The sequence below is a fragment of the Hevea brasiliensis genome, chromosome 9 (assembly GCF_030052815.1).
Source record: "Hevea brasiliensis isolate MT/VB/25A 57/8 chromosome 9, ASM3005281v1, whole genome shotgun sequence".
NCBI lineage: Eukaryota > Viridiplantae > Streptophyta > Magnoliopsida > Malpighiales > Euphorbiaceae > Hevea > Hevea brasiliensis.
In genome coordinates this window covers 8,267,908-8,410,577 of record NC_079501.1, presented here as the reverse complement: position 1 = coordinate 8,410,577, position 142,670 = coordinate 8,267,908, and the positions used below count along the sequence as shown (strand labels likewise).

Here is a 142,670-nt window from a genome sequence, read left to right as displayed (position 1 = left end):
GCTGGTGCATATATATAGGGTCTAAGCATTTATTGCATATAGAAACCCAAGCAGATGCATCGATAACTGAAGAATTAATTACTTTGACTAAGGCAAGTCAGATAAAGAGGAAAGTTCTAGAATGGGAGAGATCGGGAAGCGATGAGGGACCCGATATGAGAAAGATTAGAAAAGAAGAGGGTCATAATAGAGAGATCGGAAGGGATAGAGATCGGAAGGCACGAAGAGGACGAGATGACTTCCAATAACTCTCTACATAATTAGAGCCGAGGTAGTTAAAGCGTTGCAGGCTTGATCAAATCTTCACCGCACGCCTCATTTGCAGAATCGCCCACATTGCTGACAGACACCAAAACAGTTATGGCAGTCCTGTACATCTCAATCTCCACCATTGATCATACTTGTAAGGACGAACCCAGAGCCCTTGGATCAAAAGACAAAAGACAGGTCCGGCACCTTTTATTCCCAGCCTTCGGATCTGTCTTGACAGGCAAGACCCTGAGCCGTTGGATTAAGAAGAGAAAGGATAGATATTCTGAATAGGATCCCAGCCATCCATTTTGATTCTCTTTAATTCTCAAACATCGGATTATGTCCTTTTAAATCCAAACCCTCCGTCTCCTCAAGGGGAGATCCTGACCCTTCATTAGTAGCACCCGTTCCCTATAAATACCTGCATTCAATACTATAGAGAGGAGGGATAAAAAGGTGGTGGTGATTATAGTGGAAAGGCTCTGAAATTTAATTCAGTCTTGCTACTTTGCTGTTCTAAGTTTGTATAAAATCGAGAAACTTCATAAACTAGTTTTCTTAAATATCTCCATTGAAGGAGCTTTGGACCCTGAAATTCTTCATTTTCAGTCTGTTCATTACTCTGTGATACCATCTTTTGTTCAGTTTCGTCTTCATCATCCTAATACCAGCATATTAATCTCCAAGCTTGATCTCTTCCCAACTCGGCTACCGTTGCTTTGGCTCAACTGCATTCTGACCTGGTTCTCATTATTTCGAAGTAAGCATTAGTCCCTGGAACATCAGCTTCCACCTCTACAAGACTTGTGGATACTAGAGTTAGCTCAAGATCCCCAACCTCCCATAGGTAAGTGTCTAGACTACTATTTCGCTGGATGCTCGTGTTTCAGTTTATCTGTTTTTTTTTATTTTTCAAATTTCCATCAAGTTCAGTAGCACTAAAATCCCAATGTAGATTATTCAGGCCGATAGTTATTTTCCGATGTTTACTTCTTTTATTCGACCGTAAACTTTATTTATTTCTCCTTAGTTTTCATTCCCTTCGAAAATAGGTATTCTGGTTGTGGGCAACTTGTAGGTAACTTAATAAAATATTGGTAGAAGTATCTTAATGTGAAAGTTTTTTCCGAACAAATAAAAATAACCAAAGGTTGAATAGTAAATCAGAGGAAAAAGTTATGAGGTCGGGCTACTAAACGAGTCCAGGAGATAGCATAATAGAGCAGGAATCGAGAAAAGATCGAATTCCAGACTAGTAACCGAAAGAGATCGGATATAGCTGGCCAAAGAATTCTGACAAGGTAATCACCTAGGAGGTCGGTGAAAAGTTTGATCTTATATCACAAACACTCTAAGAGATCGGGGGAGAGTTCTTACCCGATTCTCATTTAATTAAAATACGGAGATCAGATGAGAGTTCTTATCCGAGATCCTTCATTTAAATTTATAAATCAAATACTCTAAGAGATCGGGGAAGAGTTCTTACATGGTTGGCATTTAAATAAAACACGGAGATTGGAGGAGAGTTCTTATCCGATATCCTTCATTTAAATTTATAAATCAAACACTCTAAGAGATCTGGAGAGAATTCTTACCCGATTCTCATTTAAATAAAACACGGAGATCGGAGGAGAGTTCTTATCCGAGATCCTTCATTTAAATTTATAAATCAAACACTCTAAGAGATCGGGAGAGAGTTCTTACCCGGTTCTCATTTAAATAAAAGATGGAGATCGGAGGAGAGTTCTTATCCGAGATCCTTCATTTAAATTTATAAATCAAACACTCTAAGAGATCGGGAGAGAGTTCTTACTCGATTCTCATTCAATTAAAATATGGAGATCGGAGGAGAGTTCTTATCCGAGATCCTTCATTTAAATTTATAAATCAAACACTCTAAAAGATCGAGGGAGAATTATTACCCGATTCTCATTCAATTAAAATACGGAGATCGGAGGAGAGTTCTTATCCGAGATCCTTCATTTAAATTTATAAATCAAACACTCTAAGAGATCGGGGGAGAGTTCTTACTCGATTCTCATTTAAATAAAATACGGAGATCGGAGGAGAATTCTTATCCGAGATCCTTCATCTAAATTTTTAAACCGAACACTCTAAGAGATCGGGGGAGAGTTCTTACCCGTTTCTCAACCAAAACCTCTACAAAATATGTGGAGATCGGAGGAGAGTTCTTATCCAAAATCTCCAGCCAAAAACTCTTAATAAAATATATCTAGAGATCGGTAGAAACTTCTTATCCGAGCTCTCTTAACGAAATCAAAATTAAAATAACACAACTCCAATATGCAAGATAACTTCATTCACTAAAGGGCCATCTCAAGAACTCGTGTTCTTGGGCAACCCAAAATAAGTGAGATATCAAACACTCCTTTATTATGCACAAAGGATTAACATCATCCCTATCTGAATCCTCTAATTATCTTTTAATTTATAAAGAGCATAACATTAAATCTGTTTACTCTCGTTGAGGGATGAGGCGGGGTGCCTAACACCTTCCCCGCCTGTATACGGACCCCAAACCTAAAATCTCTTTTTCTCTTTTGAAGTGGTTTCCTTTTAATTTATTCTTAAAAAATGGTTTTCTTTAATTTCCTCAAAATTAAAGTGGCGACTCCTCACTCATCCCACTTCGGTGAAGAGCTTTCATCCGAGCGACCACAAAATCCCTTGCGATACCACCTTCCGTCCATATTTCGTGGACCTCTGAAGAAGGTGATGTGATTAGATCAGGCAGACGATCAAGCACGGCCATCGTTCAGGTTACTGGTCCGGCTAGGGGAGAGTAGTTTTCAGTTTAAACTGAACTGATCAATTTGGTTCAATCGGTTCAGTTTTAAAATTCAATTGGTTCGGTTCGGTTTATAATTTTTAATAATTTCGGTTAATTGGTTTGATTTGGTTATTTTCATAAAAAATAAAAAAAAATAGAACCAAACCAAAATTATTAATATATATATATATATATATATATATATATATATCAAGGAAATCAAAGAAAACCTAACCGAACCTTAAGATTTAGGTTTGATTGATTTAAAATCGAACCGAACCCAGTTGGAAATCAAATGCTCAATTTATCAATTTCAGTTTGATATATATATATATATATATATATATATATATATCAAGGAAATCAAAGAAAACCTAACCGAACCTTAAGATTTAGGTTTGATTGATTTAAAATCGAACCGAACCCAGTTGGAAATCAAATGCTCAATTTATCAATTTCAGTTTGATCAGTTTAAAATCGAACCGAATCGATACTTATCGATTTGGTTCGGTTTGATTTTCTCTTATTAATCGGTTTGGTTCGGATTTTTAAAATTTTTTATTTTCAATTTTCGATTTTATCAGTTTGGTTCAGTTCGGAACCGGACAGACCGTTTGCACACCCCTAGGTTTGGCTATCGGACTAAAGCGAGGAACCTCTTTGAAAAGGGAAAACCTGCCAGTCGATGAGCTGTCGTCCGTCCTGAGAGAAACCAATCTCCAATCCATAAGTCAAGAGCATAATCTGTGGATCAACTCCTTTGAACTGATCAAATGCCATGGCGACCTTCGGGCCGATCACTTCTTTGATGAAGGCAATTTCATCATAGTATACGAAGAGCAGCTGAAGGTCGGACTCCGTTTTCCTTTGGATGAATTTTACAAGGCTGTCCTAAATTTCCACCATGTCTCGATAGCTCAAGTGCATCCAAACTCCTGGCGGACTTTAGTAGCTTTCAAGGGCCTCTGCGGAGCTAAGAAGCTGGAGCCCACGGCTAAAGTCTTTGCCGAGCTGCATAAGCTTGCCCAAAGGAAGGATGACGAATTCTGGTTCTTCCAGGCAAAGTCGAACTGCGTGCTTTTTACTGATCTCCCTTCTTCATTGAAGAATTGGAAGAACCGATTTTTCATATTGAGGAGCAAGATTCTAAACGACTTCGAGGGTATCCCACGGAGTTGGCAATACCTGGTCGCTTCAATTCCAAAGAAGATCACCTTAAATAAAGACAAAGATGCCATGGTGAAAGAGTTAAAGACCCAAGCGTCCACCCATAAATTCTCGTGTTTAGATGCAGTTATGGCCGAACTGAAGTGGTGGACGATGTGCCTGATCACCGATGAAGACTACGAGCTTCAGCTCTCTGACCTCGGACCTGGTACAATCCATATCTCTAGCCTCTAAATCTTAGCGAACTCACTGACTTCCTCTCTGTGCAGGTATGGCGGGTGGCGACGCTTCTAAAGAGAGCTGCAAGCGAAAGAGGGAGGTCTTCCAAAAGGTAAGGGCAATGAAGGAGGCCATTGCTACTGCTGCTCAAACTCCTAAGCGAGAATTGGTAGAAATACCGAGCTCCCCTCCTCGACCTCAAGAGCAGCCGGTCTCTGAAGTAGAGGTCATCGTTTCTCCACCTCAGCAGATTGAATGTCCGCCTCTTCTGATCTCTTCCAATGTGAAAGGGGAGTCTTCTGGTCCCAGTGTTAGGACGCTTTCCCGGGGAGCTCAACTTCTCATCCAATCACTAGAGAGGAACCGTTCCACCCGAGGGAACCCTGGCCTAGCCAAGTTCATAGGCGCATCCATCTGCTTCCAAGAAGATCGGAACAGATTGGTAGAGGAGAAGATGGATGATATTTTAACTCATACAATGAGTTTGGGCTTGGAAGCTATTGCAAATCAACATGTGATCAGAGAAAAAGCCCATGCCTTAAGGAAGCAAATTCTTTAGGCGATCCAGGATGCCTCAGTTGCTAAGGCTCAACTCTCCTCTACCAATGATTACATTAACGGACTAGAAGATCTGGTGAAGCGTTGCGAAGAGAGGGTAGCCGAAGTGGAGCAAGAACTTGAGGTCTCCCGAGCTGGTTGATCTGCCGATCATGCTCGTTTTGCTGAGGAGCTCCAGGCCAAGGAAGAGGAAACCACAACAAAAGAGGCTAGGGCATATGTGAACGCCGATAATGACCTCCTGGCCGAGCTGAGGAAGCATTATCCTGAGAAGAACTTCTCCTGGATGAATCAGCTCATTCTAGAGGCTGAGGTGGAGAGCGATGAGGAGCCTGAGAGAGAGGGAGAGGATGAGAGAACTGATAATGTACCTAGGGAGCAGGCTGGGGGAGATCCTCCTGCTGAATGACTTGTATATTTTTATTTTGAAATGAATTGAAGTCCTCTTTTTTTTACGTTCAATTTTTTGATGAGATCGGAAAGCGTCCAAATTGTCTAAGCACTTAATTGATCGAACTTAGTTGAACATTATACTTGAAAGCGACTATTAATCAGAATATAAGAGATCGAAAAAACATTACACTTGAACATGAGATCGGACTAAGCCATGACAAAATACCAGGTGAAACTTTAGAATAATAGAATTGCAAAGATGTGACATTGACTTGAACTTTTAAGATCGGAATCATTATTAGACCGGATAGAAACCTTAACTTCATTTTAAAGAATATCTGGGGCATTCAAGCGAGAAGCCCGATCATAACATTTAGTCAAGCAAAGCTCTGTGATGTTTGCACACAGATAGATCGAAAAACATTGGTAGGCAAGATTAGATGGTCCGGAGACCCAATGTCGACTCGATTTCATCTGACAAAGACCAAGAGATCAGAAAACTATTTAACTTGAGCGTGAGATCGGTCTGTTCCAGGGATGAGCAATCGGTGAGTCTGGAAAAGCCATTTATAATTGAAGACATCGGTTGAGAGCGGATAATAGATTTTCGATTTCAAGAGACCCATGCCTTCGGAGGTTGGCCAAAATATGGTATCTATAGCTGCCCTCTTTATATAATTTCTATCAAAGAAAATGAAATTCTCTTGTATAGGAATTATATAAAGATTCAAAACCATATTTTGGGTGGCTGGGATACTAAAAATTAAAATTAACTTGGGTATTGAACCCAGAGGTTGGTAGCAGAAATTTAAAATGCTGAAAATTAAAATCAACTTAGATCAAGGAACCAGGGGTTGATAATAGGAATTTAAAAAGCTGAAAATTAAAATCAACTTGGATCAAGGAACCGAGAGGTTGATAGCAGAAATTTAAAACGCTGGAAATTAAAATCAACGTGGATCAAGAAACCAGAGGTTGATAACAGGAATTTAAAAATACTGAAAATTAAAAATCAACTTAGATCAAGGAACCAGAGGTTGATAGCAGGAATTTAAAATGCTGAAAATTAAAAATCAACTTGGATCAAGGAACTAGAGGTTGATGACAGGATATTAAAATGCTGAAAATTAAAATCAACTTAGATTAATGAACCAGAGGTTGATGGTAGGAAATTAAAATGCTAAAAATTAAAATCAACTTGGATCAAGGAACCAGAGGTTGATGACAGGAAATTAAAATATTGAAAATTAAAATCAACTTAGATCAAGGAACTAGAGGTTGATAACAGGAAATTAAAATGCTGAAAATTAAAATCAACTTGGATCAGGGAATCAGATGTTGATAATAGGAATTTAAAAATGCTGAAAATTAAATTCAACTTGGATCAAGGAATTAGAGGTTGATGGCATGAAATTAAAATGTTGAAAATTAAAATCAACTTGGATCAAGGAACTAGAGGTTGATGACAGGAAATTAAAATGCTAAAAATTATGATCAACTTGGATCAAGGAACTAGAGGTTGATGGGAGGAAATTAAAACTGACAAAGCAAAGCAAACCTGACACAAGATGTTCGTCCAATCAAAATGTACTTAACCGTGTCCCGAAGATAGATGATTAATGGAGAAGGCCAGAACGAGTCCCAAGGTTAGGCCTATAATTTCCTCTTTTACTCACTTTTCCGGAATGCCCTTTCGGGTTTTGGCTCCTCACTTATTTTGAAGAAAGCGCCCTTGCAGGTTTTTACTTTCTCATCTACACATTTTGCTAGGAGCGCCCCTTCGGGTTTTCTGTAACACCCTCCCTATAGCAATTTCATACATTCTACTGTTCCGGTGACCGGTGTTGGTTTGGACAGCTAGAACGTTTGAAAAAATATTTAAATTAAAGTGAGAAACCAAAATTAACTCAAATGTTAATAAGAAAAATTTAGGAAAAATTTTAGAAATCAAATACAACTAAGTTAAATGAGCCAGTGCCCTAGCGATGGGTAACCTAGTGGGAAGTTGCGGTCCTCGTAACTAGGAGCCCTAGACCCGGGGAAAAATTTATAAAATAATTTTTGGGACTCCAGAGAAGGGTCATGGAGGTTCCTATGGCATTAGAATGCCAAGAAAATGCTTAGAAAAATTTTTCTATCGGTACAATCAATTTTGCTCTGTTAAGCCAAACAGAGGGCATTTTGGTCATTTCGCCTTTAGAGGTGATTTTTGGCCGACTTGTCCAGTTAAGCAAATAATTATTATAACACAAAATGTGAATAAATATTGTTAAAAATTTAATTGAAATTAAATAGACAAGAAAATGATAGAAAATGAGAGAAATTGCAATTATGACATCATAATGATGTCATTATAATCCTCCCACCCAATCAAATGTTGACACATGGCACTAATTTGTTTAAAAAGACTTAATGGGCAGAAAAAAAAAAAAAAACATTTCACCTTCTTCTTCTTTCATGGTGGCCGAAACTTCTTCAAGAGCTTCCACCATTTTTGTTCAATCTCACCTTGATTTCCTTAAGCATTTCACCATAAAACCTGTCCTTGTCTTCACAAAAAATTATCCATACATCTTGGGCAAGCTAAAGATAACAAAAAGAAGTAGAAAGGAGGAACTCTGGCAAGGTTGAAACTCACTCCATTAGAGGTTAGTGACTAAACTTGAGTTTTCTTTTCTAATTCATGTTAAGGGAGTGAATTGAATGCAAAATTTACAAGGAAATGGAATAAATATTATGTGTATGCCATCCCACAATTTTTGGCTGCCTTGGATATAGTGAGGTTTTGAGGATTTCATGGAACTATAAATGGTAGTATGGCTGCCTTAACATTAGTCTCTTAAGTGAAATGATGAAATGCAAGTTAAATGCATGATTTGAGATGTTAGGATTAGGGTTTGGGTATGAAATGGAGACTTTGATCATGTAATGGTGAAAGTAAGTTTTAATGGTCAATTAGTGACCATTTGGTTATGTGTAAACAAGAAATGAAGTGGTTTGATTAGTGGGAATTGCAGTTAGTGTTGCTGCCTTGGCTGACCTCCAGGACTGAGCATGAGTCCAGCAGGTTTGGGTAGCAATAACTGGAGTTGTAGAGGTTCAATTGGTGCAAGGACAATTGGACATGAAACTAAACACATAATGGCACAACTTTGGTGAAGAAACCATGCCCAGAAAACCAAACCAAGTTGACCTAAAGATTGCCCTAATCCGGGTGACTTGCATTCTGCCTGGGCAAAATGACCAAATAAATAGTGTTTATTCATTTGGTCATAACTCAGTGTAGAAAGGTCCAATTGACCTAAAATTTTACCAGCAAATAGCTGAGACATATATATACAACTTTCATGAAGAAACATAATCCAAAATTTGACCATAACATGTTCAAAAGGTGACCTCCATTCACTACACAAAACACTATAGATTTGGTCAATCCAGAAAATCTGGGAAGTTGGCAATCCGGCCAGTCATGGTATTTAGGCCATAACTTAAGCTACAAAACTCCAAATGGAGTGATTCAAAAAAAGAAATGTAACTAGACACAATAAGGAACACATGTTGACAACTTTGCCAAATTCAAACTGCAAAAATGACTAATGGAATAGTAAACACAAAGCTTGAAATCTAAAAATTTTGAACAATTAACATTAAGCTTGGAAATGGTATTGGCAACCAATACCAACAATTTTAGAATGCAAAATGTGGTATGTTCGGAATATTATAACCAATGTACCTATTATCCATGCAAAATTCAACATTTTTGTTGACTAATGAAAGAAATAGTAACACCTAAACTTGAATTTCAAGAATTGTATAATTTTAGAGTGTAACATGCCCTAGTACACCTAGCAAGATTGGTTTGGATAGGTTGGCATGCCAATAGGATTCTATTAGCAGCACTGCATATGGCTTCATGCCATTCTGTGTTTTATGGCATCACGTGTCATTATGTGATAAAATAGCCTTTGGCTATGTTAATTGTGTTATTATACTTGAGTTTTATCCTTGATGATTATTACAGCTTATTAGCTGTTCTGTTGCACACCGGGAGACACAATGTGACCGAAGGTGTGATAGTCCGAGGTACTTAGTACCCAGTGCCAGTTTACCCGTTTATCCAGTCCAATCAACTAGTATGGGTTACTCGGGCAATGATAATTAATCTTATAAAATTTTAATCGAATTATACTGCAATAAATGCCAAAAATTAAGTCTACCTAAAATGCAAACATACATTCTGCATATTTATGTTATTTTAGTTATTTTATTTTATATTGTCACCACTAAGCAGGATTGCTTAGCACGTCGCTTTTGCCATGCACAGGTACTGGAGACATAGCTGGGGAGTCCAGCAGACCTCATACTGGGTGAGCTTTCAGATCTACACACAGAGTCCAGGGTCACCTCACAATTGCAGTGCATTTGGTAGGACATTAGGCCACTTTTGGTATTTCGGTATTTTGTATTTTGTAAACATCTGTAATGTATATTATAAACTCATGTAATTATGTTTTTGATGTAATTATCTATGAACTATATTCAGTATTAAATGTGAACATTTCTCATTGAATTGAGTGTGATATGAAATGAATTGAATTTTGAGATACTTAAGTAATTTGAGAAATTGTTGAAAATATATTAGTGGTTGATTGAGATTGAAATTATGATTATATTGGAAGTGTTTTTAACAGATTCAGAATAACCGTTTTTTTTAATTTACAGCCGACACTCTGCTGGATTTTCTATAAAATTTACGAAAAATTCAGATTAATAAAAAATTGTAAATAAATGAGTAAAAAATGGTAAATTGAATTGAAATATGATTTAGTGTTCCGGCACACTGTGTGGCATATCTTACTCGGCTACACTATAGATGGGTAAGGGGTGTTACATTTTCACTCCTACATTTTTTTTTTGTCCAGCCATCGTTCATCCCCTGCAAATCTCATAGCAAAGTATATGGGGTTATCAATATTCAAATCCTGATCTTATAATAAAGTTTTAACGAATTAATAGCGCATAAATGAATGGTAGATAAGAAAAACAAATTAGGGTGAATGAGCAATTTTATTATGGCTTAAAAACAAAGGTACAATTTCAAAGAGAAATGGTATAAGATTAGATCTCACAAGTTTCTTATAGCTAACTTTGAACTCTCTTAACTGCCACTATTTAAATTAATCTCCCAACGAACATTCGTGCCGTGGTGACTTATTACCTTTTCTGGTCTCGGCCTCCCTCCTTTATTTCTCCGTTTTCTGGTTCTAGGAGTGCCCTTTCGGGTTTTCACCCCTAGAGGATGATGATTTTTTTTTTGTACTCACTTTTTCAGGATGCCTTTTCAGGTTTTCACCCTTTACTCATTTTGCAGAAAGCGCCCTTACGAGTTTTCGCCTTCTTTCACACCTTTTGCTAGGAGCGCCCTTTCGAGTTTTCACTCCTACATTTTTTTTTTTTACTCAGGCATAATATCTCTTTGCAGCATCTGCATTCACAGGTCTTAGGAATTCTTCGCCCTCCATATGAGTTAAGATCAGTGCTCCACCAGAAAATGGCTTTTTAACCACGTAGGGTCCTTCGTAAGTTGGTGACCATTTGCCCCGAGGATCATTTTGATTCGGGAGGATCTTTTTCAAAACCAGATCTCCCGATTGGAATTCGCGTGGACGAACGTCTTTATTGAATGCGCTAGCCATTCTCCTTTGGTATAATTGTCCATGACACGCTGCTACTAGTCTTTTCTCGTCTATGAGATTCAGCTGATCTAACCTCGATTGAATCCATTCAGACTCGTCGATTCCTGACTCTTTTAGAATTCTTAGGGAGGGAATTTCCACCTCTATAGGTAAAACAGCTTCCATCCTGTAGACCAATGAGTATGGAGTTTCCCTAGTCAATGTTCTCACAGAGGTCCGATAAGTATGACAGGCGAAGGGAAGCATATCATGCCAATCTCTATAGGTGACGGTCATCTTCCTAATTATTCTCTTGAGGTTTTTATTAGCAGCTTCCACCACTCCGTTCATCTGGGGATGGTATGGTGAAGAATTGAGATGCCAAATTTTGTACTGGTCACACAAACTTTGGATCTTTGGGCCATTCAAGTTCTTAGCATTGTCGGTGACAATTTCATTGGGGAGACCATGTCGGCAGATAATATTATTCTTGAAAAATTTGAGGAATGTATTTTGCGTGATGTGAACATATGACGCTGCCTCAACCCATTTGGAAAAGTAGTCAATAGCCACCAAGATGAACCTGTGCCCATTGGATGCCTTGGGATTAATAGGACCAATTACGTCAATGCCCCACATTGCAAAAGGCCAAGGCGAGACAAGATTAAATAACTGATGAGGCGGGACATTTATTGGATCAGCATAAATTTGACATTTGTGACACTTCCGAAAGTACTCGATGCAGTCTTTTTCCAAAGTAGTTCAGAAGTATTCCTGTCTCATGATTTGCTTGGCCATTATATGTCCACTGGCGTGAGTAGCGTAATTCCCCTCACGAGTTTCAAAAAGGATCCTCTTTGCTTCTTTTGCATCCACGCACCTTAACAATTCACCATTGGAGCTTCTTTTGTACAAAATTTCCCCACTGGGGAAGTATCCTAGTGCCAATTTTCTGATCATTCTTCTTTCATTTCTGCTTGCCCTTGGAGGGCATTCTCTGGTTTTGATGTAGACCTGGATATCATGACACTAGGGTTTACCATCAGTTTCTTCTTCGATCAAGAAGTAGTACGCCCGCTCATTTCTTGCTTTGATTTGCGACACCTGTGTTGTCTGTCCCTCTTCCATTTGAGCCATGACAGCTAGGGTGGCTAAGGCATCGGCAAATTGGTTCTTGTCATGATTGAGGTGAGTAAAGGAAATCTCTTCAAATTTCTTGATCAATTCTAGGACATACTTTTGATATGGGATCAGTTTCGGGTCTTTAGTTTGCCATTCCCCTTTGACTTGGTAAATGATTAAGGCCGAATCTCCATACACCTCTAACTTTCTGACCTTTATTTCGATGGCAGCCTGTAAACCCATCACACATGCTTCATATTCTGCAACGTTGTTGGTGCATTCGAACCTCAGCTTGATAGCTATTGGGAAGTATTTTCCATCAGGGGATATCAAAACTGCTCCGATCCCATTACCGGACAAATTGACCGCTCCATCAAAATACATTTTCCATACGTTAGTTGTTTCTTTGTCATTGCTGCTGACTTCATTAACATATTCATCGGGAAATTTGAAATCCAAGGCTTCATAATCCAGAATCGGGTTTTCTGCCAGGAGATCAGCAATCACGCTCCCTTTCACTGCCTTTCTGGTCATGTAGACAATGTCATATTAAGAAAGTATGACTTGTCATTTTACTATCCTCCTTGGCACGAACGGGCTTTCAAACACATACTTGATTGGGTCCATTCTGGAGATGAGCCACGTTTTATGATTCAACATGTAGTGCTTGAGCCGATTTACAGTCCATGCCAATGCGCAACAAGTTTTCTCCAGGAATGAGTATCTCAACTCACAATCGTTGAATTTCTTACTGAAATAGTAAATGGCTCTTTCCTTTCGCCCCGTGTCATCGTGCTATCCCAGAACACACCCCATCGAACTCTGTTGAACTGCCATGTACAGAATCAACGGCCTTCCTGCCATTAGAGGAACCAATATTGGCGGATTTGATAGGTACTGTTTAATCTTTTCAAAAGCCTCTTGACAAACTTGATCCCACTGAGCAGTGTTATTCTTCCTGAGTAGCTTAAAAATGGGCTCAGCTTTAGCAGTAAGATTGGAAATGAATCTCGAGATATAGTTCAGCTTTCCTAGGAAACTGCGCACCTCCCTTTCTATCTTTGTGGATAGCATTTTTTTAATGGCTCGGACTTTGTCAGGATCCACTTCTATTCCCTTCTCACTTACTATAAATCCCAATAGCTTACCAGACCTGGCCCCAAAAACACACTTAGCTGGGTTCAGTTTTAGTTGATACTTCCTAAGCCTTTCGAACACCTTTCTCAATACCTGTACATGAATTTCTCCCTCTCTAGACTTAATAATCATATCATCCACATACACTTCTACTTCTTTGTGCATCATATCATAGAATAATGTGACCATAACGCATTGGTAGGTAGCTCCGGCATTTTTTAACCCAAAGGGCATGACCTGATAACAGAATACCCCCCCACTGGGTGATAAATGCAGTCTTATCTTTGTCCTCTTCATCCATGGGGATTTGGTTATACCCCGATGCCTCGTCGATACATGAACATCTACCCAGTCCTGCAGCGTTGTCTACCAGCACATCTATGTGTGGGAGAGGGAAATCATCCTTCAAGCTTGCCTTATTGAGATCCCTGTAATCAACAAATACCCTGACTCTTCCATCCTTCTTCATTACTGGGACAACATTAGCAATCCACTGAGGATATTTGACCACTTTCAGGAATCCAGCATCATACTGCTTTTTGACTTCATCCCTAACTTTGAGCAGTGTATCAAGGTTCATTCTTCTCAATTTTTGTTTCACTGGAATTGTCCCAGGAATCAGGGGGATCTTGTGCATTACTATTTGAGGATCCAATCCGGGCATATCATCATAGCTCCATGAGAATACATCCAGGAATTTCTTGAGCAAATTGACCATACTTTCTAATTCTCCATTATTCACAACCTTAAGTTCCCTTTTTATTTCCTCAGTCCCTAGATTTATGGTGTGCGTTTCATCCCCACAAGGCACTAGGGAAGGCTCATCTCTTTCACCCCGTTCTTCTACAGGTTCTTCTTCAGAATCACTTGAATCAATGGCAGTTATGGGAGTTTCAAAATTAACATAAGAAACTTCTGAGTCAATTGAATTATTAGGTGTTAATTGGTCAATGGTCCTGAAGAAATGAAAGTGGAGTATATATTAAAAAAAATGGATTTTAATGGCGAAAGAAAAAGAGAATTGGATACAAAATGCACTTAGTCTTTCATTAATTCTTTAATTATAAGAAAATAGTCCATTTACAGCACTACACTTGTCACCACGGACAAAATGATCAAGTGTTGATAACAAAATGTACTTTACTCGAGATTGAGCACAGGAATGTCTTTTGCTTCCCAATTATCCAGCTCTTGCCCCTCAGTGATTGGTGAGATCAGTGCCTCGGACAGGGAGTCCAGTTGTATGACATCGACGGATGATTCTTTAAGAGATTCTTCACTTTCTTCTGGATTCTCGATGATCGGTTTGGTGAAAACATCTGTGATTTTCGAGACAACTTTCATTTTCCCAACTTTTCGGTCAAACCTTTGATCTCGAAGCATATTCCTCATCCAGAATCTCCCATCCACAAGAGCATCTTCCTCATACCCTAAGCCGAAGTGGCCGATCTTCTGAATAGCCGGTATAGGTTCAACAATTCCCTATAACGCGGCGCCCAATCCCTTGCCCTTCTCATAGTCACTTTTAAACATCACATTCGCAACCATAGCCGCAGCACTTTCATCTCTCGGGGGAGTTCCTTGTAACTCCAGTGCTTGGAAAGAGCTTTCTAAGGATCTTTTAGTTGTTTCCACATAAGGAACCGATTGAGGCTTGGTGACTAACATGGCTTCCTCCTCCCTCACTATGATGATTTTGCTGCCAATGATGTACTTGATCCTCTTATGCAAAGTCGAAGGCACGGCGTTTGCCAAATCGATCCAGGGTCTCCCCAACAACATAGTGTATACAGGCTCAATATCCATCACTTGGAAAGTGACATTAAAAGTGCATGCCCCGATCTGAAGTGGCAAATCGATGTCCCCAAGTACCTCCCTCCTTGTACCATCAAAGGCTCTTACCACCATGGCACTTTAGCGTATGTTTAATGGGTCAACAAGCAGTCTTGCCAAGGTGGTATTAGGCAAAACATTGAGGGCAAATCCATTGTCAATTAGGACCTTGGCAACTATGCACCCTTTACATTTGACTGTCACATGCAAAGCTTTGGAATGCTTTAAGCCAGCCGGGTCTATCTCATCTTTTGAGAAAGTGACAAAACTGGACGCCTGAATTTGCCCAACTATTTTCTCGAATTGCCCTGGTGTGATATCGGGGTTCACAAAGGCCTGGTCAAAAACTTTCTACAAGGCATGGCGATGCACCTCCGAGCTTAGAATTAGTGACAGCAAGGAAATTTGAGTAGGTGTCTTTCTCAGTTGCTCAATGACGTCATACTCACTCTGCTTTATTATTTGTAGCAGCAGTTCTTCTTCTTCTTTTTGTTCAGCAGGTCCCCTTTCTCAACCCTCTCAGCCCCATCCTCCATATTTTCTCGCGGCTCTCTCATTTTTACTTTCCCTTTCTTCTTTTTAGCCTCATCATTCCTGTAACATCTCCCACTCCGGGTTATGAACTCTATTTCCTAATCTTGTGGGAAGGAGTTACTGGTTGTGATAGGTTTTGGGTTAGGTTAGGGAGTAGCATTGTTGGAGGGTCCTGTGTAGGTCATTTTAAAATGCTTCTGAGGAGTGAAGCAGGGCTTAGGAGGGTCGATAGGTTAAGCATGGGTGTGGTTGAGGGTAGGGGTTGGAGTGCTGCTGGATGCGCCTTGAGTAAACACTTGGATATTATAATTCCAGGGCACTGCATGGGTGTTGGTAACTGGGAGTTGAAGCAGTGTTCGGATGATCGTTATTAGTGGTGTTGGTGTATTGGGAGCAGAAAAGATTAATCTTGAGTTGGAGGTAGAGGCATCTCGGCCAAATCTGACTGTGTTTACTTCACCCTCCATTCTTGACCTCCGCTGACATCTTAAAGTTTTGAGGGACAGCATTCTCCAAACTTCCTGTCGGAATTCATCATAGTTATGCAGCTCATGATTGACCGCTCCTCTATGGTAGGGACATCCTGTATCACTTTCCGACCTGGATGCCTGAGGGCAAAGGTATCCCTCTCTTACTGCCATTGCAAAAATCTCCTTAAAATGAGGAATCAGCTGATCTACCTCTAGAACTGACCTTTCATCCTCAGGTTCTATCACATTTACGCAATTGCCTGTACCATGATTAGGCAATGGGTTTGAAGTGACATTAGGAAGAGAGCCATTTCCCTTGATCTTTAGCCACTCGTTTCTTATTAGGGCCTGTACCCTTCCCCGGAGAGCTCCACAGTTATTAGTTGAATGCCCCAGGGCCCCACCGTGATATTCACACTGGGCATTAGCGTTATACCACCTAAGATATGGTGGCTAAATTGGGTCAAGGGAGATAGGCACTATCTGATTTATACCGAGGAGGTATCGGTAGAATTCACATAGTGGAAGGAGGAGAAGTAGATCAGGGTTCCTTTGAGGTCTTGAGTTGGTCTGGGGAGCAGGCGATCTCAACTGATTAGGTTGAGCAGGCGGTCTGGGGTGATAAGCGGCTTGAGGTGGATATGGTGGGCGAGGGTGACGATAATTGGGAAAAGGGGGCAGAATGTTTGCTATTGTTGGGCCTTGAGTAAGAGGGTACGGCCAAAAATTATTTGGAGGTTGGGCTTGTCGGGTGATGGAGTGTACATCACCTTCCTTTTTCTTCCTAAAACTGGCAGTTTTCTTTGCAGAGTTCTCAGTCAACTCCTGCAACTGTCCTAACCTGAGATTAGCTTCAATTCTTTCACCGGCTTGGATGATGTCTGAAAAGCTATTGGAGGTGTTTCCGATGATCAGGTTGAAGTATGGAGCCTTCAAGGTTTCAATGATGAGAGAGCAAAGTTCGTTGTCAGTATCTAGAGGATATACCTCAGCTGCCTTCTCTCTCCATCTCTGGGCATACTCCTTAAAGCTTTCCCTTTTCCTCTACACCAGGTTTTGGAGGTCTCTCCTTGTGGGGGCAACGTCGCACTTAAACTTGTACTGCTTCAAGAAAGCATCAGCCAAATCTTTCCAGGAGCGTAGTTTGCTCCTATCTAGCTGTATGCACCATTGCAAAGCTGCCCCAGAGAGGCTTTCATGAAAGAAATGGACCAGAAGCCTGTCATCTTCAGTGAGGGCAGACATCTTGGCTATGTAAGTGGCCAGATGGATGCGAGGATCTGAATTTCTTGTATACTTGTCGAAGTCTGGAATTTTGAACTTGGGTGGCACCACCACATCTAGTACTAATCTCAGTAACGACACATCGACTGAGCCGTACATATTTAATCCTTCGATAGCTCTTAATCTTTCTTCTAAAGTAGATAATTTCTCATTTTCTCTTGCTCTACTTTCCCCTCCTACTGCATGAGCTATTCCCCCAGTTGGGAAATAAGTGGCAGGGTGAACTGGAGGGATTGGTATGAAAGGGTGCAGTTCGGCGTTTGAGACAACGGGATAATAAGAAAAAGGTAAGTCATTATTTAGGAGTGTTGGATTGACAGTGATTGTTGGATCCGGAATAGGAGGCTGAAAGGTGAAAGAGGTTGAAGCTTGATGGGAATCAACCATTGTTGGGAGTGGAGGAGGTAGTGGCAAATTTGATTCTGGTGTAGGTCTATTTTGGGACATCTCCTTCATTAATTTCATTAGCTCTGAGACTTGGTCTCTTAATTCTGAAACTTGTCCCTGTAGGTTTTGTACTTGTTCCTGGTTTTCCATTACCTTCTTTGCTCGGGACCTTGTCAAGTATGCTCTTTTTGGTTGAACCGCTTGCTCAGTTGTGTTTGCTTTGCTTGGAGAAATTAGCTTTAAATTCTGTTAGCATTAAGGGTCCTAACTGGACGAAGGATACAGTGGCAAATGTCTGCCGAAATGGTGTCTACAAAAGGCGAATTGTGTCAACTTTATCATGGCATCACTCGATAGTCCAACAGTGAATGACGGGATCGTATACGTGTCCATGATACTTGTCCATGTGACGCATTCGTCTTTTCGTATAACCCTAACGATGATAGTTCTCACTGTTGACACCATATTTTGGTCGATCCCCAGAATTAATAAACTTTGAAACCGATCCCCAGCACTAAATCTCCTTTTGACGGCCAATTACATTTTCGATCTCCCTTTGCTAAATAACCACATTTTCGATCTCTCCTCACAAGGAATTGAATCAATACTAAGTCCTCACATCAGTCAAAGCCTTACCGGTCTATTAAATCACTCACCGATCTCTCAAACCCATTGTCGAATCTCCTGACCAGTCAAGTATATTCCTGATCTCTGTTGACAAACGAAATTGAACTGACACTAGATCTTTGTTACCATTTTTGTTGCCGATCTCCCTTTTAAAAGTTTAAGAATAATCAAAGGTTCCGTTCCGGTTTAATGATGATCCCGATCTTAAATGTTCAAGCCAAATTTTCAATTTTAATCAAGTCCAGTTTAGCGTTGGTTCCCTACCGATCTCATGCTCATTGTGTTTTCCGATCTCTCACACTTAGGTTAATAATCACTTTTGGTTATTTCAACATACTCAGACAATCAAGTGTTTAAATAATTTAGAAATTTTCCGATCACAACCATTCATCGAACAAAAGAGGTATTCCATTTCATTTCAAAAATTTGTACAAGTTATTCAGCTGGAGGATCACCCCCAGCCTGATTTACATTTTGTCCATCTCCTCTCTCACTCTCAGCCTCCTCCTCGCTATCCTCACCTTCATCCTCGGGAGCCAGGTTAGCCATCCAAGAGAAGTCCTCCTCAAGATAACGCTTCTTGAGCTCAGCCAGGAGATCTCTGTGAGCATTCACATAAGCGCCGGCCACTCCGGTCACCATCTCTTCTTCTTTCGCCTTGAGCTCCTCAGCAAGGTGAGCAAGTTGAGTAGCTTCATCGGCCTGGAGAGCTTGCATTTCTTCAAGAGCATGATCTCGCTCAGCCAGGACATGAGCTTGCTCGGCCAGCTTGTCCTCATAGAACTTCATTCACCCCTCAATTTGAGATATGTAGCCCTGAGCGGACGAAAGTTGGGATCGGAGAGAAGACACCTCATGATTCATCTTCTCGACTTCCTTACCCAGGCGATGAGCCTTCTCCAGGACCATGTGCTGGTTCACCAAACACTCCACGTTCAGGCTCATAGATCTGGTCAAGATATCATCAAGGTTATCCGGAGACAGCCTATCCCGATCTTCTCGAAGACAGATAGAGGACGCCAAGACCTTGGCGAAACCAGGGTTCTCTCGAACCGTGCGATTTTTCTCCAGTGAATGGACCAAGACTTGGGCACCGCGAGAAAGGGGCCTCACCTGTTATTGGGAAGGAACTCCTGCCGCGACCGGAACAATTGGAGGAGGAAGAGGCGGCTCTTCCCTTCGAGGAGGAGATCAGATCACTTCCACCTCAGAGATCGGTGGTCCCGAAGGTTGAGACGAGCCTTCTCGTATTTCCCCGGGCTCATGACGAGGTGTCTGCATCTCCTCGGCCCGCTTCATCTCCCGTACCTTCCGGGAGATCTCCCTCTTTCGCTTCCGGCCCTCCTTGGAGGCTTCGCCTCTTGCCATACCTGCACAAAGAAGAGGTCAGTGAGATCGCTAAGGTCCTGAGATCTGAGATGTAGAAAATACCGATGCCGAGGTCAGAGAGCTGAAGCCCGCGATCTTTGCCGGTGATCAATTCCATAGTCCAATGGTGCAGCTCGTCATCGCATCCAAGCAAGAGAACTTCTCTCTGGACGCCTGCTCCTTCAACTCCATCACCATTGTGCCCTCTTCCCTATTCAACACGAGACGCTTCGGAATTAAGGGGCCTTGGTGTAGCCAGCTACGAGGGAAACCCTCAAAGCCGTTCGAAATTTTGCTCCTTAGAATGAAAAAGCGGTTCTTCCAGTTTTTCAGGGAGGAGGGCAGATCGACGAAGAGCCCACAATGTGGCTTCGCCTGGAAAAACCAGTACTCGTCGTCCTTTCGACGAGTTAACCTATGCAATTCGGCGAATACTTTAGGCATAGGACGAAATCCCTTAGCTCGGCAGAGGCCTCGGAAGGCTACTAAGATCCGCCACGAGTTCGGGTGAACTTGAGCTATGCACACTTGGAAAAATTTTAAGACTTCCTTAAAGAAGTCGTCAAGAGGGAACCGCAGCCCGACTTTCAACTGTTCTTCGTATACCATAATCATGTCGTTCTCTTCGAAGAAATGATCGGCCCGGAGATCGCCGTGACACCGGATAAGTTCATATGAATCGGGCTCAATGCTGAACTCCTGGCTGAATGACTGCAGATTGGTTTCTTGAAGGACCGATGGCAGCTCGTCCATGGGAAGATTCTCTCTCCCTGAAGAAGGCGCATGCCTTGATGATGTCACTTGTTCCCGAGATGGAACGGAAGCTCTAGGAGGTTCAGGTCGCGCGCTTGGCCGACCACCTCTACTTCATCAGATGACCACTAGAACTGGATGGAAGAAGGGCTCGCCGCTCTCTGACCTTCGGCGCCGCTCATTTTCAAAGGAAATAAAGAATTTAAACTAAAAGAAGGATCAAAACCCTTACCGGAGCTTGATCGAAGTCGGAAGAGCTTGAGAAAACGAGAGAACTTTGAAGTTGTTCGCAAGAAACTGAAAATGACACAAGAGAGCAAATGGCTAGCCCCCACCCCTATTTATACTCGTCCGAGCATTTAATGCTCACGATGTTCCAGGTGATGCATCGGATAGCGAGACTCGCCAGCTGTTCTGACACGTCTCACGAATATTCCCAAGATTCCATGAAGAGATAGGTTAATTATAGAGCGGCAGGTCAAGGTGTTTTGAATTACGGATCGGATAAGTGTCATTCAAATAAAGAAACAGATCGGATAATCACATAAAAGATCGAAAAATAATTAATGCAATAATAATAAGATGATAATCGACAAAATAAAATCTTTATTTCCAAAAGATCGGATTACATCATTTTGGGCGATCTCTAGGGATCGGATTACACTAAAATTAGATTACATCATTTCGGTGATCTCTAGAGATCGGATTACATTGAAAATAAAATACATCATTTGGGCAATCTCAGAGACCGGTGGAACATCCCATCTAAAGGGCCTATGTCAAAACTCACATTATGACTGATCCAAAGGATGTCATCGACCGGAACCGAGCTGCTGTCGGAACACCCAATGTGGAGGAAAGCCGCTGTCGGAACACCCAATGTGGTGAGAAGCCGAATAAACTTGGAAGAGAAACCGCCAAGGGTCGGCGGAACATTAGCAGTCTTCTCGGCCGAAATCGGTTCGCCAATTATACCGGTCGAACGACTCGAGATTGGCACGATCGAGGTCCGCGATCCAGATCAGTTAATTGGTCCAGTTCTCTCATCATCATCAGATAAGGTTATCACGATTATTCGATCACCGAGATCGTAAATTTTCAGTCGGGGAATAAAGAGGTCCATCGGAAAGGGATCAACAGCCACAATCATGGCCGGAACTACTGCCGGAGCAGCTAGAACAGGGAAGTAAGAAGGAAGAGAGGAAAATCAAATGAGAAAAGTCTCTTCTGTCAAGGGTATATATAGGGGAAAATCGGGCATTTATTGCTAAGCAGAAAACGAAGCGGACGCTTTGGGAATCGAGGGGAATTAATGCTTTGACTGGACCGGGCCTGATTAAGGGAAACATTGGAATAATAGAGATCGGAAGGGGGGAGACCGGTATGAAAGATCGGAGAAGGATCATGTTAAGAAGATCGAAAAGGAAGAGAGTAGAAAACAAAAAGAATAAGGCACCTACCGCCGTCACCATAATCAGAGCAGAGGTAGTTAAAGCGTTGCAGGTGAAATCTCAACCGCACGCATTACTGACAAGTGCCAGAATATGTCATAACAGCGCTGTACCTTCCGATCTCCACCGTTGATCCAACTTGTAAGGATGAGCCCAGGGGCCTTGGATCAAAGAAGAAGACGACAAAACCAGCGCCTTTCACTCCTAGCCCTTGGATCGCCCCGGACAAGAGAATTTGGGACCGTCAGATTAGAGGAGGAAAAAGACAAATATTCTGAAGTGGATCTCGGCCGTCTATTCTGATTCTCTTTAATTCTTGAGCTTAGGATTATGTCCTTTGAAATCTTGACCCTCCATCTCCCTCAAGATAGATCCTGACCCTTCAAGGGGAACACCCGGTCCCTATAAATACCTGCATGAAAAACTGTTCAGGGGACGGACGGACAAAAAAAAGAAGGAAGTTACTATAGCGGAAGAACTCTGAAATTTAATTCAGATCGTTACTTTGCTTTCATAAGAAGAACTTTTGGAACCAGTTTTTCGAAGTGTTTTCTTAAAAGATTTTGAACACTGAAACTCTCCATTTTCAGCTCGTTCATTATCCCGTAGCATTCACAGTTTTCAGTTCCTTGTTATCTTTATTTTCACTTCCATCGCCCATGCTCAATCTCATTTAAACTCGGGTATAATTCTGACTCCATTGTATTTAGTGAAGTGCTCTTTGTTCCAAGGCGAACCTTAGTCTCCCGGCTATCAACTTGCAATCTTATTGCGTTTTGTGATTCTCGGTTAGTTCACTAGAATCGACTCCTTTCAGGTCAATATTCATGTTGTCATTTTATTAAGTTTAGTTCTTATTTTACGCATTTCCATTCTTCTTTCTTTACGTATGTTATTTTCTTTAAGTTCATATCACGCTAGAAAGATACAAAGAAAGGTCGTGCTCTAGTTTATTTCTGTGTCGATACCTTTGTTAATCTTTATTATTTCTGAGCGTAAGTCATCTAGTTCCAAGCGATACATAAGTAGTTGGATGAGATGTAGGTAACGGCAACTTAAGAGTCCTTTTGAAATAATGAAAGGTCTGAATAATAAGCCTGGAAAATGGTAAAGCTGAGTCACTAGAATAACTCAATAGGTCATAGGGCAAGATGTCATAAGACAGAGTAAAACCAAACCCTGGATAACTAAATGGAATAGATCAGCTATCAAAAATGCTGGTGAGGCGACCATATAGGAAGGTCGGAGGATTCGGTTTGGCATCCCCTGCTCAGTCCTAAGGTACCAATAAGTTAAAGAAGTCTTGCGCAGACCCCCTGACACCTTTGAACGTCAGAACCCTTAGCCTTAAGCCCTCTCGATAGGTAAAATTTAGAGAGATCAGAAAAATCCTTATCCGACTACCATTTAATTAAAAGAGGTCGGAGGAGGGTTCTTATCCGATTCTCAACTCAAATTTTAATAAATATTAAAAGAGGTCGGAGGAGGGTTCTTATCCGATTCTCAATCTAAAATTTTAACAAATATTTTAAAGGAGATCGGAGGAGAGTTCTTATCCGGTTCTCAAGCTTAAAAATTTTAACAAATATTTTAAAAGAGATCGGAGGAGGGTTCTTATCCGGTTCTCAAGCTTAAAAATCTTAACAAATATTTTAAAAGAGATCGGAGGAGGGTTCTTATCCGGTTTTCAAGCTTAAAAATCTTAACAAATATTTTAAAGGAGATCGGAGGAGAGTTCTTATCCGGTTCTCAAGCTTAAAAATTTTAACAAATATTTTGAAAGAGATCGGAGGAGGGTTCTTATCCGGTTCTTATCCGGTTCTCAAGCTTAAAAATTTTAACAAATATTTTAAAGGAGATCGGAGGAGAGTTCTTATCCGGTTCTCAAGCTTAAAAATTTTAACAAATATTTTGAAAGAGATCGGAGGAGGGTTCTTATCCGGTTCTCAAGCTTAAAAATTTTAACAAATATTTTAAAGGAGATCGGAGGAGAGTTCTTATCCGGTTTTCAAGCTTAAAAATTTTAATAAATATTAAAAGAGATTGGAGGAGAGTTCTTATCCGGTTCTCAATCTAAAATTTAAATAAATATTCAAAAGAAATCGGAGGAGAGTTCTCATCCAATTTCAAAATTGGATTCTAATAAAATAGCCCTTCAAACAAAACTAACATACAACAGTAACTCACTAAGGTTGTCTCATTTACTTATGTATCTGGGTAATCCGAATTTAGTGAAAAATCAAATATTCCTTTTTGTTAAAAGGATTAACATTTCCATTCAAGCCCTCCTAACTAATTTATAAAGAATGCAAAGTTAAATCTACTTACCCTTATTAAGGGACGAGGTGGGGTGCCTAACACCTTCCCCACCCGTTTACGGACCCCAAACTTAGAATCTCTATTTTGAAGTGGTTTTATTTCAATTTATCTTCACAAATGGTTTTCTTTAGTTTCCCTTAAAATTAAAGTGGCGACTCCTCATTCTTTTCCACTTCGGTGAGGGTTCGTTTAGGCGACCGCAAAACACCTTGCGACACTCACGGAAGTTATACTATTCATTCATATTTTGCTAAACATGGTTCAAAACAATTCATTAATCAAACAGTTCGTACATAGCATCCTTTGCTATTGCTTAGGTTCAGGAAGACTCTTTAAAATACAATGACATTTTTTGAGGTACTCATAGAGTCTTTTTTCTTGTTTGGTAGGATTGAATGTCTTTAAGGCGTACTTAGATTCTGGCAGGAGCTCTTGCTTCCCTTGTGCTATCATTCTTTCTAGCTAGTCAACATTTTCTCTCAGCTCTTGATGAAAGGTTGCATGCCTTTCTTTTTCTTTCCTTTCTTTAGCACATTCTTTCAAAATGTCATTGATAAGTTGTGCCCGCTCCTTCAATTCAAGCTTCTTCTTTTTGCTTTCCTGCTTATACTCTTCTATGAGTATCTCCTGGTATTCCAGTTTCTCTTGTAATTTGCCAATCTGAACTCCTGTTTCTCTTATTGCACCTTGAAGCGAGGTCTTTTCTTCCTCCCATCGTATTTCTTATTCCTCAAATTCCGCTCTTTCTGCCATTACTTCTTCCCTGAGCCTTTTTACCTCTTTTTTCAGGATTTGCTATCGGTCTTCCAACTGCCTTATCCATTCTTGTAGTTGCTCGTTCTCGGTGCTCGAACTTTGTAGAGAGCTGACCAACTTGGCACTAGCTTCTTCTGAAAGAACTTCCCCATGAGGTGTGCTCCCCTTAGGTTCTGCTGGTTCAGAAACTTGATATCCCTGATCTTTGTTTGTTCTCCATCTGAGATAATCTTCCGTGGTACTTTGCCCTTTAGGCGACCTTTGAATCATTGTGACCCTCTCCCAGGATTTGCGAAATGCTTTTAGTTATTCTGCTCCGCCAAGTTCATGATAGAAATGAGCTTGATGAAGTCCTTTAACATTGGGCGCGAACTGGGTTGAACCGAATTGTCTCATTACCAAAGCTGGGAAGTAACTTGTGTATCCGGTCAATCCGATCAAAGGTACCAAGTGAGTATCTCCTGTACTAAACAAAATAGGCTGGCCTATAGTCCATAACTTTCTCCAGCAATAGTTGTGACTGTTGAAGCTTAGAATCTGCTCTTGCCATTGTAGCTCATTCTTTGGACTTATTGCCAATCTAGCCATTTTTTCGATGAGCGGCTGGTCGGGATACCAAGTTAATCCCTTAGTTTCCAAAGGACAGATGTGGCTGAGGATCCAAAGGTGTAGCAATTGGGAACAACACTTGATGGTTCCCTTACCCTATCGTTAGCAATAGGTTAGAGTCAAAAGGGTCTCTGCAAGGATGGCAGGTACTGGGTTGACATTTTGCTTCTCTACTGCCCAAAATATTTTCTTGACACTGTAAGTTATGACTCCCAAAGGCCCAGGAAACAAGATCAGGCCGTAAATTCCCAAAGCTAGTGCCAACGAAGCCTGTTCCCATTACTTGCTTTGAATATGTAGATCCAAATGCTTCTTAATGTAAGTCCAATACCACCCATGTGTGCTTCCCTTGACGGTTTCTTTTGTTTTTGCTTCCTCTACAGAGATTCTAAGTATATGCGTGAACTATTTCCAGGTCTACCTATGCTCGAGGTGTAGATAAATCCGATTTTGCGCCACATAAGGGATTTCTAGCAGTGCCACATAAGGGATTTCTAGGAACACCTGATATTCTTCTATAGTGGGAGTTGTATCAATATCTTTGAAGGAGAACACCCCATACTGGGGATTCCATGTTGATAGCATGGCCTTTAACGCAGACACTTGTACTCTAACCCGTATCAAAGTTGCAATCCTCCTGTAGTTTTCCTCAAACTTTGCCTTGACATGATTGGGAAGTAATTTCCAACTGCTGGATAAATCCTCAAGACTGATCATTCTAACCTCAACCTTGCTTGGCTCCAATGGGGGTAATAGGCCAATATCTGCCCCTATGTCGTCAATCTATGAGGACTTTGAACCATGAAGCAGTTTGGACCATTGTCTAGCATTTTGTTTTTGCTTTGGAACTCCTTCAGTTGACTGACTTGAGGATGCCATATTAAATTTTCCATTTATCCTTTTACAGACTCCAATTTATAATGCTTATGGAGAAAATACGTTAGCAGAATAAATTCAGGTAATCTTGAATTATACTGTTGGCATGGCAATATCTATACACCTATCAAAGTAGGAATGTGTTTAGATCATCCTAACAGTATGATTCAAATCTACCCTCAAACTTAAAAATACAAACAGAGTAAGGCGAAAGCAAGTATTTCCCTTTTATCCAAAAATAGGGAGAGTCCTAATACCGGGTAAGTACTATCTAATCGGATAGTTCTATCTTATGTGGTAGTTTGCTATGGTTTTTAGCTACGGTGATAGTTTAGCTCATGGTCTAATTTTCTAAAGCCACAGGTTCTCAAATTATCCCTACTGTAAACAGTAGAGCCCCATTCCACCACCATGAGAATTCCATGGGTACCACAGTAGATAGAATAAGTTTCAATCTGAGCAGAAGCATTCATGGATACTAACGGGGTAAAACCCACGGGTACCGCTACATGACTCCCTCCTATTTCCTAAAAGGGTAAGAAAGCCTGGGTATAGGGCTGAAGTGTGTGAGGACATTGTGTAAGTGATCAGTGTGTGAAGGGACATATTTACCTCTTCCCTGCGTGAGGGAGTTTTTTTTTAGACGAATATTGCTATAATAAATAAGACAATCAAAATAAGAAAAATGGTTAGAAAGAGATAACAATAATTAATATATTAAGACTTTCAAATTTTGTAAGTTGAGCCCCCTAATTACGATTTTAATTTACAAGAGCATAAAATTAAATCTGCTTTTGGACCTCTAAACTAGGGTTAAGGTAAAAAAAATCCCCAGTGGAGTCGCCAAGCTGTCGCAAGGGTTTTTGCTGTTGCCTGGATGAGTTCTCACTGAACTGGGATAAGTGAGGAGTCGCCACTTTAATTTTAAGGGAAATTAAAGAAAACCATTTTGAAAATTAAAATCCACTTTAAAAATAGAGATTCTAGGTTCGGGGTCCGTACAAGGGTGAGAAAGATGTTAGGCACCCCACCTCGTCCCTCAACGAGGGTAAGCAGATTTAATGTTATGCTCTTCATAAATTAAAATTTGATAATTAGGGGGTAGAATGATGTTAATCCTTTGTGCGGATAAAAGAAATATTTAATATTTCACTATTTATGGTTGCCCAATAACACGAGTACATAAAATGACCCTTCAGTGAATAAGTATTGCATAATGGACTTTTGTTAGCGGTTAATTCGCATATTGAAGTTATGATGTTTTAAGTTAAGAGAATTTGGGTAAGAACTCTCTCCCGATCTCTCAATACATTCAGTTTAAAATTTAAACGCGAGATTTCGGATAAGAACTCTCCTTCGATCTCCACATATTTTATTAAGGTTTTGGTCGAGAATTCGGATAAGGACTCTCTCCCGATCTCTTAGAGTAATCTGTTTAAAATTTAAGCGGGAGATTTCGGATAAGAACTCTCCTCCAATCTCCACATATTTTATTAAGGTTTTGGTCTAGAATTTGGGTAAGGACTCTCCCCCGATATCTTTAGAGTATTCTATTTAAAATTTAAGCGAGAGATTTTGGATAAGAACTCTCCTCCGATCTCCACATATTTTATTAAGGTTTTGGTAGAGAATTCAGGTAAGGACTCTCCCCCGATCTCTTAGAGTATTCTGTTTAAAATTTAAGCGAGAGATTTTGGATAAGAACTCTCCTCCGATCTCCACATATTTTATTAAGGTTTTGGTCGAGAATTCGGGTAAGAACTCTCCCCCGATCTCTTAGTGTATTATAGAATTTAAGTTGAGAACTCGGGTAAGGACTCTCCCCCCGGTCTCTTTAATTTATTGCGTTTAAATCGAGCTCGGGTAAAAACTCTCCCCTGATCTTTTAATATATTATGTTTTTTAAAAATTAGGCCAAGCTCGAGTAAGAATTCTCCCCCGAACTCTTAATGTGCTTATTAGAATTGCATTTTATAAGAACTTTGAACTAAGGATTTTGGTGACCGAGGGCGCAAGAAACCAGTGCAAAGCTTTTCCTAGCCCATTGAACCTTATAACTAGAGGGTGGATACAAAACCGGACTTCTTGCCGATCTTCTACGTGATTGCCTTATCAAAACTCTTTGATTAGCGATATCCGATCTCTTTTTAGTCACTAGTCCGGGATCTGATCTTATCTCGATTCTCGATCTATTATATTATTACCTGGGCTTGTTCCGTGGCCCGATCTCATAACTTATTTGTTTGACCTACTCTTGTTTCCAGCCTATTCGACCTTTTGTTACACCTATCTTTTTATCACTTTCCATTTATTTAGCCCCGAAACTATCATGCTAAAATACTTCTGCCTATATATTCTTTAGAGTATTTTCAAGTCACCTATGACTTGAATATATATTCTCGGAGGAAATGAAAATTAAGTGACGAAAAATGGACTTTGCGAGTGAAACAAAAAAAGACACATGGGATAAGTTCGAGACTATTATGAGACTTAATATAAATGGATATAAAAGAAACTTTAAAAGAAGGCTTGAGAAAATGAACCAAGGGTATTTAACAAAATGACAGTGTAGATGCTTACCTGTGGAAAAGTTGAGGAGACAGATGAGCTGACTCCGGTATCCACAAATCTTGTAGGAGTGGGAGCTGATGGCCGAATGACCAGGACTTACTCGAAGTAATGGGAAGAGGTCGGAACGAAGTTGAACTCCGGGGGGTAATGCCAGATACTAGAATGGTGGGAATGAGGTGAAGATGAAGATGGTTACACTGAAACTGAAAAAATAGAAGTTTTAGGACTTAGAGCTCCTTTTGATGAAAATACTTAAGAAAACTGATTTCTGAAGTTTCTCAACACTTCGAAAGCTCAGAATGGCGAGTAGCAAGACTAAATCAAATTTCAAAGTCTTTCCACTATAATCACCACCTTCTCATTTTTTTTTCTTTTTTTCTGCAGTATTGCATGCAGGTATTTATAGGGAATGGGTGCTCATAATGAAGGGTTAGGATTGCATGCAGGTATTTATAGGGTCAGGTGCTCATAAAGACCCAGGTGTCCACCCATAAATTCTCGTGTTTAGATGCGGTTATGGCCGAACTGAAGTGGTGGACGATGTGCCTAATCACCGACGAAGACTACGAGCTTCAGCTCTCTGACCTCGGTTCTGGTACAATCCATATCTCTAGCCTCTAAATCTTAGCAAACTCACTGACTTCCTCTCTGTGCAGGTATGGCGAGCGGCAACGCTTCTAAAGCGAGTCGCAAGCAAAAGAGAGAGGTCTCCCAAAAGGTAAGGGTGATGAAGGAGGCCACTGCTACTGCTGCTCAAACTCCTCAGTGAGAATTGATAGAAATACCGAGCTCCCCTCCTCGACCTCAAGAGCAGCCGGTCTCTGAAGTAGAGGTTACCATTTCTCCACCTCGGTAGATTGAATGTCCGCCTCCTTCGCCTCCTCCGATCTCTTCCAATGTGGAAGGGCAGTCTTCTGGTCCCAGTGTTAGGATGCTTTCCTAGGGAGCTCAACTTCTCATCCAATCACTAGAGAGGAATTGTTCCACCTGAGGGAACCCTGGCCTAGCCAAGGTCATGGGCACCTCCATCTGCTTCCAAGAAGATCAGAACAGATTGGCAGAGGAGAGCATGGGCGATATTTTAACTCAGACAATGAGTTTGGGCTTGGAGGCTATTGTAAATCAATATGTGATCAGAGAAAAGCCCATGCCTTAAGGAAGGAGATTCTTAAGGCAGTCCAGGATGCCTCAGCTCTCCTCTACCAATGATTACATTGCCGGATTGGAAGATCGGGTGAAGCGTTGTGAAGAGAGGGTAGCCGAAGTGGAGTAAGAACTTGAGGTCTCCCGAGCTGGTTGATCTGCCGATCTCGCTCGTTTTTTCAAGGAACTTCGGGTGAAGGAGGAGGAGCTCCAGGCCAAGGAAGAGGAAATCACAACAAAAGAGGCTAGGGCATATGTGAACGCTCATAATGACCTCCTGGCCTAGCCTAGCTGAGGAAGCATTATCCTGAGGAGGACTTCTCCTGGATGAATTAGCTCATTCCAGAGGTCGAGGCAGAGAGCGATAAGGACCCTGAGAGAGAGGGAGAGGATGAGAGAACTAATAATATACCTAGGGAGCAGGCTGGGGCAGATCCTTTTGCTGAATGACTTGTATATTTTTATTTTGAAATGAATTGAAGTCCTCTTTTTTTACATTCAATTTTTTGATGAGATCGGAAAGCGTCCAAATTGTCTAAGCACTTAATTAATCGAACGTAGTTGAACATTAAATTTAAAAGCGACTATTAATTAGAGTATAAGAGATCGGAAAAATATTACACGTGAACATGAGATCGAACTAAGTCATGACCAAATACCGGGTGAAACTTTAGAATAATAGAATTGCAAAGATGTGACATTGACTTGAACTTTTAAGATCTGAACCATTATTAGACCGGATAGAAACCTTAACTTCATTTTAAAGAATATATGGGGCATTCAAGCGAGAAGCCCGATCATAACATTTAGTCAAGCGAAGCTCTGTGATGTTTGCACACAGATAGATCGGAAAATATTGGTAGGCAAGATTAGATGGTCCGGAGACCCAATGTCGACTCGATTTTATCTGACAAAGACCAAGAGATCAAAAAACTATTTAACTTGAGCGTAAGATCGGTCTGTTTCTAGGACGAGCAATCGGTGAGTCCGGAAAAGCCATTTGCAATTGAAGACATCGGTTGAGAGCGAATAATAGAGTTTCAATTTTAAGAGACCCTTGCCTTCAGAGGTCAGCCAAAATATGGTGTCTATACCCATCAATAAGCCCATACTGAACCCAATTTTAAGAAATCAACTGGACAGAGTCCAACCATAAAATGGACCATCCAACGGGGAGTTCACAACTCACCCGACCTGTAATATCAAACCAATCCAATTGGGGAGCTCAACTCACCCATCAATTATCCACAATCCAAAATAAAATCAATGGGAGCTTAGCTCCCTCAATCATCATAGGTATCCAACCACACGATTACATATACATAGAGTTTATAAATTACAATCTCAAATTAATAATATTATAGTCCCAAACTAAATGATTTGTTTCTACACATGCGGAGATCTATAATTTATATTTGATAGTAGAAAACATAAGAATAATAACAAGTAGACCTGTGAAGAATGAAAGCAGGTTAAACACAAGGAAAAAGCTCTCCTGTAACCTGAAAAAATAGTGAACAGGAGTGAGCTTTCAACTTATAGAGAAAGATATTGATTTTGCATACAATTTTTATAACTATCTAATTCTAATGCATCATCAGAAATGAAATGCACCATCTTCATACAAGTCATGTAAATTGTATTAAGTCATGTCAAAGATAATCTGGAGCACTCACACACCAATGTCAAATCCATATTCATACACACATATTTGGGAAGCTAATCCCCCTGCCCAACTCTCTTAGTTCCAACCTCTGCCAGTGAGATCAACTCAAAGCCGAACTTTCTCTTATTATCCAAATGCAGGGGCTAGCGAGATCAACTCAAAGCCGTGCCTACCTTGACTTATCCATAATAAGGATCAGGTCTTAGTGAGTCAAGCTCCAACCTCGTCTACTCGTCCTACCCATATCCATATATACCACATACATACCAACTCACACACACAGCCTCAGATTATCAAAATACAGCAACCAAAGCAATATCATCAAGTATAAATGCAAGACAAGGCATGCCTAATATTTAACTATATAAATATAAGTATAAGTGATGTATGAGCATGCCAGAAATATAATAATATTGAAATTGTAAATAAAATCAATATCTACTCACAACACTTTAAAGGTCACTACGGTGGCGGGACGGAGGAAGAAGGTTGTCCTAGCTCACCTAAACAATATATCAAAATTTATTAATAAACAACTTGAAACAAAGCTGTCGATAATCAAAAGACAGCCCTAAGGTTTTGTTGAAAATCTGGCAGAGTTTCCCCTCTACCTAGAACTTACGCAACCTGTAAAAAGGTTCAAACAATACTTCTAATTCTCAATTTCTCACGACCACAACTTATCAACAACATATGGCCCCTCCTGGGCCCCCCAATACAATCAAAACTCAAAATCTGAAAAAAAATACATTTTAGTCCTTAAAACTAACTTTTTAGTAAAAACCACCTAAACGAGCTTTAAAAATTCTAAAAATTTACCCTGTAGTCCTTAGCAATATTACTAAGCTAATACAAAAAGTATTATAATTTTCTAAACTACCACAAATATTTTATAGATTTTTAATATAATTCAGGCACTCGATAATTAAAAAAACTTAGGTTTTGGGTTTACCTACACTAATTTCAACACTTGGGACGCTTCCGGGGCGTCTGAAAATGGTGGGGTAACCTATAATCTCGACTCGATTTTGAAGTATTTTCGACAGTCTGTCTGTCCGGCCCGAAATTGCTGACCCAAGCACCTGTCAAATTTCTATGAAACGAAGGTACCTACGCGAAGCCCACAACACAAGGAGTTAGAAAAAATTTATTTACGGAATTAATTAAGCTCATTTAAAACTCGAAAAATCATAGTAAAGCTCGTGGGACCCACTAAAGTTTTATTGTCGAAAAATTTTGAAATTTATATCCTCGCGAAGCTCTCGCCGTGTAAAACACGCCGGTACTCTATAAATTTTCAGTGGGGTTTCTGGTTTAGGATAAATTTAGCTCAAAAGTCAAAATGGGCTAAAACTTTCTGAGCAAAAATTGAACAATTCACTCAATGAAAATTTGTGTTATTGGTGTCTATAAAAAGCTCTCGACGAGTAGAAGGTGTTTGGAACAAGATCCGATCCGATTGGTAGCTGGATCGGCCAGATTTTGGCCGGAAAGATTAGGTGTCGCACTAAATGAGTAAGGACTTTTGGGCCTGTTTTTCCAAGCGGCAGCCGACAACAAGGAAGGGGGGAAGTGATGCGCCAGCGTGTGGGGGAGGGCTGGTTGGCAGTTGTCGACGATAAGGAGAAGAGAGAAATTGCGAAGGGAAGGAGGGAGAGCATACGCGACGCGGGAGGAAGGAGGAGAAAAAGAGAGGACAGGTCTGATTCGATTAGTCCAATCCGGTCCGGCTCGATTTGGTTGGTCTGATTCAGAAAACCCAAAATTAAATTTTTACTCTGCCCTGATACCAAAAACGAGGCCCAAAAATTTTGAAATCTCAGAAAAATTTTTAGAGTCCAAATATATTTTTAATTTTGCCACGTGGTCTTTAAATTAATTTTTAAAAATTAACAAATTTATTGACTTTGAAAAATCAAACTCTATTTCTAAAATTTCGAAAAATTCCAAATAAATTTTCAAAATTTTAATAAAATAAAATATTAATATTTACACATAAAATAAGTATTTTAAAAATTAAGGGTGTTATAATATATATATATATATATATAAAAGAAATTTAACGTTGTTATTTAAAATATTAAAACTCTAAAACTTTAGCAATAAATTTTCACTAAATAAGTTGATAATTGCTCTCAAATCAATGGCCTTAATGGCCATAAGTTATTCTTTGTTAATAATAATAATAATAATAATAATAATAATAATAATAAATTTAATTTATAGTAAATGTGTTTAAAAATATTCCACTAAACAATTTTGATTTTCTTTTAAAATAAATGAGGTCTTGATTTTACTGCCATTAACGTTTTCAAATTGAAAATTATTAAATTTCATAATGAATCACAATTATATTTAATAATTAATATTTTTTCATTATTTAAATTTGAAAGATTAAATTAATTAAAAATTATATTTTGAAAATTAAATTATATAATAATTATATATTATAACTGTTTAAGAAATATAGAAAAATTGTAATAAATAAATTCAATTAAAAATTTTGTCACTTAGCATAATTGTGATATATTTAAAATCGTATATTCTCTTGAATTTGTTTTATAATAATGTGAACCACCTCTTCATCAGAAATAAAAATGGAATATATAGAAAATTAATATATGTATTTGTTGGATGTAATTAATAAATTAGTCTAATTAACCTTTAGCTTTTTTTATCTCTAAATAAATTGAGCTTTCCAGGTATTTATAATAATAATAATAATAATAATAATAATAATAATAATAATTACTTATTATAGTATTAAAGTGTAGCAATTAAATAATTTATAACTTATATATAAATAATTAGAAAATTAATAACTTAATCATAATTTTTAAAGATTATATAATTAATTAATAAAAAATAAAAAAAATTTAATGAAATTACTTAATACACAAATATTAATAATTTTTCTAAATCATAATAAAACAACATAACATGATTAATATTTACCAAAGTAATAATATTAATCATTTATTAATTATACTATAAAAAATAATGAAATTTGAATATTAATATATATTGTTTATTTACTATGAAAATAAAATTTTATTTTATTTTTTCATAATTCATTATATATATAACATTCAATATATATATATATATATATATATATATATATATATATATATATATATATATATATATATATATATATATATATATATCTTCATTAAATACATATTAAAATAAGATAAATAAAAATAAAATAACATTAAAATAAATTAAAATTTATTAAACATATAAAAAGAGAGAGATGACAAAATATTTAACTATATGTAATTACTTTTATAGTATAATTTTAAATTATTTTATTTATTTTAAGATATATAATTCTTAAATTTTTACAATTAAATGAAATAATTAAAAATTTTAGAATTATTAAATGAAGAATTTATAAAATTATTTAAGTATATTTAATATTTTTAATTAGTTAGTCATGAAAATTGTGGTAACAATGATAATAATAAAAATATTTAAAAGAAAATTGAAAAGAAAATTAAATAAAAAATAAAATTAAATACTTAATATGAAAGATAATAATTACTATAGTTATAAAATATAATAATTTTTATATATTAAGTGCTACGTGACAAAACTAAGAGAAAAAATGTCTACGTGACAAGCTTTCTTCTTAGAATGCTACATGGCAATACTAAGAAAAAACCTTATATACTATAAAATTATCCGTGCTAATGCATGTAGTTATTAATAATTTTAATTTATCTATATTTTTTAATTTTAATATATAAATTAATATAATATCTTAAATTTTTATTAATTATTATATATTTTATTTTTATTATTTTTATCTTTCAAACCTTTTAATAAAGATTTCATAATGAAAATAATTAAAATTTACCTATATACAATATAGATATAAAGATACATAATAAGTACAAATATATAACTATATATAATTAATAATTGTTTATTATAGTACGTCCAGTTTATATATATAATTGAAGAATTAATAACTTAATTATAATTTAAAGTAATTAATTAATTAAAAATAGAGAAAATTTAATATCAATATTTGTGTAATTTTATTTACTCCTAGAATTTCCGCATGTGTTAGTAGTAATTATTTGAATTTGGTCTGTAATATTATTATCATGTTGGACCTGTAAACTTAATATTTTAAGTCTGTTTTGATGGATTGGATGAGGGAGCTGAGCTCCCATTTATTATTATGTTGATGAGTATGTGGATGGTGAGCTGAGCTCCCCAATGTATTGTTTATCGTGTTTACAGGTCGGGTGAGTCGAAAACTTCCCGTTGGAAAGTCCATTTTATGGCCGGACTCTGTCCGTTTGTTTTCTTGAATTTGGGCCCAATGGGCCTTAGAGTTGGGTTAATGAATAGTTAAGGCTTACTACGGGCCTCGGGGGCTTTAGGCTGGCCCAGGTCCTAGTGTCGGTCCGGCCCATAGGTTAAGTCGTGACAATATTAACATGAAATACTAGCATAATTTCATTCTATCTCTATTAATCAATTTTATTTGTGGAGTGGACAAAATCAAATTTTTAATTTTAGCTTGACAGTCTATCAATTTCACAAATATGTTATTGTTTTAAATTATTTAATTTAATAGTTGAAAATTTTAAAAAATATATTATTTTACTATTTAAGGTATTTTAGAAAGAAAGGGTAAGTGAATTTTAACTATAAAATTATACCCAACAAATGTTATATACAATTTTATTGAATTTTATATTTTAATAATGATTTTGATTGCAATAATGCCTCAAAAAGAATCGCATATCAATTTCTTATTGAACAAACTAGAAAAAGAAAAAAAATTAATTTAGATTTTCATTTAGAAATTTAAACTGAACAAATCATTATAATTTTTTTTTTATATGAAAGTTTGCCTCGCCATTGAATCTACTTTTTTGATTTTATAAAATACTCGTATATTTATAAGTGAGAAAACACTACACCGATTATATATTATAATTTGCCAAAAATCTTTCATTTACAAAATCTCTTTCTTATTTAATTTTTTTTTTAATTTACAATTAACCAATGACTGGCTTTATTTTGTTAATATTAACAAAATGTTGGATTGAAATTATTTTATGATTATAGATGAAGTTAAGTTGGAATAATTTTTATCATTAGAATTGGAATTGAATTAATAAAGTTAATTGAAAATTTGGAGTTAATTATCTCCTAAAAAATGAATATCTAAAATTAAAGTGGGAGTATTAATATCAACTCTCTTATTTTATATATATATTTAAAATTTCAATTACACATAGTCATCTAACATAGTTAGAATGCAGGTCTTTTCCTTAATATTAATCAGATGGTTGTCGACTTCAAATTTTAAAGTACTTATATTTTGAAAAAGGATGGCGATGTATAATTACACCTAGATTGAGGTCAGTTTGAAGTTGGAATCCAAATGAACTAGTTTAAATTAAATTGATTAAAATCAATGTTGAATTATATTAAAATTAAATGGTTTGATTTCGAATTAAATTAATTTTAAAAACTTAAAAATAAATAAATTAAGTCATCGAATTAGATCAAAATCATAATTAGACAGAGATTAAAACCTCCATTAATACTAAATTGGATTTTAAAAAAATAAAAAGCCATTTTAATCTTCTTAAACCTTAAATTTTAAATCAGAATGAAGCCTAAAATTGATCCTTAATCACAATTAATAATAATTATGTGCTTTATAAAAACTTCATTTGAAATAAATCTTTTGAAAGAAAAAAATTTAATTAAATTCTCACAAAATTATGCATATTTGATTTTTATTTCTTTTAAAATGAAAAGTTTTTTAAGTTAAAAAGAATTAAATTCTTTCATTTCAAATATGGCATTGCTTATATATTATTTTAATTTTTTTTAGCTAATTGGTATGAAATTTCAATATATTATATAGATTTATTTTATATTGAGATTTTTTCAGTAATTTTAAATCAATTTTTATATAATATAATGCACATAAAATTTTTAAATAATAATAAAATATTCTCTAATAAAAATAAATATTATTCACTAAAAGAATTTTTATTCTCACCAACCATTTTAGAAAACCTAATCACCATCATGCACTTGGTAAAAACATCTCCATCATGGTAATAAATTATGGTTTATATCATATATATTTGGCCAACATAACAATAGTTTCAATATTTAATTAGTAGTAAATTCAAATCCTATATTTTTGACATCGAAAAATAACTTTTTTTATTACTGTGGAAAAATTATATTTGGTGAGATTAGAAGTTTAGAACCCTAAAAATTAATTAATTTACATCAGTTAAGTTATTTGATTATTGATAATCTTTTTAAGTGATAAGAGTTAGAAACTGTAACTAATAAGATCCAATTCCCCTTAATACACCACAAAAATGGAAATCTAAATGTTCATTTTCTCCAAAAAAATGGAGGAAGAAAGTTAACAAAATAAATTAAATTGGAATCCAAAAATTAAAATATAGGTTTCCTTTGAAAATTTTATTTGTAATGAAAGAATTTAAATAAATTCTCATATAATTATATTACTTTTAATATATATATATTAATATATTTTTTTTAATTTTTAAAGTTATATAAAATAATTAAATTATTTCAATTTTATTTAGTTCTAAACATAAAAATAGATAAAAACTAAATTAAATTAAATTTTTAAACAGGCAGATAAGATTTGATCTGGAAATTCATTTCTCTCTCTTGCATTTAATACTGATATCAGAGAAAACATTTTTACACAGTTGGGTTATTAATAAGATATGAAAAAGTTATAAAATGTGTTTCTCTCGAATCTTATGAAAGGATTGAAGGTCCATTATCCTCCATTAAAAATTAATTTAATTGATTGTCACTAAAAATAGAAAATAAACCCATTAATTGAATACAATCAATTCGACGTTATTGGATTTTGTTTAGATTTAAAATCTGCAATCTCTTAATTATTTTTAAATTAAAATTTTATTTGTTATTTTAAATATTGTAAAAATTTAAATTTGTCATAATACGGAAAATAGCAATTTTATTTTACTAATATATAAATAAGAAAAATCTTCAGGAATGTTTGCAGCCGATTGCCCCTGGTCAAGCCGTCAGGCCAAGGAGAGTAGTTGGTTTAAGATATAGGTACGTCTTCATGTTCTTGTCCTGTTTTGTAGAAAAAAAAAAATACTCAAAATATAATGAGACTGGAATTTAGACTTAGAATTTATGGTATCGTCGTATATATGATATTTTTTAAAAAAAACTTACTTTATTTAAATAAAATATGAAATAATTAATAAAAAAATTAAGATATTATTTATTTTTATATATTAAAATTAATATATATATATATATATATACAAAATAAATTATTTATATATTAAAATTATTAATAGTGACATGCATTAAAATAAACAATTTCCTAGCTTACAGAGATTCCTCATGGTAAGCTTTATAAGCTATTCTAATGCCAATGGACAACTTCAATTTGCATACTTCTAAATAATATATTAGTATTTAATTTATAGAGACACCTCACACCAAACATTATAATATGTTTTAATACTATTTACAACTTCTCAATAGACAGGGATAGATGCATGATTAATTATAGAGGAAGACAAAATTCAAAACATAGATACCTTAGAAATTGAGACAACTTCTCATTATCCGTAACTTTTTTCATCTTCAGCATCTTCTTAATCGTTAGTATTATCACTATGTTTTTACGAGATTAAAGATAAGAGGGTTTTGTATTTATTATCAACTTTTACATTAACGTTAATTATTTTAATAATTAATTTAATAAATCACCTGATCACTATAAATTATGACATTCATTACATACACACCTCACTATCATTTTAATTTTAGTCACACTTATATCATAATTACCATACAGTACACACTTTTTCACTTTTTTTTTTTCATATCCTTGGACTTACCTCATCAAAAGAGAGCTTTCTCCTTGTACACCTGGACGCTGCACATTGAATAGAGTCCAATTTCGAACAAAATTCGTCACCATTCGGCTTATGATTTTGAATTGTTGGGTCTATTTTTTCAATTTCAAAACGTCAATGTTCGATACACATTTGATATGTTGGAGTTAATTTGGGTTAGTCATTATGAATGAGACAAGTAAATGTTGGTGGACTAAAAAATAATTAATAGGTCACTATTTCTAATAAAACAAATTATTTTCTAAGTTGACTGTGTGGAATTGGCTTAGAAATTTGTTCAAAAGAAGAGAAAGTATGGGTAAATTTATTGGTAAAAAAAGATACGATTTAACATTGTGCAGCGCTGGCACAGAGTTTAACGTCATCACTTTTGAAATTTCATGGAGTACTTCTTTGAATCTCTGTATCGTAGCCATCGGAGCCTTTATTGGTTAACTTAAGAATTGCTTGTTTTTCTTCAACCCTTTCTTTGGAATATAATTATATATTTAAAAAAGAATTTCTTTTGCAATTAAGTGCTTGATCAAGTTATAATTAATACAGCTTTATATTTGGGAAGTGTTTGGTAAAGTTTAAAAAATTAAAGATTAATGGTTATTTTTATAAATTTTAAAAGAATAATAGTTAAGGAATGAAAAATAATTAATAATGTTTTGTAGAAAATTAATAAAAAATTAAATAGAATATAATATTATTTTATTTGTTAGATTTAGTTAACTTAGTTCCTGAGATTAATATTTAATAAAGGATGTTTAATGTAAGATTAATAAGGAATAATTATTATTTTTATAATTTTTAATCTCTCATTAATATTATTTAAATATTTAAAGATATTATATTAATTTTTCACTTATTAATATTTATACCTTATTAAAAGATTAAATGTTAAACTTTTGAATTTAGGTTAATAATTATTATCATATTTATTATAAAATTAATAAATATTAATGTGATAAAAAATTAATATAATTTTTTTTCAATATCTAAATAACATTAATAAGGAATTAAAAGTTATAAGGATAATAACTACTTATTATCAAAAAGATTAAAACTTAGAAAAATTCTTATAGGCATCCAGGTATATATACACCCAACTAAAAAAAAATTAATTCATCTTTTTTATAATATTCAAATAATATTAATGAATAAAAAATTAAAAATTATAAAAACAATAATTACACATTATTAATCTCATAACATAAATTGTTATTTATTTGAACTGAAATTTACCCCTCGGCCAATAAACTTCAAAACTTGTGGTTAGACTTAAAGAGCAATTTTTTATTTTTATATCAAAAATTTAAAAAAAAAAAATAGTCACGAGAAGGAAAGTATTAGTCAAATTCGCAAACAAATCAACGAATTCAAGTAACTCATTAAGCCAATAATTAAAAAATATATATATCTTTTAATGGAGTGAGGAACAACACATCATTATTCAGGCTAAAAAGGTTTATCAATTCAAAATTACAGCAGCTAAATCATATTGGAAATATATTTTGAGAGAATAAAACAAATTGCTTCAAAAGAATCCAATTTCAGAATCACTTGCAAGTCACCCACACTCTACAATGACTATATAATTTGGAGCATTAAAAAATCAGTGTTTCTTATACTCACAAAAAAATTAATTATTTTTGAAATAATGCAAAGAGTGCCCAATAATTTTTTTAGTATTTGACATCCTAAATCCTAATGGATTGGTGCTTTTTGCAGCTCTGATAATGGGCTTGGCCCACTGTACTTCGATATCAATTTATAGAATTTAGTATTGTCTAGCCCAATATACAATTCAACGATTAACGTCCATCTGGGAAAAAAAAAAAAATTCAACCGCCACTAAGGTGGTTGCTTGCCCCTTTGCCGCCAGAGCCGCTGCATTTTCCGGCATATCTACCCTCTCAGAAACCCACAAACCCAACACACTCATTTCTGCAAAACGCGCTGGATACTGCCCTGGGGATCACTCTCTATAGCTGATGCTTGGGGGTGAAAGAACATTGACGCCTTCGCATTTGGTAACCACATTTCTTATTTTTTTCACTTCCACTCCTTTTTTATTTCACCATATGGTAGATGCAACCATAAGATAAAACATTGGGATTGAATTCCCTTTATGAGGAACCTATTGTAATACAGATCAGCTATTATAGAACTCTTCAACTTATTTGTTACAACTCATAACGCAATTGTATTCTTGTCAAACACATATCAGACACCTTTACACTACATTTGGGAGGGAGTGTAAGGAGATAAGGTAAGGTTTTTGTAAGGTAAAAGTAAGATAAAGTAATATATAGAACGTAACGTTGTTTGGGAATAAGGTAAGATAACGATGGTTTATTAATGTATGAAATAAGAATTGATAATAATTAACAATTAATTTATAAAATTTTTTTCAATATCTCAATTTAATGGGTTGAGAAACGGAAAGGTTTAAAGTTTTTTAAAAACTTTCAAAAACTTTACATTCCCTGTAAAATCTCCCTTCCAAACAAGTTCATATATCTTAATTACATTAAAAAAATTTATCCTACCTCCAAAAACTTGCTTCCAAATAAAGTGTTTGTGTATATAGATACCTGGCAATTTCTTTTAAATATGAGGAAAGAACACATAAAAAATAAAAACTGAATATATGTCAGACATGGCTACATGTCCAACATCGAATGGCATTCATTTGAAAAAAAAAAAATCATTTACAAATATGAGAATTGATTAAAAAAAGAAATCAATGTCAAACTCTCGTTTCGAAGTGAGGGGAATATGATTTCAAGCTTAAAATAAATTTATGAGGGTGGTGCATTTTGATCTCAAAAATGAAGTTATCTAAAATGTCAATGTATACATGACCAAGGAAAAATCCAAGTTCTGTGGAGGATATGTAGTAAACTATATATTAAATGCTTTCATGCAGGAAATGTTCCTTATATTTTGAATGCAACATCAAGTGAAGCTTTTCTAATTTTTAATTTCTGCAGTTGATGGGGAGTAAGTGGGAAGTATCCAAAGCAAACTACCTTATTGATCAATTTTATACCTCTAAATATGTGAGGATCCATTTGATAGAAAGGCCAAAGAAGAAATTGAGAGGAAATTGGCAGCTTTTCTCCAATAGTGAGTCATCATATGCAGAATGTACTAGATGACATATAGAATTTTCCCTTATGAGAACTATAGTGTGTCATCCTTTTAAAATCCCAGGGATGTGAACCAGCATATTGAAGATTTTTGTCAACGATACTCGTGGCTCACTGTCTTTTTGTTATATGTACGCTAATCTTTTGGAAGCAATGCTAATGTTTCAGATAAATCAGCGTATATAAATTGATAAGGATGGCAGTTGTAGTCTGATTATGACTGCTCATAATTTCCTGTGAACTATCCATGAAGGATAAGAATAAAAACTAAATAAGGGATTAGGTTTTTAATGATAAATTGTTTCTTCTATTTCCAGGATATTTACAGGCCCAAGTGGGATTTGAAAAGCTTCTGGATAAGAAATTGCGATTAACAAGCATTACTTATCCACGGATATTGAAAGGCTAAACTTTTTTGGGTTGCTGTATATGATTCCTTTCCATTTCTCTGGCCCACTTTTTGTTTCTAATTTTTGTTAATGTTAAAATTCTACTAAATTCACTACCATATGATATTTCCAATCTCAGAATGGATATAGTACAACCCCTTCTGGACCCAACAAGCAAATAATATCAATAACCACTTTCAATTGGCATAGCTTTACTGGCTTCAATTCAATGGATCACTACCATTATTATAAATAGGAGTGTGGATGGGATTTTGAGATAAAACCCATCATGTGCTCTCCTCGAGTAGATTTGCATTGCAGGCGTCCACCCTTGGGAGAATGTATACACTTCTTTTGAAGGTGACAATATCTGCCATCTGGTGCTTCCACGGTGTTGAGAAATTCTGCTACCTTTCTTAGTTAAATCTACATGGTCCCTGCTCTCTATTCTCGCTCAGCAATCATTTCCATCAATAACCGAAATTGGAAAGAGAACCGCACTAAAATGCTTTTACCAGCAATAATTGAAAAGGCTGAATTTAGAATGTTCTGTATACTACAAATTACCATCATATTTACAGATGGGCGTAACATTTAGAACATTAGCTTTTACCAACCTAAATTCGCAGTATTTGGTAGCTCCCAACTAAATTAACGTCAAAACTTGTAAGGCCTAATGAAAGGTCCATCTCCCTTCCAATACCAGTCTTAGTCTGGCAGTCTCCTCACCCATTTCCGCCTCAATTCATAGCAGCAGGTAGATTGGGGGAATTTGGCAGTGACAAATCTACCTCTCAGTAGCCTCTGTAACTCTTCTTCCTTGCCAGATAGGTCTTGTCAGATACATATACTCAAATCTTATCCTCCAACAAGAATGAATTATGCCAGGATCTGACGCCAAGGGTTGAACTGCATACAATGTAAGCCCATTATAGTTCTGCAGCTTCAGCTGCCATGGACTTGGACACAGGAAAGGAAATGGTATACCATCAAATTAGCCAGCAAACGGTAGACAATGGACTCAGAAGTAAGGTGCAACCACACCATCTACATGCTCCTTCATGAAATTACCCGATAGAACCAGGAATTGCAATTTGCAGAACATGACTCCCATTCAGCTGGATACTAGTACTTTAGCTCCGAAAGGTGACTGGGACAAGCACTTAAGATCGAAGGCACATTCCTACCACATACTGGGGAGTTTTTCTGGCCATTCCCAGTCAAAGAATTGTCACCATGTTGCGATTGCAATACAGGAACTGATGAATTAGCTCCCTTGGCATTTGCTGAAGTTGTTCTCAAGATACCTATAGGTGGAGCACCAGCAACTAACAGGGGAGACTGGTTGCTAGAAGGCATTTGTTGCCCTTGTGGTGCTAAATTAGACTTGGAATTTCGCCCAAAAGATATCTGGCCTTGTGGAGCTCTTCCTTGCTGCTGAGTAACATTAAGAGTTGGGGTGTTTGAAACCATGAGTGGGGTAAGAGGAGCTTGAGTGGTTGGGGTCTTTGGTGAGTTTGCCCACTGGGGATTTTGGGGAGAGCTATTGCTTTGGGCTAAACTTTCTGAAAGTATAGGGTTATTTGAAAATTTGGAACCAATGGAAGATGAAGGCAGACTGTTAGTCATCAGTGTTTTACTTCGAGCTGCTCCATTAGGTCGGTGTTGCTGTTGGTGCAAAATATGTTGCTTTTGAAGCTGAAGTAATTGGTGCTGCTGGGAATTTGAAGAATTAACAGCAACTGAAGAATTTGTGGTTGAAATGATGGGGCAAGCAGGCCAGTTCCCGGTGAAAGGAGAAGACGCAAAGTTAAGAGTTCTAGCTGAATTATCAAAATTAAGTTCTTGCCCAATACCCGGTGACTTTCCCACCATGGCCATTTTTCCATCATCAGGATTGGCAGCATTGGCTCCAGTCTTCCCTTCAGATACCTGGTGATTCTTATTTTGTGTGGATTGGGATGCAGATACAACCTGGTACTCCTGGCAAGTCATGTCTGGAAGGTTTTGTAAGATCGCAGGATTTTGTGACATGGATGAGAAGTTCAGGTTTGAAGGTGTGTTGCTTCCATTGAAAGAGGCAAATGACAATGCAAATGCTTGAGAAGGGACCATATCTACTCCACTCTTCAAACCCTTGTCCTGTGATTGATGTTGTTGTTGCTTCTCACCATGATTGCCAGCGCCACTCACACCAAGAGTTGTTGAGGGCATTAAAGTGAAGTTTGGCTGAAGAGGAACCATGAATATCTGGCCATGAACACTCTTTTGAGAGTGCAAGGCGCGGGCGTCAGAAATTGTTGGGCTAGCTTCCCCACTCTCATTTTCAAGCTTCCGAGGTTGATGGGATAGCACATGCTGCTTCTGTTGCTTCTGTGACTGCACAGTTGTTGAGGTCAAAAAGTTATTACCACTAACCTGTGTGCCCCGGGGCTGCTGAGTTTGCAGTTGTTTGTGGGATAATGATGAGCCACTCAATGAGCTTGCATTCTGACGAACTGGTTGGACCAGAGGCTGAGAGTGAGACTGTTGCTGCTGGAGCTGGGAGGGATATGGCATCTGAGATGAGTAGAAAGACCCATTATAGAAAGGCAATGCTGAGGCAGAACTTCCACCTGTGATTGCTGGCGGGATTCCAATGGGAGTGGAAATAGGGAATGAGTAACCATTGTTAGGAAGTATTGTCAAGTATGAGGCTTTATTTTCTGCCAAATTTGGGTAACTAAATCTCAAAGCTGCAGCTACTGCTGGCAATGCTGAAGAATTTGTTGGAACTCCGGCTATTGCATTACCAGATAATGATGTGTTGTTGACAGAGGCGGCAGATTTAGAAGGCCCAGTTTGAATTCCTGTAGCTGCTACTGGTGCTTGATGCTGGGTAAAAGAGAAGATGAAGGGAGGGCCATGCTACAATTTAAAATGATAAGGATCAATGACTATACAAGAGATGCCTCTAGATCAAAATATAAACTGGAACAACAGGACAAGATCTATGGGCCGAGTCAAAAAACGAATTACAATGAACAGGATAAGACAATACCATCAAATTACCAGCTGAGGCTGGCTGTGGAGATTGATGAAGCACAAGCTGCTTTTTCTGTGCTGTGTCTATGCAGTTGGCCCCCTCAACATTTCTATCTTTCCTAGTTAAAACTGGAAAATTTGCCACAACCTGCCCTTTGTCCCGGGCAGTATTGGCATTCACAACTGGAAAGCTCCCTTGCAATGGATTTCTAATAATCATATTCTCCATTGAAGACATGGCATTGGCATTATTGGGTTTGGTTCCATGAACAGTTGCGGCGCCAGCTGCTGGTTGCCAGAAATTGTTCATCTTTGTGAATTGCTGATGCAAGCAAATGTTGCTAGCAATATAATGGTGGGTAGAACATCTCTTCGAGCGAGGTTGAGTAAGACGAAAACGAGGAGGCTGCCCCTATTTTGAAAATTCAACAGCAAATTTAATAATGATTGATAATTCGGGGGAGGGGGGGAAGATATATGTCTAAGTTGTAATCCTGACGAACAAACACATGATACCTGTGTTGCTGTGGATGATCCAGTAGTCCCATCCATGGGCACGACTGTCTGGAAGGGAGGCATGTATCTGTCAATAAATATAAATTACTTTTGTTGCCTCAACTAGATGTATTCTCAACAGTAGTATCAAAACTAATTACAATGCGAGAAGAAATAGTCTAAATAATAAAATATCGCACCCAAAAGGCGGAAGACCACTTGGCCAACTAGATACAGCAACTGGTAAATGCGCTAAGCTGGATTCAACTAAGGAAAAAAAAAGGGGAAGAAAACAAGAGAGAGAAAAATGCAGTCAGATTTTTGGATCAGGATACAAGTTAAAATGATAGTTACAGGCATTACACTTAACGCCAGGTTGAAACGTTGAATACCAGTTGTCTCCAATTTAGAAATAGCAGCTTTAGGTGGTTGTTTCTGCTGTAATTTGGTAGCATCGTCATTGCTACAGTCGTGATCCAGCTTCTCCAGATCAAGCTTTAATTTAGGCTTTTCTCCAATTACCTTTATCTTCTTATCTTTAACTTCCGCAACTGCTGCTTCCTTCACCGATTCTTGTACCTGTTCTTCGTTTTTAACCTTATTTTCTGTCTTCTGCAATAGAAAGTAGAAGAGCCAGTGAGTTTAAAACAAAAATATAGAACATCAAAAGAGTCCAATTTTTGAACTATAACTGGGAAAACGAAATCAGTTGAAAATCCAAGTGTGTACTCACCATTTCCACATCCTCGGAAGTGTGCTTAGGATCCGATGACAAATCAATAAAGCCATCTCGTTCTGGAGAAGATACCATAGGAGGAGGTGCCTGTTAGGAAGGCACTAATCTTCTTTGAGAAATTTTGACAGGAAAATACTAACCAAAGTCTAATCAAAATGCGACAAGAGAGATTCTAACCATCAAATCGATCTTGAACGTCTCCTTGCGCTGGCCCTCTACTTCTGATGTATTTGAAATGCTGAGAAATCAGAGCAGAAAGTATAGTGGGAAAAATCAGATATCCCGAAAGGACCACTGGCAAAAAAAGAAAGAAAACAAAAGCTTCTTTGATGCTCACGCTTTTTTCACTGTTGAATCCTGGAAATCAACATCCAATTTAGTGCAGGAAGCCAATTCCTCCTCTGGTGACACAGATTTTTCGTCGCTAGCAACTCCAGGTTCTTCAATCGCCGATTTAGAATCCACTTGCTTAATTACCTCCTCTTGCAATTCTGGTGACTTGGACGCAGCTCGAGAATCACCCGTATTACGCGAATCTTCACAAGGTTCCACATTATATGTTGAAATTTTCTCCACTTTTGGTGAAACAAGTTCCATTTTCACAGGCTGCTCGCTTTCATCTTTAACTGAAGAAGCAATTGAACTGTTTTGGAATGTTGCCGATTCAGCCTCTAATTTTCGCTTCTTTGAAGCTGTAAATACAATTGCAAGGATTAAAAACCATATACAAACTCGTCAAAAAAGAGAGGAAAATAATCTGTACAATCGAAGTTGCAAGCTAAATACTCCCACACGCACCAAGGATGGGATCGGTCGTAGGGCTACTGTTTTGGGAGAAAAACGAGCTCTGGACAGAGACTGGGGTCAGGGATGACTTGGAATCGTGAATAGCACCATTTGCATCCTTAGATTCAAGCTTCTGCAAAGAATTTTCAGCGTCATTCTCCTCCTTGGAGCCCTGTGATTGCTTCATTAACCCATACAAAACCTCTGCGATCTCAATCTCGATATCCTCGTGGACCGTAGATTTCCACACTTTGGAAAAACGAGTCTTGGGTCCATTGAGTTTCTGCAAATAGAATAAACGCAACAATCCGAATCCTTAATATTCCTTCAAGGTTAATGAAAATGAAACTTGAAAGAAACTAAAAGACATGAGCCAACCATCTTCTTTCTAACTGAAATGTCCGACGATGAAGGTGGCGAAGCCTCAGCGCTCCGACTCACCGATGAAGTGGAAGCTCGCCGGTGTTTGAGGTCTTCCCCAAATCCACCATTTCCTGAAACCCAACTCTCGTGCGACCTTTTCACAGAAGCTGCAAAATGGGGGGGAAATAAAAATTTAACAAATCCAACAAACCATATCCAAAAATTCAAAAAAAAAAAAAAAGATCCAAGACAACAAATCCTCAACCTGAGCGAGCCTTCCTCGGTACAGACACACCAATCATTTCATCAAGGACCTTCAAAGATGGCACTTGTCTCAAACCAACTCCCGTCGGAGGCAGGCTCTTCCGGTGGCTGTGGCTTGGAAGCACCGAGGAAGAGGATGTTGCATTGGGAGGAAGCATCCGAGACACTCTACCGTCATCAATTTCATAGTCCTCTTCATCACAGGCGCTCTCTTCCGTTGTTTCTTCCGCTTCTTCTCTGCTAATCCCTAGCACCAACCCATCTCCTGGTCTCCGCTTATTCCTATTCAACAAATCTCGATCTCTTAGCCTCGCTGATTCTTGCAACTCTATATGCCCATCCTCTTCTGCGACAAAAACAGCAAACCAAATGTAAATCCATTAAACATGAAACATTAATTCTATAAGTACATAATAAGAGATTAGTAGTTTACCAGGAGAATCTCGATGAGGGGTACTTATGTGTTGCCTTCTTGACAATCCACTAAAAGCAACCATTTTTGATCTTCTAGTTTCTCTGCTTCTATCCATAACCTTTATCTTCTCTCATGAAATCTAATTCACTAGCCAATATGTCTCGAAAATCTAAAAACTTCCAGAGGACTAACCACAGTGCCGGAAAATTTCACCGCAACCGCCGGCGATATAAGCTAGAAAAACTTGCAGAGTCTTATTTTCTCCACCCGAAAAAGGAGTCCTTGAGAACAGAGAAACATGCAAGGAACACCGAACCAGATATGAATTCTCTCTCTCTCTCTCTCTCTCTCTCTCTCTAGTTCTGACCCCCGAGCGCCTTCTCTTTTCACCTGGTTTTTGTGTTTGTGTTCTTTTTGTGCTCTGTATCTTCTCATCTTTTTCCTTCGTATGTCCACTTACTCACGCCATGCCTACTCCAGCCCAACGCTCAATGGCTCAGATTCAATACTGACGACTTAGAGTTGCATCACCTTTGGATCAATACCCAATCCAACGGTTGTCGTTAGCCAATGCCAACATGGCAGATACGTCCTTGTCTGACCGAGTTATAGCCGCTGCCTCAAGAATAGCCACGTGTCGTCTTATATTTATCTTGTTCAGCCGCATTCACAAGCTGCATATCTAATCACGCGCTCTCGGCACGGGGAAAGACAAGTTCTGCTTGCTTCACACTTCATTACTGGATCCCACAGAAGGGTACAATTGTCAATTATTCATTCGTTGAGGAAGCGAATGCAAATATCCGGTTGCCCGTCGCCAATTAAAAAGTCGAACATACAGTACATAAAAGACGTAGCAATCACGTGGGAATCGAGTCCGAAATGACCGCTCCAGCCGGTCACACTCAGAATTATAACGCCGCAAACGGGGCCCACTCCAATGGATGAGATCCGAAAAAGACGTCTTTTGCTTAGGTGGGCCCTTATTGGAAACTGACGGCTTAGATTGTTTGTTGTGAGGTTGGGCCACAAACGGCCGTCAGATGAGAATCCGACGTGGGTGTCCCTTTACTTTGACGAACCATCTTAAAAAAGAGAGTCTGACCTGGCTCCACCCAACCACCTGCCTCGTGCTTCCCAAACAAAAGTAATATCGCAACCATTGGTGGTTTTCAATCGAGCGGTCCACGATCTAAGGGCAGCAGGGATGCCGCATCCGAGTCACCATCACAGAAGTGTGGCTTGTGAAAAAGATGCTCCCTAAGCTAGTTGGAAGGAAATTTTCACTGGTTTGGATGCTGATGTGTCAATGGATGACGTCATCAATGGAGCTGACATGAAGGGTGAAGGATAATATGCCGGCGTTTACAGGAGAAATTACATGCTATTGCGAATCTAATTATTTCATAGTAATTATTTTTTTAATTAATTCATAAGTTTTATCACCACTTAAAATTATATTTTACAGTTATAATAATTAATAAATCAAATTTATAAAAATTTTTATTGTAATTTATTTTTTTTTATAAAATAAATTTTATATTATTAACAAAAAAGTAATAAGATTTAATTTAATGGTAACACAATAAAAATTAAAATAAAATAACCATAACAAAAACCTTAAACAAAATTATAAACCCTTATCTTATTATTGCTAAAACTTCATGAATAATGACATTATTTTTTAGAAGGAATAATGGAATTATTAAATTTAGAAGAAAATCACATAATTTAATAAAGATATATTTAATAAGTCAAAATATGTGGGTCAAATGGTTAGTATATGACAATAATTTAAAATTAGTTTTATAATTTAACAATGTCATCAAAATTCAACTTAAAAATGAAATGACGAGTGAGGAATAATTGCAATTTTGAAAAAAAAAAAAAAGTGGATTCCTTTCGAAACTTAAAATTAAAGGGTAAGAAAAATTTGGCATTCTATTTCATTCAATTAAAGGTGATGGAACATGAAGACTGTTTGACGAGTTACATTATTGTAGCAAGCAACATCTATGAGGTAGGGCATGGGAATAAAAATGATGGGGTCAATCCATTTCCATGATTGTCTTAAGGAAAGACAAATATTAAATGTTATTAATCCATGATTTCTACTTTTTAATTTTCATTATATTAAAGTGAAAATAAAGTCTTTTTTTTTTAATTATAATATATGAACACACACAAAATATATACACTAATTACAAGAAATACATACAAATTATTAGATTTAATATACCAACACTCATATCCAGATAAGTACTAATTGAGAAAAATCTTGACAAGACTTATAAACTCACTCATTTTCTTTCAATAAATATTGACACATACATTAAAAAAAAATCAAATTTTTTTTTTAATTTTGAAAATAATATATATAAAAAAAATAAAATATGTTTATCTTGCATTGGATTGTTAAAGTAGAAGTGGTAATGAAAGTACTATTCAGTGATATTAGTTACTTTATTAGCTGATAACTATCACATATTAAATATTAGTAATTAGTTATTTTATATAATAAGTATTTAATAATAATGATTGTTAAATATAAAAATAATATTATTATTTTATTAATATAATCAAAACATTTACTTAATTTTTAAAAGTTATAAAAGATAATTTTTTAAAAGTTACTCTATCAATTTTTTAAAATTAATATAAATATTATACTATCAAATAATATAAATAAAAAATAATATTTTAATTATAATTAAAATATTAAATATTATTCTAAAAATTATTGCAGAATAGACTCGGAACGTGTAAGAATAATTTCTATTACATTGGAATAAGATTGTCATCTCTATTTAAAGATGTTATGCAAAATTAAAAGTGTTGAAATTCTATTGTGTAGATATGAGAGAGAGTTGGGAAGGATAATTATGCCTGGAAATTTGTTATATAATTAAAAATGAACTCAATATGCATACAAGGTGGATTTGGTCCACGCATTGAAAAATGTGGAAAAAGCATATTTCCAATGGTCACAAATTAATAATAAAATCATGGTTTAGGTAATGGGTGGCTTTTTTTTCATATAGTTTAGTCCACAAACATTCAAACAATTATTTGTAATTTATTATTTATATGAAAAGAATGATTAAAATCAAAGCAAAGAGTCCATTATTTTATTAATAAAGTACATTTCATGGGTCATTTTTATAATTGAAGTGATTTTAATAATACTCTTATTCACAATTAAATTAATAAAATAATGATTAAAAAAGCATGCTTCTTTGGCATTCCAACACAATAATATACACTTGCCCAATGCAAAAGTAATTTTATAATTTAATGCCGCGCTAATAAGCACTCAAGAGGGTATTTTTATTTTTATTTATTTATTTATTTTGTCTAAGAAGAGGACAAGTTGTGAGCTTTGTCCAAGTTTTGGACATCACCATATTAATTGGTCAAGCAATATACAAGTTGGAACTATAATATTATATGTTCTGTAATATATATTTATATGTATACCAAAAGATAATATTTTAATATGCATTTTTGAATTTTTTTCTTATTGTAGATGGGATTTTCTTCTTTATTGTATTGGGATGTGAGGATACTAATTTAGTGTTTCTCTGAGCTGGAATGGAGGATTCTATTGCACTAATGCTATTTTTTTATTATATAAAACAGGATTTAGACAATAATTTTGAGATTTATATGACTTTTATCTAGGCTTTGACTTATTTCATGGATTTTAAAATAAAAAGAGGAGAAATTATGAACTTAAAATGGTAGAATATGCGAAGAAAATAATTAAAATAAAAGCATAAAGTAAACTACAAATGAAAAATTTATATTATATATATATATGAAAAGTTGAAGGGGTTAGAGAATTAATGGAGATTGAGGAAGACAAGTCCCATTTTAAGTTTATTATTATTATTATTATTATTATGTCAGACTTTGAGGGTTAAGGGAAGGCCCCCTTCCAGTCGCTGACCCCAAGTTTTCCATTTTTCTCCTCGGGGCCCATAAGCCACAACCTAAGCCCAGCATACGTTTTCTGTCATTTTCCCCTTTTTTTTTTTTCAATCGTTGTCGTGTTTTTTTTTTTATATAAAAAAAAAGAAAACGAAGAAAAATTTTCTATTTGGTTGAATTGCTAAGAAGTACATCATAATACAAATAATTATATATTCAAGAACGAAAGAACAATTTAAACAAAGGATCCGTTGTATAATAAGCAGAGGGCATCGCAATTTTAAAAAAGAAAATCCATATTCAATTTCTTGAACAATCAAAGGTTGCCATGCCCTCAAAGGGAGAGCAAGAAATTCCTAAGGTTTCCAAGAAAGTAGAAACTCTCTTTAACAATTTTAACCACAAAACAAAATCCTATAAAATGGGACAAATAACACCAAATCTATGCTATGACTCGGATCCATAAAACCCTGAAAAAGAAAGGGCAACAAAATTCGATGGCTGTGTAAAATACAAATAAAAAAAGAAATTGCAACACCAACAGAAAATTTCCAATAGGTAACCGACTGGGTTAACTTTTTGGCTTAAAGAAAATAAAAACTTAAAACAGGAGTGGTTCCAAAGTGATTTTGCTTGGAGGGTGTGGCAGGGAAACCGGGCCAGAATTCTATCTAATCCGCTAGTCTTTGCTCACATCAAATGACTTCGGAATCGCTTAAACAGTGAGGTTGATGATGGTATTGATTGTGGCTCTTTTTAGTTTAAAATCAAAGTAGGGAGACAATATAATAACCCACCTTTACAAGTAAGCAAAAGCAGACCATCTTTCATTTTATCAAAGGCTTTATCACTCGGGCCATAAAATTCAAAATAGCACTCTTGATCCAAAAGGAGCCTCTCAATACCAGTTCCTTTTTGTCCCGTCGGTGGTGATCCTCACCAAAAATGCTTTTATTACTTCCGCAAAAGAATTGAACCCATTGCTTTCTGGAAGCTTCTAAGAAATTGTTCACATGCAACTTAGCTCTCCCTCCCACACACAATTCCTTAGCCAAAGAGCAGGACAATACCTCCAGCGTATTCAAATCGTAGGCAATCAATTGAAGCATTGTTGGTAAGGTCTCAATTGGCAAGCTTTGAGCATATTTAGTTAAAATGCTGATAAGGTCCAGTGAACTATGCACATCATCAGATGCAAATAGAATCTCAGATAAAGAAATGCATGAGTCCCATCATATGAACCATTGTTGAAGAAACAAAGTGGAGCTAACATCTCTCATTATTAGAATGTCAAATATCATAGTATTTTCTTGTGGATACTAATTTAAGGAACTTCTATCTTGAGACAATATGAAAAGGATCCATACTCATGAGAATTGACTGAATTTTAAGCTATGTTGAGACAATATAACAAGGAAAAATTTTGAAAACTGCTATACATATGACTTACAAAAAGGCTCTTTTTCATGTCTCATTCAAAATATCCACTGCTATCCTATTAATTTCTGAAGTGCCTTTCTCATTAGTTATAGACACTGCACATCACAAATTTGTCCTCAAATGGAAACTCAAAGCAGAAATTCACCCATTACATCTGTGCACAAACAACGGTCAAACCTTCAGCAATTCCTGAAAGACATAGCTCAAAGTCAGTACATGTTAACCATAACATGAAAGTAATAAAATAAAATGTAAATGAAAATAATCTTTCAAGCTGTGGTAATGGGAATCCCATAACAATGAAATAGTCAAGATGGACAGTAACCAGAGTGCAGCACTCTTGGATTGTATCTGACATCACCCTCAACCAGAGTGCTCTGGTGAGGATAAGTTTGCATATGCAAAATGATAAAAAGTAGCATCTTTATTTATTCTGATATGACCGTATTCTTGTTTGACAGACATGAAAGTGCCACTTTCCCATGAATGAGCTACAGTATCATTACCCATATTATTTCTTGCAATTTCACAAAAAATCTCAAATTTAACAGCTATATACTTAAATTTTATCACAAATTTCAAGCTAACCAGATATAATGTTAATTTATTTCACAATTCCTTCACAAGACTGGTGAACTTTTCAGTCAGCTATTCTATCTCAGCTTTGACTTTTTTTATCCTTTTGAAAACCTATGATTTTAAGCCATTTTCACTTCTTTTCAGGATTTGTATTTTTGTTTGCTAAGCCACATTTTTTCTGCTTTTGACCCAAATTCCCAACCCAACCTGGCCGCTCACCAGCCCAAGTCAAAACAATCCAAAATCCCTTCGTATTTGATCTTGAGATTGGTAGAGAACCAAAATGCAAAAGTTTCTACCTCTAGTTGAAGGAATTCAAGACTTAAGATCTTTCCCATGGTTCCAGAGAATGCAACATTTATGACATCTATGCATTATTCATGCAGGGAAAACAAGCAGCTGAAATAATAATGATAAATCAGTATAATTAACAAGGATATACCTTTTCCTTTTGCTTGAAGATGGTGTCAATCTTCTTCATATACTCATCGGTTAGCTTCTGGAAGAAGAAACAATGTCAACTCAGAGTGCTCAAAAGCTGGAATGTGGAATCTATTAAGTTATTTATTCATCATGGGGAAATGACAAGAAGATACGGACTGAGGAAAACATGAAAAAGAATAAGACAAAAATAGGAAGAATTAAAAAACTTCAAATCCCAATGCTTAAAATCAGATATTAGCACACTATCACGTAATAAAAACATCATCTAGGTATTCCCAGCAATATCAAACGCAACATGCCACTCTGCCATTGAACTATTTGATTTTTTTTTTTCCAACACACATGAGTGTTTCCCAAAAGCATCTATCCAAGTCAAGACTGCAAGAATAGGGTTATATAACATAGCAGCACAGGGTAAGCAACAAACTAGCAAGAACTAAGAGCTACTTTCAAGAAAATCTCCAACCATATGGTGCTTGTACTGATATATCTCAATTCTGAGCAATATTTCTCCATTAGCATGTATAACAACTCCCAAGTAAACATGAAGTGCCTTGTATGTGTAGAAAAAACCAGTCATATTGCTGAAGGAATTTGTTAGCGGAGATAATTTTATAAACACTAAAAAAATTGCACACCAAACTGTATTATTAAAAGAAGACATCCAAAATCATCCCCAGATGATGAACCACAAAAAGTAAAGCAGTAAGTTACCTGCAAGTCACTGGACAAGTCCTTCACATTGTCCTCTGAGAGCTTTTTTTCCTGAAAAAGAAAGAAGGATTATGATACTAACTATTTAAAAAAAAAAAGAATTAGATCAAACCACCTCGGGAGATAAACCCTCCACTCCCTCCCCTCTCCTCCCACCGCCACCCCCCCCACCCAACACCCCCAAAAAAAAAACCCAAAATAAAAAAAAAAAAAGGGTAGAACAATGTCTTCTTGATTCAAACCTTCTCCAGTTTCTCATAGGCTTTCAGTGCTTCTCTTCGGATATTCCTCAGTGCCACCTATAAATGATAGATTAAGAAAACATAATTTAAGTAAAATATTGATGACTTTAATGCAATCTAGTAATCATAAGACCATAAATGAACTAGTGCATTCAGCAGCCAGCTTGTGAACAAAACAAATGCAGTAAAAACTTGTTTCCAAAAACTAAGAAAAATGAACAATTTTAAACCTAAAAACGATGGGTTAAGAAAGATAATTTTAAGTAAAATATTGATGACTTTAATGCAATCTACTAATCCTAAGTCCATAGATGAACTAGCGCATTCAGCAGCCAGCTTGTGAACAAATTCAGTAAAAACTTGCGTTCTTTTACTAAGAAAAATGAACAGCTTTAAACCTAAAGTTTAGGCTCTTTTAATAAATAAATCAAACAAAAATTTAATATAGGTGAACTCGATTATGTTCATGAACAAGCTGCATTGTAGTTTTCATTTCCATTTAATAGGACACCCATAGTTTTAATTCTCATGTGTGTGCCGCCTCCTTGGGCCTTTCTTGTAGGATAAGGCTTTAAATAATCAGATTAAAGCTTTTAGTCCACATCCTTTGTTGGCTTGGCTTGGCTTCAAAGAAATACAATCAGCCCAAATATTTCATCAAGCCAAACTAAAATCAAACTCAAGCTTAAGTGGAATAAAATCAAACCAAACTTGGAAAAGGCTTCTTAAAGCTTCAAGTCAATCTTGAGATGAGTTCAAGCTTGACTAAGAAATGACCAAACCTAGCTTAGACAGCTAAGAACCCGTTGACTCAGTTGAACACCACCATTAGCCAACATCTACATGCAAATGATAATATAATAAAAGAATTCAACTTTCGAATCCATCTATTAAATAGATTGCATGATGCCAGCACCAAACCTAAGAATGTATGCCTTTCCAAGTTTTCTGAAAAAAAAATCACGGAGAAAAACACATACTTTTACATCAGTTCTAGATTCCCTAACCCTAACGAACTCAATTATGAGTTAGATATACATTCTTGTAGGTCCCATAAGATTTTCCTATCTGAGCTTATTTCCCTAAGAGTGATCATTACAGATCATACATAACTGATCTGATTACAAATAGTAGCGAGTTATCCAATTTTAAATCATTAACTAAAAAATGATATGTACCTTTCCTTCTTCAGCCTGTTTGGCAACCATTTTTGACAACTCCTGTGAACCAAAAAGACGAAAGAGATAAAGAAACAAATGAAGTTAAATTGACCATAAAATCTCCAGAAGCATTAGAAAGAACTTCTCCAAACCATCTTAAACAAGTGCTCTATTTCAATTTTCATCATGCTAAATAAAACAAATTTAGTATGGATTTTCTCTTCATTTTTGTTTGGTAAAGGCATGTGCCAAATGTCTAAAGTTACATTCTCATGGATGTAGCAAAGTGTAGAAAAATTACAAAGCAAGAGCATAAAATGAACAAGAGCTTTTGCCAAGATTGGGTTGACCACTTCCATACTGAAAATTTAACTACTGATACAGCAGAACTGAAGGTCAGGACCATCCAGTCAATTTCATACAACTGAAAAGATGTATATTTATCTACTCATATCCTCTGAGGCATGATTATGATTATTAATAGTGAGTGTTGTGTGTGTGTGTGTGTGTGTGTGTGTGTGTGTGTGAGAGAGAGAGAGAGAGAGAGAATTTTTTTGAGGGATGAAGAGATGTCATGCCAATGAAGTGGAAATCAATGATGAGCTCCAAGAGGTATGGAACTATAGAAACACAGTATGAGTAGGAATGCTGTATCCAAAATACAGAAAAATAGAATAAAACAACAAGGTAAAACAAATATTTCCTATGGGATTCTTGATTACATAGATACAATAATCATGGCAAATTCAACTTTCACATGTTACCATATGAAGTGTACAAATTAATAGAGTGGATTAAAGGCCTCAGAGACCTTTTGGTTTAAATTAGTTGCCACTTGCTACATCCCACAAGACCAAAGGAAACTACCTTCCTTCTTTCTGATGTCAATTGAGGAAGGGACAACCGTATTACTTCTCCATCATTATTTGGAGTCAAACCAAGATCAGAGCTGACAATGGCCTTCTCTATAGCCTTAAGGCTGGCATGCAAGAAGTAACAGATCAGCAAACGGAACAAAATAGTCAACAAAGATTTAGTACCATCTGTGATTTCACTACATATTCTGTGCTAGCAAAAAAATTTTGTGAAAACTGCCAGTCCTACTCTCTAGTACTTAGTTGACAACAGGAATGCTACACTTTTAGTATGCATCCTATATCTATTCCACAGAAGAGTAAATCAGCATAGTTTGATGGTTCTCAAAGATTCCAAGTTTTCTTGTCTTTTGCTTTTTGCAATACCTGGATTTGTCATATGGCTGGACCAAAAGAGAACTTGCATCAGGAGTATTGATTTGAGCTATGCTTTTCAAGCTGACTGGACTTCCATAATACTCCACCTGTAAAAGCATAGTTTCATAGCTTTTCACATCAAAATTGAACACTTTAACAGAACAGTAAATTATAAAAATAGTATACGTTCCATAAGAAGTGTTGCACAAGCCACCTCCTTTCTGCTATGTTAAAGACTGAGTGCATGTTTAACAGAAAAGAGATTGCTTGGAATAACATTTAATACCATTTGTATAAATGAATAATAATAATGATGATAATAACAGAAAATCATCACATATTTTTCTTCCTCACTAAAACGATTCTCTCTATCTTTTTTTTAAATGATCATAAATTCATAATCACGAGGACAGTTACACAAACTTACACAGAATTTATACCTCAATCTTATCTAGTATTGCTGGGTTTGCTCTGCCAGTCCTTACAGAATTAAAGTTCGTTCGAACTGTTTCAATAGTCTTTTCCATCCTCGCTTTCTGATAATAACCAATGCCCTCAATCACTACTAAAAGTGAATCAAGAAAATTCAGAAGGCTTTCAACTATCACCTATTTGGCCATATAACAACTCTACTAGAACCAATTACCGAAAATACTTACAGCATCCTTTTCAATGGAGGACTTCTCCGCTTCGATTTCTTCAATGGTTGCGCACCTTATCACTCCTCTTCTGCATGTCAAGTAAAATTGCATATAAAATCTCAATCAAGTACCTAGGAAGATATAAGTGTCTCAAACAGTAAAGAACCAATCTATTATTGAGCCAATTGCAGAGCACAGCAAGTAATAGCAATAACAGGACGTCGAGTAAAGGCATATTTTACTTGCCTCCTGTGAAACAACTGTTTCCCGACAATAGGCTTGCAAGAAAGTTTGGATGCACCGGCGTAGTTAGAAGCAGAGGCCCAGAAGCTCACACCGGCAGTATCACAGTGGTGTAGTCTAGGAGAAGAGCCTGGAAGAGAGAGGAGGGTTTTGGGAGGGTTTGGCTTGGATTGGAAGATGGACCGAAGCGATGTCGCTGGAGAGAAGGGAGTCGCCATCCAAGCTAGAGGCTAAGAATGAGCTTTTTAGAGATAATGAGATTGAGGAAATGTTTAAGAAGCTTGTAGTCAACAAGCTGGGAAGGAGGGAGACTGACTGTGTCTGTGGATAAGAGGGCTCGCTCTCGCTGGCATTTCTGTTTGGTTGCTGGTACCATAGCACGCACCGTATCACCATTTTATTTTTATTTATTCATTACTTTTTAATCGTAATATTCAAATCATAATTTTCACCTATAATTACCGGAAAACCATCACTAATCAATCCATCATTCTCCCTAAATAATCAATTTTCTCTAATTTCTATAATTTTTTTAAATCTTTAGAATTTGGAGTAATGTGTTTGGTTTGATTTTTTTACGTTTGAAAAATAATTTTTATTTTTCCTTTTTATATTTTTAGAAAATTTTAATTTTATTGTTATAAAAAATGTGTTTATAAAATAATTTTAATTTAAAAATTAAAATAATTATTCGTATTTTTCATAATTAAAAATAATTATTATAAAATATCTTTAAAAGCTTATTTTACTTTTAAGATTTTTAATATATATTATTTATTTTTATAATAATATAATTAATATTTTATTATTGTGAATAAATATATTTTTTTTACAAAACAATTAGAACAGAAATTTTATTATGAAGAAAAACAACTTAGCTTAGTTAAATATCAAAAAATTTAAAAATTAGTTTTTCATTTGAAATTTTGCTACATATAAATAAGAAATTTTATATTTTAAAAAAATATCCAAGTTTTCTCAATTTAAGCTTTCTAAAAGTAAAATAAGAAACCATTTTTTATCTGACAGGTAAGAACGTTCTTTGCATGGGCAGAGAAGCCGGGCCTCAATATGCCATGATATGCGGGCATGAATTTGCGGCCTGTGCTCTAAAAACTCTTATATAAGGATACCTAGCGCAACGTTTCAATCCACAGTATAAAATCAATACTTTATCCTAGCCATCAATCCAAATCTCTCGAGTCCATCACCATGGCTTCGGTTAACATTGCAGTAATTCTAATCTTGGTGGCAATGGCCCTCTATGCAGTCTCCGTCGCCATGGCAGCAACCTACATGGTTGGCGACTCTGCTGGTTGGACTCTTCCTCAGCAGCCTATCTACTACGATAAGTGGGCTGCTGATAAGACGTTTGTCGTTGGTGACACTCTCGGTGAGTTTCTGCACTTTTCTTGGTCTCCATATATAGTTGTTGAACTGCTTTTCTTTTTAAAAAAATTCTTTGCTTCGCTCAAATTGTTATACTAAATAAATGAGCAACTTTCCCTCCCACTCGTTATAGGTGTATAATATTAAAGGTTTTTTCATATATATGTATTGTGGAAGTGCAGTTTTTGACTACAATCCCCAATACCACAACGTGCTAAGGGTGGACCAATTGGGTTTCCAGTCATGCAATGCGACATCACCTATTATGCGTTATGCCTCTGGCCGCGACTCCGTCGCCCTCCAAAGCCCAGGCCATTTCTTCTTTCTGTGTGGTTTCCCTGGCCACTGCCAAGCTGGACAGAAGGTTCACATCCATATTGCCATTTATCCACCATAAATATATCTATTTTATATTGAATCCTTCCCATGGGACTGGACTCGGTTAATTTCTTTCATGAATATGCGCATATATATATATATATATATATATATATATAAGCCGCTAATTTGCATCAAAGCAACATAAGATTTCTTATATTTATTCGCCTCATTTATTTATTATTTGACTGTTTTGTGAATTTCAATATAAGGTTTTAATTAATGTTTTAAAATCAGCGAGCCCACTCCACAAAATTAAGTTTAACACATTAACAAGATATTGTAATTTGGAAGCAAGGAAGAAACTCATCACAAGCTATCAAAGGGAATTATTTTTGGTTAATCTGAAAGCGTGCTTTGTGGCAGACTATTGGCAGTTAAACTACTTGCTCAGGAAGTACAAATCGAAGTTGATCAATTTTCTAGAAATTAGTACTTTAGGACAGGACTGGAGCCTGCCTTGAAGTATTTCATAATTGCTAACCACATAGTGATAAATCTGCATAGGATAAGACAAAATCAGCAGTGAATTTGATCGATAATAAGTCATACTCTTCCAATTTCCACATGAAGACAGCGGTGAATTTGTGTGAGCAAAAAACTGAAGTAGTTAACATATGTCGAAGCATATATCCTTAATTGGTTTCAATTTCTGGGCCGCAACTTATTGGGCTATGCAATTCAGGCTAGTCCAGTCTCTATATATATGGTGATCATGCTCCAGGTTTTAGATAACTAACATAAAAATGTTAAAACTACAGCATTTTCGATTGTATCATAGCAGCACTATTCCAGCTTATCATAATGGCCCTTCAGGTGCCCGCATTATGATGTCTTCCTCGCTCATTGTTAATAGTACAAAAAAAAAAAAAAAATCTAACTTAAAATTGTTTTACTCGATCTGTCTCCCTGAATGGAAATTTACGCCTTGCTATACTTGTTACAAATAGTGCCTCCCTGTCCATTTCATCATTGTTCCAGAAAATGACTATACGCCTTCAATTACATTACTTTCAAACCAGTGTTTTTATTTTTCTTCCCACCCAACTAATTTCCCATCAATAGCAGGGAGGATTTGCATTGCTTTGATACTTATTTTTTTTTATAAGAAAAAAAATTCTGCAAATTATAATATATATATACTTGGTGTATTAACAAATAAAATAGGTTTTTTACAAATTATGAAAAATAAAAATTATATTACTATACCTAATAATTTCCTTACAAATGCACTTAGAGTAAGCCGATGACAGACGTACAGGCGAAATCAGTTGAAGCGAGAGCGAGCCAAGCCCAGTAAAAAGCCTTGGTTGCCGCTTACCGTAACCGGATAACAACACGCGTAGTTCCACGTGCAAAAACAGCCTATACACGTAAGGCTGACTGCAGAAAAGTAAAACTAAACGTCCAGTAAAACATCTCTTTCTTGGAAAAAAAAAAAAAAAAAAGGAAATAGCCAGCGAAGGGGGACGAAAACTTAAGTATATAACAGTAGCCACCCTCCTCAATCACACACCTCCTCACTCCCGGTTTTAACTCTTTCTCAGCAATTCAGAGCCCACAGAGTGTAAGTGTCACACTCACACACACTCTCTTCCAGGGAAGAAGAGAAGAGAGATTTCTTCAGGTAATGAGAGATGGGGTTTTATTAGTTGGAAGAGAGTTAATAGAGTGGGCATTCTGCAGCAATTAAATGGCTTTCATCAAGAAAGCGTGAGTCAGAACATTCACTCTTTCTTCACGGATAAAACATCTAACGCATTTAGAGCGACGCGTACATTGCAGTTTTCAGAACTCGAATGGAGCTTAGCAAAGTAACTCTGGAGATTTTTTCCAAACTTGAGCAGAAATGGCTCTCCCACTGTGAGAACGCCAAGAAAAAGCGTATCCTCAGCATTGACGGCGGTGGAACTACCGGCATTGTCGCCGGTGCTGCTCTTATCCACCTCGAGGACCAGATCCGCCTTAAAATCGGTGACCCTCAGGCTCGAATCGCAGATTTCTTTGACATCATCGCCGGCACTGGCATCGGTGCTCTCCTTGCTGCCATGCTGGCAGCTGATGACGGCTCTGGCCGTCCTCTTTACACTGCCAGAGATGCTGTAGCATTCCTGTCTGACAAAAACTCCGAGCTCTTCAAGGTCAAGCTCGTTGGATTCCTCCACCGGCACAAATTATTCTCGGGTAAGAGCATAGACAAGGCTTTAAAGGAAGCTTTCAGGCGAGATGACGGGGAGATATTGACCTTGAAGGACACGTGTAAGCCTCTTCTTATTCCTTGCTTTGACCTCAACAGCTCTGCTCCCTTTGTTTTCTCCAGAGCAGATGCGTCAGAGTCACCGAGTTTCAACTTCGATCTCTGGAAAGTCTGCCGTGCTACGCTAGCCACGCCAAGCCTCTTCAAGCCGTTTAACTTGACGTCCGTCGACGGAAAGACCTCTTGTTGCGCCATTGATGGTGGCCTAGTGATGAACAACCCGACGGCTGCTGCAGTTACACACGTGCTCCATAATAAGCGAGATTTCCCGTCAGCTAACGGAGTAGAGGATCTGTTGGTTCTATCCTTGGGTAGTGGCCCATTGAGTGGATCCTTAAGTAGGAGGAATCACAGGCGTAACGGAGAGTGCTCGACTTCGTCTGTTGTTAGTATTGTGCTTGATGGAGTTTCGGAGACTGTCGACCAGATGTTGGGGAATGCCTTTTGTTGGAACCGTTCAGATTACGTTAGAATCCAGGTATGCTCAATTTCGCTTGGTTGACTGCTCAGAAAATTGGGTTCAAAAAAAATAATCAATGTAGTTTTCCATTGCCAACACCAGACTAAAATGTGCCCGCTAAAACTCCTAACTAAAAGAACACGGAAGCGAGATTTTTTTTTCCTCCTTTTTTCTCGGTTGCCAAACAGGGTTTAGAAATCTCTTCTTTTTTACCGGGTAGTGATTGACGGCGTGAAATGTGTGTAGGCAAATGGATTGACGAGCGATGGACTGATGGGCCCGAGAGTGGAAGACGAGGTGTTGAAGGAGAGAGGCGTGGAGTCTTTGCCGTTTGGCGGGAAGCGATTATTGACGGAGACGAACGGACAAAGAATCGAGAGCTTCGCGCAACGCCTTGTTGCTTCGGGAAGGAGCAGCTTGCCACCTAGTCCCTGCAAGGATTCCGCCGTTAGCTAGTTTTGGTTCCCCTCGCCATGTTTTTTTTTTTTTTTTTTTTTTTTTTTTTTTAACCATTTGTAACCAAGCTCAGGTTTACCTTTAGTCATTAACTATATCTGCGTTTGGAGTAAAATGGGCATTCCATCTCTGATCTCTCTCTGGTAAATTGATTGGGTGTGTCCTTTGACTGAGGACAAATTAATTAGTTTTAAAAGCAATGAAAGGTTAATTAATTAATTAATTAAATGATTCGTTATTATCTGCCACATAAGAATAGCCAAATGGGGTTTTGTCTTTTGTGTTTGAACTGTCAGTTGCTGTGCGAATGCAACATAGAAAAATTTGCGTCTCTTATAAATTGGATTTTTCAATAATTATATGTCCTTGTGACTTGCAGCCATTTCCTTTGTAAACTTCATCATGAATTCTATCTTCAGAAAAAAAAAAAAACTTCTTCATGAATTGCATGCGATTTCAGAGATTAATGATATTGGCAAAACCATGAAATATCATGTGTCATCGAACATCCCAAATATCACCTGGATTGTTAAAATTAAATGAATTTCTATATATTTATTTATAAATAAATGCATGTAATTAAGAATTTCATTATGTAATATATAAAAAAAAGAAATATATGAATTTATTTACAGATGTGAATTTCAAGTGTAATTGTGTGAGAGTTGTATCTGAAGAATTGCAACACGACGACTACCTTCACTATTCCATTAAAAAAATAAAATCTGAAGGATGGGGAGTATATCTATGATTTATTTATTTATTATTAACTTAAAAAATAAAAAAAAAAAAGGCAAGAGTTTAATGCTGGAAGCGGAAGAGAGGAGAAAATTTTCCATAAAGTAGGGGTGAAGTTGAATGTAAGACTCGAGGGAGTTAATTAGGGTATTAAAATGAAACAGCAAATACGACCACAAAAGGGACCCTCTTGAGTAACTATGGGATGGGATCCAACGTCCAAGTGCATCTTTGCCAAAATTTTCTTAATTCATGCCATGGTAAATTTCAAAATGCATTTATTAATGTATATTACAAGATAAAGTTGTGCGATAATATGAATTATAAAAATATAATTATATATAATCATATATGAATTTTCATATTCACATAATTAAAAAAATGCTTTTTATTTTTTTTTTCGTGAAGCTGTTCCTAGAAATGAAATATGGTTTAATCCCAATGTGTTTCGTAATTTCATATCTCAAGTTCAATCATAATATCATCGTGATTTAACTTGCATTAATTTCTATGTTTCCTCAAATATACTTCTTTATATACATATATATAATTTACTTGGTAAAATGGTAAATTTATTTACATTTATTTCTAGGCACAGAGATTTATATGGATTGATTTTAAAATTAATTTCATCAATAAAAATGATTTTTAGCATAAAATTTCAATAAAAAAAATAAAGTTTAATTGATGCAAATTTTATTCAATCAGAATAAGTCTGTTATTGATAATTTTGTAGTGCAAATATAGGGAAGTGGGCCTAAAATTTCAATACATATATATAAATGTTATGATATATATATATGCATGCTCAATCCTTGGATAATTAATTAAACTTGTATTATAGAAAACTTATGAAAAGGGATTAAATGGGAGGAATTTCTTCCAGAGTCATGTATCTCACAATAAATAAGGAGAAATGTGGCCTATATAAATCCATTAGGGTCAGGATCAAGCTTTTAACTAATTTGCATAATAATAGTGCAAGGAATCATCATAAACCAAAGCTAAAGGAAAAAGCTAAAGAAAAAAGCTAAACTATATACGCTTGAGAACCTCCAAAGCCTTTTGCTTGTTTACCACTTCACCATCATTATAACATTTGATGAGCAATTAATAAGGATATGAAGAGTGAAAAGCTTATTCTAGCAGAATTTTTTGTTCCCCTTTTTTATTATGCAAGATTTTAAAGAAATTAATTTAATTAATTTTTTTTATTAATTCTCATATCTAAAATAAAAAAAAATTAATTTATTTTAAATAAAAAATAAAAAATTTATAAAAATTCAATCAAAATTTTTATTGCAAATAATTTATCTTAAAAGAAGACAAGGATTTTCCATCACACATGCATTACTCCCAGTTGATTCTTTCACTAAAGCAGATTCTGTGGTTTCTTCAAGATAAAACATGACAATTTATATTTAATTACCTATATGACCTCCACCACCATCACGACAAAGAAAATGTTTAATCTCTATAACCTAATTAGTTATTAGCTTGTTAATATCTAAATTTAAAACACCTTATTATATTGAAAATCATAAATGAAATGTGATATTGATTAAAGTATACAAATTGATAAATATGAATGAAGTAGAAGGATAGTGAGTAGTGATAGAGAGCTCTAGTGGTTGGTGGGCATTGGTAGCTAGTGAGCTAATTAATTAACCATCTGATGATGACCATGCATGTAGTGGGTAATTAGAATCCATTTGTTGATTAAGACCCAAGTTAGGTTGAGAAAATTGGAGAATGGTGTAAGGTTGAAGTGACAATATTTGGTGGGGTAGTCAAGAACAGGCATTAGATTAAGACCCAAGTTATGCACATGAGATTGGAATAGACACCATTACCACCAAACCAAGCATTGAGCATCCTTTAATTAACCTTTTATTTATTGATAGAAAAAGAAAATGTGTCTTTCTCTTCAAGAGAACTTCATTTAAGCTTCCTAAAGAATTTATAGTTTTTAGGGCAGAATGGAAGAATATTTAGTGCTAATTAATTTAATCCAATCCATGGGATCGATATTAATTAATAATATATGGATTATTAATGAGGGCTAACATTATTCGTCTAAAAACTCTGCCATTTTTTTTAATATTAGTAATCAAGCATGTATAACACCATGTGCAAATGAGGTTTTGATACAGTATCATCACTTGCTATAATACTAACAAAAGGAAAACCAGCTGATTTTTTTTCCCAGATCAGGTTTGCACTGCAAATTGGCAATTGCATTATATACCCAGTTGAGGATAGTGCTAACTATCAGAATCCAACTGAGCATTAATGATTCATGCATGAAGATGATCAGAATCCAACTTAACCTCACCCATCAATCTTTACATACCTGTTTTTGGAAGAATATAAGGTAAATATAATATTTACCGAAGGATACTGTCTTCAAGTCTAAAATCAACTCAACTCGAGTGGCTTAGATGAATTCAGTCACCATAGCAATAATGTGGAGGGTTTGGGTTTATTAACCAGTTAGGTGTATGACTTTATTTGTTCTGTAAATGAATTTATTGATAGTATAAATTGGTGACTTGTGTTCATATATATTTACCCTCAAGTACAAAAGGGTGTTCTAGCTATATATTTCAGAATCTCATTCAATGTAAAAGGCTCCACCCCTACGAGGCTTCCAAGCTCAAATCTGCGAAAATTTCATCAATTAAATTATTAAATTAAATAATTGTGAACGTAAATATAAATATAGAAGTGAAAGGACGGGTAGTAGCTGCAGATAGAAGAGATGTAACCACCTTTTCTGCAGGTACTTCAACAGCGTGCATATATATATATATATATATAAATATATAAATATAATAAGGGAGAGAGAGGAGTAACAACTCACTTTTTATAATTTATAAAATGATCCACGTTTATATGAATGTAACAAATACTAAGATTTTAATGTTTTTGGGTGTATTTAAAATTATTAAATATACACAGATTATTAAATTTTAGTACTTCTTACATTTATATAAATGTGAATCCTTTTATAAACCATAAAAAATATGTTCCACATCTATGTTAATGAGAGACCACATATTCTGAGTGTATTGTAGAAAGTGCAGTGAAAGTAATTGTGATATTGGCTAAGTACTTAATTCTAAGAAGCTTAATTAGGTCCTTCCCTATGAGCTTTGGAATATAAGTATCGCTGATAAGGGTGGCACTCATTTATTGCTATAAATTCATTGCTATTATTTATCATCACAGTACTCGATTACAAAAAGGTGGAGGACATTTTTAATGTTGACCATTATTTACATTTTATGAAAGAAGAGTGGAATTGTATTGTATTCACTGGTTAATGTTGATTGGTTTTTTAAGTGTGATAAATAATTTTAAATAAAAAAATTAAATATGAAGTATAAAAATGAATAAAGAGAGTACAAATAATATTTCTTAATTAATGTTGTACAGTATTTATTACATAGCTACGTGCCATGATTTGCTGCAGAATCTTGATGAGGCTGCTGCACAAAAGGTATTCTTTGGATGAGGCCGAGGAGATGCGTAGCAGCGCACAGTGTGTTGAATTTGCCCAGAAATGATTGAATTGAATTCTGTGTTGTAGGCTAATTTCAGGGAAAGCTAATTTTGGAGAAGGAAACGCAAATACTTGTAATCTACTTGAGAAACATTTGATAACCTCAAAAAATTTTAGGAAATGACAAACTGTTCTTGTGATATATGTTTGCATATTTCTCTATATGGATTTTTTTTTGTGTGTGTGTTTTAATGGTTTTTTTTTTATTAATTTTGTATCAGAAGAGAATCCTATCATCTTCCACCATGGATGAATAATAATAATAATAATAATAATAATAATAATAATAATAATAATTTTCAAATTATATCTAAAAATAACGACGATTTTAATTAGTGATCTTTTAATAAAATAATTTAAAAATTAATTTTAAAAAAATACAAACATATTTTTCATCATTAATTGATCACGAATTGAGAATTGAGATTCTAGTTGAAGATACATGTCCTTCTTAGTCCAACCGTGGCTAATTCATATTAGTAAGAGAATTTTAATTATTAGCAATGAAGAAAAATCTTTAGCTAAAATATAATTTTCTTGAAGTATTTCGCTTTCTTATTAACATCATAAATTAGAGGAAGCATATCATCTCCTTTTTCATCCAAGGAATTAAACATAATAGTTAACAATTAACATGATATGAACGATTCCATTTTTTTTAATTACCACTTGAAGCATTGATGAAAAAGCAATGGAAAAAGGAAATAGGCCAGGGGTTTTTATGGGCTATAGCTTGCCTTTATATCTTGAGGAATCTCTTGCATGTGTGTGGAACTAGCTAGCTAATATTTATTAGGGCTTTTGTTTGTTTCTTTAATGCACAGAAAGAGGAATGGTGCATTTTTTATGAAAGCTAGGAAGCATTTACAGTGTCAAAGATTCCATATGGAAAAAATATATGATGTGAAATACAAACGAGAAGAAAAACAAACCACAAAAAATACTTTACATATAATAATCTGCCTTATTCTAGCTAGTTTCCTCTAATCTATGATCTATCTACTTTCTTTTATACAGTCACTGATGACCAAACTAGTTTCTGTCTTTTAAGGTGACAATGTCTTCTCTTTTCTTTTATCTTTAATTCCTTTTTTTTTTTTTTATTCTTTTATGAAAATGTGTAGGATACCCTCTTTCTCTCTCTGTAACATGCCTATAGAAAATGTGCTCCAACAATTTATATTGTCTCGAAAATGCCATAGAGATGCATGTTATTCTGTTCATCGGATCTTGAAGTTGCTGAAGAGAAGGTGGAACCTTTTGGGAAGAAGATGGTTTTTAAGGTGTTGAATACTATGTTTTGGGTTTTACGTTACAGGCAGACACAGACACTTGGGACACATGCGGGTCTCTTACGTGCAAGATTACATATTATGATTCTCTTTCTCCTTCTTCTGCGCATGAAATCATATTCCCTTGATGATCTGAAAAATCTTGAATTATGTGCTCTACATTATGACTAAAATCAACCAGATTTGAGATTCTTTGTTTTTCTTTCTTCAAGATTTAATTAGGAGGATCATATAGAATAAATTTTGTAGTCAGTTCTTATATAAAAAAATAAACTTACAACGTACATAATATACATTATTCGTACTTACGTTTTGTACACACTTGTAAACAAGTTGATATGCATTTTTCCAACAACTGCAACAAAAAAACTAAAAGATTAATGAAAATGTGCCATTAATAAATATGAGCGATCGGCAGTGGGAAAAAAAAAATTACAGAGAAAAACAAATGATGACTAGATGGCAATGATCTTTCGTGGAAATTGTTGTTGATTTGACTTGGAAGATCTACAGAGCAACAAAGCCCTGGGGGAGTATCTTGATGCATTTGGATTAAAATAACTAATTAATGTTGAATATTTTGCAGTACCAGCTGGGTAGCTATTTAACTAGGTACTGCCTCTACTACTGCCATAATATAATGGATTTTCTTGTGCTCTCGTGGGTCACAATTTGGTTATTTTATTGGGTAGCAGGGAACATATACAGAGTAGAGTGTCATTATTTACTAAAAAATAAAGAGACTAAGCCGAGTGCATGCTAGGGTGAAGGGTGAAGAAGTAGAACCAGTAGTGACTCACACAACAGTCCAATCTCACGTGGCTACTTGCTAACCTAGAAGAATAGTTTATATGTGCAAAATCTTGAGAAGATATTTCTTTACTATTATTATGATTTATTTGAAGACAAAAAAACACCTGCCCTTAGTGGATTTGATTGACTTTTCTGTCATTTACATAAAACCTGAGAGAGAGAGGGGATGCAGTCAAGAACTGGGACACAATAGAATAATGAACAGCGAAGAGAGGACAAGACTCTTGAACAGTTAAAAATGGCTGCAAATGCGCTGGTAGAGGAATCTGTTACTACATGTCTAAAGGAAAAGCCAAGGCAAGTAGGGAACCTTCTTTTGCCCTTCTCTTTTATTTTTTTAGTATAAGCGGTCCCTCCGCCTGCAAGTGCAACTAGTGAACCATGTAACTAGTACTAGTACTAGTACGTCTAGTACAAATAATTCTCGTTCTTATTATAGCATTGCATTGATTTGCTTTGGGTTTGCATTTTTTTTTTTTTCTAGCTCTGGATCGTTTTTACTTTTATGCTTGTGGGCTTGGGCTGTCTGGATCTAGCTACGCTGAAATTCCAGTTGGTGTTCTGGTCCTTTTGTAGCTCGGGAAATATTCAAGGCCCAATTGTCCGATATTCTACTGTCCACTCCAGTTTTCAGCGATCTAACTTGCAAATTATTTCTGTCTATCTTCTTCCTCCTCCTCTTATTCTTCTTCTTCTTCTTCTTCTTATTATTATTATTATTGTCATTATTTTGAATATGTAAATATTGCATTACCAAGGCCCAAAAGGACAGAATGACAGATATTGAGAACAAGAGAAACGAGGCCCAACCCAGCAAAAACCGCCTACAATGTTGTCAATCTATTAGAGGATTCAATTTGCATTGATTATATTTGGACAATGTTGTCAAAACACCCTTACCTTCTATAATTTGGTGAGGCCAGGAGACGTGTAATCTTAAGACCTGGTAAGATTTGGACCAAACATGGCTTATTATGATGCTAATCCTGGCGCGAATGGCGCGCACGTCACGATTTAAATTTCATGACTGGGCAAAGGCGGGAATCAACTTACCAATAATAAAATTAGAAATCGAAATGGCGGGGCGGGCCTTCCTTCGTGGTACCTACTTCCTATAATAACTTCACCCAAAAAATTAAAAATAAAAATAAAATTACCAATTTTTATGAATTTAATTAGCCCACCTCTCATTTCTCTATTTCCAACAGAAACAAAACCCACAACTCACTCTCTTTCCCAAATTCCCGCCTTCCCCCCTTTCCCTCCATCTTCAATCTCAATCATTTTCTCTCTCTCTTTGTCTTCATGGATCAACCCGCAAGGAGGAGCTTGAAGCGGAAGCTAGAGCAGGAATTTCATGAAGATATAGATGATCGCAAGGCTCCGGCCACCGACGCCGACGAGAATTGCAAAGATTTGGCGCGTGATGTCCAAGCCCAAGTGGATATCCTTAAATCTACTTTCTCTTCTTTAGAAGCCGATCGCGTGGCTGCCAAGGGCGCCGCTCACTTCCTCTCTCAGCTCGCCAAGAACGGTAACCTTTCTCTCTCTCTCTATATATATATATATCTCTTCATGCGATGTTATTCGTTTCTGAATTGTTAGCGGATGCCCGCATGTGTGGTTTTTGCCTGCGAATGGTTTGTTAAGGTTCCTAAAGAAGGTTTTCAGTGTTAGTTGATGCTCTGTTTTTAGTTTCGTTGTTCCTGGTTGATTAAATAGTAAATTAAGTGAATTATTGTATCTCTGGTCTTTTTTCGCTGGAGTTTTAATAGGTTTTATTAACTTGTTTCTGTGCAGAAGAATTTGTGAATTTGATCGTGGACTGTGGCGCTGTGCCAGCGCTGGTCATGCATCTTCAGGCGCCACCGCCTTTGAGAGGTGAAAGTAGTCCAAAAACATACGAGCATGAGGTGGAGAAACGAAGTGCTTTCGCGCTTGGACTTCTCGCTGTGAAAGTAATTTAATATGAGGCCTGCTATTTTTGGTCTTCTTTTTTTAGTTGCTCATTGCATAAACTGTTCAGTTGACGCAATACCTTACCCTAATTTATGATTTTTGGTCCTTTAAAGTGTCATAATTATCATCTATATGTCTGTTGGTTAATTGTGGGAAAAACACAACTAGCTGTGTCGTAGTCAATTCATTCTTTAATTATTTCAAGTTGTGTGTGTATGTCGTTGTCATGGATTTTATTTCTCTATTGGTTAGAGTAGCTCTACTTTAGTGTGTTAGTAGTAGGTTTGTTAAGAATCTACTAAACTAATATAAACTTCCAGGATGGGTGGCATTGCAGTGGTATCTATGTACTTATCAATGAGTTTGACTCTCAGATGTCTTTGATTTTATGTGACATGTATGGCACCAAATGTATAACTATGTGATGGGTGGGAGTGGATCGGTCAATTCTTTGCAAACATGTCTTTTAATTTTAGCTGTTTTGGCTGAGTTTGACTCTCAGATGTCTTTGATTTTCTGTGACATGTATGGCACCAAATGGATAACTATGTGATGGGTGTGAGTGGATTGGTCAATTCTATGGCAAACATGTCTTTTAATTTTAGCTGTTTTGGCTGGGATTAGAGTCAAAATGAAATTGAATACTAGGTTATACCAAACTTTCCAAGCCCAACCAAGCCAAAACTTGTTTATTCTCCCCTTTCAGTTAATAACATGAACGTAGTTCTGTTTGATGCTTTCTTAAGTTTCCATCTTCAAATTTGCAGTGGTTTAACCATATTATAAGAAATGCATAGTTTACCTTTTCTCTGTTTAGTTCTTAATCTTATGGTTTCTCTATTTATTGTTTAATAAATAGCCTGAGCATCAACAACTTATAGTAGATGCTGGAGCTCTAGTCCATCTTGTGGGCTTGTTGAAGAGACGCAAGAGTAGTGGTAATTCTCAAGCAGTCAATAGTGTTATTAGGAGAGCAGCTGATGCAATCACTAACCTTGCTCATGAGAATAATGACATTAAAACTCGTGTCAGGTTAATATATTTTATGTATTTGTTATCAATACTTACATTAGTTATTATTTTAATCCCCTTTGTAAAACTTTGGAGCATACATCCAGGATTGAAGGTGGCATCCTGCCTCTTGTTGAACTGCTTGAGTTTGTTGATGTAAAGGTACAGAGAGCAGCTGCAGGGGCTCTACGGACCCTTGCATTTAAAAATGATGAAAACAAAAATCAGGTATAGTGGTGAACTGTTTGAATTTGTTGATGTGAAGGTTCAGTCTCTCCCTCCCTCTGAAATTATTTGTTGGGAGGGAAGCGGCTTGTTGGGGTTCTATGAGCAGTATTGTTGATGTGAAATACAAATTTGCAGATTGTAGAATGCAATGCTCTACCCACTCTTATACTGATGCTTCGATCAGAGGATACTACCATACATTATGAAGCGGTTGGTTCTTAACTAAAATTATTCATAGGTTAATCAGGATTTTATGCATCTACATTGTTTGGAATTAGGCATTAGCTGACTTTCCAAGAGTTTGCCAGGTTGGTGTTATTGGAAATCTGGTCCACTCATCCCCCAACATAAAGAAAGAAGTACTTCTTGCTGGAGCTTTACAACCTGTGATTGGATTGCTTAGGTAAAACTGATTTTCATTATAATCCATTTATGCTCTGGAGAATCATGCCTTCGTTTTCCTTTGTCTTTTTCCCTTGTTTATATGTGTTATAATTATCCACAGTGAATTATTTGTATCTCTCTCTTGCTTATAATAGTTATGCCACTAATCATGTAAGTTTGACAGCTCCTCCTGTTCAGAAAGCCAAAGAGAAGCAGCATTGTTATTGGGTCAATTTGCTTCTGTTGATTCAGATTGCAAGGTAGATTGAATATCATTATGATTCTAAGGCTTGAACCATGAAACTCATTAGTACTATAGGGATTCATCGTGCACTGCATTTACTGGTGGATTGCTTCTAGACAGGCATGCATGTGAACATGTGTTAATGGCATGTTTGTGTGTGTTATTCTGTTTAATAGCTATGACAATGAGGTTCATGCAGGTGCACATAGTTCAAAGAGGAGCTGTTGGGCCATTAATTGATATGCTTGAGTCTCCAGATGTGCAACTTAAAGAAATGTCAGCCTTTGCACTTGGGCGGTTGGCACAGGTTATATTATATCTTTTAACTATTGCATGGCCACGCTTTATAACACCTGCTTGTGTATAAACTCACACTTGCAGTTTCTTCTTTTTGAGAAGAAGAGAGGGCAGTGATGGGCATGAAACTAGTGTCTGAACTTAAATGGTTTTGATATTTTTGGTTCTTTTATTTTACTGAAGAAATTGTTGCGTATATCATAAACAGATTCTGCTGTATGGTTTGTGCCATTTCATGAAAAGAAATTGATGTTAACATTTTCTGTAAGTACAATTGTTCAACAGCATGCACAACAAATAAACTAAGTATATCCTATCATTGTATTTACTGTTATAACCTTTAAGTTCATGATCTATCATCTTTAAAAGGGGACTTCTGCATGTCACTTATTCTTGCATCTCTCTAGTCTTTTTTCTTTTCTTTTCTTCTTTGAGGTGTAAAAGTGCTTGATTAAGAAAAAATTCCAGATGATATATGACTAGACAAAATTTAGTCTGTCATTCTTTAAATATTTTAAATGATTCATGGTATGTTATGCTAGATTTATTTGCTTCTATGCTTGTTAGAAATTTTTTTTAAATTATTGTTTCTTTTTAATTTTAGGAGACACACAACCAAGCTGGCATTGCCCATAATGGTGGCATAATGTCATTGCTTAAGCTTCTTGAATCAAAGAATGGACCTTTGCAACATAATGCCGCTTTTGCTCTATATGGTCTTGCAGATAATGAGGTATGACTAAGCTTGTTGCTTCATTGCCTGTTTTCATTTGTAGTACAGTTATTCATTAACTCCAAGTCCCTAATGCTATAATGCAATGGAAATTTTCTTAATTGTTTCGATAGGATAATGTTGTGGAGCTTGTCAAGGTTGGTGGTGTTCAGAAACTCCAAGATGGAGAATTCATTGCTCAAGTATGTTTCTTGATGTTTTATTTGATTTGCAGTGGCTGCTTCCTGTTGCTTTAGTTTAGCTGACTTATCATGCTTGTTTAATGGATTGATAGAGTTGGAAGATGTTTGTCTTCTTGTCCATACTTCTCATTCTATTAATATTGCTTAGCTCTTATTGTTATCTTGTGATACCTGCAGGCAACAAAGGATTGTGTTGCAAAAACATTGAAAAGACTAGAGGAGAAGATTCATGGACGAGTGAGTTGTCTAACTGGCATCTTTGGTCATCCTTTACTTTGATTAGTGATTTGGTGTTTCTTTTCACATTGTCAATGTATGGTTATTTATTGAACTGAAACACTGGTCATCTTTGTGCAATAGCATACTGATTCCTTTATGCTTTTTCCCTGCAGGTTTTGAGCCACCACTTATATTTGATGCGGGTTGCAGAGAAAGCTGTCCAGATACGAATTGCTTTGTCTCTTGCTCATCTCTGTGCCCCTGATGATCGAAAAACTATTTTTCTTGATAACAATGGTAGAAATTATGGGCCTACAATATTTATTATTGAAAATTTATTATTGATGCTTTTATTCCTTTAGCTGATAAATTCATATCAGATTTTAATTTTTTAGTTGCTTGCTTCTACACATGTGATTTTCCTCCAGGATTAGGGTTGCTGCTGGGGCTTCTTGAGTCTGGAAACCAGAGGCAGCAACATGATGGTGCTGCGGCTTTGTACAAATTGGCCACCAAAACCACTTCAGTTTCCCTTTTTGATGCAGCTCCTCTATCACCAACCCCACAGGTAAATTTATTTTATGTTGTCTTTTTGGTACATGTGTAATTTTTTCATTTTCTTTTCTGAGAGAGCTTTGAGAAATAGAACTATATTATATCTGGTATTTTCTGGAATTGCACATCGTACTTTAACAATGAGATAGTGTTCTGAATGAGAGATTGTTTCTTTGTTTACATAATTGTTTGAGCCCATCATTAGCCTCATTGTCAACAATTGGTTTGTTTTAATCATTTCTCTGATGTTTCAATGAATTAGGAAGGTCTTATGGTTATGGTAAGACAGCAACTGCAAAATTAACTTTTGTATTCAATTCACTGCAGGTATATTTGGGCGAGCAATATGTAAACAATCCCACATTGTCTGATGTTACGTTCTTAGTTGAAGGTGAGAAATAATGTGTGTTAATGTTCTTTATGTGATGATAAGTTTTGGTACTATTGTTGATGCCATAATTACAGAGTGCATGATTGTAATATTATTTTACCAGGTAAACGGTTCTATGCTCATAGAATTTGTCTGCTTGCGTCTTCGGATGCTTTCCGAGCAATGTTTGATGGGGGTTACAGGGTGAGAATTTACTACTTACTAAACAAATGCTTTTGGTGTATGCTTTGTAATGAATGTACAAGTTTGTTCTTATATTATTGATCTTTACTAACCTGTCCCGAATATATGCAGAGACAAAATTAGGAACACTAATCAGAGTTTCTCATCTGTCAAGCGATAATTTCTTTATTGTTAATCAACTGCCCATTTATCAGTGGATGTTGCTTTAACTACTCTGCAATGTCATGCCTTGTGTTTATTGTGCACCAGCTAAAAGGAATTTGTAGTTTTAGAGGAAAATGGTTTATGAATTTCTAATTGATTACCTACTAAAAAGAATTGAAAAATGCAGGAGAGGGATGCTAAAGATGTAGAGATTCCAAATATTAGATGGGATGTTTTTGAGTTGATGATGAGGTGCGGATTGTTGGCTTTCATTCTTAGATATGAAAATAAATATACCTTCTGCTTTCTGATAGCTTGCTGGTTTGAGTTGTGCTTCTAGGTTCATATATACAGGATCTGTGGATGTTGATATTGAGGTTGCACAGGATCTTCTTAGAGCTGCTGATCAATATCTCTTGGAAGGCCTTAAGCGACTCTGCGAGTATGCTATTGCACAGGTTAGCTAATGTGTTTTGGTAGTTGCTCTTTAATAACATGGTTAGCATATTAAAATTGGCCTGATGAATTCTTGTTCTTTTGTGTTAAGGATGTTTCTGTGGAAAATGTTTCACTTATATACGAGTTATCAGAGGGCTTTAATGCTAGATCATTGATGGAAGCTTGCATATTGTTTATATTTGGGCAATTTGACAAGTTGAGTTCCAAGCCATGGTATGTTATTTCCTTCCAGCTTGTCTATCTTATAAGTACAGTTATCTTGAATTGTATTTGTTGGCATATAAATCACATTGGTGGGTTATCGTAGCATCTTTTGTGGGTGGACTGGGCAAGTGAAAGCTACATATAGAATAGCTAAGTATTACTTGGCAGCAGAAAACTGTAATTTATGATTTCACAACTTCAAAATTTGTGCTTTGATTTTTGTGTAATTTTAAACTTTTGTAATGTTTTGATTGTTCCTTTTCCCCCTTTGATTCTGTCATCAATATTGAGCTGTTAAATAAGTTTTAGTGCCTCAAATTCTCGCAGTATTTGGACTTGATGCATGTCCTACGAGGGCCATTTTATTAACCATCATTAGTTTTTGACTTAAATTGGATTTGAATGGTTTTGCAGGTGTTCTAATTTGATCCAACGCATTCTGCCCGAAGTACACAACTACTTCATTAAACAATTTACCAAGTCCATCCAAGCTTAACTAGAAGGAACCGTAGATGATTCATTTGGTTTTGATCTTTAACTAACCACTAAGATTGAAGATGAGGAATGTACAGAAATTCTGGAGTTGAGCTAATGTGGCTAATCCTCTTTTTAAGTGAGCATAGTCAGTATCCCAAGATAATACAAATGGCACAATTTTTTTTAGCAAGCATTCATATTGGCTCTGTGGAAATAAGGTTCTAATGGATCTACTCGTGGCTAAGTTCTGGGCGCAATGTTGGAACAATTTGTTTTAACGGAAGAATAACAATTCATTCTGTAATTATGACGAAGAAAAATGTTACATTTACTCCATTAAATTTTACATGATTTCTGGAAAATCTGACTTTATAATTGGCGTTTGTGTATGGGCTCGTAAAGAAAGAAAGATATTCATATGATTTTCCCCCATCTAACATAATATATAACAAATCATAAGAAAATTCAATTAAAATGATATTTTAGTTTATAATTTCAATTAAAAATAAATATAAAAAGTATTAACATATAAAATTTAAATTAATGGATTATTTAGTTTATAATTGTGATAATTAATTAATTGTTAGGTTATAATGCACAAAATTTAAAAAATTGCCTATAATTATTTATTAAACATAAAATTTTGAATTTTTTTTTATCCTGTGGCCTTATCAAAATGGTTATAGTTCAACCTATAAAATGAAATAGTACTCTGTAAACTATTACTGACCCAATAATTGAGAAAACTTATTTAACTGTTAGAAAGAAAAAAAAAAAAAAGCAAATAAAAAATAAGATGTAAAAATGAAGTGAAGAAAACGTAAAAATAAAGTTATCCTCAGAAGGTACTTGAAAAAAAAAAATCGAAAGTTAGATTGAATTTGGGCTTTGGCCTATCGGGTGCAAGATAATGGATTGAGAGAAAAAGTAGAACAGTATTGAGGTTCAGGCCCTAAATAAATTGTCCGATAGGATAGAAACTAGAACAAGAAGAAAAACAGCCATTTTATTTTGGCTAATTATTGGATATTATATTTCCTTTCTCATAAAAAAATGAATCCTCTTATAATAGGGAAATTATAAGAGATGGTGTAATAATTTCTCATTCTATTTTCCCTTCGAGTGGCGGACAGGAAGGAAGAAGGATGGGGATGCAGATTTTGGGGCTATGGTCACCTGCTCCTGCTGCGTGGGTTCATGTGCCTGAAACCCGAAACAAGCCTATTTACTCGTTACCAACTGTAGCACTAGCAACTACAGCTTCTCTCTCGTCTACACCTCCCACAATCCAGGCAAAAATTTCACTTTACACTGAATTTATGCTTTACATGAAGTCTCTACTTCTTTTTTTTCTATTATGTTTCAACTGCCGTTGAGTTTGTGTTTCTATTGCCGCTTGTTCTTAGATGTTATTTCAATTCTTGGGCGGAAATTGTTTGGAAAAATAAACTCTAAGCTAGTAATTGAATGGGGGAGATATTATTCTGAAGGAAATCGTTGCAGGTTGTTGGTGGAAAAAATCCGAGTTGGCATGGAAATGTGAACTCCAATTCCAGTAATGGTTTTGGAGGGGACACTGATTGGGTTGATCTTGATACGGATCTTTATTACTGGACGAAGGCTCTGCGCCCTTTTCAGGTATGGATAAATTTCATCTTTCACTTCCATTGGATTTTCAAGGCCAATTGAGTGACTTTAATTGTTATTGGCTGCTGGAAATTTTGCAGTGGTATCCTGGTCATATTGCCAAAACAGAAAAAGAACTGAAAGAGCAACTTAAGTTCATGGATGTTGTGATAGAGGTGCGAGATGCGAGAATTCCTTTGTCCACAACCCATCCACAGGTTAAATTCCAGTTAAATGAATGCTTTCAAAATAAATGTTGTTAAGTTTATATAATGTGTTTATATGAGTGTATGGGTGGATATGTCAGCTTCCTTGTGCAATACTTGGAAAATAATTTATGGAGTTCATATGTTGGAGATTTTTTTTTTATTATTATTATTATTTTGGCGTCCTTGCAATGGACGTAGCTTTATTTTTTCTTAACCTTCATGTATACTTGCCAGAAGTTAACCAAATAATGTGCTATATTGCCTTGTCGCAGAATAAAAAATCTGTGAGTATGCAATGCCAGTGCCAGACCATACTAGTTGTTCTCCTCTATTGCTTCAGATGTTTAGAATTTACTTAATACTCCAATCAAACATCAATTCTGTCTTTGCTTTTCCTTTTATTTTTTAAGCAGATGGATTCATGGCTTGGAAATAGGAAAAGAATTTTAGTTTTGAATAGAGAAGATATGATCTCCAAGGCAGACCGGAATGCTTGGGCAAATTATTTTTCAAAGCAGGGAATAAAGTTTGTCTTTTCCAATGGGCAACTTGGAATGGTACTACAGGAGATTTCCTCTTCCTTATACTTTAGTCTGAAAATCATTGCAGAAAATAATTTTTAGTGGCAAATACAGGGGACTATGAAGCTGAGCCGGTTAGCAAAGGCGCTAGCTACAAATGTAAATGTCAAACGCAGAGCCAAAGGGCTTCTTCCTCGTCCAGTGAGTTATTCAGATGCTATGGGGACAATGATAAAAAGGATCATAATTGCACTCTAACCATTTTTTTTTATTGAGATTTCTTTCACTATCATGTAGGTTCGAGCTGGTATAGTTGGGTATCCAAATGTTGGGAAATCATCTTTGATCAACCGTTTGCTAAAACGTCGAATGTGTGAAGCAGCCCCTAGACCTGGAGTTACAAGAGAATTGAAGTATGTATTTACTTTCATTAACTTCTCTATTGTGTAAGATGTGAAGTTGGAAGCAAAGATGAAGTGAAACTGCAAATAGTTTAAAACCCGAGCATTGCCTTAATACTGAATAAATTTTATTGTGACCTTCTTTTCCTTTATGCTTCCCCCACCCCACTCCTGCATGTCAACCAAAAAGAAACCCCCCAAAAAAAAAATTACCTTGTCTTAAACCAAGAATTGGGTGCAGTCCTAGGGCTGATTTATAGATCCAAAGATATTGAGTTTTCTGCAATTATGATTGGAAGAAGAATTGACTTTTTGGCCATGAAGTTCTTTATATGCTGAGTATTTCAGAAGCTTGCTAGTTTGTTGGCAAATTAGAATATTATCTCTTCATAGTATTGTGTATGAAAGAACTGTCTTACTAGATGTTTTTTCACTGGTTCCATAAATGATTTGTAGAATAAATACTGGCTATGGTTATACATATTTATTGGGTTTCATTATTGTTTAAAAGATGGGTTCGATTTGGGAAGGAACTTGAGTTGCTAGACTCTCCAGGCATAATCCCAATGCGGATTAGTGATCAATCAGCTGCCATAAAGCTTGCTATATGTGATGACATTGGGGAGAGATCCTATGATGTGGCTGATGTAGCAGCAATTCTTGTACAGATGCTGACAATGATTCCATCAGTAGGTATGGAGATTATATATTCTTCAATTCAGTGCCTTTAATACATAGGCTTTAACTTTGACTTTTGTCCCTTATCAGGTGTGAAGACACTTCATAACCGCTACAAGATTGATGTAGATGGGCATAATGGTAGAATGTATGTATTCTTTTGGCTTACCATTGTAACTATTTGGCAAATGTTCTAATAGAATAAAAACAATTCCAAAAGCTCATAAAATAAATTTTAGTCTCTAGTCTTCTTTTGAGGCATAAGCAGATGAAAAGCCATATTGAATTCCACAAACCAGTACAATCAGGAAAATTAATTTACCAAACCTTTTGTGGCATAAAACAGATGAATCTTTTTCTTGTATACCATAAGCCAGGACTTGCAAAGCTCAAAACCAAAAATTCCGTTTCACTAAAATCCCTGACTGATTAATTGCAGTTAATGTTTGAATGCAGATTTATTCAGAAGCTTGCATTCCACTTGTTCAATGGGGACACCCATCAAGCAGGTTTCCGTATGTTGTCTGATTTTCGAAAAGGCAAGTTTGGTTGGGTGGCACTAGAGAGGCCACCAAGGTAATGCTGTTGGAAGCTTTGAATGGAATGACTATATTTCTAAAGCTTTCATCCATGACTGTGATGCCTTGAGCGTGCCAAGTGTTGAAACTTTGAAGATACTGATATTGGTATGTCAAGGAGCCATAGAAGGAGGGAAAAAGCTTCCAATTATTCTAAACCCTCGAAGCAAATTTAGCTGGTACAACAGTAAAATCTGCACGAGACCCAACCATGGCAGGTGTATATGAAATGAAGTTTTGGACCATACATTGGTAGTGTACTGGTTCATCTGTTTCTCAGATTTATCAAATTGTTGTCTCCAGGGAAGTTGCAGAAAAAGCAGTTACAATATTTTGTATTTATCCAATATAGCAAATAGCTGTAGAACCCCTGATGAAATGGCTTTTTAAGTATGCCTCGTGTTTATACTTCATACTGAAACATGTAATTTTCAAATTTGTACATCAATCCAGAGAAGCTAATTATTTGAACTGAGCCACTTCCCAGAAGGCACAAGTTATCTATGTGCATGTGCCGTATAAGCCTGGGATTGAGCCCTCGGTCCATGGCTTGCTTTCTTGTCTGGTTTGTTTAATTCTAGTCTTGTAAAATTGGGCTAAAAAATAGCCTATTAAAGATCTTTTTCTGCAAGTCGTGGGTAAATTAAAATGATCTGGTAAAATCTGTGTAGTGCTGTGGGATTATTTATTTATTGTTTTAACCGAATCTTAATACTGGTCCCTTGATTTATCAGTACAGGCAAAACACCAAAGCAAATCTTGTGCCCCTTTTCCAATAAGATGCTGTTCTTTCCTATTTATCCATGTATGTTGCGAGTAGCTTTTTGTCACAACTGATAATATAATAACTAATTTATGGAAATTAACTCTTCACAACCTGAATTCTTGCATTAATTCACGCTAGCAAACCACAATAGTTATACTCATCAGAAAGATCAATATGATCCAAAAGTATTTCAGCTAATTTGAAGCATCCCCATTATTACTATAAATTCTTCATTCCAAAAAAGCTACAGAAAAGACTCGCCTAAACCAAACTCAGACCAAGCAAGCAATCAAATTTTGTACCCGTAAAATTGTTTGAATCTGCACATACAAACTTTTCCATGAACTAACATCACAAACCTTGAGGAGCAACACCACTGAAAAGGAAATTGCAGGGGCCAAATATTGAAAAAAATGAGAACAGACCAATGAATTTCCAACTTTACAGTATTTAAATGAATGTAGGATTACAATGACACAGCGAGATGATTTGGAATCTTCATCTTGCAATCGTAGGAGCACAAGTGGTTGAATCATCTTTGTTTGACCAGCTTTCTTTGATTCTGCAGGCTTGGATTGATCGTTCAATCTGAAGCCCTTCAGCAGCTTCTTTTTCCAACTGAGAACAGTATCTTACAAACGTGTTGACATCTACGCGAAGCCTGAAATCTATACTAAACAAAAACTTCATCTCCAACCTGTTCAGTTCTGCTGTGCTTACTCCTCCCACTTTGGCATAGTATGCATTGTTGAAGAATCTGAAAAACCAGAGACAGAACAACAAAATATGCAAATTCAATCTAATTTGCCTGTAATCAATTATTTGCTGATTGACTAATGGATTTTCAATCAGGCTACACAAGACATAGTCATTATCTAGTCCAAGGAGTACCCACCCAAAAGCAAAAGTTTTTCAAAAACAAACTGTATCCCATGCTTATTTGCTCATGTTAATCCAGCAGGTTGAACTCAACCTAAGGAACTATACAAATATAAATCAAAGTTTGGGAATTGATACTTACGCATCATCAATGAACTTCGCAGCCACCATTACACTTGTTATTAAGAGCCGGTGAACATTAAGGGAAGTTAAATGAACATCTGTGCTTTGTATAAATCTATCCACATAAATAAGTGCCACAATAAAGCAAGAAGGGCTACAGCCAGAGTACTTGAAGATGCGATCAATATACTGCCGAATACTTACAGCAGGTGCTCTTAAACCATCAAATTCTGTAATAGCATCATTGATCTGTGCAGTCTCCCGTAGAGTCTCATTTTTCTTAACAGATCTCTCAAGAAGAGATGAAAGAAGTGTTAAAACCTGCGGAGTTCCCACAACTCCTTTTCCCAATTCCTCGGTCTTAAGGCCCAGACTTGTGTATACATCTGAGTCAACATTGCCATTATCAAGTGTCAATGTTCCCATAGCTGTACCTCACTGCACTAAATTAACACATCATCAGAAAATACCAAATAAAGTACAAAAGTTTAGAGCAAGATAATTAGAAAGCACTGCAATACCCCTTCTCTGTCTGCCAATGGCATGTCTGCTTGCCTCTCTACAATAGTTAAGGCAGGAATCAGGAATAGGGGGAGAAACGGAGAGCTTTATGTCTTGGTATTTTGGTTAAAATAATAGCACTAGCGTCTCTTTCTTTCACGTGTAGTGTCGGTGTCACCATTGCAATATTGTGAGTGCTGGATAAAAAGTTGGGGGAAAGAGAGCTCATGGATTCTTGTGGGCTTCTATCTCCGTTGTGAAATATGGGACCCACATCGACCTTTAATTAAGTGGCAGCGTGTGTAAGAGAAAGAGGAGATAAATTTATTAAATCACGGCGCAAGAGGGGCCACCGCCAGTGAATCATTAGCGGGAGACCAGTCACTTATTTCGATAACTTTGATTAATCAACGCCATAAGATTATACTAATACGTCACTATGGTTGCGGTGGTGGCTCCATTGCTTTCATTTCTGGTTCTGGACGTTGATTGGACTGCAACTCTTTGTTTGTTCTTTTATATTTAATTTTTTATTCGCAAATTAATTATTTAATTTTTATATTTAAAAAAATATATTATTCATTAGTCTCGTCCGGTGAATCTTTTATTAGTTTAAAAATAAAAATTTTATTGTGTAAAAATTAAAATTAAATTTATATTATTTATTTATTTAATAGAAAAATATAAGAAAAATTGGTAAGACAATTTAGATGTATAAAATAATAATTTGAGAGGTTAAAAAATTAATAAAATCAAGTTATATAAATTAAATAATAATATTTTTTAAAATATAAGATTAATTAATTAATTTTATTAAATTATTAAATAAAATAATAATTTAATTAATATTAAAATCAATTGATTGACAAATAAATTAAGGGAGATATTAAATAATTAAATAAATAAAAATAAAAAATAAAAAATAAAATAATATATTTTTTAAAATATAAAAAATAAATAATTAATCTCATTAACATATAAAAACTAAATAATAATTTTTTCAAATCACAATGATTTTAATATATATGATATTGTTTAAAAAATTGATACAATACAGTCTGTAAAAAGTTTATTTAACTATTAATGATTGACAATACTGTCCTATATATTTTTCTCCTTCAAAATTTTCCATAAGGCGAAAAGCATGATTGCTTGAAAAACTCTTATGGTCTCAACAATTTTGGACATCGCTCTTTCTTACCATTTCTTAAAACAGCCGATTCAACAAGCTTCTTGCACCTAACAGGGTTGCATTTGTCGCCAATTTATGAAAATTCAGCTGCTAAGAGATGCAACATTTGGTACTTGTTTAGTAATTTGGTTGAAATAATAGAAAAATATTTTTAAAATATATTAATTAGAAAATATTTAAAATTAAATTTAATAAATTTTAATTATAAAAATATTGAAATAATAAAATTATTTTTTAAATTATTTTTTTAATATAATATAAAATTATATAATTTTTTTAAGAAAAATAGTTAAAATTCATTAGTTCTGAAGTCATTTCAAAAGTTATGAGATTTAGAGTTCGAGTTTTAATCAGAGTTAAATATATCAAAATAAATTTTATTTAGTCTTTTTTTTAATATATCTATCACTAATATTACTTTATTAAAAATTAAACAATTCACGTTATTATAATTTAGAACAAACAAAAAATATATTAAGCCTAATTTGTGGGATGGAAAGAATGATTCTAAAAATATTAAATTTAAACCCATTAATTACATATCATCAAATTTAACATTCAACTGACTAATAATTTAATGGTGATCAAAATTACTATGAATTTCTATGTTATTTTGGGATAAATTATTTTTAAGAAAAATATAAAAAAATTTTTACATAATTATATATAATTTTTATTTATTTTAAAATAATTTTTTGAAGTTAAAAAATTAAATTATTTCATTATAAATATAAGAATTGATTAAAAAAAATCAACTGAAAATTCCTACAAAATTATAGTTTTGCATATATAAGGTAAGCACAATTACATGCTTAATTAATCTGGAAATCGCTTAGACATTTTATTTTTAGGTGTTTGTTGAATGAATTGGTAAAGGGACAATCGCAATTCAAAAGAGACAAGGGAACAAGCAACTCCACCTACAAATCATGAATATAGAGAATTGTTGGTACGTCTATGTCAGTACCCTTACCCACTCGTTCCAAGCTAATTAACCTGCTCTAAATGCAAATGGCATGGAGCTAATGCCATGCATGTAGTTCACAGCTGGCAAAGTGTCGGTTCCGACAGGATCTCTCAACTATATATGGAAAGCACTAAAATTAAGATTTTAGAGTTTTTGTGAGTGACAATATGACAATTTCTTGGGATAAATTTCGATGGTTGTTTTTTAATTTATTTAATTATAATATTATAATTTTTTTAATTTAAAAATATAATATAAAATTTTATTAATTTTTAAATTTTATACAGTAAAATTTTTATAACCTTCAATAATTTTTCAGTTAGATGCTGATCTGAACAGTTTTAGTATGGAATTTAATCGGTATTTTTTTTCTTTAATGTCATATGTAAATTAAATATTTTTTTCTCTATAGACAGAATAACTTTTCACGTGTAAAGAGAATAATTTTATACTTTACATAAGAGATAAGAAATAAATATTAATTAAATACTATGCGACAGTTGTTTATATCAATTTTTAATTAACAAATTAGTAATTAAAAGTTGAAGAGATTTTACTGTGTAAAATTTTAAAATTTAAGTTATTTTATATTATATTTTAAAATTAAAGACTGTAATATTATAATTATATAAGTTTAGAGATAATTGTTAAAATTTATTCTAAATTATTGTTTAAACTAAAGTCCTGCTTCTTGTTAAGAGAGGATATATATATTGTTGTGCATGCTGATAAATTCAGGGGTTTTAATGAGTGCCTCCCTGGACCTGTGATCAATGACTAGACGCTGCTAGTCTCAAGAGGAGTTCCAGTAACAACTCGTCTGGTATAGAGCCATAGCCATTCATTGTCGACCTTGCTTCATTGCTCCCAGAAACAACCAAAGAATCCTAGTTGATATAACTGGGTCATTTTATAACTTCTCGAAAGACATAGCACATATTTCGTCAATTTTGAATTACCTGACGACTTTACAAAATTTTATCTCTCTCCTTATAAAGAAAAAAGACGTTGGAAAGTTGTATTCATTTTAACGGATGATTTTAATAAAACTTTTTAAAAAATTAATATTTAGAAATATATATATATATATATATATATATATATATATATATATATATATTTTGTCTATATAATTAATCATTTAGTCTCTAATTTTTAATTTTCTTGTAAAATTAATTTTGAACAATTTCTCTGAGTTTATGTGCACTTATATTTCTATACAGTTATAACATTTTCAAGATCAAGAAAGAAGATGGTTACAATATAAACAATATAAAAAATGAAAAAAAAAATTGTGCTACAGTCACTGACATGGGTGTTGAGCTTGTTGGACCAACGGAAGGCCTCATAGACATAGTAGCGTGATGGGCTTGAAGGGCCGAGGTAGAGGATGTGAATAAAAGGAGAACAGGGGTCAAAGTCGTAATTTTACGATGAAGCGAAACGGACAACCTACGCAACTCTCTCTCCCAGGCTAGATATTTCAAAAGGAAAAAGAGGAATGATGGATTTCCCTCCAATTCCCACCCGCACCCGCACGCTTTATCTCCAGATTCTATGATTACCCTACCCAATCCACCTCCATTTTTAAACTCTTCAGCTTGATTCCCGTAATATCACTTCTTTTTGGAAAAAAAAAAAGAAAAAATTGACTCTGTTTCTACTTCTAGGGTTTGCAATTCCTACTTCCTATTTGTTTCTGCTGAGCATTTAGGGTTTCTAATATTGCTTGCTTCGTCTCAGGTACTCATTTACCCTTTTTTCTTTTCTTATTCTGCTGGAAGAAATTGTAGGAAATGATGATTCAATTTTAGATTTTTATGGCTGGTTAGTGTTGATTGCAGAGTTGTAACTCGCCCTTTCTTCCCAGTTCCACCATTTTGGAACTGTTTCCTACCAACCCAATTTTTTATTTTTATTTTTATTTTTATTTTTTGGGTTCTCTCTGTTTCACTCTCTCTACCTTTTGTAGTGGTACTTCTAATGCTACATGAATGCTTTGTTTACTTGATTTGAATTTAGAAATCTTAGAAGAATGAAAGTGAAACTCTACGTTATCTTGGACCTTAAGGGCTTATAACGATTTTAAATTATTTTGTTGGGCGGTTCCATACCTGAGCATTTTAACAACTGAGCGTTTGATTTTCTCTGTATCTTTGTGATTTCTATGTGATTTACTGAACTTGGGATCTTGGATTTAGTAATTGGTTTTACAGATACGTTATTTGGGATCTTATCCATATGAACTTGATAACATTAGGCACCATTGACAATGTTTCTGGATCTGTTCAATTTGTACATGGGCAAATGCTTGAGTATTTTTTTTTTTTTTTTGGTTTAATTTGTTGGTTGGGTCAGTTATTAGAATTGCTTAGGATTGTGTAGCTTTTAGCTTTGAAATGTTTTACAAGATTCTTTTGGTAACTGCAATAGTTTGAAATTGTTTCTTTATTTGATAATTTTGAATTCTTCCACATTAAAATGGGTAATTATTCATGAACCTTCTTTTCTCTTTCCATTTTCTTGTGCAGCCATTTAAGCATAGTTTCATGAATTTGCATGTTAAAGTCATTAACCATTGGGCATTTCTGATGTTACTCTGCAGTTTATCAGTAGGGAATGACTAAAATTTTAGAATATTCTTAGCCATTTTACTGATTTATAATCAAGGAGGGAAAGGAGAAAAAGACCATGGGAATGTTTAATGAAGTTCCACTCAGACTCACCAAAATTTCTCTCCTAGGTTTGGGGGAAAGTTTTGAAATTATGGTATTTTATGCACGAGTTACATGTTCAAATCGAGACTTGATTGCTTAAAATGTTATAACTTTTTGATGGCGGACATACATGTAGAAGATAATAGTAAAGGCATCTTTAACCGAATCAGTTGAATGGTTTTGTTATTTGGAGATTTCTTCTTCCTTTTCCATCAATGTGTGTGTGCTTTCTTGTTTCTAGATTTTGTTATGCATTTGTAATGCTGCTATAGCAATTTTTTCAGGTTAGCTTGACATGGATCCTACAAAGCAAACTTTCCCACACCGAACACTTTCTGTCAAATTGTGGCCTCCTAGTCAGAGTACTAGGCTAATGCTTGTAGAGCGAATGACGAAGAATCTTATCACTCCGTCTATTATATCCAGAAAGTATGGCCTATTGAGCAAAGAAGAGGCTCAGGAGGATGCCAAGGAAATTGAGGAGTCAGCATTTGCTGTTGCTGACCAACACTATCAGAAAGAGCCAGATGGTGATGGAAGTTCAGCAGTGCAGGTTTATGCCAAAGAATCCAGTAAGCTCATGCTGGAAGTTCTTAAAAGGGGCCCTAGAATGAAGGAGGATGGAGAGGCAGTAGCAGCTGAGAAATCTGCTGCTGTGCATGCAGATGTATTTGATATATCTGGTGGTCAACGGGCATTTATCAGTGCAGATGAGGCTGAGGACCTATTAAAACCACTTAAGGAGCCAGGAAACACATATACTAAGATCTGTTTCAGCAATAGAAGTTTTGGCTTGGATGCTGCTGGTGTTGCAGAGTCAATCTTGTCATCAATAAAGGGTCAATTGGCCGAAGTAGACTTATCTGACTTTGTTGCAGGAAGGCCAGAGTCAGAAGCTCTTGAAGTCATGAATATATTTTCTTCGGCCCTCGAGGGTTCTAACTTGAGGTATCTGAACCTTTCAAACAATGCCTTGGGTGAAAAGGGTGTAAGGGCTTTTGAGGCACTCCTCAAATCGCAAAATAATCTGGAGGAGCTTTATCTGATAAATGATGGTATCTCAGAGGAAGCTGCTTGTGCAGTTTGTGAGTTAATCCCTTCCACTGGGAAGCTCAAGGTCCTTCATTTTCACAATAACATGACAGGTGATGAAGGTGCAGTTGCTATTGCTGATATTGTGAAACGATCTACTATGTTGGAGGATTTTCGATGTTCTTCCACAAGGATTGGCTTAGATGGTGGTGTTGTATTGGCTGAAGCACTTGGAACATGTAGTCATTTGCGGAAGCTTGATCTTAATGACAATATGTTTGGAGTGGAAGCTGGAGTTGCTTTGAGTAGGTCTATAGTTTCATTTGCAGATCTTACTGAGATTTACCTCAGTTATCTAAACTTGGAGGATAAGGGGACAGAAGCACTTGCCAATGCTCTAAAGGAGTCTGCACCTTCACTTGAAGTTCTTGAAATGGCTGGTAATGATATTACTGCCAATGGAGCTTCTTCTTTGGCATCCTGTATTGCAGCAAAACAATTTCTCAGAAAGTTAAACCTTTCTGAGAATGAACTGAAAGATGAAGGTGCTATTTTGATTGCCAAGGCAATAGAGAGTGGTCATGGCAAATTAAATGAAGTTGATTTGAGCACCAACTCAATCAGAAGTGCTGGGGCAAGGCTCTTGGGGCAGGTTGTTGTGCTTAGGCCTGGATTTAAGCTGCTCAATATCAATGGCAATTTTATATCTGATGAAGGGATTGATGAGGTGAAGGATATATTCAAGAATTTGCCTGGTGTGCTTGGGCCTTTGGATGAGAATGATCCAGAAGGTGAAGATGTTGATGAGGAGGCAAAAGAAGAGGATGCAGATAATGAAGATGAACTGGAATCTAAACTCAAGGGGCTTGAAATCAAGCATGATGAATAGTGCTTCCATCAGAAGTAATCTGCTGTCTTAGCTGTCTCTGAAATTAAAACTTATCCATGGACTTGTGATTGTTTTTGGATTAAAAGCTTGTTTCAATGCAATCTAGTCCAGCTGCATTAATCAGGTTTAATAGATTCATCATTCATCCATTATAAGTTAGCTGAGAAAGGTGCTTTTTCCTCCTGGAATCATGCTACCAAGTTCAGCAGCTGTCGCTCAAAGATACATGGGATCAGAGTTTAGTTTTAGGATTTGCTAGGCAATGTTGTATTGCTTTAGGCAGTATTTTTTTTTTTTTTATCATTTACTAGTGGCTATCAGTAGAGGGGAGTATGTGTCTTTCATAGTGTATGCATGCTCGACATTTTAGATAAAATTTGGTTGCCCAAGCCTTTTTGGACTTGAAATATTTGTTTGCTGTTATTGTGTTTACCTAATTGTGCTGAAGATGATGTTACAGTTAAGGTAAAAGAGTGCTGACTGGCTGGTCAACTGTATCTTTGAAATGAGCTTTTCTATGATCATAATGTTGAGCCCAGCTGGTAAGACCTTGAGTTGCGCATCCACCATTGCGTTGATTTTTTCCAAAAGTGAATAAAGCATTGATTTTGTTGCAATGATAAATTTGATTCTATGCAGTAATATGCAAGGTTTTCCATCCCCTTCCATCTCTTTTTCTAGAAACAAACATGTAAACTAAGGACTTGGATTTATTCATTAATTTTCTGCCATTGAAGATATTTAAAAGACTAACGATTTGTAACATTACTGTTAACATGTAAGAGAGGATCACAAAATCACGGCTCCCACAGGCTACTCTTGTATTTTTGACTTGTCACTATTTTGATAGAATTGATCACACTGCTACAGGAACTTTGAGGGATTCAAGTATTTTTTCATCTATCTCGAACTGCATGGGCTTCTTGTCTCGCCCAATCTTTACATACTCATCAAATCGTTCTTTCAAGTCCTCAGGAAGATTTGTGGTTGCACGCCATCCCGGGATGTCCTTGGCAGCTCTCGGTTCTGCGTAGAAGTGCTGGAAAATACACCTTGGATTATTTTTATGCATCAAAGTTGAAACTGCCCGTACATCACAGGTAAAAAGCTCCTACATTAATCAGCTGATGTTTCAAAATGATTTGCGTACCATATTTCGGAAAGGAAAAGCTTCTTTGCATCAATTCCAACAGCTTTTGGATCATAATGCACGATTTCAACTGGTAGACCTGCAGCTTGAGCACATAATTTGGCCATCCCATCCAAAGTCACAGCGCGGTCGCTTACACAATTGAATATTTTGGTATTTGCAGCTTCTGGGTTCTCTACAGCCAGTGTGAGCATAGTGGACAAGTCCCTGACATGGGCGATATTAGTTAGTTGCATCCCAGAGCCAGGTATTGGCACTGGCCTTTCCCGGACAATCCCTGTTTAGAGCAGATCATCATAAAAGTTTATCCATGGATATTGTATAAAATTTGCATAAGTTTGAGTTTCTACTGACGATCAAAAAACCACTCCTCACAATCTTTATTGTTGCCGGAACCAATCATGTATTGTGGGCGGAACATAGCCCAACTACTGAAAATCTCGGCAATGTATTTCTCCACTCCAACATGACTAGCACTAGCTTTAACCGCGTCCTTTGTGGTAATTAAAGAAACTTTGGTCAAGTGCACACTGGAAAGAATTCAATCTATTCGAATGCTTTTTGAGAAGACAGCTTAATTACTTACCCCTTCAACATAAGGAGGTTCATCACTCGGTACATAGATTCCAGCGCTGCTGATGAACAGAAACTGCTTTACACCAGCACCCTTGGCCCAGTCCGCTACGGGCCTACTTGTAAAGGTTGGTGTTAGAAGTATTTGCGCATAAATTAATCATGAATTTGAGTCAATAATTTACGCATATTAATAAAGATTTCAAGTGTAGGCATAATGCTGACAAACCTCAAAGTATCAAGGTCCTTGCCATTGTTATGTAGCACCACATCAAATGTCGCTCCTTCCACGGCCTTTCCTACTTCTGCTGGGTCTCCCCACACTGTTCGTCCTCCCGCGCTCACAATTTCCTAAATCGAAAGAAAAACATCAAGTGGCCATGAAAAATTCCAAGAAATAGGCTCATGAAATTCATATTACTGATGCAATAGTCAAAGGCATATCTTCTGTGTATATTGACTTGTAGAACTTACTGAGAATCTGCTGAATGGAGGCTTCTTCATTTTGTCAGAGTTCTGTTCACCAACAGTCATGATAGTGACTTCATGGCCAGAACCCAGAAGCTCCTTTGCAAAGTAAAACCCAATAACTGCATGACCAACAGTGTAAGGACCTTCTTCTTCTCTGCGGCGCTGGCCTTGACAGTGAAGGTAGAGGCAAAAAGGCGCCTGGAACATGTGGAGTATGTTAAAGAAGTTGGAGAGATTGAGAGAAAAGAAGAGAGAGGAGAGAGGACTGGGAGAAAGAAGAAGAAAGAGAGAGGGGTGGAGAGGATAAAAGCGAAGGCGGAGAAAGCTTGGAGGATAAAGAAGAGAAGAGGAGAGAGAAGGAGGAGGAAGCAAGAGAAGCCATTGACGCCTTTCTGAGTTGAGCTTGATCCTCTTAGAGCCAGCAGTTTTTTTGGCTACTAGATTAGGGTAACAGACTAACGGCCGTTTCTCTAACCGACGTTACAGTTATCTTTTCGCAATTTCAGCATATTTGAAAGCCTTATTGTAGTTTTGTTTATAAACCCACATACGCTTGTAATTAAATATTTATAAATATTAATTCTATTTGAATTTAAAGACACTTCTCATTATTAGATAATTTAAATTATCTAAAATTTTCTCTTTTTTTTTTGTTTTTGATAATGGTAACGTCCTTTGTTCTTCCTTTTTTATGGGTACTAGGTTTATGCTAGTTAATTTCTAGATTCCAGACAAACTAGATCATTAGCAATAATCCATCTGTGTTCATCGCTGCAATTAAGACAAAGTTGATGGATCTAACATACATTTAAGTCAACATGTTAGACTAAACAGAAACATTACCCAAAACGACGGCAGTTGGTAAGCACCGCCGCTTTGATCATCGGAAAGAGTGGGACCCAAATATCACTACGTGTCAGATCCATTTTCGAACGTTAGTCACAGTCCCCATCTCCTTTTTAAATCCTCCTCATCATTATCTGTATCTCTCTGTTCCTTGAAACTAGCCGTTTCATATCTCTCCCTATCTCATGGCTGCTTCGATGGATTCGCCATCCCCTGCTCGCCTCCTCAAGGTAACTTATTCTACTTCTTCTTGTTCTTCTTCTTCCAGGGTTATTTGTGGGACTCTCCGATATATTTATTAATTTGGCTGAAAAAAAATTTGGCTGAAATTGGTTGTTTTCAGGAGTCCACAACCTTGATGATTTCTTCACCTCTGTTCAGCCCTGCTTCGGATAAGCGTTTCTGGAGCACTCTCCGTAGCCGGATCGATGCGCTTCTCGAGAATCGCCAATGCGGGGTTTCCATAGGCCAAGATCAATTCAATCTTGACACATCTTCAGCCACCCGTGTGGTGAGTGAGTCTTTGAGTTTGGAAATTTGTTTTTTTTTCCCCCTGATTCTCAGTTGGAATTTTCTGATGGGTTGTTTTTTGGGTATAGAGTGTCGGAGAATCCGACCGAGCCAAAAGAATGAAAGAGGACTCATTGCTTTTGCTAAGAGGTTTTGACTCCATTGCTCACACGCTCTCTCAGCTCTCTAATAATCTGGATAACGCTCTTCAGGTAATCGGAGGTTCTTTCAAGTTTTAAGCCTTGAGAGCATCCTCTGTTAAAGAATTTATATTTCCCTTGCTTTAATGCTCATCATTCCTTTCTAATATCACAATGAACATTGGATTCTGATGAGATTCTGCTAATTCTTTGAAAAAACAGTGACAGATTTAATCTTTCTCTGATCCTGTGGGAACTTACTTTGTTTTCAGGGAGCTAGATACCTAGCCGAACCACCCACATTGAGTGAAATATTTCATGGCAATATCAACAACTCAGAGATTAAACAAAAGGGTTTAGAAAAAGAACAAAATGAAGAAAAAGGGGAGGAAGGAAATAATTCAACAGATCAAGGAAATAAAGGATCAAAAAGGAAGTTCGATCAAACTGATAGTGAGAGCTCAGCGGATCAAGGAAATAATTCACACAAGGAAAACGAGCAAAGCCCAAAAGATAAGAAGATGAAGAAAGCCAAAAATGTAGGTTCTTCCTTTCTTCTCACTACAATTCTTCATCTCTGCAATTGGCCTTTACCAAGTTTGTACTAAATGACAATTTATCTTATTTCTAAATTTGCAGCTTGCAGTTTCTATGGCAACGAAAGCAGCTTCACTTGCAAGAGAGCTTAAGTCAATAAAATCTGATTTTTGTTTTATGCAAGAGAGATGCACTCTGCTTGAAGAAGAGAACAGGAGGCTTCGAGATGGATTCTCTAAAGGGATCAGACCAGAGGAAGACGACCTGGTAAGCCTTTCTGGGTTCATATTTATGTTGTGCTGTACAGTTATGATCAACATTTGTTAAAGTTTCTGATTAACAATGTGACAGATGAGGCTTCAAATGGAGGCACTACTTGCTGAAAAATCCAGATTAGCCAATGAAAACACAAATCTTATCAGGGAAAACCAATGCCTTCATCAGCTCGTAGAGTACCACCAACTCACCTCCCAAGATCTCTCTGCATCTTATGAGCAACTCATCCAAGGAATGTGCTTAGACTTTTCTTCTCCATCACCATCCATAAAGGAAGAGGCAGATAATAACGAAGTTCGACAAACACCAGGAAAAAATACTTTTGGCTTCTCCGCTTCTCTTGAGGAGTGCTTTTGCGAAGAACAGCAGTAGCTAGAAGTTGCACGAACGCAGGCCCTGGTTTTTGTCAATAAAATTGATTCGTGTTTCAATTTTGAGTTTTAACCTTGTAGGTGATATGTCAAATTTTGTCTTCCCTACGCAGAATGATGTTTCTAAGGATAGAATAAAGTAAAGCTTTTTTCTTTTCTGCAAGTCAAAGAGTAAACTTTTTTTGCCTTCTCTTGGGGTCTTTTTTACCTTAGAATAAAACAATTTCATCTGATTTCAAGAAATTAGAGGATTCCCTTAATTCCAAAAGACACATGACCAAAGCCCAACTGGCAGTTACAAAATACATGATCAATCTGGTACTCATAATGGAATCACTACACTTATCCATCAAACTACATTCGCACAAAAGCTAATAAGTTATAGTAATCCATATCACACCCTAGTTCTTGTCAGTCTGTCTCTTCCTCTTGGCAGAATTCTTGCAATCATGGCCAATTTCAGGTGCAGTATAATTGCGTGTTGCTTCAGTTACTCGTGTCAGACTTGATAACCATAATGCATCTTTAAATAAATCTTTCAACTTCTCCAACACTTCAGGAGCTACATGATACCCCTTCTCATACTGCAAAAAGTTGCCAAAAAAAAAAAACTTATCATGCCTCAAATGATACAAACCATAATCGAGTTGCTATCGACCAATATTAGAAATGGAAAAGAGCAAGTAATAAAACATGTGAGACCTTTGCAAAACAAGTTCAAGAAAACAACGGAAGAAGGGATAAAAAAGAGAATATCTAGTGGATAAGGGAAAGCAGGGGACATACTACTTCAATTTTTCCAAGAGCAAATTCCAACTTTCTATTTAGCTGATGATTTTCCTCTGTCAGAGCTTCAACCTGCAAATGTAAAAAAAGAAAAAAAAAAGTTCCCAAAAATAAGTCACTCTTGATTATGAGTAAGAATTAAAGGAAAAAAAAAGGTAAATATGCCACCCAATAAACAAAATTTAACCTTCTTTTGGCAGTCAATATACAAGCTTTTATAATTGATATCTTCCATACCAGAGTCTTCTTCACTACAGAATGTTTTCCCAGTTGCCTGCCAAGAATTTCAACAGATGTTTCATCTACGGGCGTATGCAAATAATAAAGATGGAAATAGAATAGGGCTAATTAAATGGAAGAAGTTGTACCCTAGAATTAAATGCATCTATGGTCTTTTGTTGTGTCTTCAAAAGTTGTACAAGATAGTCAACCTTTTCATGCAAGTTTTTCCCATTCAAAGTAGGCTCTGGCAATTCCTCATTTGAAGGCTCAACTTCTTGCTCGCTTTCACTGACAGTTATCTCTTCAAGAATACACTCAATGTCTTGGTTTTCCGTATCCATAACTGCATTTTGAAGACGTTCAGAACGCCTAACTTTAGCAGGGAATTTCTTTGCTTTCTTTTTAAGAGGGGTTTTAGAAGAGTTTGCTTGTTGTAGTTCAACACTCTCCACGGCAGGATTTGTGTTTTCAGGCTGTACATCTACTTTCTCCAAGGAAGGATTATCACTTTCAGGCTCCACCACCATGCTCTCATGCTTCAATTAGAATAAATAGGTTAATTTTGTAACTTCAAATCCTATAATGAGATATTTTGCAGAAACTAAAATTTTTGTGCATTAAGTAATGCACTGAAAAATGCCAAGTCAAAGTAATCAAAGTAGCCCAAGGACGAGAGTAATTGAACCTCGTATATGCATATTCCTAATATCTCATGCACATCCAAACAAAATAATAATCTCTATTCCCTCAGTCTTCATATGGTAGAAATTCATGGCTTCAATTTCTTGCTTGTGAGGTGCCAATTTGTTGGAGTTTATGAGATTTTAGTAGGTGAATATCTATATGTACAAGAAAAGAAAAGACTCATACCTAAGCATTGTGTAAGTATGGCATTAGTTGACAAAAGAAAGCAAGTTTCACTATAAAAAGGAAGAGGTTGCTGCTGGAAGAAGAGAGAGTGTAGAGCGAACTTGAGAGAGCTGGAAAGAAAGTTTGAGAGATCTAACAAAGTGAGGAAGAAAAGACAGAAAAAAAAACTTTAAAATTGCGTTTGTAAATCCTTTGTTTTCAGCAATGAATTTATGCCTTCTAGAATAAATATGTTATTAGTTTTTTCTCCATTCAAATCCAACAAATGGTATCAGAGCTTTTTGATCTTGAGGGACCTGGTTAAAGTTTGTTCTTGTCAAGGATGAGATGGCAGTTACACAATTAAGCAAGCCCATTATAGCTTACAGGAGGAGGGTTGTTTCAAGAAAAAAAATTTATGCCTTGAAGAGACAAATTTTTCTGGTGATAAAGTACACCAAGACAAAGAGAACAATGGTGAGCAAGTGCACCTGAAAGAAGCAGAAAAATGGTGAGAAGTGCACCAGAAAATCAAAGCAAATGAAAGAGTTGGAGAGATGTACTCCACCAACAAAAAACATGCAGAGAAGTGCTTCATCAAAGCAAAACAACATCATCAAACTTGGAGAGAAGTGCTCCAAGACAACCAAACAAATTAGAAAATTGAAGATTCTTGAAGACTTGACTAAATTTACAACTCCAACAAAAGTCTCAATAAGGAGGAGTGTTGGAGTTGATGAGATTTTGGTAGGTCAATACTTATGTGTACAAGAAAAGAAAAGAGTCATACCTAAGCATGGTGCAAGCATGGCATTAGCTGACAAAAGAAAGCAAACTTCACTATGAAAAGGAACAGGTTGCTACTGGAAGAAGAAAGAGTGCAGAGAGAACTTGAGAGGGCTGAAAAGAGAGTTTGAGAGATCTAGCAAAATGAGGAAGAAAAGAAAAAAAAAAAAGCTTTAAATTTGTGTTTGTAAATCTCCTATTTTTACAAATAAATTTATGTCTTATCTCTTCTATTTATTCTAACATAAATATATTCTTAGTTTTTTCTCCCTTCAAATCCAACACAATTAGACCCAATGCATCAATTTTCTCTTTTTAAAATATAAAAAATTACGCCTGCAAGAAAATTGAACTTTGATGCTTGAATGATTAAAACTGATAAACAATCATACTATCTATGGCTCCTATAATTCATAAAGTCTAACAAAACCATTACCTTAAACAAGAAAAAAAAAAAGTCCGGAAGCTGAATATTCATGACAACGATCAAACAGAAGCAAAAATAAATAAATAAATAAATAAAATCTCGAAACTATAATGATTCCACAAAATATTATCTCTCTCCTAGAACCCTAATCCCCAAATAACTAGCCAATACCCTTAATTAAAATGTGAATTTTTATCTTTTCTTTCTTATTAAAAAAGATAAAGAAATCAATAAAATAAAATCAGACATGCATGCAAACCATAAATATACCATTAAAACAAACATAAAATTGCAACAGAGAAACCAACCAAATTTTTTTTTTTAAAAGAAATCATACAATAAAAAAATAAATATATTTCAAAAAAAAGACATGATAGCACGGCTTCAGGCACACAGATAAATAAATAATAAATAAGAAAAACAAAAGAAGAAAGAAGAAGAAAGCTTTCTGTTGCTTTACATTTTGTGGCTTCTCTACAAGCCTAAGAGCACTGGGTTTCCGACCCATTAAATTCAGCAAACACAGCGAGTGAGACTGGAAGAAGGAGGTTGGGTTGGAGAAATATAGCTCTGCGCTCTAGGAGCACGGGGAAGTTTCAGGAGGTGATTTCGTCCTTTTCCAGCAAACGTGTTGCTCTTCTATTGGTTGTCACATATAACTGCAGTTACTCTTTAAAATATTTTTTTGACAAAAATTATTTGAATTCTCATTATTATTACAATTTCATCAAATTCTTAATCTTAGGACTTTGATTTTAAAATATAAATTAATATTTTAAAAATTAATATTTTAAAATTAAAATATAAATTTAATAATTTTTATTTAATTAAATTAATAAAAAAAATTTAAACGATTAAAATATTAATTTATTAAATTTTTTATTTTATTAGATTAATAAAAAATTAATTAATAACCATTATAATATTTAAAACTTTAAATATTTTTATAAATTTTAATTTAATAATAATTTAATTAATTCAAATGATAAAAAATTTTGTAATATAATATTAAAATTTATTATATTGTAATGTTAAATAAATATATTTTAATTTTTATTAGATATTTATTAAATTTTTAAAATTTTAAATTTATATTTCACCAATAAAATAAAAATTAAAATGATTGACATTCAACGGATTGGGGAAATATTTGGCAGACAAAATAAAGAAATTGATAGACTTAAATGTATTTTAAAAAAATAATTGAAATTTCGAAATATTTTATAATAGGCTCATTGATGTTATAGCTTTTTTGCATACAAATAAATAATTTTATTTTATTTATAAATATTTTATATATTTATATAAGAAAATATTTATTTTTTATAAAATAAACTATTAAAAATTGAACTAATAAAATCAGTTTAACAATATATAATTAAAATTGTTTTATATTATTTTAAAATGATAATAAGTAAAATTATTTATATTTAATAAAAATTTTAAAAATAATATTTTCTATTATTATTTAAAATATAAAAAAATACATATACATTTTTATTTTTATAAATGTTATTATTTTTTTTTTCTGCATAAATGTTATTATTTGTATATTAATATAATAGATTTTTAATAAAATAATATATAAAATAATTTTCAATTTTTTCAATAAATTATGGTCCTTTTTCCCAGTCCACAAAGGGATCATGATAAGACCAGCCTGCGCAGATCTTAGTTGCAGATAAGCTTCTTTACTCCTCAGTCCTCACACTCCCCTCCGTTACCAGAAGAGTTGTATGCTCTTCACCTCCATCTCCATGACACCCTTTCTCTCGCTCCAGGTCTCTACTCCGTCTCTTCTGCTATCCCCATCCCTTCCCTTCTTCACCCCTCTCCCTCGCTTCAAATCCCCATCTCACCGAACACAGCATTTCCCTCTCCTCTCACTCGCTAACAACCCCTTTCGACAATCAATCAATCAGGACTTCCCAACTCAGCAGCAGCAGCCAAGAACGCTTTTTCCTGGAGGGTACAAGCGCCCCGAAATCAAAGTCCCCAACATTGTCCTCCAGCTTGTCCCCGACGACGTTTTGAGTGGCGGTGATGCCTTGGATTTCATCGATAAGGCCGTTTCCAAGTGGGTTGGAATCGTAGTCCTCAATGGCGTTGATGGCAGTGGGAAGACGCTGTACGAGGCTGCGTGTTTATTGAAGTCGGTTGTGAGGGATCGCGCGTATTTGTTGATTGGCGAGCGCGTTGATATCGCTGCTGCTGTTAATGCTAGCGGGGTTGTGCTCTCTGATCAAGGTATGCTTATTTCATCCGCTATTAAGTTCTGCATCTGATTGTTGTTAGCTCTTAACTTTTAAAGAGAGATTTGTTCAATGAAATCCTTACCATGGAGATAACAGATTCTGCATGCTCATACTCAGAGGTGAAAAGCTGATAAATGTCTGGTGACTCCATTAACCGGGTTGGTCAATGTGTGTGTTTGTATGACCTTGTTCACTTGGGATGTCAAAATATCCCCATAGGATTCCTATATGAGTCGAACAATGGCTCCTTTTTAATTGTCATTCTACAGGAATAAACATTTTATATGCTAGTGTTGTGATTTCTGTGGTCCAGGCAACTATTACTCGCATGATGCTTGGATGTGTCGTTTGTTAAAATCTACATCCCAAATCCCCAATGCATGTCATATTTTAGTTTTTTTAACTGGTTGCTGTCCAATACCTTATTTGGTTTCATTGTTGTTTTTAACCAGTAATCCTTGGACATGAAAGTAATGCATTTGTTTCTTCTCTTGCAGGTCTTCCTGCCATTGTGGCAAGAAGCATGATGATGGATTCCAAATCAGAATCCATAATTCTCCCTTTAGTAGCCAGAAATGTGCAGACTTCTAGGGCTGCCTTAAATGCATCTAATTCTGAAGGTGCTGATTTTCTTATATATGGTCTTGAGCAAGAGAAATATTTTGATGAAAAAATGTACTCTGGATTTGCGGATGTGAAAATTCCAATCTTTGTCATTTATGCTTCACATAGAGCGGCTGTGTCAATTATGGAGGCATCACAAGTGCTAAAATCTGGTGCGGGTGGTTTAGTTATGTCATTAGAAGATTTGAGGTTGTTCAGTGATGAGTCTTTGAGCCAATTTTTTATCACTGAAAGTGCAATGGTGAATAAATCAGAGAATGAGCCTGGAAGCCTCAATAAGTTTAAACCATCGGATGTAGAAAATGATATTAATGGGAAAAAGAGTGTGGCAGGCTTTGTTAAATTGGAGGACAGAGAAAAACAGCTCATAGAGACAGAGAGATCAATATTATTTGAATGCATTAATGTTATTCATAAAGCTGCTCCTCAGGTGATCATTTAAGGAATTTGGTGCTTGAATTTGTTTATTGGATAATTCTACATTTTGTCAATTCTTTTGTTGCCTTTTATGCCTGAATCAGGGTACTGGTTTTTGAGTGACAGATGGAGGAGGTTTCACTTCTAATTGATGCTGTTTCTCAAATTGATGAGCCATTTTTACTGGCAATAGTGGTAATTGTGTGCTGAACTTCAACAAATTCTGGTTCCAAGGATATACATTGGTATTAGCTCTAAATTTCAAATGAATCCTTTTTTGTTTTTTCGTTAACTTAAAAAGACCTAGAATTTAAGTGACCTTTGCTAATCCTCATTCATTTTTGTTTAACAACTTTTGGACTAAAAAATTGTTGTAAGTTTGTCCCTCCACTAGTCCACTTTCTATTGTACATGTCGATGCTTATTTCTGAGTCAACTCATTTATTCTCTTCATATTTATCTCTTAAATCAGAACATGAGTTCATATTTTCATTGAATTCCAATTTGGATAGAAATTTCATAAACAGGTTGACTCAACATTATTATTTTCACCTTTGCAAGCGAGCTACATTTTTTTTTTGGGACTATATGTTCTGTCCATTCACGTGTCCTCTGTCTTTCCTACATTTTAAGGATGCTTTCCTTGTACTTATAGCTATTTTCTTTATTTTGCTTACATTTTGGTTGAGGCAAGTGTTATTAGGAGCTATTAATATGCTGAAACTTGGGGAAGTTGCTGAAATTTACATTTCTTTCTTTTTCATCCCTTGATTACTTCTGTTTGTAATTTTTTTTTAAACGACTTCATTGGCAAGAAATCAGAATTTGATAGAGATTGGCTTGCTATTCATGCCATTAACTTTATGAAAATGCTGTTGAAAGTACTTTCCCCCTTCCTCTCCATGAATCTTTTATCTCTGCTCCAGGGTGAATTTAATTCTGGTAAATCGACTGTTATTAATGCACTTCTTGGAGAAAGATACCTTAAAGAGGGTGTTGTTCCGACGACCAATGAGATTACTTTCTTACGGTACTCTGACTATAATTCTGAAGAGCCACAACGTTGTGAAAGGCATCCTGATGGTCAATATATATGTTACCTTGCTGCTCCAATTCTTAAGGAAGTGAGTATTTAGGTTGATCTCATGTATACCCCTAATTTCAGTTCTTAGATGTTATAATCCTTCAAATACTGGTTCCGATGATTTCTAGGTATTATATATGTATGTATATGCACACATATACATGTACACAAATTCTTTTCAGAGTGCAAAGAAGCATGAAGTATGAGTTGCTAGTCAGCTTAATTAACACTCTATCTCGATGATCCTTTACAACGCAAAACTTTTTCCTGTGCATTATTTTAAAACTGGATTGAATTTACTGATAACAGCCGCTAATCTTGAGAAATCTGTGCTGTATGCTATAAAGTAACTATGTTACTCTTTTTCAGATAACATGATATTTTTGCTTTATACTGTAGTGATATAATTTAACGTTTTCCTTGTTGCATTACAATATTTATTTTTTTTCTTATTAAAACATGATATGGAAGTTAATGATAAGTTTTGCACTAATATTGCAATGTTATAAGCCATATGGGCAGCTCAACAATCCACTTTGAAACAAAATATATTTGAGGTGCGTCAAAGAGAATTTTGACAAATGAGTGCTGGTGATCTACTCTGTTTTCACTATGATAACAGAAAGGAAAGATAGCTTGAAAAGTAAAGCACAATGTAGTAGAAGAGTGAAACCAATTGAGAGATAACATATCTATTGTCTAGCCTGTTTTAGTAAGGGCATGCCTTTTAAATGGTAGAATTATATGCCACTTCATGGTAGGTGCTTTATGTGATGTAACTAATCTATTTAATTTTTTTACCTTTCAAACAGATGAACATTGTTGATACACCTGGGACTAATGTAATTCTTCAAAGGCAACAACGCCTTACTGAGGAATTTGTGCCTCGTGCAGATTTGCTTCTGTTTGTCATTTCTGCTGATCGCCCACTAACCGAAAGTGAGGTATACATGAGTGGTTGAACATGTTGAATGTCATATGTCATGCTATTTAAGTTTTTATTGTTTTAAAAGATAAAGGGTTTTATATGATGATTTATGGATTTTGCAGTTACCTATTATGCATATCGCTTCATGTCTATGAAAATTTTATTAAGATATTTCATTGCTTGGAAACTTTGTTTGTTGCTCCTCTGCATTGCAATATTAGATTGCATCGAGGATTCCGTAAAGATATCTTCATTCATTTTAAAGGTGAATTGGACTCTTGTTGTAACAACACAAGTATGAGAGTTTGAAAGTAGAAACTTTCGGGATTGAAATTGATGCGGACATCTGTGTAGATCAAAACCAATTGCTTACACTTTCCATGCTTATTATAATATTGTATAATCTAGAGAAGTGTTCAATTTCGCTAAATGTTTTGGTGATAATCTATATATATTGTCTTAGTGACTCGTATTTGTACGTTTACTGTAATGGACTAATATTTAGGAAACATCTCTTCCAATTTTTAGCTATTTCCAAGATGTTTTGGGTTTCACTCCTGGTAATTATTTTCAGGTGGCTTTTCTGCGTTACACTCAACAGTGGAAGAAGAAAGTTGTGTTTGTGTTAAATAAATCTGATCTCTATCAGAATACCAGTGAGGTTATTTTTGAACCATTTTTGAAATTGTTTTGTCTGTATTTCTGGTAGTGAGCCTGTTATGCTTTATGTTTACTAGAGCTGTTAAGCAATTTACAAGCATTCTTAATCGTTCATCATGATTTGTTTAGCTTGAGGAAGCCATATCATTCGTCAAGGAGAACACAAGGAATTTGCTGAACACTGAAAATGTGATATTATATCCAGTCTCTGCTAGGTGTGCTCTTGAAGCAAAATTGTCAGCTTCTTCTGACATTAAAATAGATTACAATGAGTCATCAGTTTCGGATTATCATTGGAAATTCAGTAGCTTCTATGAACTTGAGAGATTCTTGTATAGTTTTTTAGATGGGTCAACAGAAACAGGAATGGAAAGAATGAAGCTTAAACTTGAAACACCAATTGCAATTGCTGATCGAATACTTTCTACTTGTGAAACTGTTGTGAAACAAGAACTCCAGTATGCCGAGAAGGATCTGACCAATATGACTGAATTAGTTGATAGCGTGAAAGAGTTGACAAGGAAAATGGAAAAGGAGAGCATCTCTTGGAGAACAAAAACTTTGTTGCTGGTATAATTTTCTAGAATATGTATTTCCCCTCTCATCTCTTCCTCCTCCAAATTCCAAAAACACTTACACACCTGAGTAGAAAGTTAACCGGGTTTTTTTTTTAATTTTTTATTTTTTACACCGAGTTGGTTTATGAATTTACTGGGAATGAACTTGCAGATAGAAACGACAAAATCAAGTGTTCTGAAGCTTGTAGAATCCACTCTACAAATATCAAATATTGATCTTGCTACAGCATATGTTTTTAAAGGGGAAAAATCTGCTACGACTCCAGCAGCCTTCAGGGTTCAAAATGATATAATTGGTCCTGCAGTTTTAGATGCAAAAGTGAGTTGATTGATCTGACCCGTTTAGGAACTGACTTGAGCGTGTCCAATCTTGTGTAATGATAAATTTAACTCATCTTTCATTGTTTTCTCTTTATTTTTTTGGAAGTCCTAAAACCATTGATTGCTGTTTTGTGGGGTTAATGCTTAGGTGATTGGAATGGTGTTTTGCATCTGTTTAGTGCTTTCAGTTTGAAGTTCTACCACACCTGTATTTTGTTGTAACATGTTTCCTCAGTATTTTTTAAGCCACATATCTTTAGATTTATTTGCCCCTAATTGTTTAACATTTGCTTATCGTTTATTTATCAAAATTTTTTTCTGTTATTTGTACATGCAGAAAGAACTTGAAGAATATGCATCATGGTTAAAATCAAATAGTGCTCGTGAAGCGAAGCTATACAAAGAATCTTTTGAAAAAAGATGGCCTTCATTTATCATTTCAAACACACAGATGCATTTGGAGACCTATGAGTTACTAGAAAAGGTTGATGACCTCAGCTTGAAAGTGATCGAGAGCTTCAGTGCTGGTGCAGCTTCCAAGCTGTTTGAAGAGGAAATACGCGAAGTGGTTAGTCCAAATATGTCTCATTGACAAGTTGGAACATTTCAAAACTAGTTGAACCAGGAATCAGTGTAGTAAAAATTTGAATTTTAAATCCTTTGCAAAATATATTTTCATTTTTGTTGATTCACAATTCATTGAACCTGGGGTGGATTTTTTTCCTAGTACCTGGGAACATTTGGTGGACTAGGAGCTGCTGGTTTATCTGCCTCTCTTCTGACATCTGTGCTACCTACCACTTTAGAAGATCTTCTTGCTCTTGGCCTTTGTTCTGCAGGAGGGTAAGTGTTGCTCCCCTTGTTGCCAAAAATTATTTGCAAAGATTTTCTCTGTGTTAGTCTTTGCGTTGAGGGATTAAAATTCTTATTTCAATAAGACTATTCCAAGTTTACTCATAATCTGGTTTGTTCTCTTGTAGTTTATGCGTTCTGTGCAATATGCAGTTGTACATATATAGCACATAGCATATATGTTTTGTGTCGCATGATAGTTCTTAATATCTGATTGATTCTTCATTTCTGTGATAGGTTTATAGCAATTTCGAACTTCCCATCCCGCAAGCGAGGCGTAATAGACAAGATATGTAGGATCGCAGATGGCTTGGCTCGTGAAGTTGAAGAGGCAATGCAGAAAGATCTCTTGGAAACTGCTGCGAATTTGGAAAACTTTGTAAAAACAATTGGCAAGCCTTATCAAGATGCTTCCCAACAAAGACTGGACAATCTTTTAAAAGTTCAAAATGAATTATCAGATGTCAAGGAAAAACTAAGAACACTGCAAGTTGAAATACAGAATCTTCATGTATCATGAGTTGAATTAAATTTGATTGTTAAGGGATGCAAAGAGGGAAGTGTATTGTTGTAACGGTGTCAAACCAGATTGGTTCTTCTTGGGAACATATGTAAAATATTTATGTATCAACGACAATGAGAATAAATTTTATAAATTGTTTACATCTAAATTGAGTTATAATCTCCTGCAAATGTCTTCCACAGGATACAGAAGATCAGGTCTCACTGATCCTGAACGGTGAGCCAGATTCTTTTGTGCTTTTTTTACCCTATCTTCCACAAGATTGTAATGGGAATTTATCTAAGTTTATTCCCTTTGTCTTGCTTATTGTTATGAGTGGACCTTATTTTTCTTCTTGAGTGGCTGATTAACATAATATAATTGACCTCTAGTATAAAATTTTCATACACTCGTCGCTGCTGAGTGCGTACGCACAAGTCATATTGGGATGTATCAGCATTTGCTTCTTATCAAAAGTTCTTAGGGAAATGCTAAATAGATATTGATACTAGTGTGTGCTAACTTTGATTGGAACCTAAAATATTCAAGGGGCATCATCAATTCATGAAGGAAAAGTTGAGCAGCTTCAAAACTGATATCTATTGGTACCGTCCATAAAGCTTGTCATAAATATTAAAATATGTAATTAAGAATGAAGTTAGCCAATAGCTTAGTGACATCACAGCATTGTTTACATGTAGTTACCTTTTATATTGAAAATTTTTAAGGGAAAAAAAGCATGATTAGTGGAAGACAAATGCCATCCTACAATGGTCAAAAGGCATGAGTGCGCCTTGCTGACATGCTAATTTGTATAAACCATCAATTTGATTCCAATGGTCTTTCTTGTTAAAGACCCTTTAAGCAGTAATCTACAAATAAATATTTAGACATAGCTTTAGCCTTTAGGGCTTTCATTGGTGACACAAGAAGAGGCCTTTAGGCCTTTTTTCCATTCTGGCTTATTTTTCACTTAGGCCAATCTAAAACAAAAGCAAATAAGTGAAAGGTGGACTGTTAAAGCAAATTTGACGGTTAGGGCCAAGAGAGAGTATGCAAAGGGCACATATTCTTTTTTGGCCTTGGTATACCTAGCACGCTAGCTAAAATATTTATTTTCTTGGATTCAGAGGGTCTAAAAAGATACTGCTTTGAAACCATTATTGAGGATTAAAAGTGTATTTATTATTGGTGTTAAAGTTATTACAGAAAAAAAAAATAAGTATATTAATTAAAAATATTAAAATTAACTTAAATTTAACATATTTTAATCATTAAAACTTTAAATAATTAAACTATTTTTTAAATTACTTTTAATTGTATTTTAAATAATATTTTTCTAAAATATACTCTCTCCATCTATTTTTTATTTTTATTTTTATATGTCACATTTAAATTTTACAGGGTGATTAAAGAAATAATCGAATAGCCTTTTTTATGTAAAAATATATTAGTAATTAATTAAATTATCTTTTATTTTATCTAATTACTCATTGTATAAATATTTATTATATTTAGTAGAGTTGAAAAAAAAGGAAAAAAAATTACTATTTAGTCCTTATATTTTATTTTCGTTACACTATTTAGTCCCTCCATTAAATTTTTTGTCATTCACGCTATTCAAACTATTATTTATTTCCTTTATTTTAATAAAACTAATTAGTTAATTCCTATATTTTGAAAAATATTATTTTTACTTCTCTATTTCAGCAAAACTAATTAGTTGGTTTATGTATTTTAAAAAATATATAATAATTTAAAAATTATATTATTAGATAAAAATAAAAATTTTACTATGTGGAGGCTAAATCTAAATTTACATTTTTTTAAATTTTTAATTCTTTGGATATTATTTTTTTATGTTTTTCTCTGCTGGGAAATAATATTTCTTGATTATTATAAATTTAATGAAATTGATTAATTTTTTTTGTATTGAAAGCTTGTCTTATTTTCATCGGTAGATGAAAACAAAGAGAGAATGAGGGGGAGAAGGGTGTAAGCATAAAGGAGAAAAAATATGAAAAAAAAAAGAAAAATAAAAAAAAAATAAAAGAAAAATAAAGGGAAAAGATTATGGTATTTTAGTTATATATAAAAAAAAGAGGGGTAAATAGTATAATAGTTTGACTATCATTGTCTAATGAAAAGTATAATAAAAAATTGATCGAGAGACTAATTATTTAACGAAAATAAAATACATAGATTAAATAGTATATTTTTTAAAATAAAAAAATTAAATAATTAGTTTCATTAAAATACAGAATTACATAATAATTTATCTAAAAATAATTAATCTTATTAAATTTTTAAATATAATAAATAATTTTAAATGAAAAAAAATAAAATTCGACTAAGAGAATAATTTTTTAACGTCTCAATTGCAATGATTGATTTGAATTTTTAGAAAATCAACAATTTATCTTAGATGGGTTTAATTTTGAAAGAGAAACACTCCAACATGAGTCTTTAATTCATAGATATGATTTGTAATATTGTGTGCTGGACACAACTTAATTGGCATTTCATTTAGAATATGCAGACATAATTAATGTCCTTTGATTTTGTGTATGCAATTGAATGGTTTCACATTCTATGCAACAGCAGCAGTGGCCTTAGCTTTTCATGGACAAAATTTAAAAAGACCAAACATTCATAAAAAGTAGAAAAGCCCTTTCAAAATCCTAATATTAGAAAAAAAAAGTAAGTCCCAATGTCTTTATTAATTTAGTTATTGTCATTTTTCAGAGGATTTTGGCTAAGCCATTTTCAGTCTCTCTCTCTCTCTCCAATCTTTAAATAATATATATCTCACCAATTTTAAAAAAAATACATATATTTTCTATGAATCATTTAAATTCAAATTATTATTGTCATTATAAATACTTAATTTAATAATGGTTGATTGTTAAGCTAAGAGTGAGTTTATATCATGTGCAGTCTTGATTTTTGCCTTGCAGTGGGTAGAAGACATTAAACGCAACTGATGATGTTACTTTTCAGCATATTCGGTATCAGCCAATGGGCTCTTCTCATTTGGTCGGTTGTAATTAGTTAATTAATTAATTTTCAGTTAATCACAGTTGAAACAGTTCATTGGTCTTCCCCTTTTTCAATCAAACGAACAGTGGAAGCCTCAACATTTTTTATTCAATTTTTTAGCTGGTCTAGTGACTTGGTGTTGCTTATGAAAGAAGAATATCTTCTTTTTTAATTCATTTATGAGAAATTGTCGTCACAACTACATGAGTAGCTCGAAAGAGAAAGGCTTGGTAAATTAAGAAAAGCAACAATTTAATAGTTTTAAGTTCAATTTGGGGTTTGATTCAATGCTTCTGGCTTTGCATTTCATAGGCAATATGGCAGTCTTGTTTTAGGTTTTGACCCTAACTTATCAACTTTCATTAAAATAACAACTTTAGTAGTATGTAATGGCATTAATAAAATATCAGAGAGCACTTTTAAATTTTTGATGAAAAATTTTAATGCACCGTATACTCATAAAAATTTAATTATTTAATAAATTATAAAATATGTGTTTCATTTTATTATAAGAGAAAAAATATATATTTCTAAAATTTTATATAGAATTTAATTTTTATATTATAAAGAGAATCCTATTTTTATTAAAGAGGAAGCACGAATTTTATTTTATGTGATCCGCTATGATGAGCCTCTTTTTTGCTTTATAATGAGTGGCAAAGTAAAAATTCGACAGCTCTAGTGGCATAAAAAGTTATCCTCATCCTCACTATTGTATAATGCCCACATAGCTCGACTATAAATTCATGTCCACCCCTTTTCCCTTCTCCTTCAAGTTCACTCCCTTCCTTCCCTTCCTCCTCTTTAATCTCTCTCCCTCAGCTCATTTGTCTCAAATTCTACCCAAACCAAAACATGGGTTTTGTCGTTTGATCTCATAAACCTCCAAAAGTCTTCCATTTCAAACCAAACAAAGTTCCCCCTGTTTCTTGTTCATTTCCCCTGTTTTTTCCCCTACACATTTCTTTTGTGAAAAATGTCCTGCTCAAATTATTGTCAGGGCCTCCAATCATGCCTGGAGCCAGCCCGCCTGCAGGTCGAACCGCGTGTTTTAAGGCTTACATTGGCTCCACCAAAATCCAACATTTCCCGTTGTTCACCCCCAGAAGTCAAATCTTTTGTCCCTCACTCGGATGGTGACTCCAAAAGCACCAACGATAATGTTGACATGGGTGGCTGGAGTTTCCTCCAATCTCTAGACATTAATACCGCTCCAAGCACCAGAGAAACCACTGAGGAAGACAAAATTTATATCCCCCCGAACTTTAAACGCTCTTCTTCGATGCTCAGCGAAAAGAGCCTGCAAATGTGCACTGAAAACTTAGGAAGTGAAACTGGCAACGATGGCGGCGAAAGCAGCGACGAGATGGCTTTACTTTCTTTATCAAATATCAATCACGAGAGCCCACGAGAGAAATCAAAATTTCGAGGATCAAGAAGAATTATGAGTCGAAGCGCTAGCTTTCCACCTCCTTTGACATCGATTAGAGGCTCCACTAGTGTTCAAGTGAGGTCTCACAGAGAAGGCGGGCGTCTAGTTTTGAAAGCAGTAAGCGTGTCTTCTTGCCAGGCTTATTTTCATGCAGAGCGTATCGATGGCCAGCTGAAGCTTCATCTAGTGAAGGACTGCTTCCCTACCCATGACGACACTGAAGAAGAAGAAGATAAAGTAGCAGCAGTAGAAGAAGAATCTGTTGATGAGGCAAGTGAAGGTGAAGAAGATGCAGAAGTAGACAATTGGAAAGCGGAGTTGTCGGAGGAAAATAGTGGAAATGGTGGGGGTGAAATGGAGATGGAGAAATTGCCTACGCCAAGCAGGTGCAAGGAAGGTGGGAGAGGAAGCAAAAGCTTGCTTAATAATTGGAGAACATTTTGGGTGGCTACTTAAATATCTTTCTTCCTCTCTTCTAAGTTCACTATTATTGTATTTAGTTATCTCTATCTCATTTTCTCCAGTGATTATATTTTTGGATTTCAGAAAAAAAATATGCTAATGGTAGTTATTATCGTTACTCCACTAGGACCTTCCCTTCGTCTATGATTTTATCTTTCCCAAAATACCCTTATGCATGATTTGAGCTATTTTATCATTAAGAAGGTTGAGATAAATTAAACTTAATTGTACATATATATAAATATTTTTTTATTAAACATTTTAAAAGAATTATTCAACACAATTAGTAATTCAATTTCGTTAGAGAATACTTTAAAATTATTTAAAAATTCTAAATGAAAAAAGTCTATACATAAACTCTTAAATTGTTTAAAAAGAAATTTAGTTTTGATATATGTAAATTGATCGGAGAATAATTCTGATTATCAATATAAAAAAAAATTAATTCAACTAATTAGTCCAATAACTTAATTATTTATAAATAATATGGGCCATTAATCAGCAAGAATGATAATGCAGCATAAATACCAACTACGATTAGCTGTTTATCATCACTTTCATAGTGAGGGTTTTGGAGCATCTTTTGTATGAAAACAACCTGTGTCCTTGGAAAGTTATGCGCACAAATTAATTGAAACCTCATCATACGAAAGTAGATTTGTAATCATGGATTCCAAATTATTCCTGCTCTTCTCTTTATTAGTTTCCATAAGCTAGAGAACATATAAATATTAGTTTCTTGCATCGCAGCCAGGGTAGAATAATAATAACGAGGTTGAATGAGGCAATTTTCAGTAATTTTAATGCTAGCTCCAACGGCAAACAGATTCCAAGTTGAGTTGTACGACTGGAGTACGTACCAATGCCCGGTAACTATCAAGAATAGGACCCACTAAGGGAGAGCAACATGCAACTGACCTTATTACACATGATCATCCATGTGCTTTCATTTCGCTTTTCTGATATATTCCTAACATCATCATTTTTTTCACCAGTTTTTTTTTTTTTTTTTTAACACAAATATATGCTTTGATTCCCATCTCTTCTCATCATATTTATAGCAACTTACCTTTAAAAATGGAACAAGATAGAACACAGAAAGGTCAACTTTTGATGGTTTAATTTTTGCAAATAACTTTAATTATTCACCGTGTTGATGAGCAGGGAATTGAACAAAAATGGGTAACGTTCCTTAAAAAGAGGAGGGGGAGTGTCCCAGACCCTTCATGGAGTTAGGGCATCCATACGTTTTTAAGGGTCTTTTTTCAGGGTAGTGGGGAGGTTGAGGTTGAGGATTGGATTGGGTTAGGGAGATTTACTTGTCAACAAGCACATACATCATTGTGTCTCTCAAACATCATGTGCTCTGAGAACCTTATAGCTCCTTTAAAGCACATATTCTCTTACCATATCTTCTCCCAAGTAACCCAAAAATCTCCTGGCTATCAGCATGTCCCTACATTTTCTCAACACTTTTTCCTAACTTGTTGCTTAATAATTGAAGATCAATCTTCTCCATATTTATATCCTCTTGTACTCACATGCAAATTAATTATATATACATATTAACATGTATGTATATATATTTATTGATCAATAACGCAGTAGAACACATATTTCAATTTATAAAATGATATCATGCATTGTTTTTTGAAAAAAAAAAAAGAATTTGTCATTATTTGAATGGGGTAATTAATGTATGTGATATGTTACCATCCGCTTTCAATGCATATGTTTATAAGCTGATTCTTAAGATTGTAATATCAGCGTCACTCGCATTTATTTCGGGTACTGCATGTCTGCTTCTTGATCTCTCTACTGGATTTGTCACCATCCTCTAGATCGCATACAATGTTTATTTCTAACAACATTCGTATGTTTTAGCAAAACCACCAAATCTTACCTTCTTCTTTTAGTTAATATATCAAACAGTTAGAAGACAATACAAATTAATCCATATCTGGAAGAATGATGGAACCCAATTGAATTTTCAACTTAATTTGCATGAGTACAGGGCAGAGGTAGACGAATTGTAATCTATAATAGCCAAAACTTTTATTAAGAAATAATTAGTATTGGCTTCAAACTTGGTTTATGGATGAACATGGAAATGTACATGAGTATTTGGTTGGCACATAGCTAGACTTGAATATTCATTCTCTTCAGTCGTTCACCATAACTTTCTCTGGTCAAAAACATATATAATGAGACCCCATGCAACTTGGTACGATAACCATTATACTCTGTCTCATGTGGTCATCATCGACTCGCATAATTTTACTACTAAGATAGATAAATAAAAAGTGGAAACCTAGTTCTTGTTGGATATATCATCTGTATCCCCCTCCCAAACAAAAAAAAAAAAGAAAAAGTCATTCTCTTTGAAAACAGTGGAACCCCACCACTATGACCGCCCAACCCTGGACACAAAATGAAACCGTAAAATCCTACAAAGCGACAAGTGAAAGGAAAAAAAACAAAAAAAAGTATTCTTCTTTTAATTATAACTCAGAATAAAAACAATATGATGTTGTCCATTAATTATGAAACTTATTCAGCACACTCTTATTAGGTTAAAAATTCAAATCTTATTAATATTATTCTATTTATAAACTTTATTAATTTGTGATGATGATAATGATAAAATATTAAAAAATTAATTATTAATTTATGATCTAATAATAAATTATCATATAATTTGATTGGTCTCAAATTATTTCATATATTTAATAAATATTTTTATTATATTTTTATATTTTTTATTCCTTTTATTATAAAATATTTGTTACAAAATTTGAAAGACAAAAAGTGTAATCTACATAAAAAGTTATAAAAATAAAATATAAAAATTTAACTTATTTATAATTTATATATATTATTTTTTTATGTTAATAATTTAATATTATTTTTATTTTACTTTTCTAAGATTAATTAATACTTATTATTATTATCACTATGATCAACTTATGACTATATAATTGAAATGGACAAGCAAACAGAAAATATTTTACTATTGTAAAAATTGAATATGAATGCTTTTTGTAACAACTTGATTTTTTTTATATATAAAATATTTTTAATTATACCATTAATTTATTACTTTTTTATTCATGGTGTTAAATTAGTATTTTTATAATAATAATAATATTTTTTATTTTATAAATATTATTTTACATGTATTATTATTACCATTATTATTTTACATTGTTATTTGTAATATTATCATTATCAAAATCAATTAGAGTTATTTAAGATTAAATTATATTATATGTAAAAATAATTAAATTTCTTTAGAGTATTATTATTATTGTTATCAAAGTTTTTTTTTAGTTTAAATATAATAAAAAAATTTTAGACCTATTTGAATATACATAAAAAATTTAAAGACTAAAAGGGTAATTAAAAGTCAAAAAAAAAAAAAAAACCAAAATTTTTCTCAGCAGCTCTTCCTTCCCCTTCCTTTTCCCTCTTCCCGTTTACCTTTCAAAATTTTAAAAGGATTATGACATCACCTTAGGTAAGCATGATACAATAAAGAAATTATTAATTAATTATAGCATTTGAGATAAAAATAAATAGAGATAATGACAATTAAAATGAGAAAAATATTGTCTTCTTCTTCATACATCTATGCCTGTAACACCCTAAAATTTAAATTTATTATTTTATGAGTAAATAATAATATTTTAAATTATTTAAATTTTAAGAAATTATTTGAAATTTTTCGAATTTTCGAAATCGAGTTTGATTTCCTAAAAATATAAAACTTTGATGATTTTTAAAAATTAATTTAAAGACCACGTGACAAAACTAAAAATATATTTGGACTCTACGAATTTTTTCGAGTTTTCTAGAATTTTTTTTGGAATTTTTGGCCCTCGTTTTCGGTTTCAAGGCAGAGTAAAATTTTAAAATTTTATATTCTGAATCAGACCGGTCGAATCAGACCGGACCGGTCGAATCGGACTAACCTTTTCTTTTCTTTTTCTTCTTCTTCCCTTCCTCGCTCGTCCCATCCCTCTTCCTCTCTCTCCTGTTTTCTCTCTCCTCCTCTTCTCCAGGCGGCGCCGCCGCCACCCAGCCTTCCCCATCTCGCCGGCGCACCTCCCCAATGCCTTCCCACGGCCGGCCGACGCTTTAGGCGGCCGAAAAACGCACGCGAAGACCCACCTGCGGGCGCACCGCTTTAGCTTCCCGGCCAAAATCCTGTCGATCCGACCACCAATTAGGCCGGGTCTTGTGTCAAACACCATCTATACCTCGAGAGCTTTCCATAGACAACAAAAACACCAAAATCCATCGAGCGGTTTGCCCAATTTTTGTCCGAGAAATTTTAGCCCATTTCGACTTTGGGGCAAGATTTCGCGCAAACCATGAACCTCACGAGAAAACCGAAAGTACCAGAGCGCTCCACTCATCGAGAGCTTCGCGGCAATATAAATTTCGAAATTTTTCGATACAGTTTTTCAGTAGGTCCCACGAAACTTCGTAGTGTTTTTCCGAGTATTAAATGAGCTTAGAAAATTTCGTAAAAATTATATACTAACCCCCGTGTTGTGGGCTTCATGTAGGTACCTTCAATTCACGAAAAATTCGACGGTTGCCCGGGTCTGTGAAATTCCGGCCAGACAGACCAGCTATCGAAAAAAGTCTTAAAATTGGATAGAGATTTTGGCTACCCCACCATTATCAGACGTCTCGAGCGCGTCCCCAGAGTCAGAATTGACATAGGTAAACCCGAACCTCACTTTTTCGTAATTTTTTAGTGCTTGAATTGGATTAAAAAATTCATAAAATATTCGTAGTAGCTCAGAAAATCATAATTCCTTTTGCATTAGCTTAGTAATGATGCTAAGGACCGTGGGACAAAGTTTTAGAATTTTTAGAACTCATTTGGGTTGTTTTTATAAGAGGGTTAAATTATGAGGACTAAACTGTAATTTTATATGTTATGATTGATGACTGTTTGGATGGGCCCAGGAGGGGCTGTGTGATGTGATTGAGTTGTGGATATATGTTTTGTGGATATGGAAGTGTGTTTTAAGCTTTTTTGCAGGTTGGGTAGGTCCTCGGTATATAGTTTGTGATGTGGTGTTGGCTATGGACAGGACGGGCAGACACGGCTTGAGATCTTCGCTGGGACCCGATCCTTCGGGGTAGACATGGCTTGAGTTCTTCACTGGGACCCCGATTTGGTTTATTAAGCGAAAGTCCAAGCTTGAGTTCTTCGCTGGCACAGTTTGGATTAAGAGGCTGTATAGGGGATCAGCTCCCATATATGTATTGTTTGACATTATCGGGTATGTGAGTGCTCCAAATTACCTTTTTGCTGTTATGATATGAAAATATTGACGATGTTAGCTTTAGATAGCTATAGAGATTATGGTTAAAATTGATATTTTACTCTCTGAGTTGAACGCTCACTCCTGTTCATTATTTTTCCAGGCTACAGGAGGATATTTGTTGTGGTTAACCTGCTTTTCTTCTTCGCAGGTCGTTAATTAATATTAGTATAATTCTATTAACTCCTAGAATTTTCGCATGTGTTAGAAATATTTATTTGATTTGGGTTTGTAATATAATTACCATGTTGGACCTGTAAACTTATTATATGCATATATGTTGGGCTGAATGAGGGAGCTGAGCTCCCATTTATTTTTGTGATATTTGAGTATGTGGAGGGTGAGCTAAGCTCCCCAATTGATTATATATTGTGTTTACAGGTCGGGTGAGTCAAAAATTCCCCGTTGAAAGGTCCATTTTATGGTCGGACTCTGTCCGGTTAAATTCTTGAAATTAGGCCCAAATGGGCCTTAGAGTTGGGTCGAGGAATAGTTAGGCTGGCCCAGGTCCTAGTGCTGGTCTGGCCCATAGGTTGGGTCGTGACAAATGTGGTATCAGAGCTTAGGCTCCAGATTCATAGGGAAAAATTGTAACACCCCTCACCCAACTACAGTGTAGCCGAGCAAAGTGTGCTACATTCGGTGCCGGAGCACCCTATCTTATCTTACTTTATTCCTTTCATATTTTGATCTCGTTATATTTTAATATTAATTATTCTTCGATGGAGAAACCAGCAGAGTTTCCCCTATTTTATTACCAGTTGACGTATTTTACTATTTACCTGTTTGAAAATTTCAATAATATTTCCAAAATAAAATCTTATCCATGCTAATCATAATTATCTCATCAATCATTCTCATAATTTTCTCATAATTCACATCTCATTCATATAACTCAATTTCATAATCATTTCCATACATTTCCATTTGTACTCAATTCATATGTAAACATTCTCAATTTACATGAGCAAAATTTTCAAATTTCCTTAATTTACATAATTTACAAAATAATTACAAAATTTCATAATTTACATGATATACAAATTAATTACAATTTGCTAATTTATATTACAATATAAGAAATAATTAACATACACAAAATACATGATATGCTTAATGTGAGCCCTATCTACATGCATTGCTGAGGAGGTGACAACCTTTGACACTCTGCAGATCTGAACTCTCAAAATTTCCAGTCAAACGTCCAGTGGGTTCTAGCTTCAGTACCTGCGCGAGGAAACAATTCCATCGCGCTAAGCATTGCTGCTTAGTGGTGCAATAATATAACAAGGAAATAATATACAAATAAAGATAGAAATAAAACATCATTCAAATAATTAAGATCTATTTATACTTCACATGCGGTTTCTAAAATTTAATATGTTTTATCCTAATTTAGTCTTCTTTGGAAGCGTTTATTTCGCCAATGTACAGTAATAATGTACAAGAAAAAAAATGATCTGAAAATAATAAATTTATGCTTATATTATTATATAAGTCTCATTTGCAATATTTATTTATTTTATAATTTTCTTTGCTAATCTTTTAGCATTTTCCCAATACTTGCTAGGTTGTCTCAGATTATCTCATAATAAGTAAATTTTAATATCTGTCCAGTTCATTTCGATTCTTTCTAATAAATAACTATTCTAATTTATTTTAAGTCATCTTACTCATTTCTTTTATTTCATATCTAATATTTTTAATTGCTAATATTCTTAACTTATTTCAATAAATTTCACTGCCCAAGTAACCTATGACAGGCTGACTAAACTGGACAACGGGTCGTTGGCACTGGACACCTCGGTGCCTCGGGCCGTCATACCATGGGACGCAGAACGTCAACCATGTATGCAGTCAGTATGACTAAAAAGCCATGATATCACATAATCGGGCATAAAAGCCATGCATACGGGCATAAAAGCCATGAATACGGGCATAAAGCCTTTTGCAGTACTGCTAAAATAATACCCTATTAGCATGCCAATCTATCCAATCTGACACACGTGTCTAGGCAATACAAGGGCACATAATATCATTAAATATTAATATATTGTGTTTTATGAATTCATTATTTTATGAGAAATTTCAATTATAATTCATACATTCATTTGATCATTTATATGATCACAATTCACATCAATTATTCTTTTATACCATTGTACTCAAAATACTTCTCCTTTCTATAATAATGAGAACTAATGTCTCATTCATACATTAATATAGTTCATTTATTCATTCATTATGTTATTCATATTGATCACAATTCTAAACAATGGTTCACATGTACCATTGTATTCAAAACATTTTCCTTTCTCATTTATACATTTAAGAATCTACTTATGTAGTCACAATTTTATATTTCAAGTTGAGATATTAATATTTTATGAATTCCATTTGTGATGGGCATATAAGCCCTAACTATCTATTCACATCAATTAGGTGACTTATTTTTCATGTTTCAAGTAATCCATGAATATTTCATGGATTTCAAATTTATGGTCTTAATTTCCTTTTAACAATTTTGACTAAGATACATAGTCCACATTTGTCATACAATTCTAAGCATTTAAGCTTAGAATTGGTTCTAGGTCTTCATCTTAGTTTGTTACTCATTTTGATTACTATTCACCTTACTAGTCAACCAAAATGTTGACTTTTTCATACTTAAGGGATATGTTAATTCTAATTACACCAAGATCCCACATTTTGAGTTTTACATTTGCTAGTATTAATTGCCAATTGCAATTTAAATTCCCCTAGATGCATTTCTAATTTCAAATTTTGAATTTCAAGTTTTGGTGTCACTATTCACCTCATTGGTCAACAAAAATGTTGACTTTTGGATAGAAAATAGGTGTATTGGTTTTAATACTCCAAACATACCACATTTTGTATTTAAAACTTATTGGAATTGATTGCCATTACCATTTCTATGCTTAAAACCAAAAGGGCAGAATTTTCAGTTTTTGAAGCCTAACTTTACTGTTCCATTAAGCCCTGTTGCAGTGGGAATTTGAGGAAATGGTAAACATGAAAGTTGTTCCTTATTTTGTCTAGTTGAATTTCCTTTTTTGAATCACTCCATTTGAAGTTTTGTAGCTCTAGATATGGTCCAAAAACCATAGCTGGCCGGATTGCCAAAACTGCAGAATTACCAAATCTACAGTACCATGAACAGTGACTGCCACTGCCTTGTTGGATAGGTTCTGGTCATAATTTGGGGTAGGTTTCTTCATGAAAGTTGTTTGTCTATGTCTTATCTTGTTGCTGTAAATATTTCAGGTCAATTGACCATTTCTACAGTGAGTTATGGCCAAACTGTTCATTTGGGCATTCTGCAGAATTGGCTTACAGGGTACCCAGATTGGGGCCAACTTTTGGTCCACTTGCTTTGGTCTTTTGGGCATGGTTTCTTCAGCAAAAATGTGCCATTATAAGTCTAGTTTCATGTCCAATTGGCCAAACACCAATTGGACCTACACAGCCAAAGATATGACAGTCCAAACAGGCTGGACTCACAGCCTCATTTCTGCTGTCTTTAGGCAGCCTACCAAAACTCTTTGTAACCCTCTAATGCACTTCAAATTATGGTCAACTTACCTCAAATGGTCACTAATTGACCATTAAAATGTTCTTTCAACATCACATACACAAAGTCCAAATTTCTCTCTAAAACCCTAATTCTCAAATAACCATTAATGCATATACATCAATTCAACATACTTAATGATGTTTATGTCTCATACTTTGATTTCCTAAAAATATAAAACTTTGATGATTTTTAAAAATTAATTTAAAGACCATGTGACAAAACTAAAAATATATTTGGACTCTACGAAATTTTTCGAGTTTTCTAGAATTTTTTTGTAATTTTTGGCCCTCGTTTTCGGTTTCAAGGCTGAGTAAAAATTTAAAATTTTATATCCCGAATCAGACCGGCTGAATCAGACTGGACAGGTCGAATCGGACCAGCCTTTTCTTTTCTTTTTCTTCTTCTTCCCTTCCCCGCGCGTCCCATCCCTCTTCCTCTCTCTCCCGTTTTCTCTCTCCTCCCTCTTCCCCAGGCCGCATCGCTGCCACCCAGCCTTCCCCATCTCGTCGGCGCACCGCCCCAATGCCTTCCCATGGCCAGCCGACGCTCCAGGAGGCTGGAAAACGCACGCGAAGACCCACCTGCAGGCGCACCGCTTTAGCTTCCCAGCCAAAATTCGGCCGATCCGGCCACCAATTAGGCCGGGTCTTGTGTCAAACACCATCTATACCTCGAGAGCTTTCCATAGACACCAAAAACACCAAAATCCATCTAGCGGTTTGCCCAATTTTTGTCCGGAAAATTTTAGCCCATTTCGAATTTTGGGCTAGATTTCTCGCAAACCGTAAACCTCACGAGAAAACCGAGAGTATCAGAGCGCTCCACTCATCGAGAGCTTCGCGGCAATATAAATTTCGAAATTTTTTGATACAGTTTTTCGGTGGGTCCCATGAAAGTTCATAATGTTTTTCCAAGTATTAAATGAGCTTAGAAAATTTCGTAAAAATTATATACTAACCCCCGTGTTGTGGGCTTCATGTAGGTAACTTCAATTCACGGAAATTCAACGGTTGCCCGGGTTTGTGAAATTCCGGCCAGACAGACCGGCTATCGAAAAAATTCTTAGAATTAGATAGAGATTTTGGCTACCCCACCGTTGTCAGACGTCTCAAGCGCGTCCCCAGAGTCAGAATTGACATAGGTAAATCCGAACCTCATTTTTTCGTAATTTTCTAGTGCTTGAATTGGATTAAAAAATTCATAAAATATTCGTGGTAGCTCAGAAAATCATAATTCCTTTTGCAATAGCTTAGTAATGATGCTAAGGACCGTGGGGCAAAGTTTTAGAATTTTTAGAACTCATTTGGGTAGTTTTTATGAGAGGGTTAAATATGAGGACTAAACTGTAATTTTATATGTTATGATTGATGACTATTTGGATGGGCCCAGGAGGGGCTGTGTGATGTGATTGAGTTGTGGATGTATGGTTTGTGGATATGGAAGTGTGTTTTAAGCTTTTTTGCAGGTTGGGTAGGTCCTAGGTATAGGGGAGACTCTGCCGGATTTTCGGCACGACTTAGAACATATTTGATCTTTTTTTGGTTTGTATTGAGTCAATTATATTAAATAATTGTAATAAAAATGTCAGGTGAGCCGGGACAACCTTCCTCCTCTGCCCAGCCACCACAGTGACTTCAGTTGAGTCTGTGAGTAAAATATAAATTTTAATTATAATTTCGATATTATTATATGTTCAAGCATGCCCATGCATCACTTATATGTATATATCTATGTAGTTAAACTCTAGGCACATTTTATGTTGCATTCATAACTGTTAAAGTGCCATGGATATTGTTGTGGTAATTCAGAGCAGTGTGTGTGCGTTGGCGTGCGTGTGATGTGGTGTTGGCTATGGACAGGACGGGCAGACAAGGCTTGAGATCTTTGCTGGGACCCGATCCTTTGGGGTAGACACGGCTTGAGTTCTTCACTGGGACCCCAATTTGGTTTATTAAGTGAAAGTCCGAGCTTGAGTTCTTCGCTGGCACAGTTTGGATTAAGAGGGCTGTATAGGGGATCAGCTCCCATATATGTATTGTTTGACATTATCGGGTGTGTGAGTGCTCCAAATTACCTTTTTGCTGTTATGATATGAAAATATTGACGATGTTGCATTTCACTTCACAGGGTGCATTAGCTTTAGATAGCTATAGAGATTATGGATAAAATTGATATTTTACTCTCTGAGTTGAACGCTCACTCCTGTTCATTATTTTTCCAGGCTACAGGAGGATATTTGTTGTGGTTAACCTGTTTTTCTTCTTCGCAGGTCGTTTATTAATATTAGTATAATTCTATTAACTCTTAGAATTTCCGCATGTGTTAGAAATATTTATTTGATTTGGGTTTGTAATATAATTATCATGTTAGACCTGTAAACTTATTAAATGCATGTATGTTGGGCTGAATGAGGGAGCTGAGCTCCCATTTATTTTTGTGATATTTGAGTATGTGGAGGGTGAGCTGAGCTCCCCAATTGATTATTTATTGTGTTTACAGGTCGGGTGAGTAAAAAATTCCCCGTTGAAAGGTCCATTTTATGGCCGGACTCTGTCCGGTTGAATTCTTGAAATTGGGCCCAAATGGGCCTTAGAGTTGGGTCGAGGAATAGTTAGGCTGGCCCAGGTCCTAGTGCCGGTCTGGCCCATAGGTTAGGTTGTGAAAAATATGGTATCAGAGCTTAGGCTCCAGATTTATAGGGAAAAATTGTCTAAAGTGTTGGGAAGAGTCTAATAGGAGTCACATGCAGAAAATAGAGTCCACATTCGTCTTGCATTGTCATCTTTGCTTCTAGTTTCTGCTTCATATATTGTGTGTAAATATGAGTTTATAGAGCTGTGTAATATGCAGTTTTGAAATTTTGTGGGCTAATGCTGCTGAATTTCAGGAAAATACGTAGAAGCAGGAGAGCTGCCACTGCACCAGAACCAGATGTGCCTGACGAGGTGTCGAAACAGGATCAGGCGCCTACCCCGAGGAGGCGGGGTAGGAGGCCTAAAGCTGCTCAAGTAGAGGAGCAGCCACCACTAGTTCAGTAACAGTCTTTTATGGCATAAGGTCCCATGGACCCAATGGCAGCTACTCTAGTTGGTTTGCAGAGAATCATCGATATGATGGCGTAGTATATGATTCACCGCCCACAGTAGCAGCAGTCCACCTTACAAACAGATAATCAATTTTAAGAAGTTGGTGCCTAGTACTTATCATGTGTCAGACGATGCCTATCAGTTTTTGGATTCCTACAAACAGGCAGGAATAGAGTTGCAGTTGACTGATAGGAGACTAGTAGAATGTGTGCAGCATATCATGGGGTCTATGCCTAGACAATGGATGAATGACTACATATTACCTCGGATGGAGGGTTTGTCATGGACCCAGTTTGTGGAACTGTTTATCAACCGATTTGTATCATAAATTTTCAAAGATCAAAAGCAGTGGGCCTTTGAGGCCTTAAGGCAGAATGACAGGTCTGTAGATGAATATGCTGCACTTTCGAATTGAGCGATATGCCCTACAAAGCAGCTGCTACGAAAGTATGAAGGTGAAAAGGTTCCTGAAGGGGTTGGACAGGAGGTATGCAAATCTGGCCATGATGTCTAATCAGTCTTTTGATGTGGTAGTTGATCGAGCCCGATAGATTGAGATTAGCTACACCGGAGATGACAGTGGAAGAGCGAAGAAAAATAGAGCAGAGGGTTCTTCAAGTGTTCCCCACATGGGTGCTCCGGACAGTGGAGGCCAAAGTAATTACAGAGGAAGAAGTAGAAATAAGAGGAGTGGCTTTAGACACAAATCTAGAGGATTCAGACCAGGGTACGGATCTAGCAGTGGTCACAGTTTGGGATACAGTAGTTCTGTATCTAGTTCAGGATCCTCCTTGGCACCTTGCGCACAGTGTGAAAGAGGATATTCAGGACCTTGTCTGATAGGTTCAGGAGTATGTTTCAGGTGTGGCCATCCAGGTCACTTTGCTAGGAAATGCCCCGTGTTCAGCGAGCCATAGATGGGGTCACAGGGTTCTGTTGCAAATGTTCCTCGCTAGTTTTATCCTGGTGCTTCCAACATGGTAGGCAGTCAGTTCAGTGGCCAACAGGGCTGAGGATAAGGGGGACGTGGATTTGGAGGCAGATCAGGAGGTAGAAGTCAGTATTAGGGTTCTGCAACCCAAGGTAAGGGTCAAGCTCAGGTTTTCACCCTGACCCACCAGGATACTCAGGCTTCCAATGCAGTTGTGGCAGGTATTCTTCTAGTCTGTTCCTATGAGGTTCGTGTTTTGATAGATCCAGGTGCTACGCACTCATTTGTCTCCCCAGTGTTTGCCATGAGATTGGGTAGGAGCCCTATAACTTTAGAATGCCCTTTGTCTATAGCTACCCCGCTTAGTGACAACATAGATGTAGATATGGTTTTTCCGGGTAGCCCAATAATAGTGGATGGAAGAATCCTCCCAACAGACTTGGTTCCTCTACCAGTAATGGATTTCGATGTAATCTTGGGAATGGATTGGTTGGCAACTCATTATGCCACTTTAGACTGCAAGAACAAAAAGGTGTATTTCCACATACCTAGTGTGGAAGAATTTAGCTTTAATGGTGATAGGAGCGTGGCTCCATATAATTTGGTGTCAACAATTACTACTAGAAAAATGTTGAGGCGAGGATGTCAAGGGTATTTGGCATTGGTGAGAGATATATCTGTAGAATGTGTCAACATGGAAAATGTTTCTGTTGTCAGAGAATTCATGGATGTCTTCCTTAAGGAGCTTCCAGGGTTGCCACTAGGAAGGGAAATAGACTTCTGCATTGATGTTGTACCGGGTACAAACCCCATATCAATGCCACTTTACAAGATGGCACCAGCAGAATTGAAAGAGCTAAAGGAGCAACTACAGGAGCTTTTGGATAAGGGTTTCATACGTCCAAGTACTTCACCCTGAGGTGCTCCTGTTCTATTTGTGAGAAAGAAAGATGGGTCATTGAGGTTGTACATTGACTATAGATAGCTGAATAAGGTGATTGTGAAGAACAAGTATCCACTTTCTCGGATCGATGATCTGTTTAATCATCTCCAAGGAGCTAGATTCTTTTCCCAGATAGACCTGCAATCAGGCTACCATCAATTGAGAATCAAGAATGAGGATGTGTCCAAGACAGCATTCAGGACAAGATATGGTCATTATGAGTTCTTGGTGATGTCTTTTGGACTCACTAATGCACCAGTAACCTTCATGCACTTGATGAACAGGGTGTTCAGGCCATTCTTGGACCGTTTTGTCATTGTATTCATAGATGACATTTTGGTATACTCTCAGACCGAGGAAGAACACGTGTGGCATTTGAGGATGGTGCTGCAGACTTTGAGGGAGCACCAGCTACATGCCAAATTTTCAAAATGTGAATTTTGGCTAGAAAGCATCTCATTCTTGGGACACGTGGTTTCTAGTGAAGGCATTTAAGTGGATCCCAAGAAAATTGAGGCTGTAACTGATTGGCTTAGGCCTACAACTGTCACTGAGGTGCGAAATTTTCTGGGCCTAGCTAGCTACTATAAGCATTTCATGCAGGATTTTTCTAGGATAGCAGCTCCCTTAACTAAGTTGACTCGGAAGAATGTTTCATTCATTTGGACAGAAGATTGTGAGGAGAGTTTCCAGAAGCTTAAGGAGTGTCGAACCACCGCCCCTGTGTTGACACTACCGATGAGTAGTGAAGGATATACCGTGTACTATGACACCTCCAGAGTTGGCTTAGGGTGTGTTTTGATGCAGAATGGAAAAGTAGTGGCTTATGCTTCAAGGCAGCTGAAGAGACATGAGCAGAACTACCCCACTCGTGATTTGAAAATAGCGGCTGTAGTCTTTGCACTAAAAATCTGGAGACACAACCTGTATGGTGAAGTGTGCAAAATATACACCGACCATTAGAGTTTGAAGTACATTTTCCAACAGAGGGATTTAAACTTGAGATAGAGGAAATGGATAGAGCTTCTGAAGGATTATGATTATACCATCCAGTACCACCCTGGGAAGGCCAATGTGATAGCAGACGCTTTGAGCAGAAAATCTTCTGACAGCTTGGCGCACATGTCAGCGGAGAAGAGACCATTGATTCAAGAAGTACATGAGTTGATGGATTAAGGTCTGATCTTAGATCTTTCAGATGAGGGGGTATTGTTGGCTCATTTTTCAGTGAGACAAGATCTGCGAGATAGAGTTAACACAGAGACCAGCAATTGATGAAGATCATAGAAAGAGTACAGCAGGGTGAGAAGGTGGTGAGTTTGGATTTGCCAAAGATGGCGCTCTTATGCAAGGTTCCAGGATATGTGTGCCCGACGTGGACAATCTCAGAAATGAAATCATGCGAGAGGCACACTATATACTGTACAATGTCCACCCAGGCTCCACCAAGATGTACCATGATGTGAGATATAGCTATTGGTGGAATGGCATAAAGAGAGACATAGCAGACTTCATGTCCAAGTGCTTGACTTGTCAGAAAGTGAAGTTTGAACACCAGAGGCCATCAGGGAAGCTGCAAGAGCTCCCTATCCCAGAATGGAAGTGAGAAATGATTACTATGGATTTTATGACTGGGTTGCCTCGTACCACGCGAGGATATGATTCGATATAGGTAATTGTAAACCGCCTAACTAAATCAGCTCATTTCTTACCTGTGAAGACTACATATTCTGTGGCACAGTATGCCCGGCTCTATATTCGAGAAATAGTCAGATTGCATGGAGTTCCGGCTTCCATAATATCTGACAGAGGGCCCCAGTTCACTTCTCAGTTTTGGAGAAAGTTGCAGGAGGCACTTAGCACGCAGTTGAACTTTAGTACCGCTTTCCACCCTCAGACAGATGAACAGTCTGAAAGGACAATCCAAACACTGGAAGACATGCTCCACATGTGTGTTTTGGATTTTGGAGGTCAATGGGATGATCAGCTACCTTTGGTGGAGTTTGCCTACAACACCAATTATCATTCCAGCATAGGGATGGCACCCTATGAGGTACTATATGGAAAAAAGTGTAGGTCTCCTCTGTGTTGGACGGAGATGGGAGAAGCGAAGGTGCATGATGTAGACCTAGTCCAGTACACTTCAGAGATAGTTCCTTTAATCAGGGAACGATTGAAAACAGCTTTTAATAGGCAGCAGAGTTATGCAGATCCCAGACGGAGGGATGTGGAGTTTGTAGTAGGCGACTATGTATTCCTAAAGGTTTCTCCGATGAAGGAAGTCATGAGATTTGGAAAGAATGGCAAGTTGGCACCTTGGTATATTGGACCTTTTGAGGTTATTAACAGAGTTGGAGCAGTTGCCTACCGGTTGGAGTTACCACCCAACCTTTCTCATGTTCATCCTGTATTCCACATCTCCATGCTTAGGAAATACATACCTGATCCTTCTCATGTGCTACAGCCGGATGTAGTAGAGCTGAAAGAAAACCTGACGTTTGAGGAGCAACCTGTAGCTATAGTAGACTACCAAGTGAGGCAGCTAATATCAAAACAGATCCCTATGGTTAAGGTTTTGTGGAGGAGTCAGTCAGTGGAAAAGTGCACCTGGGAGTCAGAGCGAGACATGCGTAGTAAGTAGCCTTATCTATTTAATGTGTAATTCTGTACTTTATTCTGCCTTGTGTAAAAATTCGAGGACGAATTTTCTGTAAGGGAGGAAGAATGTAACACCCCAAATTTTAAATTTATTATTTTATGAGTAAATAATAATATTTTAAATTATTTAAATTTTAGGAAATTATTTGAAATTTTTCGGATTTTCGAAATCGGGTTTGATTTCCAGAAAATATAAAACTTTGATAATTTTTAAAAATTAATTTAAAGACCACATGGCAAAACTAAAAATATATTTAGACTCTATGAATTTTTCTGAGTTTTCTATAATTTTTTTGAAATTTTTGAGCCTCGTTTTCGATCCCAAGGCAGGGTAAAAATTCAAAATTTTGTATCCTGAATCGGACCGGCCGAATCGGATTGGCCTTTTCTTTTCTTCTTCTTCCCTTCCCCACGCGTCCCGTCCCTCTTCCTCTCTCTCCCGTTTTCTCTCTCCTCTCTTCTCCCCAGGCCGCGCCGTCTCCACCCAGCCTTCCACACCTTGCCAGCGCACCGCTCCAGTGACTCCCCATGGCCGGTCGACACTCTAGGCGGCCGAAAAACGGGCGCAAAGACCCACCTGCACGCGCGCTCCACTTCAGCTTCTCGGCCGAAATTCGGCCGATCTGGCCACCAATTGGGCCAGGTCTTGTGTCAAACACCATTTACACCTCGAGAGCTTTCCATAGACACCAAGAACACCAAAATCCATCGAGTGGTTTGTCCAATTTTTGTCCGGAAAGTTTTAGCCAATTTCGACTTTTGGGCTAGATTTCTCGCAAATCGTGAACCCCACGAGAAAACCAAGAGTACCAAAGCGCTCCACTCGTCGAGAGCTTCGCAGCAATATAAATTTTGAAATTTTTCGACACCATTTTTTGATGGGTCCCACAAAACTTCGTAGTATTTTTTCGAGCATTAAATGAGCTTAGAAAATTTCATAAAAATTATATACTAACCCTCATGTTGTAGGGTTCGTGTAGGTAACTTCAATTCATAAAAATTCAATAATTGCCCGGATCTATAAAATTTCGGCCAGACAGACCGGCTATCAAAAAAAGTCTTGGAATTGGATCGAGATTTTGGCTACCCCACCATTGTCAGATGTCTCGAGTGCGTCCTCGGAGTCAGAATCGACATAGGTAAACCTGAACCTCACTTTTTCTTAATTTTTTAGTGCTTGAATTAGATTAAAAAATTCATAAAATATTCGTGGTAGCTCAGAAAATCATAATTCCTTTTGCATTAGCTTAGTAATGATGCTAAGGACCGCAAGGCAAAGTTTTAGAATTTTTAGAACTCATTTGGGTAGTTTTTGTAAGAGGGTTAAATTATGAGGACTAAACTGTATTTTACATGTTATGATTGATGACTGTTTGGATAGGCCTAGGAGGGGCTGTGTGATGTGATTGAGTTGTGGATGTATAGTTTGTAGATATGGAAGTATGTTTTAAGCCTTTTTGCAGGTTGGGTAGGTCCTTGGTATAGGAGAGACTTTGCCGGATTTTCGGCACGACTTAGGATATATTTGGTCTTTACTTGGTTTGTATTGAGTCAATTGTATTAAGTAATTGTAATAAAATTATCAGGTGAGCCGGGACAGCCTTCCTCCTCCGCCTAGCCGACACAGTGACTTCGGTTGAGTCAGTGAGTAAAATATTAATTTTAATTGTAATTTTGATATTATTATATGTTCAAGCATGCCCATGCATCACTTATATGTATATATCTATGTAGTTAAACTCTAGGCACGTTTTATGTTGCATTCATAACTTTTAAAGTGCCATGGATGTTATTGTCGTAATTTGGAGCAGTGTGCGTGCGTTGGTGTGCGTGTGATGTGGTGTTGGCTATGGATAGGACGGGTAGACACGGCTTGAGATCTTCGCTGGGACCCGGTCCTTCGGGGTAGACACAGCTTGAGTTCTTCGCTGGGACCCCTATTTGATTTATTAAGCGAAAGTCCGAGCTTGAGTTCTTCGCTGGCATAGTTTGGATTAAGAGGGCTATATAGGGGATCAGCTCCCATATATGTATTGTTTGACATTATAGGGTGTGTGAGTGCTCCAAATTACCTTTTTGCTATTATGATGTGAAAATATTGACGATGTTGCATTTCACTTCACAGGGTGCATTAGCTTTAGATAGCTATAGAAATTATGGTTAAAAATGATATTTTACTCTCTGAGTTGAACGCTCACTCCTGTTCATTATTTTTCCAGGCTACAGGAGCATATTTATTGTGGTTAACTTGCTTTTCTTCTTCGCAAGTCATTTATTAATATTAGTATAATTCTTTTAACTCCTAGAATTTTTGCATGTGTTAGAAATATTTATTTGATTTGGGTCTGTAATATAATTACCATATTGGACCTGTAAACTTATTATATGCATGTATGTTGGACTGGATGAAGGAGCTGAGCTCCCATTTATTTTTGTGATATTTGAGTATGTGGAGGGTGAGCTGAGCTCCTCAATTGATTATATATTGTGTCTACAGGTCGGGTGAGTCAAAAACTTGCCGTTGAAAGGTCCATTTTATGGCTGAACTCTGTCCGATTGAATTCTTGAAATTGAGCCCAAATGGGCCTTAGAATTGGGTCGAGGAATAGTTAGGCTTATTACGGGCCTCGGGGGCTTCAGATTGGCCCAAGTCCTAGTGCCGGTTCGACCCATTGGTTGGGTCGTGACAATGCCGTCCCTCTCTCTCTTGAATTTCTCTCAAAATTCCTCGATGGCTAAGCTAGATCAAGCTTCTAAACTCCCAAACTTAACACCAAATTTCATAAATTCTTCACTAAAAACCGTTAACTAGACCTTGGTAAGAAGGATTAGAGAAAGAAAATCAAGAAGAAAGTAGAAATTTAGAAGATTTGAAAAGCTCCATAAGGTAAGTCTTTCTTTCCCATTTAAATTGAGTAATATGTATAGGAATGGAATTGAATAAGTCAGAATTTACATAGAAAATCAAGAAATCACACATGTATGGAGTTCCATAAATTTCTGCCAGCATGGAGGAAGTGTGATTGAAGTGAATTAAATGGAATTAAGTGTGTAATTAGGCTTAACTAAGTATATAGAAGTGATTAGTGTAGTGAATTGGATATGAATTGGATATGAATTGAGTCAATTATGGAATTAGGGTTCTTGACCCTTAGGGTTTTGGCAAAAATTGAGAATTTGGGGAATTAATGCAATTTGACCTAATTGAGGTTTAAAATAGTTAATTGGTGTAAAATGGAATGTGTTTGAGTGGTTAGAATTGGAATTGAATGGTCAATGTATACTGTCCAATCTGGACAGCCTGACTATAGTCCACTTAAATGATCATAATTGAAATTCTGTTGCTCCAATTGGTGTGAGGCCAATTGGAGATGAAAACTAAGGCCTAATGCAACAATTTTTATGTAAGAACCTTACCCTAAAATTTACCTTAAGTTAGTGTAAAATTGAGTTGAATCTGGATTAGGTACCCTACCCCTGTGCATAATTGACCATATGAATAGTACTTGTTCAAATAGTCATAACTTGGTGTAGAAAGGTCCAAATGACCTGATTTTTAGACCATTGGAAAGCTATGACATAGTAGAACAACTTTTATGAAGAACACAAACTCAAATTCTAGCCATAACCTAGTGAATTAACCACTCAAAATTGAGTCACTAAATCTACCAAAACATAAAACTTACCCAGAAATCTAGACTTTGGTCGATCTGGCCAGTTATGGTTAAATGGCCATAACTTGAGCTACAAAATTTTAAATGGAGTGATTAAAAAAAAATTAAAGCTAGGATACTAAGGAACAACTTTGATGAAGAGAAGTCGGCCAAATTCTCACTGTAGAGGGTCCAATGGAACAGTAGAAGTAAGTGACACAAAACTGAAAATTTGCCAATTCCCCTAAGGAAACCTTGAATTGAGTTTGGCAATCAATACCAATAAAAATATGACCCAAAATGTGGTATGTGAGAGTAATTAGAATTAACAAATCTATTTAGTATGAAAAAATTAACATTTTGACCAATTAGTCAAATGAATGGTAACCGCTATAGTAAAAAACACAAAGAATTCAATTTATGGGACCTTAGAAGTAAAATAAAGTAAAGTGAAAATTTTAATTATTAAAATTTCTATTAGAAATAATTTGGATAGGTATTGAAACACTGTGATTTTGTGTTTCAGTAGAAAAAGAGACCGGAAATGACAAGGAAATAGTGAGTCAAGGCAAGGTGGCAACTCACTAGAGGTTTGTACACAACTAATTTTATTCAATTGATTTTAATACTGTAAATTGTTTTGAATGAATTGTGAGTTTGAATTTGTTGATGTCAATTGTGATTTTCTCTTTGAACTTTATGAATTGTGTGTTGCCAACTCTATAAGGGTAAATTCTTGAATGATTTGTGTTAAGTGAATTGAAATGCAATTATTTGAATGGAAATTTTATGAATTAGTTTTTAAACCACAGTTAGCATGACAGTTCTGTTCAGAAATCCCCGGTAGTAACGGCTATTTGGGATTTGGCAATTAAAAATTGCTTATTTCTCCCATTAATAACGGTTAGTGGGGTAAGACTATATGAGTACTTATTAGCTAGCTAGCCCTTCCCTCATTAATAATAGTTAGTGAGGTGATTTACTTTGTCGTGGTATACAACACGGCATTAATTGTAAAATTTTGTGTCATGGTCTAAATTGTGTGTTCTTAGCAACACTTTTACTTTGTGATTTGTGAAATGTGGTTTGAAATATATGATTCATGTTAACTTGAGATTTTGGAAAACACTTCTTTGGATATGAAAATTTTGATTTGTTATGTTTTGATTTATTATGTTTTATAATGAGATGAATTCTTCGTAATTGTGTATCACTGAGTATAATTACTAAGTGATAGTTTTTATTTGCTATCGTAGATAAAAGAAATGACAAAGCAGTAGAGTGAGCTGCTACAGTGATAGGGGAGTACAGTTTGAGGATCTTTTTGTACGGGTATATTATTTATACCCTTATCAATTAGTTAATGTAAATACTTTTGTTCATATGTATCTTTTGTACTAATTGAGCAGTTGTACAGTAAAATTTGTAATGATATTGCTTTTGCTTTCTTTCCTAAAAAATTTAGACTTTTGTATTTATATCGAATATATTAAATGAAATTGATGGATATGGAAACTGTATTGAGATTGTGTTGAATTGAGGCCTATTGAAGTTGAGATTGAGAATTTTGTATTGGAAGTGTTTTCTTTTCAGGTTTTGGAAGAACTGTTTTCTTAAATTACAGTCAGCACTCTGCCGAAATTTCTATAAAAATTACGGAAAATAAAATTGACCAAAATTTTAACTCATAATTTAAACTTCAATTAAAGGTTTTTAAATAGTGCTTTAACATTACTTTACAATTTAAAATGAATTGGATTTGCTTAAAATCCCTTGTAGTATATTTAATGGGTTATCGATAGGTGAAGTTCGGTAATTCATTAGATATACTACAGGATCATTTTATGCCTTACGGAGGAGTAAGGTGTGACACCGGTGACCTTCTTAGCGGTTCCACACCGATCGGCAACACTCCAGAGGACATGAATGGCGGCAAAAACAGCTGCAGCGATGGCAAGCAAGGGAGGAGAGAGAAATAGCGTGCATGAAGGCAGAATTTTTTTGGTGCAATCTGATGGCCTTTTTCGGTGATCTAGGTACTGTTGGAATCCTTGTGAACCCAACTTTCTTTTGGGATCAATTTTGCATTGTTTTGTGGTTGAATGAGTGAGATCAAAGAGAGAGAAGTTTAGAGTTTCTGTGCCTTTTGATAGGATCCTAGCTAATCGGCAACCAATTCGAACAATTGGACCCAGGGATCATGATCTATACTCCTCAAGCTTCTTTTTGATACCAGTTATGCCTTGATCGAAGATCAAATGGAGAAGATGCTCATCTCATAGCCTAAACTAAATCGGCTGATATTGGGCGATCGGAGCAGAGTTGAGTTTTGATGAACCGTCAATGAATCCATCACCAACAGCTCATGGGCATCTCGAACATGCATTCAGATCAATGAAAGCTCACTGGCGCCTGGGACCGAGTTTTCGACCTGATTTGAATGCCCAACAGTCCTTCTTGGAATATAATCAATATTACAATAAATCCCAACATTTTCAGACATTCTGGATGTATTCCAAGTAGCAGAATTTGCAAAGGTAATCCCTAGCTTAAGTTGTGTAGCTTGTACCTTGATTTAGTTAGCCAGTTAAATTTCTAAAATATTCTTGGCTTAGTAAAATTAAGTAATATGACTTTAACTAATACAAGAACGATGTGGAGTACCTCCAAAAATATTTTTATAATTTTTAAAGTGCTAAAAATAATTATTTAGACTGTAGAAGAGTTAGAGACCCGAGCTAGATTTTGAAAGATTGGACCTAAATCAGGTTTCTTGTATGCCCCGGATGGGCATTATAATTATTGTTATGGGTCTGAGGCGCTGTGTGTTGTTGTTGTTGTTGTATTTTCTTGCAGGGGAGTTAGGTCCAGTTATAGGGGAGATTCTGCCAAAATTTTAGCAAGGCCTTAGAAATTATTCTTGCTTCTTTAATTAAATTAATTGGTTAATTTTGTCGGTAAATTGTTAGACCTCATTGTTTCTGTATAGATGATCAATGTCGACTAACCTTTTTTCTCTCCAGCCAAACTAATTACAATAAGATCGACTAGTCTGTGAGTTTGATGTTGATTTTATTTATAATTTTAATATTATTAGTTTTTATTATTAATTTATATTCAAGGCATACTCATGCATTTATTTATATGTATTTATGTAATTAGTTAAATGCTAGGCATGCCCCTTTGCTGCATATGTTATTGAATTTGTTTATAGCTGTCCCATTAAGATAACTTGGAGCTCTACGTGTGTGTGTTAGCGTGAGTATAGTGTGGGTATAGATGTGGATAGGACGGGTAGTCATGGTTGGAGCTTGATTCGCTAGGACTCGATCCTTATATATGGATAAGTCGGGGTGAGTACGGCTTTTAGTTGATCTTGCTGGCCTCGCACTTGGATTAATAAGTGAAAGTCTGGCTTGAGTTGATCTTAATGGTAGGTATTGGATTAAGAGAGCTATATAGGGAATCAACTTCCATATATGCATTGATGTGACACATGAGTGCGTGCGTGCTCCAAATTATCTTTTGTGCGAATATTAGTTGAATTGTTTAAACTATGTGAACGTGTTGCATTTCTTACATAGGAATACATTAGATTTAGATATAGAAATTATATTTAAAATCAATATCTAAACTCTTTCAGTCGAACGCTCATTCCTGCTCAAATATTTTTTTCAGATTGCAAGAGGAACGAATTTATTTTTCGATTCTAACCTACATTTTCCTTCACAGGTTGTGGTGCTTCTTAGTTTAATAGTTTTTTTTTGTCTATTTAGTTTTTTTTATTTATCTATTTGTTTAATTACTAGAACTTCGCTGTGATATTGGTTTATGAATATATTATATTAATTAATAATAATAAATGGTTTTGTATAAGCTATGTATCAGGGTTGAGCTAGACTCCCTTAATAGTAGATTTCTGACAGTTATTGGATTGAGTTGGCCTAAATAAATTTATAATATTTTATTATTATTTTTGTTCTCATGTTGGGCCTTGATTTTGGTCCTGATTATGTGTAACATCCTCACTTTAGCTAGTCTGTATAGTCTACTGTTCTAGTGACCAGTGTCGGTCCGGACAGCTAGAACGTCTGGAAAAATATTTAAATTAAAGTGAGGAACCAAAATTAACTCAAATATTAATAAGAAAAATTTAGCAAAAATTTTAGAAATAAGATACAACCAAGTTAAATGAGCTAGTGCCCTAGCGATGGGTAACCTAGTGAGAAGTTACGGTTTTCGCAACTAAGAGCCCTAGACCCAGGGGAAAAATTATAAAATAATTTCTGGGACTCCAGAGAAGGGTTATTGAGGTTCTTATGGCATTAGAATGCCAAGAAAATACTTAGAAAAATTTTTCAATCGGCACAGACAATTTTGGCCCGTTAAGCCAAATGGAAGGCATTTTGGTCATTTCATCTTCAGAGATGATTTTTGGCCAACTTGTCCAATTAAATAAATAATTTATATAACATAAAATATGAATAAATTTTGTTAAAAATTTAATTGAAATTAAATAGACAAGAAAAGGATGAAAAAAATGAAAGAAATTAAAATTATGACATCATAATGATGTCATTAAAAGTCTCCCACCCAATCAAGTGTTGACACATGGCATAAATGTGTTTAAAAAGACAAAATGGGCTGAAAATGAACAAAAAAAATCAGATCTTTCTCTCCCTTTCTTCTTCCTTGCGTGAACCTTCTCCATAACCACTATTTTCAAGCTTTTTCAAAGCTTGATTTTACAAACTTCTATCCAACAAAACCCTAACCTAGCAACATAAAAATTTGTTCTTACATCCTAGTGAAGCTTTTGGGAGCAAAAAGAAGAGGAAAACAAGAATTTGATCAAGTGGGAAATTCACTCCCTTAGAGGTTAGTGACTTAAATTAGATTTTTTCTTTAAATTCATGTTGAAGGAGCATGATTGAGTGTAAAAGTGCAAAGAAATTTAATAAATATCATGTGTATGCCCATCCTATAATTTTGGCAACCATGGATGTGGTAAGGTTTTGATGATTTTTATTGAGCTAAAATGGTAATAGGGCTGCCTTAACAATAGTCTCTCAAGTAAAATGATGAAATGCTAGTTAAATGCAAGATTGGAGATGATAGGGTTAGGGTTTGAGTATAAAATGAAGACTTTGAATATGTAATGGTGAAAGTGAATTTTAATGGTCAATTAGTGACCATTTAGTGATGTGTAAATAAGAAATTAAGTGGTTTGTGTAGTGGGAATTGAGATTAGTGTGGCTGCCCTTGGTGACCTACAGAATTGGACATGAGTCCAGTAGGTTTGGGCAGCAATAACTTGAATTATAGAGGTCCAATTGGTGCAAGGACAATTGGACATGAAACTAGACACATAATGGCACAACTTTGGTGAAGAAACCATGCCCAGAAAACCAATACAAGTTGACCAAAAGTTTGCCCTAATCCGGGTGACCTGCAGTCTGCCTGGGCAAAATGACCAAGTGAACAGTGTTTGGTCATTTAGCCATAACTCAATGTAGAAAGGTCCAATTGATCTGAAATTTTATCAGCAACAAGCTGAGATATAGACCAACAACTTTCATGAAGAAACCTGACTCAAATTATGACCATAACCTAATCAAATTGCCAACCAAACTTAGGTTACCAAATCTGGCAGAACCCCAGAATTTTGGAATTTGTCCAATCTGGCCAGTTATGGTGTTTAGGCCATAACTTGAGCTACAAAACTCCAAATGGAGTGATTCAAAAAAAGAAATTCAATTAGACAAAATAAGGAACAACTTTCATGTTGATCATTTTTCCAAATTCCCACTGCAAAAGTGACTAATGGAAGAGTAAACCCAAAACTTGAAAACTGAAAATTCTGTCCAATTCACATTAAGCTTAGAGATGGTATTGGCAACCAATACCAACAAGTTTAAAATGCAAAATGTGGTATGTTGATGATATTTAAACTAATTTACCTATTGCCAATGCAAAAGTCAACATTTTGGTTGACCAATGAAATGAATAGTAATCATAAAAATTCAATTTCAAAGAATTACATAAATGAAAAGTGTTAAATGCCCTAGTAGGCCTAATGTGATTGGTTTGGATAGGTTGGCATGCCAATAGGGTTCTGTTAGCAGTACTGCATATGGCTTCATGCCATTCTGTATTTCATGGCTTTCCATGCAATTCTGTGACATAATAGCTTTTGGCTATGATATTGAGTTGTTATACTCGGGTTTAATCCCCGATAATTATTACAGCTTATTAGTTGTTCTGTTGCACACCGGGAGACACAATATGACCGATGGTGTAATGGTCCGAGGTACTTAGTACCCAGTACCAGTTTACCCGTTTATCAAGTCCAGTCAACTAGTATAGGTTACTCGGGCAATGTTAATAAATCTTACCAAACTTTAATCGAATAATATTGCAATAAATATTTGAAATTAAGTCTACCAAAAAATGTAAACATACATTCTGCATACATGTTTTTATTTTATTTTATTTTATTTTATATTGTCACCACTAAGCAGAATTACTTAGCGCGTCTCTTTTACCACGCCACAGTATCGAGACATAGCCGGGAGTCCAATGACCTCATACAGGGTGAGTTTTTAGATCTGCACTCAGAGTTCAAAGTCACCTCACAATTGCAGTGCATTGGTAGGACATTGGGCTACCTAAGTCTTTTGTATTTGTAAACTTTTGTTATGTATATTATAAACACATGTAATCATATTTTTGCTGTAATTACCCATGAGCTGTGTTCAGAAATAAATATGAGTATTTCTCATTGAATTGGGTGTGATATGAGATAAATGTGAATTTTGAGATACTGAATTGATTTGAGAAATTGTTAAAAAATGTTGGTGATTGACTGAGATTGAGATTATAATTATATTGGAAGTATTTTTAAACAGGTTCAGAAGAACTGTTTTTCAATTTATAGTCGGCACTCTGTCAAATTTTCTATAAAATTTACGAAAAATTTAGATTTATAAAAAATTATAAATAAATGAATAAAAAGGGATTAATTGAAATTGAAACGTGAATTAGTGTTTCGACACACTGAGTGGCATAACTTGCTCGGCTACACTGTAGACGGGTAAGGGGTGTCACATTATGGGTTTGGCAATAATGAGGTTTACTACGGAACTCAAGAGCTTTATGCCGGCTCAGGTTCTAGTGCTGGTCTGACCTATGTGATTGGGTCGTGACATTTTTGTTACCGTTATTTAATTAAATAATATTTAATTATAAATAAAATTTTTATTTAAATGATTTTTTTTTGTTTATCTATATATATAGTATGTCATATGAGACATTTAATACATATTAACCATTCTACTCTCACCAAATATTTTCATTTTACCTAAATTCTCTTAAATCTTTTTTTTATTTGCATTATTTTTTTATTATTTTTTTCAAAAGTGAGTAGTTATCATTTCTCAAAATTTATTTATTTAAATATATTTAATTAATATTTACTTAATTATTAATTTTTTATAAATTTCTTATTTAATATTTCTTAAACTTTTAAATATTTTATTTCATTGTAATTATATATTGAATGCAATTATAACTAATATTTTGGTTTTCCATATTTTATTATCATTAATTTACAATAGAATTACTTTAAATTTTAATTGAATATTTATATTTTTATGCATAAATTGTCTTTTAACTATATTTTAAAATAGAAGTAGAATTTTAAAAATAAATTATAAATATAATTATATCTAATATTTAGCTACAAATAAATATGACTAAAAATAATTAAAGTTACAATATTATTATAAAATCTGTCATTTAAAAAATAATATGTATTTTTTAATATTTATTATACTAATAGAAAATGATGACATTTCAAAATTTGAATTTTTATGAAATGTATTTATTTTATATTATAAATTTATGTAAACTGATAACTATTTTTGTCAAAAAATTATTTTATAAAAAACATATTAAATTAATAATAAAAATTTACATTTAGATATAGTATTTTTAAAAAATAATATAATAGAATGTTATTTTTAATTAATGATAATTTTTTATATTTTTATTATTATTAAAATTAAATAATTCAATTCATTATTGTAACTTAATATTTTTTTATTATATTAATAACAAAAAATATTATATTTATATATTTTTAAAATAATATTATTTTTCATTAATCTAATATATTTTCTATAATTTATAAAAAATAAATATTAATTTACATAAATTATGAGATAAAATATAAAAATTTTATAAAATTTAAATTATTTTTAGAATAAAATACTTTTATTACATTTTGAATGAAATAATTATGGAAACTATTATTAATATATGTATAAAAAGAATTAAATAAGTATTTTAATTAATTATATCATAAATTATTAAAAATTTATTATTATAATAAGTAAAAATTTATTTAAATTAAATTAAATAAAAAACTTAATTTAAAATTGATTTAATAATAATTTATTTTATTAAAAAATAAATTAAAAATTAAAAATTATTCATACATAATATAAACATTACGGTAATTTAATTTAATTATGTGATTCGAGTGTTTTCACATCCCAATTATCTAAATTTATTTCTCTGCACAGTAATTGTACCAACAACTTGTCCCTTGTCTGGCTATCTAAATTTCTGCGTAAGCTGATCGGTGATATGAGGGTTGAATTGTCCTTGTCCCATGGGGATGGAAGGCTATTAATAATAATAATTAATATGAACCTGAAATGAAGAAGAATAATAATATAAGTGTCAACTCAACCTCAAGATTTGTTTTTGTGGTGTTCCAGTCATGTTTGCTCTCTCCACATGTTATGTGGATTTTGATTGCGACTTCCCCTTGGCTCTTTTCGCTTTGCTTGTATGTACTGGACTTCCATGTCACCAAACCAATCCAGTTTTCTCTCTCCTTAATCAACTTTTCAGATTGTTAGAAGGAAGAATACAAGTAATTAAGAAAAAGATTGTGTATTTATCTGTGTCTCATTTACAGAGATATTACATCTATTTATATATGAAAATATGAACTAATTTGGACAAGAATAATAATTACTATAATTATGCTACACAAATCTCCTATAATCATGCTAATTGCTATAATTATGCTACACAAATCTCCTATAATCATGCTAA

The 142,670-nt window shown here is 35.4% G+C and overlaps 12 protein-coding genes and 1 pseudogene across 14 annotated transcripts; 8 read left to right on the top strand and 5 right to left on the bottom strand.

Moving 5' to 3' along the window:
* Window positions 1–43,916: 43,916 nt before the first annotated feature.
* Window positions 43,917–49,969, bottom strand: LOC110645136 (protein TIME FOR COFFEE). 2 transcript variants are annotated; one of them, XM_058152714.1, is made up of 12 exons: window positions 49,535–49,969; window positions 49,103–49,444; window positions 48,853–49,004; window positions 48,487–48,757; window positions 48,026–48,380; window positions 47,866–47,926; window positions 47,686–47,775; window positions 47,345–47,564; window positions 47,153–47,219; window positions 46,974–47,040; window positions 46,474–46,869; window positions 43,917–46,340 (listed from the first exon to the last, which is right to left on the bottom strand). In XM_058152714.1, exons 1-12 carry the CDS (start codon window positions 49,629–49,631, stop codon window positions 44,559–44,561), a joined length of 3,900 nt encoding a protein of 1,299 aa, XP_058008697.1. In that variant the 5' UTR covers window positions 49,632–49,969; the 3' UTR covers window positions 43,917–44,558. The 2 variants fall into 2 exon arrangements, with proteins under 2 accessions (XP_058008697.1, XP_021653874.2); XM_021798182.2 differs by having other exon boundaries at window positions 49,103–49,447; window positions 49,535–49,968.
* Window positions 49,970–54,797: 4,828 nt separating this feature from the next.
* Window positions 54,798–60,512, bottom strand: LOC110645147 (ribosome-recycling factor, chloroplastic). The gene is made up of 10 exons (XM_021798194.2): window positions 60,145–60,512; window positions 59,917–59,986; window positions 59,698–59,793; window positions 59,267–59,364; window positions 58,893–59,004; window positions 58,044–58,085; window positions 56,866–56,922; window positions 56,624–56,674; window positions 55,908–55,964; window positions 54,798–55,075 (listed from the first exon to the last, which is right to left on the bottom strand). Exons 1-10 carry the CDS (start codon window positions 60,357–60,359, stop codon window positions 55,058–55,060), a joined length of 816 nt encoding a protein of 271 aa, XP_021653886.2. The 5' UTR covers window positions 60,360–60,512; the 3' UTR covers window positions 54,798–55,057.
* Window positions 60,513–61,298: 786 nt separating this feature from the next.
* Window positions 61,299–61,957, top strand: LOC110645122 (mavicyanin-like). Its single transcript, XM_021798162.2, has 2 exons — window positions 61,299–61,534; window positions 61,713–61,957. The coding sequence occupies exons 1-2, from the start codon at window positions 61,354–61,356 to the stop codon at window positions 61,925–61,927; spliced, it is 396 nt and encodes a 131-aa protein (XP_021653854.1). The 5' UTR covers window positions 61,299–61,353; the 3' UTR covers window positions 61,928–61,957.
* A 1,455-nt stretch (window positions 61,958–63,412) lies between these two features.
* LOC110645126 (probable inactive patatin-like protein 9) lies at window positions 63,413–65,211 on the top strand. Its single transcript, XM_021798168.2, has 2 exons — window positions 63,413–64,643; window positions 64,872–65,211. Exons 1-2 carry the CDS (start codon window positions 63,708–63,710, stop codon window positions 65,079–65,081), a joined length of 1,146 nt encoding a protein of 381 aa, XP_021653860.2. The 5' UTR covers window positions 63,413–63,707; the 3' UTR covers window positions 65,082–65,211.
* Window positions 65,212–72,655: 7,444 nt separating this feature from the next.
* On the top strand, window positions 72,656–79,521 carry LOC110645135 (ARM REPEAT PROTEIN INTERACTING WITH ABF2). Its single transcript, XM_058152713.1, has 19 exons — window positions 72,656–73,023; window positions 73,290–73,447; window positions 74,308–74,480; window positions 74,567–74,687; window positions 74,823–74,897; window positions 74,996–75,090; window positions 75,256–75,331; window positions 75,515–75,622; window positions 76,217–76,345; window positions 76,459–76,527; window positions 76,705–76,764; window positions 76,920–77,043; window positions 77,175–77,314; window positions 77,629–77,692; window positions 77,796–77,875; window positions 78,207–78,271; window positions 78,360–78,477; window positions 78,567–78,691; window positions 79,097–79,521. Exons 1-19 carry the CDS (start codon window positions 72,795–72,797, stop codon window positions 79,176–79,178), a joined length of 2,091 nt encoding a protein of 696 aa, XP_058008696.1. The 5' UTR covers window positions 72,656–72,794; the 3' UTR covers window positions 79,179–79,521.
* Window positions 79,522–80,168: 647 nt separating this feature from the next.
* Window positions 80,169–83,643, top strand: LOC110645133 (DAR GTPase 3, chloroplastic). The gene is made up of 9 exons (XM_058152712.1): window positions 80,169–80,451; window positions 80,663–80,797; window positions 80,887–81,003; window positions 81,408–81,551; window positions 81,630–81,716; window positions 81,813–81,928; window positions 82,428–82,609; window positions 82,685–82,742; window positions 83,051–83,643. The coding sequence occupies exons 1-9, from the start codon at window positions 80,305–80,307 to the stop codon at window positions 83,172–83,174; spliced, it is 1,110 nt and encodes a 369-aa protein (XP_058008695.1). The 5' UTR covers window positions 80,169–80,304; the 3' UTR covers window positions 83,175–83,643.
* A 483-nt stretch (window positions 83,644–84,126) lies between these two features.
* LOC110645134 (cyclin-P3-1) lies at window positions 84,127–85,665 on the bottom strand. Of its 2 annotated transcripts, none has more exons than XM_021798179.2 (3): window positions 85,462–85,665; window positions 84,960–85,383; window positions 84,127–84,695 (listed from the first exon to the last, which is right to left on the bottom strand). In XM_021798179.2, the coding sequence occupies exons 2-3, from the start codon at window positions 85,364–85,366 to the stop codon at window positions 84,437–84,439; spliced, it is 666 nt and encodes a 221-aa protein (XP_021653871.2). In that variant the 5' UTR covers window positions 85,367–85,383; window positions 85,462–85,665; the 3' UTR covers window positions 84,127–84,436. The 2 variants fall into 2 exon arrangements, with proteins under 2 accessions (XP_021653871.2, XP_021653870.2); XM_021798178.2 differs by having other exon boundaries at window positions 84,960–85,378; window positions 85,462–85,660.
* Window positions 85,666–89,035: 3,370 nt separating this feature from the next.
* Window positions 89,036–92,645, top strand: LOC110645142 (RAN GTPase-activating protein 1). Its single transcript, XM_021798189.2, has 2 exons — window positions 89,036–89,343; window positions 90,602–92,645. Exon 2 carries the CDS (start codon window positions 90,613–90,615, stop codon window positions 92,236–92,238), a length of 1,626 nt encoding a protein of 541 aa, XP_021653881.2. The 5' UTR covers window positions 89,036–89,343; window positions 90,602–90,612; the 3' UTR covers window positions 92,239–92,645.
* A 302-nt stretch (window positions 92,646–92,947) lies between these two features.
* LOC110645143 (chloroplast stem-loop binding protein of 41 kDa a, chloroplastic-like) lies at window positions 92,948–94,979 on the bottom strand (annotated as a pseudogene).
* Window positions 94,980–95,376: 397 nt separating this feature from the next.
* On the top strand, window positions 95,377–97,265 carry LOC110645149 (uncharacterized). Its single transcript, XM_021798195.2, has 6 exons — window positions 95,377–95,508; window positions 95,622–95,789; window positions 95,878–96,000; window positions 96,201–96,467; window positions 96,568–96,732; window positions 96,817–97,265. The coding sequence occupies exons 1-6, from the start codon at window positions 95,464–95,466 to the stop codon at window positions 97,111–97,113; spliced, it is 1,065 nt and encodes a 354-aa protein (XP_021653887.2). The 5' UTR covers window positions 95,377–95,463; the 3' UTR covers window positions 97,114–97,265.
* An 80-nt stretch (window positions 97,266–97,345) lies between these two features.
* Window positions 97,346–100,783, bottom strand: LOC110645150 (uncharacterized). Its single transcript, XM_021798197.2, has 5 exons — window positions 100,643–100,783; window positions 98,267–98,656; window positions 98,086–98,172; window positions 97,899–97,970; window positions 97,346–97,696 (listed from the first exon to the last, which is right to left on the bottom strand). The coding sequence occupies exons 1-5, from the start codon at window positions 100,688–100,690 to the stop codon at window positions 97,514–97,516; spliced, it is 780 nt and encodes a 259-aa protein (XP_021653889.2). The 5' UTR covers window positions 100,691–100,783; the 3' UTR covers window positions 97,346–97,513.
* Window positions 100,784–101,825: 1,042 nt separating this feature from the next.
* LOC110645144 (probable transmembrane GTPase FZO-like, chloroplastic) lies at window positions 101,826–108,583 on the top strand. The gene is made up of 11 exons (XM_021798191.2): window positions 101,826–102,429; window positions 102,935–103,491; window positions 103,605–103,673; window positions 104,405–104,602; window positions 105,375–105,506; window positions 106,065–106,151; window positions 106,280–106,720; window positions 106,880–107,047; window positions 107,387–107,617; window positions 107,777–107,892; window positions 108,139–108,583. The coding sequence occupies exons 1-11, from the start codon at window positions 101,919–101,921 to the stop codon at window positions 108,419–108,421; spliced, it is 2,793 nt and encodes a 930-aa protein (XP_021653883.2). The 5' UTR covers window positions 101,826–101,918; the 3' UTR covers window positions 108,422–108,583.
* Window positions 108,584–112,082: 3,499 nt separating this feature from the next.
* On the top strand, window positions 112,083–113,459 carry LOC110645132 (protein FANTASTIC FOUR 3). The gene has a single exon (XM_021798175.2). The coding sequence runs from the start codon at window positions 112,419–112,421 to the stop codon at window positions 113,328–113,330; it is 912 nt and encodes a 303-aa protein (XP_021653867.2). The 5' UTR covers window positions 112,083–112,418; the 3' UTR covers window positions 113,331–113,459.
* The last annotated feature ends 29,211 nt before the right edge of the window (window positions 113,460–142,670 follow it).

What these genes read in the sequence shown, in the direction of transcription:
- LOC110645136 (XM_021798182.2), bottom strand. Translation starts at nt 49,631, where the DNA reads ATGGATAGAAGCAGAGAAACTAGAAGATCAAAAATGGTTGCTTTTAGT. An exon ending in GATTCAACAGTGAAAAAAGC is followed by an intron (nt 47,927 to 48,025) that starts GTGAGCATCAAA and finishes CTGATTTCTCAG; the next exon opens with CATTTCAAATACATCAGAAG. An exon ending in GATCATCCACAGCAACACAG is followed by an intron (nt 46,870 to 46,973) that starts GTATCATGTGTT and finishes TTTTCAAAATAG; the next exon opens with GGGCAGCCTCCTCGTTTTCG.
- LOC110645147 (XM_021798194.2), bottom strand. Translation starts at nt 60,359, where the DNA reads ATGGCGACTCCCTTCTCTCCAGCGACATCGCTTCGGTCCATCTTCCAA. An exon ending in CAGCCATATGACAAATCCAG is followed by an intron (nt 59,005 to 59,266) that starts GTATTGCAAAAA and finishes CTTGCATGCCAG; the next exon opens with CCTTAAGGCTATAGAGAAGG. An exon ending in CCTATGAGAAACTGGAGAAG is followed by an intron (nt 56,675 to 56,865) that starts GTTTGAATCAAG and finishes TTTCTTTTTCAG; the next exon opens with GAAAAAAAGCTCTCAGAGGA.
- LOC110645122 (XM_021798162.2), top strand. Translation starts at nt 61,354, where the DNA reads ATGGCTTCGGTTAACATTGCAGTAATTCTAATCTTGGTGGCAATGGCC. An exon ending in TGTCGTTGGTGACACTCTCG is followed by an intron (nt 61,535 to 61,712) that starts GTGAGTTTCTGC and finishes GTGGAAGTGCAG; the next exon opens with TTTTTGACTACAATCCCCAA.
- LOC110645126 (XM_021798168.2), top strand. Translation starts at nt 63,708, where the DNA reads ATGGAGCTTAGCAAAGTAACTCTGGAGATTTTTTCCAAACTTGAGCAG. An exon ending in CAGATTACGTTAGAATCCAG is followed by an intron (nt 64,644 to 64,871) that starts GTATGCTCAATT and finishes AAATGTGTGTAG; the next exon opens with GCAAATGGATTGACGAGCGA.
- LOC110645135 (XM_058152713.1), top strand. Translation starts at nt 72,795, where the DNA reads ATGGATCAACCCGCAAGGAGGAGCTTGAAGCGGAAGCTAGAGCAGGAA. An exon ending in GCGAGTATGCTATTGCACAG is followed by an intron (nt 78,478 to 78,566) that starts GTTAGCTAATGT and finishes TTTTGTGTTAAG; the next exon opens with GATGTTTCTGTGGAAAATGT. An exon ending in AAGTTGAGTTCCAAGCCATG is followed by an intron (nt 78,692 to 79,096) that starts GTATGTTATTTC and finishes ATGGTTTTGCAG; the next exon opens with GTGTTCTAATTTGATCCAAC.
- LOC110645133 (XM_058152712.1), top strand. Translation starts at nt 80,305, where the DNA reads ATGGGGATGCAGATTTTGGGGCTATGGTCACCTGCTCCTGCTGCGTGG. An exon ending in AGGCTCTGCGCCCTTTTCAG is followed by an intron (nt 80,798 to 80,886) that starts GTATGGATAAAT and finishes GAAATTTTGCAG; the next exon opens with TGGTATCCTGGTCATATTGC. An exon ending in GACAATGATTCCATCAGTAG is followed by an intron (nt 82,610 to 82,684) that starts GTATGGAGATTA and finishes GTCCCTTATCAG; the next exon opens with GTGTGAAGACACTTCATAAC.
- LOC110645134 (XM_021798179.2), bottom strand. Translation starts at nt 85,366, where the DNA reads ATGGGAACATTGACACTTGATAATGGCAATGTTGACTCAGATGTATAC. An exon ending in GCGAAGTTCATTGATGATGC is followed by an intron (nt 84,696 to 84,959) that starts GTAAGTATCAAT and finishes CTGGTTTTTCAG; the next exon opens with ATTCTTCAACAATGCATACT.
- LOC110645142 (XM_021798189.2), top strand. Translation starts at nt 90,613, where the DNA reads ATGGATCCTACAAAGCAAACTTTCCCACACCGAACACTTTCTGTCAAA.
- LOC110645149 (XM_021798195.2), top strand. Translation starts at nt 95,464, where the DNA reads ATGGCTGCTTCGATGGATTCGCCATCCCCTGCTCGCCTCCTCAAG. An exon ending in CCCCTGCTCGCCTCCTCAAG is followed by an intron (nt 95,509 to 95,621) that starts GTAACTTATTCT and finishes GGTTGTTTTCAG; the next exon opens with GAGTCCACAACCTTGATGAT. An exon ending in ATCTGGATAACGCTCTTCAG is followed by an intron (nt 96,001 to 96,200) that starts GTAATCGGAGGT and finishes CTTTGTTTTCAG; the next exon opens with GGAGCTAGATACCTAGCCGA.
- LOC110645150 (XM_021798197.2), bottom strand. Translation starts at nt 100,690, where the DNA reads ATGGGTCGGAAACCCAGTGCTCTTAGGCTTGTAGAGAAGCCACAAAAT. An exon ending in TAGATGCATTTAATTCTAGG is followed by an intron (nt 98,173 to 98,266) that starts GTACAACTTCTT and finishes AATTCTTGGCAG; the next exon opens with GCAACTGGGAAAACATTCTG. An exon ending in ATATTGACTGCCAAAAGAAG is followed by an intron (nt 97,971 to 98,085) that starts GTTAAATTTTGT and finishes TTACATTTGCAG; the next exon opens with GTTGAAGCTCTGACAGAGGA.
- LOC110645144 (XM_021798191.2), top strand. Translation starts at nt 101,919, where the DNA reads ATGCTCTTCACCTCCATCTCCATGACACCCTTTCTCTCGCTCCAGGTC. An exon ending in GGTTGTGCTCTCTGATCAAG is followed by an intron (nt 102,430 to 102,934) that starts GTATGCTTATTT and finishes CTTCTCTTGCAG; the next exon opens with GTCTTCCTGCCATTGTGGCA. An exon ending in TTCATAAAGCTGCTCCTCAG is followed by an intron (nt 103,492 to 103,604) that starts GTGATCATTTAA and finishes TTTGAGTGACAG; the next exon opens with ATGGAGGAGGTTTCACTTCT.
- LOC110645132 (XM_021798175.2), top strand. Translation starts at nt 112,419, where the DNA reads ATGTCCTGCTCAAATTATTGTCAGGGCCTCCAATCATGCCTGGAGCCA.